The sequence below is a fragment of the Stylophora pistillata genome, chromosome 2 (genome assembly GCF_964205215.1).
Source record: "Stylophora pistillata chromosome 2, jaStyPist1.2, whole genome shotgun sequence".
Classification (NCBI taxonomy): domain Eukaryota; kingdom Metazoa; phylum Cnidaria; class Anthozoa; order Scleractinia; family Pocilloporidae; genus Stylophora; species Stylophora pistillata.
In genome coordinates, this window is record NC_142520.1 from 22,365,298 (window position 1) to 22,485,419 (window position 120,122).

The following is a 120,122-nucleotide window of genomic DNA, read 5'->3' on the forward strand; positions in this document are numbered from 1 at the left end:
TTTTGCTGTACGTTATTGTTTCTAATGTTTTCTCGTCTTTGTTTTACGTAATTCGTGAGCTTCACAGGCTTTAACACCCAGGATGAACCAAAACGCGAGTGTATAGCTTGTTTTCCTGAACGTTTTTCTACAGTTTTCCTAAGCGTACGAACTCTACATTTGCCAAGCATTTTCTCACAGAATTACTAACGACCCTGATTAGGGCATGAAGACGTGTTCTTTGTCTATTGAGCGCGGCATTTTCCAACTGTTTTCACACAGAGTTACTAATGATGAATGGCATCATTTGCAATTCTGTTTACAAAGATCGGGAAATGGGAAGAAATTCCCACAGATTGGAGCAGAGGAGTGATAATCAAGATCCCAAAGAAAGGGTCTCTAAGTGATAGTAACAACTGGCGATGAATTACTCTTTTGTCTGTGCCGCGTAAAATCCTTTGCAAGGTCATTATACAGCGCATCACCCAAGCTGTTGATGACATCCTCCGGAACGAGCAATCTGGATTTCGCAAGGGGCGTGGATGTACGGATCACAAGTTTACGCTGCGGAACATACTTGAACAATGCACTGAGTGGAAGAGGGAGTTGCATGTAAATTTAATCGACTATGAGAACGCGTTTGACAGCATTCATAGGGGCAGTCTTTGGCAGATTCTGAGAGCAGATGGCATTCCATATATATGATATTGTTAATATCATGAAATGCTTCTACTCAAATTTCACATGTTGCATCGGTCAGGGGGATCTAATACCCCATTCACACCAGAAATCTTGTTTAGTTAAACCAGGTTTAACTGAATAAAAATCAGAAGCAGAGAACTGAAAAACTAAATTTTTCACAAGATTCAAGCAATTGCTAAATTGTATTTTCAATGTGCCACATTTGAAGTCAACCAAATATTGATTTGAGCAGCTTCTATGGAGCTGTTGTGTTAAACCATATTTAACAAAACAGCTTTAAAGCATGTTTAGGCTTTGGTGTGAATGGGGTATTAGACTATATATGGAAAACTCTTTCAGAACCTCAAAGCTGTTGCTATGGCAACTACTGATAGAAATGCTTAGCTTGCTTTTTTGATTTTGTTCTTGTAGTATAATCCATAACCTTCCCATAAGTTAAACCCATCACTGCAGCTTGACCAGTTGATGAGTTATGCCTCTTTCCTGGTTTTTGCTAACCCATGGCAGTTTCTTATTTGGTTTCTCTCTTACCTGAATTCTAAAATACCTCTTTTTTTTAATTTCTTCAACAGTCTTGAAAAAACATTGTTCTGCAACCATTGTGAATAGGGTTTGCAATGAGTCCATGTCTGCTGCCCAGGAAGAAGTGAAAAACACCCCTGGTTATGTTGTAAATGAAGAGGTACAGGTTGATTTCAATTTTATTTTGTCTTTGTCCACATACTTATACACCAGTCTGAGAGTATGGGAGGTGCATGCACGAGTGTTGTTCAATTGCTCCTTTTTGCAAGCCAGGATCTCTGTAAGCAGTCAATTTGATGCATGGGATCTAGTAGACTTCTGCAAAGTTCTGCTGATTAGCACATCTAAGCATACAATATCTGATATCAAATTATAAACCCTGAGAAATCTGTGAGTACAGAAATGTGTTCAATGTTGTTTTGATATCTACCATTTCTTCCTGTAGTGTGTTATTACAGATGCAAGGCATGATTCGAGTAGATCAGCAGCACACACGACGGTGTCGGCCCGTTCTTTCGTAAGATGCTTTTGAACTCTTTGTATGATATGTTGAACCTTGATACACTCAATGTTATTCCTAAAAAGATTTTTATTTTTACTGATTTTGTTTATAAGGACCAAAAAAGTTTTAGGAGTTGTAAACTGGAGTAGGGCTAGTGAAGCTTAAGCAGTGAGCCATGAAGTCCCTATGACAAAAGAGCTGCTGACTTTTATAACTGAGTCCCAAGGTATGATACATTTGCATCCTCAATAATATCCTACCATTGATGTAATATGAGCATGGAGGACAGAAAAATCCTTTATAGTGTGACTTAAGTAATTCCTTTTGTTTGTTTGTTTATTTATTTCTCATGTGTACTTCTCCATGAAGAAAAGTCCACTCAGTGAGCAAGAATTTCAGGTTAACCTGCTCATTGTTGCTGGCCATTATCACGTAATTTGAATGACTGTCTGTTGAGAGAATGAGTAGTGGTCATAAAGTACAAAGAGTTTTTCTCAGGTTACTACTTCAAAAGAGCGATTTCATGAAACCAAAATTGTTATTATTAATTTCTGTTGTTATGAACACATTGTGTTATGTAATTCCAACAAGACATAGCATAATTCATGAACTCAAAGATTACACAATTTTCTGTAAAAATGGAAAACAAGAAGCATTATACTTACTATTATTAATACTGATCTATTAATTTGTTTTTCTATAACTTTCTTTGTTTATGACTCAGGAAAATCATGTCAATTGCCATGCGGAGTCACGGTGCAAGCAGAATGGCTACACAATGAGCAAAAGTTTTAACTAGACCTGAAGCTGTTGCTGCATATAGGAAAGCCATTATGAGCACCTCAATATATAGACATGCACATGATTACATGCGGGTAATTAATTGGCACACGCCAGTGTATGTTTTTATTTCTTTTGCATGAAAAAGTTTGCCTCTTCCAAATTAGTGATGTTACTGTAAAGGCCATGAAAGAGTTGCAAAAAATTCATGTTCCAGTTACAGAAAAAGCCACTCAAAATCTGTTACCTTCTGCAGTGTAGGGAAACATACTGGATTGAATCTCTCCATTCAGTGATGCTCATTTATGCTGCTAAGCGGATCCATTATGGGGATGACACCTACAACAACTTGTGCATGGAACTAGCCATTCTTGATTGGGTAAAAGACTTATGCTGTTCTTAATTAATTCAGCGCAATTGCTCAGGCAATTTTTGAATGCTATGCTTACTCTTTCTTATTGACTTATTTCTCTTGCAAAATGAAAATGTGAATAGAGAAGTATTGTCTCTGCAGATGTACCAACATGCCAGGCATCCGAATCGCCCGGCAGAGATCAGGGTGCTTACTGCAAAAACATTCAAATTCAGGGAAACCATCTGGTCTGCCTTTTTTAATCTAAATAGCTGATGTCCATTCTGCTTACCAGTGATTCTGACTTTCTGTGATAATTTTAAATGGGAGCCCAAATGTCTGATAAAAGATGTGAAGTAAGTAGGCAAGAATAATTCTACCAAATGCCGGTACGAAGCAGTGAAACATTCATGAGACAGTATTAATTAAATATTACTTAAGGGATTTTTCCATGCAGTTTTACTGATGTTTTCACCTCCTCATTTTCTTCTGACTGTATAATTATGTTTCATGAACTTATTCAATTGTTATTTATAATTGCTCTCCTTGACATGGGCATTTGTATGAGAATTTCCTTATTCCCTTTTATGCCCCATGTAAGGAATGCCTGGAAGGTTAGGAAACCTTGACCTCACATCTTTCATAACACAATTGGGCATCTTTTCCCGCACTGCAGTAACCTGTTGCCCAAGTTCCATTCTTCTGGCCTGGTAAACAGGGTCTTTCCAGAGCCCACACTTCTTTAGAGATCTCCAGTAAATCTTATAATCTTTGTGACGTTGCACGTGATTTTTTATATCCACTTCTTTATACTAAAGAGCTTTTTTCAGTGGTTTATTTCACATTGGATAAAGCTTCCCAACCTTTTTTCTTTATATATTGAGTGGCTATGGCCTTTCACTTCCATGGCAGAAGAAAAAAAAAATCAGGCTTTTCGACTTACTCCTCCATGAAACGACTTGTCTACGATAAGTACGCTATTGGATGGGGCGTGGGATTTAACCACTTTCGTAAATGGCTGCCGGATTAATATTCTTTTGTTTAAATTTAAATTTAGCCTTTCTGGCCTCGCTTGAGATATTGTATTCTTTTGCATTTTGTATTGGAGAACAAGGCTTGAAAGGCTAATTGAAATTTAACCTATTGACGTCCAGTGCGCCCGTATGCGCCCATGGGGACCCACACCCTTTCTACGTCCTGTGACGTCATCACTTTTAATCCTGGAGCACAAATTTGAGCACGTACTTGAACAGGTTAAAAATATCTTACAAACGATACCAGTATGAGGGCAATTGAGTGAAGGAGATTGGAGAAATAGCCAAAAAACCATGTAACTTTGACCTGAAAATCTGCACGAAAATCTTGCGCCAGTAAGTAACGCGAACTACACAACGAATACGCTTTATTTATACACGGCGAAACAAGATGGAAGACACACAATGGAGAGAAAACAGTCAGGCGTCACTCGTATGAGCGCGCGCATAAAACTAAACAAACACCGCAGGACAACCTGCTGGCCCAACGTCTTTTTCGTTCCTTAACGAGAACAAACTATAATAACAACGGCTCAGGAATTCTGCAAAAGTATAAATGCTGAAAGTGGTAGGACCCTAATACATGACATAGTCTTTCAATTACGATGGCGGTTTACAGGACTGCTGGGGCCTTGGAGGGGCTGGTTGCGCACGGCTTTCGTCAGGATTAGAGTAGGACACGTCGGGTTCGACCGGGGCTCTGGGAACTTCAGGTTCCTTAGGATCGGACAGGGTTTCTCCACCGTCGCCTTGGGGGAGTGGGATGGAGGTGTCCAGGGATTCAGGGTTGGCATCGAACGGAAGAGTGATGTCCAACGGTGGTTGAGGGAGGTCGGGAACGGACGCTTGTTCATCGTGGACTTCATCATCTGCTTGATTTACGCAAGAAGAGGGGGAGTTGACTTGTGTGGGGACGACGTAGCATTCGGACAGCTTGACCTTGTAAGAAGAAGCTCTCAACTGACAGCCGGAGAACTTCTTGACAAAACACCATGGGTCGTTTATCTCTGTAACGAGGTAGCGGTTTCGGGCGTGGAGCTTGTTCCGATCTGACACCAGATAGACCAGATCACCAACTTTGATCTGGGGTTCGGGTGGTGCAAGGCCTCTGGGATTCTTGGCATTCTCACTGGATGAGTGGTTGTTCAGACGCTGTTGGTACTTAGCAAGTATAGTGTTGTAATCTGCTATGGGATGCTGGTTACCGGTGAATTGGCTTCTTTGAGTCCACAGCTCGCGTGAAGAAAGTCCCTGATGACGTAGACGAGCATTGAGACGAGCAACAGCAATAGCAAGGCTCACTTGGTCGATAGGACCACCACCAGGTTCCTGCTTTAGTAGTTCGTCCTTGAGCTCTTGTACTGCCCTTTCTGCAACAGGGTTCTTGTTCTTGTTTTTGATGCGGCCAATGTCAAGCCAAATGTTTAGGTGTTTGAGGCCGTTGTTGTTGCTTAACGAGACAAAGGCAGGGGCGGGGTCGACACGGATAACGGCACCTGGGCCATCGATGGGGTGCAAATCTACAACTAGACACGTTAGGGCGTTCCACAATGTGTCTTATTTCTCGTCTGCGATGAGGCAAGTAGCGGTGCAAGACGTGGCACACTCTCTAAGAACGAGGATTAACTGACGCTCACGTTTGATGACGTCGGCAGCGAAAGCAATCCCGATAACATCTGGGGGATCCTCTGACGTCTGGCTGAAGAGAGTGCTTGGAATCTTCTGTAGTGAGGCGCACGTGTGGCAGGATGATGAAACACGTGTCAAGGCAGGGCCCATGTCTAGGGAGTAAAAGTGGCGTTGCACGACCATTTGAAGTTGGTTCCGACATGGGTGGTTGAGACGCACATGAAGGGCGGTTAGCAGGCCGTCGAAAACGGATCTGGGGACGACTATGGCCTCGGAAGTGGCGGCAAAGGGATGCTCACGTTTCACGACGAAGAGGCCGTCCCGAGAAAAGGAGGCGACATTCAGGTACCTCTTGACGTCTTTGAGGTTAGTGAGTTTTTTGGAGGGTCGGGTGCCTTGTTTTAAGTGTGCATGCACGCGTCGTAGGTTGGGGCAGCCATTTTGGACTTCCCGCCATGTGGAGCGGGTAGTGTAGGGGAGAGGCTTGCTGTTATCAATTATGTCTTGCACGGTCACATCACGGACAACAGAGTCTTGGGTCGTACTGATGAAAGAGCATATTTGACAGTTTGGTTCCGAGCAATCTGGGGCGTTTCGACTGGCAAAGTCTGATGGGAGGTTCACAGAACCTGCTAGGTGTTGCAGGGTGACTTGAAAGCGGTTAACTGTAGTAAGGAACGATGTTACTCTTGGGCTGGCGGAAAACTCCCCTCTGCAGAGTTTTTCCACGGCTTGAACACACGGTTTGCTGTCGGTTAGTACATGTGCGCGGTTTCTAGATTGGGTGATGTAGGGGCTGAAGTGCTTGACAGCTGCTGCAATGCTTAATGCCTCGACTTCGCACGGTAACCATTGAATCTGATGCTTGCGAAGTTTGGCGCTGAAGAAACCTGCAATGTGTAGGCCATTGTCGCGAGTGATGTATAATGTAGCACCGACACCACGTTGTTTGATGGAACCGTCCGTGACAATCCACAATGTATCAGAGGGGCGCGGGAGTGTGATGGGTCTTGACCCTGACAATGCTTGTTGTGCAGAACGAAAGACCTTGGTCAGGTTTTCGTCCAAGCTAAGGGAGTCTGGCGATTGCATTCCCGAGATCGCGCTTTCCAGAGGGTCGATTATTGAGGCACAGTCAGGTAGAACTCGCCCGAGGACCTTGTAGCAACCAATGAATGAACGCATGTCCTTAACAGTTGTAGGGAGAGGGCATGAAGACAGGACAGAGATACGATGAGGACTGGCAGATAGGGTTCCTTGTGACCATACCCATCCGAGGACTGTCGTTGAGTTAGGGCAAATGAAGGTCTTTGAGGGGGAGAGCCGCAAATTACATCTGTCGAGTTGGTCGAGGACGCGGGTCCAGATAAGTAAGAGCTCTTCGGGTGAAGAGGAGCCACAATATAGGTCGTCGGCTATTTTAGCGACGTGTCCCTCCTGTATGAAGTCGCCAAGGACGCGGCACATCATCTCCTCCAGTGCAGTTTCAGAGCCGGGCATACCCACAGCTGATCGGCAATAGACACGTATACCCCGGAAAGGGGTAGCGACGCCGCAGTATTTGCGAGATTCTTTAGCCAGTGGAATCTGATAGAATGCTCGGCTAAGGTCGGTTTTGATTATGAACTTCCAAGGAGCAATAGTACGCAGGGTAGAGTCTACGTCTGGCATCAATGAAGGTTGGGGTTTGCTGTACCGACCGACATCGGCAAAGGCGGTAACGAGGCGATGGCCACCGGAGGGCTTCTTAACCAGAAATGAGGGATTCAAGTACTCTACGTGGACGTCGACCTCCTCGGGTTTGGAGAAAACGTGATCTTTTTGAAGCTCGTCGAACTTTTCCTGTAGCTCGATCAACTTATCGCGGGGGTACAAAGGGAGACGACTTTTGCGTTGAGGGGATTCCATGGGGCCCATGTTCACGTGGGCTTCGATGGAACCTGCGGCGCCATTGTAGCCAGGTAGGTCCAGACCAAATACACGGTCATGCTTGGGCAAGGCTTGTTGGAACTGATCACGAATTGTGTCTTCAAGAATGTTGTTGGGGTCTAGCTGACTGCCGTGGGAGTATGGAGTGTTGACCTTTGCCTGCAAGGGGTTGAAGGGACTTGGGAAGGATTGATAACTGGAACATCTTGAGTAGTGTGGCGGGCGAAGCAGATGTGTTCGTGGCGTCTAATGGCCTGTGGTTCGTCGGTGTCGTTCGTTATGCGGGCTTTACCGTCTATGGTGACTACCAGTTGTGGTTGGAGCCAGGAGGTGGGGGTAGGCTCTACGGCAATTGTGGATTCGGCTCGTAGCTCTGGAGGTACTGTGACTTCGACGAAATCACCGGGCCAGACGACGGTGGCGGGGGCCGATGACCGAAGGACGTAGGAGGATGTTTGTCTCACGGAATAGGATCGGTGGCTCTTGACTGGAGCTTCGGGGAGGTACTTGGTTGTTTCCTGCCCATGGATTGTTACTTCTTGAGTTGCGGGACGTATGGTGATGTCATTGGCAACGAGGAACGGAATACCTGCTAGGATGTCGACATCTAGATCCTCTACGACGAGCGCTTCGAGTGTTAACTTCATCTTGGTGCATGACAGTGTAATGTGGACTTCACCGATAACATTCAAGGGGGTCGTCCCATCGGCCAATAGGGCTTTTTGGTTGGACTTGACGATGTTGAGGTTGAGCTTGCGTGCGAGGCTTGCCTTAATCATGCTTGTCTCAGCGCCAGTGTCAAGGGTCAGACGCACGGGGTGCTGCATGTAGAAAGCACCGAGTGAGGGTGAATAGTTGGAACTGACCCTACGGGAGACGGCCCGTGCTGACGGGGGATGTTCACATTCGTCGTCATCGAGCTCAAGGGCGCCGACACCGAGGTCGTAAGATGGCTCTTCATCCTCGGCGTTGAAGGTGGCGCGTGATTTGGACATGAAGAGGCGGTCTTCACGTGGAAGATATGGGCATGTGCTAAGATAGTGATGGGTGTTATGACGACGAGCTTCTTTGCATAGCGGACACACCATGGGACGTCTAGTGACCACTGAGTTACGTGGGCTGGGTAGACGATAGGGTGGCCGTTGAAGGGGTCTTGGACTAGATGTAGATGTTGATGTGGAAGCCCGTAATATTTTGGAGTCAGCGGCGGACCGGATCTCTTCTAGGAGTGAGTCGAGAGCCTGTGATATCTCCGGTTTCAGTGATGCTAGAGTCCTGGAGTGCAGTTCCGTACCATAACGTTGTTTCACGAGGGTTGGAAGGTCGGAATGAACGAGGCGAAGCCAGGTTAGGATCACTAAGTTTTCAAGGGATGGGGACAACTCTTCGTCGGAGGTCACGGTTTCACCATAATGGGTGATGGGGCCATTGGCGACTAGGTGGTTATCCTCTACAAAAGACATGAGTCGCTGAAACAAATCTTCCGGTCGTTCATTGGGTTCGAGTTTTATGCTGTTGAAGTCGATAAAGTGGGCGCCAGTGGACTGAAAGCCATAATGCATCCTAATCAATTGCCATATTCCGTTCACCGAAGTCGCAGATTTCACGATAGAGTTTCTTGATATAACAGGACAATAGTTGGCTATTTGGCCTAGCATCAGGTCGAGATGGGCAGCCTTTTGGTATGCTGTTCGTTGTCGTGCTAGAGGAACATTTTCGCCGTCGTTTTGTAGACCTCTTGTGGGGTTTGCAGAAGTTTTCTTTTGCCAAGAGACACCATCGCTTAAGAAGGAAGCAAAATTAGCGTCGAGGGACAGGATGTATTGAAGATTCTGTCGCCAGGCTTCAAATGAAGTAATTGTTTCTGATTTCGTGAGAGACCATTGCTTTGGTGCACGTGTAGTTGCCATTCTTGCAGGCTATGTATGATTATCTCGAAGGAGAACACTGTACTTAGCTCTTTTTCCGGTCGTAGCGAAGGCCGGCTCGTTGTTGGACCTTTGCCAGTAGTTCGATGACTTAGTGTTGAAAGTGTAGGTGGGTTTTTGAACCGCTACCACCACGCCAGTAAGTAACGCGAACTACACAACGAATACGCTTTATTTATACATGGCGAAACAAGATGGCAGACACACAATGGAGAGAAAACAGTCAGGCGTCACTCGTATGAGCGCGCGCATAAAACTAAACAAACACCGCAGGACAACCTGCTGGCGTTGTTCCATTACCCACCTACCTTTCTGAGCATGTGGTTTGAAAATAATGAGTAGTTTCTGAAAAATCTCTACACCAAAATGAAGCCTACTGAATTTCCAGCAAGTGAGGAGAAACTTCAGGCAAGGAGGGGGGAAAAAAAGAGCAGGAGAAAGAGAGAAAAGTAAAACTCGTAAGTGGGGCATTACTTTTCAACCCAAAAAATGTCGAAATTTTGCTTTCTGCGCGTGCCCGAGATTTTCAGGCCGCCATTTTGCATTTGGATTGAAAGACCGTCGAGTGTACGAGCTGTCAAGGGGTTTTTGGTAAGTTTGAGCTTTTAAAACCACAACAGTGACCCGAAATCTGCTCGACTAGCTTCAAAACACAGCTTTCCACAAAAGCTGCTGCCATTAATGGGTTAAACAAAAGAATGTTAATCTGGCAGCCATTTATGAAAGTGGTCTATCAGGGGCCAATTTCTTCAGGGTATTTCTCAGAGAGCCATTAATTATTATCAAAATTCAGAAGATTTACTGAAACAGTCTGTGCCACTTAAATATATAAATCTTGTCTGTAAAACACAAAGTTAATTTTTTTAAAACTGAAAAAGAAGTGTGGCTGCCACGTAACATTAAATCTCTTGGAGTTGACTTGAGGTTACCCAAGCTCAGTTTCTCAGATTATAATGTTGACAAGTTTTTTTAAAAGTTTAGACAGTGGTCATGTCACACAGATCTCAGGGATATCAGGTGTTTCTTGCACAGTCACTGGCCTGGTGTTTATGATTATTGATTTGCACTTAAGAGTTCCCCATCTTTCTTGTAAAGTTGTCTGGTTCAATGAAAATGAAAATCAGTTAATTTTTCAGTTCTCAGATGATGGAGCTCCTGAAACAAATGAGCTGACAATGTCAATTGAAAGTATGTTGTGCTGGAACTTTGGTGATCAGGTGTAAGTGTAAAAGAGAAAGATTAAATAATGCATGACCTCTAGAAGCAGCTCACTGAAGAGATGAAAATCTTTGAAGGTAATGTTTTTACTGTTTGTGATAAAGGGTGCACTGTTGAGTTTCAGCCAGGAGCAGGCATGTCCTGGCAGAGCTGGGCTGCCTTTTAAACTCAACCAGGCAGCTACATATTCCTCCCCAAATGCAAATGTTCATAAAGGAAACATGAACACTATGGGGAGTAGTTTTGGAATGGGTAAAGATGACACCTGCAAACCTTACACTAAGGAAATAAGAACCTCTAATACTGAAAAGGTAAACAATTTTCTTGCCTCTCTTACCCCAAACCTTTCAGAAAAAAAAATTGGAATTCCAGAAAGTTACAGTTCACGGCTGAAAATGGCATCCGACAGGTTGCTCTGTCTAGGATTGGGCATTTTCCAGACAGGTTAAGGCCAGAACCCATGCATTGTAAGATCAATGCCTGGCAACATTATATTGATCTCCTGTACGTAGAGGCAGTGGGAAGAGGAAAGTTTGATCCTTTTTTTTCTTCTCTGGGAGCACCTTTAGGGAATAAAGACTCTTTTGAGGGTTTTTGGTACAGACAGTGTTGGGGAGCGTGCTAGGAAGCAGGGGATGTTGCAGAAATCAGAGGTGGACCTAAAGCAATACCTGCAGAAGAGAAGTTTTCCTCATGCAAAGTATGCATCAGGTGGGAGGGGGAGGGGGGTGGACTGGGATACTTGACTTCAAGAGTAAAAGAACATTTTAGTGATGAAGCTAGAACAGGTATAACAACCTACCAGTTAGGCTTATTGGCAATCAAGCCATTGCATTGGCTTCATATTACCATTGTTTAGTTGACATTTAAGAAAGTGAAGATGAAACAAAGGCATAAACAATCCAATGACTGGCTCTTAGCAAGATAGGTGAGTATCTGAGGAATGCAGGGGGACTTTTTAATAGAATACAGACCAATTCTTCCCAGGTTGCAGGACTGAAAGAAACATGTAGTATGTATTTGAACTTGATGTCTTTACTTTTTTCATCCAGTTGAGCGGAAGTTGCGTAAGCACACAGGGAGCACTTTTAGAGATGATGCAATGCAAAAGTTGCATAAGCACGTGTAGGCTAGATCCCGAGGCTGTAACAGGAGACGCGTGGGAGATGATAAAATCAGTTTTTGTGCGTGAGGGCAGAAAATAATTAAGACAGACGTTCTGAAAACAAGGAGGAGAATAAAGCAGGATTTGTTAGGGACAATTTTTGAGTACGTGAGTTAGAGTGTACCCCACAAGTTTGGTACATTTGTGTTAATGTCACAACATGGACAGTTGGATATGCCATTCCCTATCATGCAAATTTGCTGTTTACAAGGTCTAGGATGGGTTATGGCACTGTCTCTTTGCAGGCTAAAGAGGGCAAACATTCTGGAGTGAGAGAAGATTTGACCTTAAGTAACCGGTCATATTTAAGCACCACCACTGGTAAATGGTGGCAAGTAATGCGAAGTAATTATGTTCGCTCATTTTACCTCCAGAACATCAACCAATGCCCTCTTCTTACACCTCACACTACCCATGACGTTCTCCACCACACTGTGACCAATCAGAAAATTAGAAAGAAAATTATTTGCTCACTTGTCAAGTTTGTTTGTCTAGTATTGACCTGGTGACTTGTGCAAGCAGCAGAGGTGCGACAGCATCAGTGTTGTGTGCACTAAAACCCATTGCCTGTAAACAGTGCAATACTCACTTTGCTGATAACTTATTTAATACAGTTTCTCCAAATCTAAATTAATTAAATTAGGAAATAGATCCATAAATAAATACATAAACATAAACATAAACATAAACAGAATACATAAATAATGATGATGGAGAGGCAACATCCAAAAGCGTCCTAGACACCATACGAGGAATGCTCCCCAGTAAGATTTAACTTATCACTGTGGTGTCATCTAAAGTTCTGCAATGCCACTGAGGTAAGAAGTGTAGCTAACAATCCAACTTTGATGACAGTACCTGGTTTAAAGGAAGCTTTACATAGCAGAGGATTAAGCACTGCTGGTAATAAGGAAATTCTAGTTAGGCACCTTGAAGGTGCATTGGCTTGGGAAGGGTAGTTGAAATATATTTTAATCAACAGTTTAAATCTCCCAAAATATTGGATGTGAAGTGAATTCTTTTGGTCCAGTTGGTGCACAATAAGGCACACTTACTATGAGAATGATAGGTAAGCTCTCAACAAATTCTGTGTACCAGTAATGTGAGTAATATGCCTACTTAATAAGAAAAACATTTTAAAATTGGTGCAAAATTGTTTAAACTAGCTATGTTTGCTAGACAGGTTAAACCTGTCGGAATGCAAAAGTACTGTATGTTGTCACTGATATCACTTGGTATGCACTGATATATTACATAGAAAACTTTATAAGCCCATTTTTTTTAACTGACCTCCATTTTAGAGGCAGGGTTTCTGCTCTAATGTATTTATGGAATTGTGTACATAAAGGTTTAACCACTAAACCCTTTACATGCTAACAACAGTATGAATATTCTCCATACTGTTCTCAATACATTTTTCAAGGAGCTGACAAGGAGAATTTGTTTAACAATCAAGAGCCTCTTTAGTTAGTAATTATTTCCTTCATTCTCGTGACTTTATGTTTAATTTGGGGTTAATATTGTAAGAAGAATTTAGATGCTGGTCACTGTTAGGGGTCAAAGGGTTAATAACTAATGACTCAGCATTTTGCTTGTTATGTTGACACAATGCATTTGTTTTAGTAATGGATTTGTCTTATATAAAAGGTACAAAAAGTTGCAGCTTGATAGTTTTAAGAGCAGGATGAAGTATACAAAGATAAATACAATTTGTATTTAAAAGGAGTAATTCTCTATACTGATAGGATAATTGCATAGGTGAATCAGACCTCATTGTTAGTCAAATAATTAAGAAGCTTTTAGCTGTTATGTTATGGTAAAACCATACTTTTATTTATTTACTTCAGTGTATATCTTTCTACAAGATATGAAGATTAAATTTTAAAATATATGCTTGTATTAATAAACATATTTCCTTCAGAACTTTGCTTCATATTACATTCAGGGTTGTCATTCTTTTGCTATATGAAAGTTTCGTGACATTAAGGCCTTACTAAACATTAGCAAGTCTTGCTGTTACCTAATTAATTGTGAGGCTAGATCGTATTCAAATTCAATAGCTTTTGTAAATTTGAGTCTTTTCCAAATCCTTCTCGATCATAACGCAGAACGTAAAATGAGGTTCAAATTATTGGTTATCTAGTCCTAGTGAAGCTGACATGAGAGCCACCAAATCGATTTTACCGCGGTTCGCGCAAAATCAAAATGCAATGGAACTTAAAGTATTTTGTCAAATATAATTTATCCAGACGGCTAGGGGATTTTCAATTTTTTCATATTGCACACCTCCAGGCGCTATTTAGGGAGGGCCGCTCTTAAGTAATTAAGTTTAATTTGATCTACGAAAAAATTCGGCCAAAGTCGCTCACCATGTAAAAGTTTGTTTAGAATGACATTATTTTATTACTTTCTTTATATTTATATCCGAAGTTATCACTTCAAGTTTCTGAAAAAAGGAGCTTCTTCCTGATCAATGTTGTACACTTTTCTCATCCAAAAAATATTTCAATCAGATTTTAAAAACAATTTTCATCGAAAAGACTTAAAAAAAGGACAACATAGAAACAACACACCAGACCCCCATTGCACCCTAATTCTAGCACATCCCTTAATCCAGTTTAACAGAAATATAAACAACAGTAAATAGTCAAATTGAAGTACGGTTATAAGGAACCGGGAGTCTCTGCAAAGGCCTTAAAGAATCGGTGGTGGTCGTGAGTTATCTAACACCTTCCTGTATTTTGTAATAATGTGCAGAGAAGAGAGCTGAATCGTTCACCACTGGTATTTTGTTACTTCATTGAGCTAAAGAAACATGGTCCGGAGACACTGGAATGGGGGGTCTGGATTTAGGAAGGACTAGTACACGGGATTCGTACCCCTAGCTCCTAAGTCTTGAACATTTTTTCACATCCAAATAATTTGTAAATTTCGCGTATACCATGATAATGTTTCATAGACGCTTGGAAAGAAATAAAGGGAAATGACATCATCGTTTACAGTTATTGCACTGTGAGTGAAATGACTGGCTCATTTAAGCTGGGTTGTCACTATAGGTGTCACTATATAAGCTGCTTTTTCTTTTTTTTTTTTTGGTTTTTTTTTTTGGTTTTTTTTTTTTTGTTTGTGATTTTTCATCTGTTCGTGCAAAGATGGATAAACAGAAGAAGACTGAGACACAGCCTTGAACACTGAACTACATAGAACATTCTTGACTTGATAACGAGACTACTTAAGGAAGAGGGAAAAGGTCTAACAGTAAACTTGACCCTAGAATGATCCCTCAACAAACTCCCTTACAAATTTTTCTTCGATGATCCATTTTTGCGAACGAATACAATGCCTGTTTTAGAAACAAATTTCTTAGTCTATGTTTAGTACGGCTTTACTCGGGACATGACCACTGATATACATCAAATATGCAATATAACACACGCATTCAAATGTCTGTTTTGAAGGTGGGATTTGAATTGTTCTTCTTACACCAATATTAAGAGAGACTCCAAACTTACAGCCTACTCAGCTGGGTATTGTGACTGAAAATGCCTGATGGTAGTTTCTTCAAATGGTTGTTGCTCAAGGACCTGTCAAAATTTAGTAAATGTAGTGTCAATTACATAGTATTTGACAACAAATTTCAGAGAGAACATGTGCTTGAATCTATTCCTCATGTACTGCATGATACCAGGGCCTAAAACATACACTTCATTAAACCAATGTTGTCATTGACCTGATATCTCCATTTTAGTCTGACATCTCAAGGCACCAGAGAGGATAACAAGCTATAATCTGTGTCAATATATATAAATTGAGACAAATTCGATCTCTTTAGCTCTGAGAACAACTTGATTCTTTACAAATGTTTTTCTCACCCTCCTCCTATTACCATTTTTTTTTTAAAGAAGGCTTGACATTACACAGATAAATGAGATTTGTATTTAAAAGGAGTAATTCTCTATACTGATAGGATAATTGTATAGACGAATCAGACATCATTGTTAGTCAAATAATAAACAACCTTTTAGCTGGTAGGTTTAGGTAAAACCATACTTCTACTTATTTACTCCAGTGTATTTCTTTCTACAAGATACAAAGATTAAATTTTAAAATATTTGCTTGTATTAATAAACATATTTCCTTCAGAACTTTGTTTCAAATTACATTCAGATTTGTCATTCTTTTGCTATATGAAAGTTTCGTGACAAGGTCTTACCAAACATTTGCAAGTCTTGCTGTTACCTAATTAATTGTTAAGCTAGATCGTATTCAAATTCAATGGCTTTTGTAAATTTGAGTCTTTACCAAATTCTTCTCGATCATAGCGCAGCACGTAAAATGAGGTTGTTACCCTTTAATGTTTTACTGAATAAATAATTTGAAGTTGCGTAGTTTGCGTGACAACGATATTTGACTCGCCGCTGTAACTTTGAAGCACGCGACCATCCTCAGGAATTTTCTCCAAGTGCCGCTTCTTGAGAAACTTCTCTCCCTTAAATCTCGCCGGAGACCAAATTTCTCTGCTGTGTCGAGCCTTTGGAAACTGAGCGTGATTTTCTCCCCAGTCTTGGTCTCTCATCCCATAGTTGCATTTATTTTCTGCCAAACGAACCCTCCTTACGCATTGTTTCTCCGTATAAAAACTTCATCTTGGTATTCCAAAACCGGTCTCCTCTCTCTGTCTCATCCTCCATGCCTAAATGCCTTAAACATAGTTTGTTTGATGTGATCGCGCTGTCATTATTTGCCGCCACTTTTGAATAGGCCTTTACTTTTCGTGCCAACTGCCGCTGACGATTTCTCCGCCAGCGCGCATCAGAGTTGCGGGAGGAGAACCCTAGGCAACTGACCATCATTTGCTTGGGTGCTAGGAATTCATCTACAATGATTGATCTGCGGCTCAATATTCATGATTTCCATGCCCCATATCCTGAGCCACCTCTGCAGGATCTGCTATGATTCCAGTGTGTTCTCCTATTTTAAATTTGCCTTCTAGGAAGGCCTTCTGCTTAGCACTAAAATGGAAAGCCTTTCTCGAAGATCAAAATGCCCAGCTCTGCGGTAACTCCTGAATTCTTTACTCTGCAATCTCAGAATTGGTAATATAGTTCTGTGCACTAGATCCTTCCTGATGTTTTTCAAAGGCATCTTTGCCTTGTCGAGAAGCGTGTGCCTTCCCTCTGTAAATATGCACTTGCCGTACTGTATACGCCGCAACACTTTGCAGTGGTGCTGAAAAGTACTCACAATCCTTCAACTTAAAAAGAAAAAAAGATCGGCGTGTTTGTTGGCAATGGATGCAACTTCTCTTCTTAAACGATGTCTTCTGTCTTTTCTTGAAGAGGAGACTGCTTTTTTTTCAAACAAAAGGATGTCTTGCCATTTCTTTGTCCACCTAAATGAGTGGAATAATGAAAAAAAAAACAAAAATTGCCCAAAAACTTAGTTCGCGACGGATTTGGACAAATAACGCTTCAGACTGTTCCTAAATACGCGTTCTTTCCATTGAGAAAATCGTTGGTCACATTTATGGTTCGGTTTATTCTCAAGCGAAGTTCAAATATTGTTTATCTAGACCTAGTGAAGCTGACATGAGAGCCACCAAATCGATTTTACCGCCGTTGGGGTAAAATCAAAATGCAATGGAACTTAAAGTATTTTGTCTAGATATAATTCATCCAGACGTATATTCTGCCAAAGCTAGGGTATTTTCAATTTTATCATATTGCACACCTCCAGGCGCTATTTCGGGTGGGCCGCTCTTAAGTAATTAAGTTTCATTTGATGTAAGAAAAAATTCGGCCAAAGTCGCTCATCATGTAAAAGTTTGTTTAGAATGATGCTATTTTATTACTTTCTTTGTATTTATATCCGAAGTTATCACCTCAATTTTTTGAAAAAAGGAGTTTCTTCCTGTTCAATATTGTACACTTTTCTCATCCACAAAATATTTCTATTAGATTTTAAAAACAATTTTCAACGAAAAGACTTGGAAAAAGGACGAAATGGAAACAACACACCAGACCCCTATTGCACCCTAATTCTAGCGCATCCCTTAATCCAGTTTGACAGAAATATAAACAACAGTAAATGATAAAATTCAAGTACGGTTTTAAGGAACCGGATGTCCTCTATAAAGGCCTTAGAGAATAGGGGGTTCGTGAGTTATCTAACACCTTCCTGTATTTTGTGATAATATGCAGAGAAAAGAGCTGAGGTGTTCACCAATGGTATTTTGTTACTTAATTGAGATAAAGAAACGTGCTTTAGAGACACTAGAATATGTAGTCTGGATTTAGGAAGGACTAGTACACGGGATTTGTACCTCCTCCAAAATCTTCAGCACTTTTTTCAGATCAACAAAATTCCTAAATTTCGCGTAGGGGATAAGGGGTGAGTAAATTGACAGCAATGGTTTTGAGTGGGAAATATTGGATTAGTCATATAAAACGTATATTGAAAATAGTTTGTTAAAGATTACATAAAAGCTGTTTTATTGTGCACGCACAGATTCATATGATACGATCAGGCTTATTTCCCAAGACAGGGAGGCCGGAATAAAATATGTATCTCTGTTGAGGAATCAACTGGAGCTTTTAAAAATCAAAAGAAACCTGACATAGTAGTCTTGCATTCAAGCTCTATTAGACAAACTTTGCATATTTTATGATTAGTGATGTTCATTTTTAAGGGTGGATAAGTAGCATTATTCGCACACGGATTTGTCGAAATCGGAATAAGCTGAAAGTTTGAATGTTTTAGATAAGGCTGCTACCATATTCTATTCTATCCTATTCTTTCCGCTATTGGTTTTAAACAATTTTTTTTAAGTTTTCATCTAAATCTTAATATTTCTGGTTCAATATTGAACACCTTTCGAATACGTTGAATGTTCCCACCGTCCCACGTCAAATTAAAACTTAGAAGTAAAAAGCTTAGAAAACTTCAAACTAACTTGTAACAAAAGGAAACAAGGTAACCAAGTCCTGGTTACACTGTAACTGAAGAGTCAGAAAAAAGTGTAATTCAGAAGCTTTCCTTTTTCCCTTTCTTTTTTTCAAGGAGCCTTTGAAATAGCGTAACAATTTTTCGTAATAAGGCGCTGTGCAGTCATGCAAAATAAATAGCTTAACCCTGTGGAAAGGAGGCTTTTTCTTTGCCATTATGAAATGTAAGGAAAGATCATATTTTCGCAATTTTTGCAATTAATTTACAAATGTCTTTCATCTGTACTCTATGATGATGTATGTAGCGAACGAATTTTTCTCAGCTATTGCATGTTTTTTAGACTTTCCTAGTTTTCAGTGTAGGTGCGGCTTTATAAAGATGTACAATTCACCCAGTTAGAAGAAGTGGTCCGGGTCATTTCGAGTCCAAAAATCAATTTCGTTAAAACTTTGCGCATGAATCTTTCCTACTCTAAAGTTAATCGAAACCTCATTGGCTTTTCAAGAATTGTGCATAGTTGAAATTTTCGATCTGGGCGATATTCACTTAACCCCTAATGCGAAGGTCCATTTTTAAGAGTGGCTATATGGGGTGATGGCTTTTACGGCTAACGGTTGATATTTTGACTAATTCATGGTTAACGGGATAATTTTCTTTTTCATTTTTAGCACCAGCATCATATTAATTCGCATAATTGAGTTGCAAAACAGGAAATAAGGACTCTAACCTTTCGATTTTTCTTTTGGAAATACGGAAGAAGGTTCTTTTTATTTTCCCTTTCTTTTCGCGTGAGCGTTGAAAATTGTAATGAGTTTATTACAGCCGATCTCAAGTCTCTACATCTTCGATGATTTCCTTGCTCTATTCTGCCACGTTATAGTATTTTCAATAATTCGAATATTTTCCTAAATATCATCTCTCGAACGTTACTAAGGCCTAAATCTTCACAAATGATGATTACTCCCCTGGCACACCACACCAAGAGATCATAAAATGAGGAAACTTATCCCCGCGACCCATGATTTATTTTCAATCTCGGAGGGCACATTTATGCAAGTGTATTTTCTTATATTTCCTGATGAAAATTTCTGACACATTCTAATAATGAGCAATTACAGTGGAACTCCTCAAAACCGGACGCCGTTGGGACCGGAGGAACTGTCCGGTTTAGAGGGGTGTCCGGAGTACTAAGGTTTTACCCATAAGGCAATTTTATGCAGCACAATGTATTTTATGACTGCATGGTACTACATGGTACTTACAGTACATGGTAACTAGGCTAAAAACCCGTGGACTGGGTTGATATATACAGATATCATAACGATTGTCTGATTGACGACTAAAAAGTGTGGCCTTATCTATCGGTATTTTATTTTAAACAATAGTACATTTTTTTTTAACTTTGGTGAATATGTCTGATAATTTCAGTGTAGTAACTGTTACAACTATCTCTTCAACACTTTCGTTTTCCCTGTGCATTGTCCTTTTACATTGCCTGTAGGATTAAAATTAGGAGGAATAGTCTTCCCTTTTGACTTACAGAGATCTTAGGTTGGTATTGTTCATGAATATCTCTTTTGGTAAGTCCTCCAACTGGTTGTTCTGCAAGTACCTGTCAACAAATGATGGCAGTTAGTTTGTGTAACGAGCGTTCAGCTGCGTTGCTGATATAAATGCATTATCGTTATCATCAATATCTTCGAGTGGCGAGAAATGTTTTGGGTAAGGAGGAAAGCTACTGATACTGCAAGACATTCATACTTTGAGCCAAACGTGTCCACTGCATTATTACATTTCGTTTGATCGCGCGGAGCCGATATATTAGTTATCCATCCATGCAACATGTATTAGCCATTGGCCAATTCTATTTTTTAAAAATCCACAAGGCGTTTGTGCTTTCTTTGGTGGCATTTCTTTTACCATTAAGAAATGAGCTCAGGACACAGTCATTTTGTCAAGGAGCATTTGAAATAGCGTATCAATTTTTCGTAACAGGGTCCTGCGCAGTAATGCAAAATTAAAAGCCTAACCCTGTGGAAAGGAGGCTTTTTCTTCGTTATTATGAAATGTAAGGAGAGATAATTTTTTGGCAATTTTGGCAATTAATTTACAAATGTCTTTCACATGATTTCTATGATGATATTTTGGCCAATTTACGGTTAACGGATACATATTATTTTCATTGTCGGCAGTGGAACCCACTGATTCGCATAATTGAGTTGCAAAGCACGAAATAAGGACTCTTAAGCCTTCGATCTTTCTTTTGGAAATACGGTATGTTTAATTATTTTTCTTCCTTTTTTCCGCGAGCTTTGAAAATTGTGATGAGTCTATTACAACCAATCTCAAGTCTCTACATCTTGGAAGATTTCCTTGCTCTATTCTGCTACGTTTATAGTATTTTCGACAATTTGAATATTTTCCTAAATATCATCTCTCGACCCTTACTAAGGCGTAAATCTTCAGAAATGATGATTACTCCCTGTGCACACCGCACCAAGAGATTATAAACTGAGAAAACTTATCCCCGTGACCCATGATGTATTTGAAATGTCGCGCCATGCTGGGAAGTTATTCTTATTTATACCTCCCGTGGATCATCATATTTCAAAATGCAATTTATCCGTGAGTGAAGAGATCTCAAGTTAGATAGAAACTGTCAATGGGAAGTAAGACTAAAATGGCCAAGAAATATTTCGGGACTGCAGACTTATTCAAAACAATTTTTTGATTTGCTGTTAGAAGTGAAAAACGTACGAATTTCTTACGTGTACAAAGCCCACGCGGTAAAATTGATCATGCTTAGATAGTTGTTTACTTGCCTTGAAGGCCAGAATTTGCGCAGCGTTATGTTGAAAATTCTGAAAAAACTTCGATTTGACGCGAAATCTTCTATTAAACAATACTTTTTGAACACATTGTTACTCGAACATAATATTTACCGGGCCATCGAATCGTCAAATCGTCGCTACGCCCTGCTTGAAGTCCGAAAGTTCGGTTTTCACTTTACATTTGTCATGGTCGAAGCACATTTGCCATATAAAGAAACACTTCTCACAAAAAGTTGGTGCCTTAAAACGTATGCGGAAATAAATTACCCCCTAACCCTATTATAACTTGTTTTTAATTGAGCTTTTTGGGGTGACTAGCAAATAACCCATTTCCAGGAAACAAACAATGGAGGAAGTATACAAAACTTTATATGGTTTTTAAGAAGATAAAATTTTCTTTCCAACTAAGAAATTTTTTTGATTGACGGGCGGCCCCCTGCAGAGTTCTCACGTCATATATACAGCTAAAGCCATGCTCAACCAAGTAAAATTTGAGAATATTTCTCTCCTGTGGTCGAGAGTTTAGTGGCTGAAGGGGATTTTAGACTCAAGAATGTAAGTTTAGGGTCTTGCAATTAAGTTAAAATATCTCACAGATTTCAACAGTATTCTATTTGATTGACAGGTGACATCCAATTTGTCACGCTTTCCATGCTCATTTTACAACTTATGTAACATATGCAACTTTCAAATGCCTCATTGGCAATATAATGAGTTGAAAACTCTGTAAAATATGCTAGGGTATTTTCCCCTACCAATATACACCTTACTAAGGTTTAGTTGCACCAAAAAAAGATAAAATTTGTGATGAGCAAGCTGGATAGAGTGTCACACAACACCCAAACTCAATGACAACAAAAGATAATTGTCTGAATTAAGTGCAGTTTAATTAACGAAAAACCCAATTACATGTTAAAACTTAGGCTCTCAAATATATCAATCTCTTAAATGATCACATTCAGCAGTGTGCCACCTCTGAAAACAATTACGATCAAGTTGAAGGCAGAGGGGAATATTACAAACTGCACACTGCCAGGGGGTTTTCATTTGCTTCTTGTCAAACTCATAACATAGCTTACAATTTTTTCTGCCCAAAGAAGCCTTAGTGGATTTACTGTCAAGTCCCTCTGGTGAAATGGCTACTGGACAATGATCAAACCTACAATTATACTTTCTTGGACGGCCAGGTCCAGGTGAAGGATTCTGTGCCATTTGACTCCTTGGTTTCAGCTGAAATGAAAGAATCATCCAATATTGCGACCAACGGTCTGACCATAAGTGAAATGGTGTGCATGGAAGACACATTAAAAGTATTTATTTTTGGTGAAAAATTAGAAGATAGTGAGTCTTGTTGACTCTCATTCCCATAATTTAGCTTATTTGGATTTTATTTGGCACCAACACATCGTTCGGCCGTTCAAAGTGCGAGCTACGGTCGACTATGCAGTCGTACAGTTGTCTTTTCAAAATTCGCGCCGTGTAACTTCGGCTTACATCCCCAAGCCCCTTGTACACATCGGTTGGCTGAGCCTTCAGATTATTCCCACTGAAACTAGCGGCGTCATAAATACTGCATGCGCAATATTATCGCTGACGATGGCTCTAAGTAAGTGCGATTAGCAGCCAGAATTTCACAACTCTAGTGGTTGTTCGGCAACATTCTTAGCTGTCGCTGCTCGAAGGATATTTATTGTGGAATTTGTGCGTCATGGCTGACGGAAATAACCCATCTATGCCCAAGAAAAAGCGTCCAACAGAACGAGGTCTTCAGTTCTCTTTCAACAGAGAGCTTCCTCAAGAGAGCAGACTTCTTGGCATCAAGGACCGCGTCAAAATGGCAAAAGGTGCGCTAAATCTAACAAAAACAACCTCAAGTACACAGAATGCGGATCTGGTGGAGACTCTTCTGTTAGCCTTTGAGGAGAAAATGGAGAGGAAAGGACTGACATCGAGCCAACTGAGCTTATCATCAACTGGAAGCACAGCTACTCCGAACCCCTCTCTTGTTTCTACACCATCTACCACACGGTTTTCTTTTCCTTTAGCGTCTTCCACTCCATCTTTGGGTATTTCTTTGCCTTCCTCTGATGCTGTTTCTCCAGTTTCCCCTCCACATGCAGAACATACACCACAAAGAATGCAGATCACCGCGCCTTCAGCAGAGAACGACCCCATATACATGGTGTATCTCTTCAGCGAGGAAGCTCTGCGAACTCTGTATTTTTTTTTTTTTTTTTTTTTTGTAACACTCTCTCCACAGCATGCTGTTACTATGGAAAACTCATTGATTGCGATTTACTAATCTTCAATCGACAAAGTCACGTTGTGTCCGTAACAGTTTCATGTGTATGTGGAGATTCATTCAAGTGGCTCTCCTCCTCTATCATGGGAGGATCTCCTCCAAAGTACTATGTAAATTTGAGGTAAGTATCTTTTCGTTTTCTGCTGGAAATTATCTGAAATTCGCTCTCTCTGTACTCTTGAGTTTTGTTGTAACTGGTCACTTACCTGCCTTTGTTTTTCATAGATTGGCAAGGCACTTTCTCTAATCCTCCTATGTTGTATTTCTTCTTGCAAGCAAATGGCAGTCAATAACAGTTTACAGGAAGTTAAATGATGATCTCTCCACAAAAATACCTCAAATGGACTGAGCAGTTTTTTATTTGGTTTCTCTCTTACCTGAATTCTAAGATACCTCTTTTTTAAATTACTTCAACAGTCTTGAAAAAGCATTGTTATGCAAACATTGTGAATAGGGTTTCCAATGAGTCCATGTCTGCTGCCCAGGAAGAAGTGACAAAACACCCCTGGTTATGTTGTAAATGGAGAGGTACAAGTTGATTTCAATTTTATTTTGTCTTTGGCCACATACTTATACACCAGTCTTAGTAGGGGAGGTGCATGCTTGAGTTTTGTTCAATTGTTCCTTGTTGCAAGCCAGGATCTCTACAAGCAGTCACTTTGATGCATGGGATCTAGTAGACTTCTGCAAAGTTCTGCTGACTAGCACATCTAAGCATACAATATCTGATATCAAATTGTAAACCCTTAGAGATTTGTGAGTACAGAAATGTGTTCAATGTTATGTTTTGATATGTAACATTTCTTCCTGTAGTGTGTTATTACAGATGCAAGGCATGATTAGAGTAGATCAGCAGCACATACGACAGTGTCAGCCCTTTCTTTCTCGTAAGATGCCTTTCAACTCTTTGTATGATATGTTGAACCTTGATACACTCAATGCTATTCGTAAAAATATTTTTATTTTTACTGATTCTGTTTAGAACCAAAAAAGTTTTAGGAGTCGTAAACTGGAGTAGGGATAGTGAAACTTCAGCAGTGAGCCGTGAAGTCCCTATGCCGAAAAAGCTGCTGACTTTTCTAACCGAGACCCAAGGTACAGTACATTTGCGTCCTCAATAATATCCTACCATTGATGTAATATGAGTATGGAGGACAGAAAATTCCTTTATAGTGTGACTAAAGTAATTCTTTTTTTTTCTTTGTTTATTTAATTCTGATGTGTACTTCTGCGCAAAGAAGAGTCCACTCGGTGAGCAAGAATTTCATGCTAATCTGCTGATTGTTGCTGACCATTAACAGGTAATTTGAATGACTGTTTATTGAGAGAATGTGTAGTAGTCATAAGGTACATAGAGTTTTTCTCAGATTACTCCTTCAAAAGAACGATTTCACGAAACCAAAATTATGATTATTAATTTTTGTTGTTATGAACACATTGTGTTATGTAATTCCGACAAGACATAGCATAATTCATAGACTCAAAGACTACACAATTTTCTGTAAAAACGGAAAACCAGAAGCATTATACTTACTATTATTAATACTGATCTATTAATTTGTTTTTCTATAAGTCTCTTTATTTATGACTCAGGAAAATCATGTCAATTGCCATGCAGAGTCACAGTGCAAGCAGAATGGCGACCTAATGAGCAAAAGGTTTTAACTAGACCAGAAGCTGTAGCTGCATATAGGAAAGCCATTATAGGCACCTCAATATATAGACATGCATATGATTACATGCGGGTAATTAATTAGCACATGCTATTGTATGTTTTCGTTTCTTTGCCTGAAAAAGTTTGCCTTTTCCAAATTAGCGATGTTGCAGTAAAGGCCTTGAAAGAGTTGCAAAAAATTCATGTTCCAGTTACAGAAAAAGCCACTCAAAATCTGTTACCTTCTGCAGTGTAGGGAAACATACTGGATTGAATCTCTCCATTCAGTGATTCTCATTAGTTTTATGCTTCTAAGCGGATCCATTATGGGGATGACACCTTCAACATGCACATGGAACTAGCCATTCTTGATTGGTTAAAAGAGTTATGCTGTTGTTAATTCTGCACAATTGCTTTGGCACCTTTTGAATGCTATGCTTACTCTTTCTTATTGACTTGTTTCTCTTGCAGAATGAAAATTTGAATACAGAAGTATTGTCTCTGCAGATGTACCAACATGCCAGGCATCCGAATCTTCTGGCAGAGATCAGGGTGCTTACTGCAAGAACATTCAAATTCAGGGAAACCATCTGATCTACCTTTTTTAATTTAAATAACTGATGTCCACTCTGCTTACTAGTGATTCTGACTTCGTGTGATAACTTTAAATGGGCGTCCAAATGTCTTGTAAAAGATGTGAGGTAACCAGGAAAGAATAATTACAGCAACTGCTGGTACTAAGTAGTGAAGCATTCATGAGTATTAGGTATTACTCAAGGGAATTTCCATGCAGTTTTATTGAGGTTTCCACCTCATAACTTTCTTTTGACTGTACATGTTTCATGAACTTATTCAATTGTTATTTATAATATTTTATTGCTCTCCTTGACATGGGCATCTGTATGAGAATTTCCTAATTCCCTTTTATGCCCCGTATAAGGAATGCCTGGAGGGTTAGGAAACCTTGACCTCACATCTTTTATGACGCAATTGGGCATCTTTTCCCGTGCTGCATTAACTTGGTCCCCAAGTTCCACGTTTCTAGCCTGGTAAACAGGGCCTTTTCAGAGCCCACACTTCTTTAGAGACCTCCAGTAAGTCATATAATCTTTACGACGTCGCACGTGATTTTCTCTGTGTGCTTTTCTATGCTAAAGGGGTTTTTTCAGTCATTTATTTCACATTGGATAAAGCTTCCCAACCTATTTTCTTTATACTGAGTGGCTATGGCCTTTCACTTCCATGGCAGGAGAAAGAAAAATCAGGCTTTTCGACTGACTGCTCCATGAAACAACTCGTCTACAATAGGTACACTATTGGATGGGGCATGGGATTTTTTGGCTGCCAATGCAAGCTATGAAACCCTTGACCACTTTCATAAATGGCTGCTGGACTAATATTCTTTTCTTTAAATTTAAATTAGCCTTTCTGGCCTCGCTTGAGATAATGTATTCTTTTGAATTTAGTACTGGAGAACGAGGCCAGAAAGGCTAATTTAAATTAAACAAAAGAATATTCATCTGGCAGCCATTCATGAAAGTGGTCTATGAGGGGCCAATTTCTTCAGGGTATTTCTGAGAGAGCCATTAATGATTATCAATATTCAGAAGATGTACTGAAACAGTCCGTGCCACTTAAAAATATAAATCTTGTCTGTAAAACACAAAGTTAATTTTATTAATACTGAAAAAGAAGTCTGGCTGCTATGTAACATTAAATGTATTGGATTTCACTTAAGGTTACCCAAGCTCAGTTTCTCAGATGATAGTGTTGACAAGTTTGTTAAAAGTTTAGACATTGGTCATGTCACACAGATCCCAGGGGCATCAGGTGTTTCTTGCACAGTCACTGGCCTGGTGTTTATGATTATTGATTTGCACATGAGAGTTCCCCATCTTTCTTGTAAACTTGTCTGGTTCAATGAAAATGAAAATCATTTCATTTTTCAGTTTTCAGATGATGGAGCTACTGAAACAAATGAGCTGACAATGTCAATTGGAAGTATGGTGTGCTGGAACTTTGGTGATCAGGTGTAAGTGTAAAAGAGAAAGATCAAATAATGCATGACCTCTGGAAGCAGCTCACTGAAGAGATGAAAATGTTTTAAGGTAATGTTTTGACTGTTTGTGACAAAGGGTGCACTGTTGAATTTCAGCCAGGAGCAGGCATGTCCTGGCAGAGCTGGGCTGCTAATGAACTCAACCAGGCAGCTACATATCCTTCTCCAAATGCAAATGTTCATAAAGGAAACATGAACACTATGGGGGTAGTTTTGGAGTGGGTAAAGATGACACCTGAAAACTTTGCACTAAGGAAATGAGAACCTCTAATACTGAAAAGGTAAACAATTTTCTTGCCTCTCTTCCCCCAAACCTTTCAGAAAAAAAATAGGAATTCCAGAAAGTTACAGTTCACGGCTGAAAATAGCATCCAAGAGTTTGGTCTTCCTAGGATTGGGCATTTTCCAGACAGGTTAAGGCCAGAACCCATGCATTGTAAGATCAATGCCTGGCAACATTATATTGATCTCCTGTACTTAGAGGCAGTGGAAAGAGGAAAGTTTGATCCTTTTGTTTCTGCTCTGGGAACACCTATAGGGAATAGAGACTCTTTTGAGGGTTTCTGGTACAGACAGTGTTGGGGAGCGTGCTAGGAAGCAGGGGATGTTGCAGAAATCAGAGGTGGACCTAAAGCAATACCTGCAGAAGAGAAGTTTTCCTTATGCAAGGCATACATCAGTTGGGTGGGGGGGGGGGGATGTGGACTGGGATACTGGACTTCAAGAGTAAAAGAACATTTTAGTGATGAAGCTAGAACAGGTGTAACAAGTTACCAGTTAGGCTTAGTGGCAATCAAGCCATTGCATTGGCTTGATATTACCATTATCATAGGTGAGTATCTGAAGAATGCAGGGGGACTTTTTAATAGAATAGAGACCAATTCTGCCCAGCTTGCAGAAATGGAAGAAATGTGTAGTATGTATTTTAACTTGGTGTCTTTACTTTTTTCATCCAGTTGAACAGAAGTTGCATAAGCACACAGGAAATACTTTCAGAGGTGATGCAATGCGAAAGTTGCATAAGCACGTGTAGGCTAGATCACGAGGTTGTAACAGGAGACGCGTGGGAGATGATAAATTAGTTTTTGTGTGTGAGAGCAGAAATTAAGAGAGACATTGTGAAAACTAGGAGGAGAATAAAACAGGATTTGTTAAGGACAATTTTCGAGTACGTGAGTTAAGAGTGTACACCGCAAGTTTGGTACATTTGTTGTGTTAATGTCACAACATGGACAGTTGGATATACCATTCCCTATCATGCAAATTTGCTGTTTACAAAGTATAGGGTGGGTTATGGCATTGTCTCTTTGCAGGCTAAGGAGGCCAAACATCCTGGAGTGAGGGAAGATTTGACCTTAACTAACCAGTCAAATGTAAGCACCACCACTGGTAAATGGTGGCAAGTAATGCAAAGTAATTATGTTCACTCATTTTACCTCCCAGAACATCAACCAATGCCCTATTCTTATACCTCACACTACCAATGATGTTCTCCACCACACTGGTACCAACCAAATGTTTGAAATTGTGGTGGAAATAAAGAAAATGATTTGCTCAGTTGTCAAGTTTGTTTGTCTAGTATAGACCTGGTGACTTGTGCAAGCAGCAGAGGCGCAACAGAATCAGTGATGTGTACACTAAAACCCATTGTCTGTAAACAGTGCAATACTCGCTTTGCTCATAACTTATCACTGTGGTCTCATCTAAAGTTCTGCAATGCCACTGAGGTAAGAAGTGTAGCTATCAATTCAACTTTGATGACAGTACCTGGTTTAAAGGAAGCTTTACATAGTAGAGGATTAAGCACTGCAGGTAATAAGGAAATTCTAGGTAAGCACCTTGAAGGTGCATTGGCTTGGGAAGGGTACTTGAATTAATTTTTAAGCAACAGTTTAACTTTCCCAAAATATTTGATGTGAAGTGTATTTTTCTTGGTCAAGTTGGTGCACAATAAGGCACACTTCCTATGAGAATGATAACTAGGCTCTCAACAAATTCTGTGTACCAGTAATGTGAGTAATATGCCAACTTACTAAGAAAAATATTTTAAAATTGGTGCAAAATTGTTTAAATTAGCTATGTTTGCTAGACAGGTTAAACCTGTCGGAATGCAAAAGTAATGTCACTGATATCACTTGGTATGCACTAATATATTACATACAAAACTTTATAAACCAATTTTTTTTTAATTGACTTCCATTTTAGAGGTAGGGTTTCTGCTCTAATTTATTTCTGGAATTGTGTACATAAAGGTTTGACCACTAAACCCTTGACATGCTAACAACAGTATGCATATTCTCCATACTGTTCTCAATACATTTTCCAAGGTGCTGACAAGGAGAATTTGTTTAACAATCAAGAGCTTCTTTAGTTAGTAATTATTTCCTTCATTCTTGTGACTTTGTTTAATTTGGGGTTAATATTGTAAGAAGAAATTAGATGCTGGTCACTATTAGGGGCCAAAGGGTTAATAACTAATGACTCAGCATTTTGCTTATGTTGACACAATGCTTTTGTTCTAGTAATGGAATTGTCTTCTATTGATAGTTTAGTCTGATAGTTTAATGGTATATATTAATGATATCTTACAATATTACAAAAAATATGCACTGCCCGCAGTTAGCAAAGGCTAGTCGAGGGGGGTAGTGTTTAATACATATATTATAAAATATAAAATAAAAAGATTTACAGAGCAAGAGATTCAAAATTCTACACAAATTACAACTACATTAATACATTTAAGATACGTCAAGAAAACAGAACAAGCTGGGGTCGTATAGTTGTGCTATTAAAGTAGACAAATCAATATAATCGTCATATTTTTCGAGTCTCTAGAGGAGGAAATCATGAATTTTACTCTTAAAGTGGTATTTTGATAGCTGGCGCGCTTCACAAGACAAGCTATTCCAGATTATAACACCATTTCTTGAAATAACTAAAAGTTACAAAAGGTTGCAGCTTGATAGTTTTAAGAGCAGGATGAAGTATACATAGATAAATGAAATTTGTATTTAAAATGAGTAATTCTCTATACTGATAGAATAATTGCATAGATGAATCAGACATCATTGTTAGTCAAATAATTAACAAGCTTTTAGCTGTCATGTTTAGGTAAAACCATACTTCTATTTATTTACTCCAGTGTATTTCTTTCTACAAGATATAAAGATTAAATTTTAAAATATATTCTTGTATCAATAAACATATTTCCTTCAGAACTTTGTTTCAGATTACATTCAGGGTTGTCATTCTTTTGCTCTATGAAAGTTTCGTGACAAGGTCTTGCCAAACATTAGCAAGTCTTGCTGTTACCTAATTAATTGTCAAGCTAGATCGTATTCAAATTCAATAGCTTTTGTAAATTTGAGTCTTTTCCAAATCCTTCTCGATCATAGCGCAGCACGTAAAATGAGGTTGTTACCCTTTGATGTTTTACTAAATAAATAATTTGAAGCGGCGTAGTTTGCGTGACAGCAATAATTGACTCGCCGCAACATCGTTCCCAGGGTCTCTTATCTTCCAGCCCGCTGGAGCGAGCGAGGAGAGACCCTGGTTTAGGCTGGTCAAGTGTTTAGAGAGCAAAAAAATTCCTCAGGGACGAGTCGTTTGTTTGCTCGATTTTTGCCTCATATCCTTTGTCATCTTAAAATCGACGCTATCGTTGTTTAGGTCGCCACGTTCTCTAGCAGCCTTCAAGTCGCTATATCTCGGAGTTGGTATTGTAACCTTAATTTAAAACCCAAACAAGTCCAGTGTTTAGAAGCGATGTATTCGGGCAGAGATGTTGTGCGTTTTACCGACGGGATACGGTAAATCTTTGATTTTTCATCTTCTTAATTCTTCACTCTTCGAGAAGTTAAACAGTCAACGACCTGTACCTTCCTTGTCATTTGGTCCGGTTGTTTATGTTGTTTCGCCTTTGAATATTTTTATTAAAGATCAAATAAGAACGAGCACCGGCAGCCGTAGGTTTTTTTGTGACTAAGGGCCTGATTACATGAGCCGGGCTGGCCCTGTTAGCCGGGCTGATTTGTTTTGTTTTGGTGTTCGCCAAAGCGTGAAAACAAAAGAAATCAGCCCGGCTAACCGGGCCAGCTCGGCTCATGTAATCAGGCCCTTAATTGAACACTGGCACGTCAAATTATGTAAACAAAGGAAACCGAACAGTTACGTGCAATCGCCTGCGCATATTTTTCCTCTTCTGAAGGAAATAGGTACTAGAAAAAGAGAGATCGGTTAGACGAGCACAAAAAATAAATCTGTACCAATTTTCCTGGTCATCGACAACATCTTCGCAAACATATCTGACAGCGGCTGAGTCAATCGAAGGTAGCTCATTCTGAAAGAAATTTGTCAGCTTTCTAAAAATACTCGCAATTCAGAAGCGGCAAAGAAGAATCTGGGACCGTCGGGACGTAACAAAAAACAAACCTGGCAAAACAGTATCGAAGATACAGTTGTTGACCTCTTTTCCAGCCAAAGACTGCATCTGTGTTGGTGCTTTTACGAAATTATTTAGACCGCGACGGCTTCTGTCAGATTCCTTTGCATCATAGCCAGGGTGCGTGAGACAGATTGTGATATTTCTGTACATCGCTTCACCGTTTCGATAAAACTCTGACTTTCACTGATCACCGTTTTGAAAGAAATAAAACTTTTCAAGCGTCTTTTCAAGGCCTGCATAATAAATGTGGAAAAAGTTTTTCTTGTCTCAACGGCCGGCCATAAATGTTGTTCATTTTTATTGCCAATAAGCTACGCTCGCAAGTGGACTAAGTGGAGAGAAAATCCCACTTATCTGCCCCTCCCTCAAACCGCTAATTTGAAATCTCCAAAAAATCTGGGAGACACGTGACCAGCCTAAACCAGGGTCTCTCCTCGCTCGCTACAGGGGGCGGGAAGATGAGAGACCCTGGGAACGAGGTTGGACCCGCCGGTGTAACTTTGAAGTACGGGACCATCCTCAGGAGTTTTCTCCAAGTACCGCTTCTTGAGAAAATTCTCTCCCTTAAATCTCGCCGGAGACCAAATTTTCTCTGCAGTGTCGAGCCTTTGGAAACTGAGCGTGATTTTCTCACCATTCTTGGTCTCTCATCCCGTAGTTAGGTTTATTTTTTACAAAACGAACCCTCCTTACGCATTGTTTCTCCGCAGAATACTTCATCTTGGTATTCCAAAACCGGTCTCCTCTTTCTGTTTCATCCTCCATGCCGAAATGTTTTTAACATAGTTTGTTTGATGTGTTCGCGCTGTCATTCTTTGCCGCCCCTTTTGAAGAGGCCTTTACTTTTCGTGCCAACTGCCGCTGACGATTTCTGCGCCAGCGCGCATCAGAGGTGCGGGAGGAAACCCGAGGAAACTGACCATCATTTGCTTGGGTGCTAGGAATTCATCTACAATGACTGATCTGCGGCTCAATATTCATGATTTCCATGCCCCATATCCTGAGCCACCTCTGCCGGATCTGCTATGATTCCAGTGTGTCCTATTTTAAATTTGTCTTCTAGGAAGGCCTTCTGCTTAGCACTAAAATGGGAGGCCTTTCTCGAGGATCGCAATACCCAGCTCGGCGGTAACGCCTGAATTCTTTACTCTGCAATCGCAGAAGTGGCAATATAGGGCTGTGCACTAGATCCTTCCTGATATTTTTCAAAGGCATCTTTGCCTTGTCGAGAAGCGAGTGCCTTTCCTCTGTAAATATGCACTTGCCGTACTGTATACGCCGCAACACTTTGCAGTGGTGCTGAAAAGTACTCACGCATCCTTCAACTCAAAAAGAAAAAAGATCGGCGTGTTTGTAGGCAATGGATGCTCTTCTTAAACGATGTCTTCTGTCTTTTCTTGAAGAGGAGACTGCTTTTTGTCAAACAAAAGGATGTCTTAGAATTCTCCAAAAGAAAAGTAACTGTCGGGAAAGGCTGAATCCCTCTCTGAACCCATCAGTTTGAACAAAAAAAAAAGATGGCCATAAAAAATGACTATAAATAACGCGCGTGAGAAATTAACATTTGGTAAAAGTGAGCAAGAATTATAAGGAAAGAATGCCAGTGTTTGTGGTACTGACGTGTGCTTTGCAATTATCGCCCAGGACATGGGGGTCCGCATGTCGTGTAATCCGAGAGAAGCAGAAGGCAGTTCACGACAGCATTTCGTGAACCAAATGCGCAATCTATGTCTGGCGCTAATGCATGGTATGTACAAATTCATTAACAATACTCAAATTAAAGTGTAAATATGGCAAACATATTGATTTGATGGTTGGTTACCATTTTCAAATTGTATCCTTATCGTACAGGACGATTTTGCATTTGGCTTGTTTTGTTTGGGAAATAACAGCTAACATTTTAAATATCAGGTAACCTGAGCAATAGAAACAACGAAAGTTGAACTAAATTAGCTTTCTATCCAGTGTTGAAACGATTTTTCGCCCCACAACGGCCTGATGCCTTTTCTGTGTAACTTTTGTTTGTGGTCCTAAAGTTTCGTAGTCTTGAGTAGCCCAAATATCTTATTGCATCTTTGTGAATAATAAGCCTTGTTCTTTGCTGGACTAACTTGGTATAACCCCAGGCCATGTCCCAAGATGCGATTTTACCCTCTCAATTTTTCCCATTTCTTTGTCCGCCTATATGAGTGGAATAATGAAAATAACAAAAATTGTCCAAAAACTTAGTTCGCGACAATTGGACAGATAACACTTCAGACTATTCGTAAATACGTGTTCTTTCCATTGAGAAAATCGTTGGTCACATTTACCGGTTTGTTTATTCTCAACCGACGTTCAAATTGTGGGTTGTCTGGACCTACACTGGTGAACTCTGATATGAAAGCCACCAACCCGATTTTCCCGCCGTTCGCCTAAAATAAAAATGTTATGGAACTTAAAGCATTTTGTCTAAAAATAGTTCATCGAGACCTATATTCTGGCTAAGCTTGGGGATTTTCGACTTTTTTATATTGCACACCTCCAGGCGATATTTAGGGATGGCCGCTTTAAAGTAATTAAGTTTAATTTGATCTGCGAAAAAATTCGGCCAAAGTCGCTCACCATGTAAAAGTTTGTTTTGAATGATGCTATTTTATTACTTTCTTTGTATTTATATCCGAAGTTATAACCTCAAATTTCTTAAAAAAAAAAGAGCTTCTTCCTGTTCAAAGTTTTACACTTTTCTCATCCGCGAAATAATCCTATCAGATTTAAAAACAATTTTCAACTACAAGAGTTGGAAAAAGGACAAAGTGGAAACAACACAACAGACCCCAATTGTACCCTAATTCTAGCGCATCCCTTAATCCAGTTTAACAGAAATATAAACAACAGTAAACAGTCAAACTCAAGTACGGTTATAAGAAACCGGATGTCTCTATAAAGGCCTTAAAGAATCCGTGGGGGTTCGTGAGGTATCTAACACCGTCCAGTAGTTTGTGATAATGTGCAGAGAAAAGAGCTGAGGTGTTCACCACTGGTATTTTGTTACTTCATTGAGCTGAAGAAACGTGGTTCGTGGTTCCAAAGTCTTGAACATTTTTTTCTGATCAACAAAATTTGTAAATTTCGCGTATACCGTGATAATGTTTCATAGACGCTTGGAGAGAAATTAAGGGAAATGACACATTTTCAATTAGTCGTTTAAACCTGCTGCACTGTAAGTTTAAATGACTGGCTCATTTAAACTGGGTTTTCACTATAAGTGTCACTAAGCTGTTTTTTCTTTTTGTTTTTTCATTCATTCTTTGTGCAAAGAAGAATAAACACAAGAAGAATGAAACACAGCCTTGAACACTGAACTACATGGGACATAAATCAAATCATAAATCAAATCATAATCTTTTTTTTCAAATAAGCAATGATGACATGAAATATGCAATATAAGCCACGCATTCAAATGTCTGTTTTGAAGGTGGGATTTGACTTGTTCCTCTTACACCAATATCAAGAAAGACTCCAAACTTACAGCCTTCTCAGCTGGGTATTGTTACTGAAAATGCCTGGTGGTAATTTCTTCAACTGGTTCGTGCTCAGGGTCCTGTCAAAATTTAGTAAATGAAGTGTCAATTACATAGTATTTGACAACTGACAAAGTTCAGTCAGAGTAAATGTACTTAAATGTATTCCTGATGTACTGATACGAGGGTCTAAAACATTCACTTCGTTATCAAACCAATGTTGTCATTGATCTGATATCTCCAGTTTAGTCTGACATCTCAAGGCAGGATAACAAGAGAGGATAACAAGCTATAATCTGGGACAATATTAATTGAGACAAATCTGAATTTTTTTAGCTCTGAAAACAACTTGATTCTTTACAAATGCTTTTTCACCCTCCTCCTATTACCCATTGTTGTAATACATAAGGCTTGACATTACATACTGTCATGTATTGTAGTCCTCATAATAATCCAAGCAACACTAAGTAGGGGATATATGGGGTAAGTAAATTAACAGCAATGGTTTGGAGCGGGAAATATTGGAATGGCATATTATGAAAATAGTTCGTTGAAGATTACATAAAACGTATTCTGTTGTGCATGCACCAAGAGCCATAATGGCTCTTGGCATGCACAGATTCATATGATACAATCAGGCTTATTCCGCAAGACAGAGACAGGGAATAAAATCTGTATCTCTGCTAAGGATTCAGCTGAGGCTTTTAAAAATCAAAAGAAACCTGACTTAGTAGTCTTGCATTCAATCTGTATTAGACAAACTTTGCATATTTTATGATTAAAAATATTAATGTCCACTCTTAAGGGTAGATAAGTAGGATTATTTGCACACAGATTTGTCTAAATCGGAATAAGCAGGAAGTTTGAATGTTTTAGATAAGGCTGGCTCTGCTGTTGGTTTTAAACAATTTTCTTTACATCTACACCTAAATCTTAAACAAAATATTTCTGATTCAATATTGAACAGCTTTTAAATACGTTGAGTATTCCCACCGTCCCACGCAAAATTAAAACTTAAAAGTAAAAGGCTTGGAAAACATCACAATAACTTATGTGTACAATGATGACAAATTTGGAAAAAATAAAAAAATGCACAAATGTTTCATATTTCGCACACCTTGCACTCTCGTACTATCCTGGTATTTATTTTATTCATAAGCTTTCGTGCTTAAGATTAAGATATTGGTGTGAAAAAAAAAAAAAAAGATTGGAATAATTTTAAAAATTTGCACCCGGAAATACTGTAATCGTTGTTATGAAAGCGTGTCCACTGCATTATTATAATTACTAATTATAAATTAATATTAATAATTATATTATTAATTATTTTGCACGGCCTCTACTGCACAAAACAACACAAACGTAATGCAAATTACAAGAATAGCGCGGGCATTACGCAACATCGCTAACATCTGCGAAGAAGTACTTTTCAATCGCCGATTTACATATATTTTTTCGCTTCAACACGTACGAATTTGGAGCCAAAATGTTTATTAGATCCCAGGCTTTCCAGATCAACCCGTACATTCGCATATTTTAAACGACTAGGCCGCTCCAGGCCGCTTGAAGTGATGAGTTTGTTTAGCCGAGCGGTCAATGCCAGTCACGACTTCTTTCAAGTTCGACGACTTCGAAGCCCGATTTACATGGTTTATTTTTCACTTTTCCAAAGTATTTTGCGACTTATAGATAGAGTAATAAATATATATCGTAAATCTAACCATACATTTAGATAAAGTTATCGTTAACTTTGTCTAGTTCTGCTTTTCGCTAAAAAATTAACAATTTCCGCCATGATTTTGTGTCACTATTGGGGGCCTGGAAACGAAAAAAAAAATTAGAGGCAAATGTCATGTAATTTTTTGGCACGAAGAGATTTATTTACTAAATAGCACAGGGATTTTTAAAATGAATAATTCAATGAGGGAGGTTGAACAGTGTACAATTATGATAAATTCTGGAAAGAAAATTCATAAATGTTTCATATTTCGCGCACCGTGCACTCTCGTGCTATCCCGGTATCTATTCTATTCGTGAGCTTTTGTGCTTAAAAGATATTGGTGTAAAAAAAAAAAGAAAAAAAAAGATTGGAATAGTTTTCAGAATCTACTCCCGGAAATATTGTAATCGTTGCTGATATAAAGTAGTAAAAATCACTTTTGTACAATTAATTAATTAATTCAGGTCACGTGACGACGCGTTCAGGGCTTGAGCAGGTTTAAACACAAAGGCGCGCTATAAATAGGTTGGCTCCGCCCATTGACTTCAGCTCAAATGAAAGAATCATCCAATATTGCGACCAACGGTCTGGCCATAAGTGAAACGGTGTGCATGGAAGGCGCAGTAAAAGTATTATTTTGGGTCAAAAATTAGAAGATATTGAATCTTGTTGACTCTCATTCCCATAATTTAGCTTATTTGGATTTTATTTGGCACCAACACATCGCTCGGCCGTTCAAAGTGCGAGCTACGGTCGACTATGCAGTCGTACAGTTGTCTTTTCAAAATTCGCGCCGTTTAACTTCGGCTTACATCCCCAAGCCCCTTATACACATCGGTTGGCTGAGCCTTCAGATTATTCCCACTGAAACTAGCGGCGTCATAAATACTGCATGCGCAATATTATCGCTGACAATGCCTCTAAGTAAGTGCGATTATCAGCCAGAATTTCAGAACTCAAGTGGTTGTTCGGCAACATTCTTAGCTGTCGCTGCTCGAAGGATATTTATTGTGAATTTTGTGCGTTATGGCTGACGGAAATAACCCATCTATGCGCAAGAAAAAGCGTCCAACAGATCAAGGTCTTCAGTTCTCTTTCAACAGAGGGCTTCCTCAAGAGACCAGACTTCTTGGCATCAGAGACCGCGTCAAAATGGCAAAAGACGCGCTAAATCTAACAAAAGTGACCTCAAGTATACAGAATGCGGATCTAATGGAGGCTCTTCTGTTGGGTTTTGAGGATAAAATGGAGAGGAAAGGACTGACATCGAGCCAACTGACCTTAGCATCAACTAGAAGCACAGCTAGTCCGGACCCCTCTCTTGTTTCTACACCATCTACCACACGGTTTTCTTTTCCTTTTGCGTCTTCCACTCCATCTTCGTGTATTTCTTTGCCTTTCTCTGATGCTGTTTCTCCAATTTCCCCTCCACATGCAGAACATACACCACAAAAAATGCAGATCACTGCGCCTTCAGCAGAGAACGACCCCATATACATGGTGTATCTCTGCAGCGAGGAAGCTCTGCGAACTCTGTATTCTTTTTTTTTTGGTAACACTCTCTCCACAGCATGCTGTTACTATGGAAAACTCATTGATTGCGATTTACTAATCTTCAGTCGACAAAGTCATGTTGTGTCCGTAACAGTTTCATGTGTATTTGGAGATTCATTCAAGTGGCTCTCCTCCTCTATCATGGGAGGATCTCCTCCAAAGTACTGTGTAAATTTGAGGTAAGTACCTTTTCGTTTTCTACTGGAAATTTTCTGAAATTCACCCTCTCTATGTTCTTATGTTTTGTTGTAACTGGTCACTTATCTGCCTCTGTTTTTCATAGATTGGCAATGCACTTTCTCTAATGCTCCTATGTTGTATTTCTTCTTGCAAGTAAATGGCAGTTAACAACAGTTTACAGCAAGCTAAATGATGATCTCTCCACCAAAATACTTCAAATGGACTGAGCAGTTTTTATTTGGTTTCTCTCTTACCTGAATTCTAAAATACCTTTTTTTTAAATTACTTCAACAGTCTTGAAAAAGCATTGTTATGCAACCATTGTGAATAGGGTTTTCAATTGATGAGTCCATGTCTGCTGCCCAGGAAAAAGTGAGAAACACCCCTGGTTATGTTGTAAATGGAGGAGTACAAGTTGATTTCAATTTTATTTTGTCTTTGGCCACATACTTATACACCAGTCTTAGAGTATGGGAGGTGCATGCTTGAATTTTGTTCAATTGTTCCTTTTTGCAAGCCAGGATCTCTGCAAGCAGTCAATTTGATGCATGGGATCTAGCAGAGTTCTGCAAAGTTCTGCTGACTAGCATAGCTAAGCATACAATATCTGATATCGAATTGTAAACCGTGAGAGATTTGTGAGTACAGAAATGTGTTCAATGTTTTGTTTTGATATCTACAATTTCTTCCTGTAGTGTGTTATTACAGATGCAGGGCATGATTCGAGTAGATCAGCAGCTCACACGATGGTGTCAGCCCTTTCTTTTTAGTAAGATGCGTTTGAACTCTTTGTATGATATATTGAACCTCGATACACTCAATGCTATTCCTAAAAATATTTTTATTTTTACTGATTCTGTTTAGAACTAAAAAAGTTTTAGGAGTCGTAAACTGGAGTAGGGCTAGTGAAACTTCAGCAGTGAGCCGTGAAGTCCCTATGACAAAAAAGCTGCTGACCTATCTAACTGAGACCCAAGGTATGATACATTTGCGTCCTCAATAATATCCTACCATTGATGAAATATGAGCATGGACGACAGAAAAATCCTTTATAGCGTCACTAAAGTAATTCTTTTTTTTGTTTGTTTATTTACTTCTCATGTGTACTTCTGCATGAAGAACAGTCCACTCAGTGAGCAAGAATTTCATGCTAATCTGCTGATTGTTGCTGACCATTATCAGGTAATTTGAGTGACTGTTTATTGAGAAATGCATAGTAGTCATAAGGTACAAAGAGTTTTCTCAGGTTACTCCTTCAAAAGAACGATTTCACGAAACCAAAATTATTATTAATTTTTGTTGTTATGAACACATTGTGTTATGTAATTCCAACAAGACATAGCATAATTCATGAACTCAAAGATTACACAGTTTTCTGTAAAAATGGAAAACCAGAAGCATTATACTTACTATTATTAATTCTAATCTATTAATTTGTCTTTCTATCATTTTCTTTATTTATGTCTCAGGGAAATCATGTCAATTGCCATGCTGAGTCACGGTGCAAGCAGAATGGCTACCTAATGAGCAAAAGGTTTTAACTAGACCTGAAGCTGTAGCTGCATATTGGAAAGCCATTATGGGCACCTCAATATATAGACATGCATATGATTACATGCGGGTAATTAATTGGCACATGCTACTGTATGTTTTCGTTTCTTTGCATGAAAAAGTTTGCCCTTTCCAAATTAGCGATGTTGCAGTAAAGGCCTTGAAAGAGTTGCAAAAAATTTATATTCCAGTTACAGTAAAAGCCACTCAAAATCTGTTATCTTCTGCAGTGTAGGGAAACATACTGGATTAAATCTCTCCATTCAGTGATGCTCATTTATGCTGCTAAGTGGATCCATTATGGGGATGACACCTTCAACATGCACATGGAACTAGCCATTCTTGATTGGATAAAAGACTTATGCTGTTAATTGTTAATTCTGCATAATTGCTTTGGCACTTTTTGAATGGTATGCTTACTCTTCTTTATTGACTTATTTCTCTTGCAGAATGAAAAATTAATGTGAATAGATAAGTATTGTCTCTGCAGATGTAGCAACATGCCAGGCATCCGAATCGTCCAGCAGAGATCAGGGTGCTTACTGCAAAAACATTTAAATTCAGGAAAACCATCTGGTCTACCTTTTTTAATTTAAATAGCTGATGTCCATTCTGCTTACCAGTGATTCTGATTTCTTGCGATAACTTTAAATAGGAGCCCAAATGTCTTGTAAAAGATGTGAGGTAACTAGAGAAGAATAATTCCAGCAAGTGCTGGTACTAAGTAGTGAAGCATTCATGAGTATTAGGTATTACTCAAGGGAGTTTCCATGCAGTTTTATTAATGTTTCCACCTCTTAATTTTCTTTTGACTGTATATGTTTCATGAACTTATTCAATTGTTATTTATAATTGCTCTCCTTGACATGGGCATTTGTATGATAATTTCCTTATTCCCTTTTATGCCCCATGTAAGGAATGCCTGGAGGGTGAGGAAACCTTGACCTCACATCTTTTATAACACAATTGGGCATCTTTTCCCATGCTGCATTAACTTGGTCCCCAAGTTCCACTTTTCTAGCCTAGTAAATAGGGTCTTTCCAGAGCCCACATGTCTTTAGAGATCTCTAGTAAGTCTTATAATCTTTGTGACGTCGCACGTGATTTTCTGTGTGCGCTTCTCTATACTAAAGAGCTTTTTTCAGTTAGTTATTTCACATTGGATAAAGCTTCCCAACCTTTTTCTTTTATATTCAGTGGCTATGGCCTTTCACTTCCATGGCAGAAGAAAGAAAAATCAGGCTTTTCGACTGACTGCTCCATGAAATGACTCGTCTACGATAGGTAAGCTGTTGGATAGGGCATGGGATTTTTTGGCTGCCAATGCAAGCTACGAAACCATTGACCACTTCATAAATGGATGCTGGATTGATATTCTTTTTAAATTTAAATTAGCCTTTCTGGCCTCGCTTGAGATAATGTATTCTTTTGAATTTTGTACTGGAGCCAATTTCTTCAGGGTATTTCTGAGAGAGCCATTAATGATTATCAATATTCAGAAAGTGTACTGAAACAGTCCGTGCCACTTAAAGATATAAATCTTGTCTGTAAAACACAAAGTTCATTTTTTTAATACTGAAAAAGAAGTCTGGGTGCTACGTAACATTAAATGTCTTGGAGTTCACTTAAGGTTACCCAATCTCAGTTTCTCAGATGATAGTGTTGACAAGTTTGTTAAAAGCTTAGACATTGGTCAAGTCACACAGATCCCAGGGGCATCAGGTGTTTCTGATTATTGATTTGCACATGAGAGTTCCCCATCTTTCTTGTAAACTTGTCTGGTTCAATGAAAATGAAAATCATTTCATTTTTCAGTTGTCAGATGATGGAGCTCCTGAAACAAATGAGCTGACAATGTCAATTGGAAGTATGGTGTGCTGGAACTTTGGTGATCAGGTGTAAGTGTAAAAGAGAAAGATCAAATAATGCATGACCTCTGGAAGCAGCTCACTGAAGAGATGAAAATGTTGGAAGGTAATGTTGTGACTGTTTGTGATAAAGGGTGCACTGTTGAATGTCAGCCAGGAGCAGGCATGTCTTGGCAGAGCTGGGCTGCCAATGAACTCAACCAGGCAGCTACATATCCTTCCCCAAATGCAAATGTTCATAAAGGAAACATGAACACTAAGGGGGAGGGGGGTAGTTTTGGAATGGGTAAAGATGACACCTGGAAACCTTGCACTAAGGAAATGAGAACCTCTAATACTGATAAGGTAAACAATTTTCCTGCCTCTCTTTCCCCAAACCTTTCAGGAAAAAAAAATGAAATTCCAGAAAGTTACAGTTCATGGTTGAAAATGGCATCGGACAGTTTGGTCTTCCTAGGATTGGGCATTTTCCAGACAGGTTAAGGCCAGAACCCATGCATTGTATGATCAATGCCTGGCAACATTATTTTGATCTCCTGTACTTAGAGGCAGTGGGAAGAGGAAAGTTTGATCCTTTTGTTTCTGCTCTGGGAGCGCCTATAGGGAATAGAGACTCTTTTGAGGGTTTCTGGTACAGACAGTGTTGGGGAGCGTGCTAGGAAGCAGGGGATGTTGCAGAAATCAGAGGTGGACCTAAAGCAATACCTGCAGAAGAGAAGTTTTCCTTATATAAGGCATGCATCAGGTGGGGAGGGGGGGGGGTGTGGACTAGGAGTGTCGACTGGGATACTTGGCTTCAAGAGTAAAAGAACATTTTAGTGATGAAGCAAACAGGTATAACAAGTTACCAGTCAGGCTTATCGGTAATCAAGCCATTGCATTGGCTAGATATTACTATCGTTTAGTTGACACTGAAGAAAGTCAATATGAAACAGAGGCACAAACAATCTGGCTCTTAGCAAGATTGGTGAGTATCTGAGGAATGTAGGGGGGCGTTTTAATAGAATAGAGACCAATTATACCCAGGTTGCAGAACCGCAAGAAATGTGTAGTATGTATTTTAACTTGATGTCTTTGCTTTTTTCATCCAGTGTTAATGTCACAACATGGACAGTTGGATATGCCATTCCCTATCATGCAAATTTGCTGTTGACTACGTATAGGGTGGGTTATGGCACTGTCTCTTTGCAGGCTAAAGAGGCCAGGAATTCTAGAGTGAGGAAAGATTTGACCTTAACTAACCGGTCAAATGTAAGTACCACCACTGGTTAAGGGTGGCAAGTAATGCAAAGTGATTATGTTCGCTCATTTTACCTCCCAGAACATCAACCAATGCCCGCCTCTTATACCTCACACTACCAATCGCGTTCTCTGCCACACTGTTACAAATCAAATGTTTGCAAGTGTGGTGGAAATAAAGAAAATGATTTGCTCAGTTGTCAAGTTTGTTTGTCTAGTATTGACCTAGTGTCTTGTGTAAGCAGCAGAGGTGCGACAGAATCAGTGATGTGTGCACTAAAACCCAGCGTCTGTAAACAGTGCAATACTCACTTTGCTGATAACTTATCACTGTGGTCTCATCTATAGTTCTCCAATGCCACTGAGGCAAGAAGTGAAGCTATCAATCTAACTTTGATGACAGTACCTGGTTTAAAGGAAGCTTTACGCAGTAGAGGATTAATCACTGGAGGTAATAAGGAAATTCTAGTTAAGCGCCTTGCAGGTGCATTTACTTGGGAAGGGTACAATCTCGGTCAAGTTGGTGCACAATAATTATAGCATACTTGCTATGAGAATGATAACTAAGCTCTCAACAAATTCTGTGTACCAGTAATGTGAGTAATATGCCTACTTAGTAAGAAAAATATTTTAAAATTGGTGCAAAATTGTTTAAATTAGCTATGTTTGCTAGAGAGGTTAAATGTGTCGAATGCAAAAGTACTGTTGTCACTGATATCACTTGGTATGCACTGATATATTACATAGAAAACTTTGCTGAAAAGGAGAATCTGTTTAACATTCAAGAGCTTCTTTAGTTAGTAATTATTTGAAGCGAATGCACCATCCATGTTTTGCGATGATGGATGGTATTTACGAACTCATAAAGAATACTCAAAGTAAAGTGTAAATATGGCGAACATGCTGATTTTGTGGTTCGTTAGCAGTTTCAATTTGTATCCGTGCCCGGCCGCTTCGAACAGGACGATTTTGCATTTTGGGTTGTTTTTGTTTCTAAAATAACCGCTAAAATTTTAAATATCAGGTAACCCGAACAGCGAAAACGACAGAAGTTGACCTAAATTAGCTTTCTATCCAGAGAAGAAACGATTTTTTCGCCCCCAAAACGGCCTGAGGTCTTTTCAAAGCACGCATTGTTGATTTTTTCACCTCTAATTGCGTGACAAGGAATGGCGTACTTTGACCTCTATGTCACTTGTTTGGGGTCCTAAAATGTTATTGGAGTTTTGTGATGAAGAGGCCTTGTTCTTTCGCTGGATTAACTTGATATAATCCCATGCCATGTATTAAGGTGCGATTTTACCTTCTCAATTTTTCTATTTGTTTTTGTCCGCCTAAATGAGTGGAATAATGAAAAAAAAAAAAAAGAACGCAGATTACCCAAAAATTCAGTTCGCGACAGAATTGGACAAATAGTACTTCAGGGTGCTCGTAAATACGTGTTCTTTTCATTGAAAAAAATCGTTACGTTGGTCACATTTACCGTTCTGTTTATTTTCAAACGACGCTCAAATAATGGGTTGTCTGGACCTTTTGAAGCTCACAGGAGAGCCACTAACCCGACTTTCGTGCCGTTCGCGTAAAAAAAAAAATGCAAAGGAACTCAAAGTATGTTGTCTTAAAATAGTTCATCCAGACCTATACTTTGGCAAGGTTTAGGGGTTTTCGATTTTTTCATATTTCGCACTTACATATATTAACTTGAATTTGATCGAAGAAAACCTTCGGCCAAAGTCGCTCACAATGTAAAGTTTGTTTTAAACGATTCTAGTTTCGTATCCCATACTGATTTTGAACCGTTCTTTCCATATTACTTTCTTTCTATCTATATATATCCCAGGTTATAACCTCAAATTTCTAAAAAGAAAAACGCTTCTATCTGTTTAATGTTGTAAACTTTTTTTATCCACTAAATATTTCTATAATAATTTAAAAACAATTTTCAACTAAAAGACTTGGAAAAAGGACAAACTGGAAGCAACACACTATACCCTCCACTGCACACTAATTCAAGCGCATCACTCAGTCCAGTTTAAGAGAAATATAAACAGCAGTAAATAGCTCTAGTCAAATTCAAGTAAGATTATAAGGTACCGGGTGCTCCTATAAAGGCCTTAAAGAATCCGTGGGGGCTCGTGAGTTATCTAACACCGTCCTGTATTTTGTGATAATGTGCAGAGAAAAGAGCTGAGGTGTTGGTATTTTGTTACTACAGTGAGCTGAGGAAACGTGATTCAGAGATACTAGAATGTGGGGTCTGGATTTAGTAAGGACTAGTACATGGGATTTGTACCCCCTCCACAGTATTCGGAACATTTTTCTTTTTTTTTCAGATCAACAAAGTTGTAAATTCTGCGTACAGAGTGATAATGTTTCATAGACGCTTGGAGAGAAATTAAAGGAAATGACACAGTCATCCACAGTTGTTGGACGGTAAGTTTAAATAACTGGCTCATTTAAACTGAATTGTCACTATTGGTGTCACGAAAGCGTTTTTGGTGCAAAGAATAAACAAAAGAACAGGGTGAAACACAGACTTGAACACTGAACTACGTAGAATAGGGGAGGAGGCGGTATGGAATAGAGTAATTACCAAAAAAAGTGGGAAAGGAGTTAAATATTATATTAACAATACAGAATGTCTCGATTGTTTTGTGAAAGATTGCATTCAGCTGCTTTTTACTAAGGATTTCTCGTCAGCCTTTAGGTTTGGTCATAATGGAAAATCTTAATTTTGTTGTGACGTCATCGTGTAAGAAATTACCATTAAAGATTTGCTTTTTTCCTTTTTTTTGGGGGGGGTACTTTATATGGCAAGTGACCGTTCGTTGCAAAATTCTGCATCAAATAACTATTTTCAAATGGACACTTATACTCATTATTTCAGATTTTTGTTTCATTGGAACCGGTATCTAAAGCTGATGGAACCCCCCCCCCCCCACCCAAGAAAAAAAATGCCAGTGATTCATAGATTTTATGTATCTTTTTCAGAGTTAGTTGTCATTTCATCGAAAAATTCAAACTTGACAGCGGCAATCAAAAATGGAGATGTGAATCAACACGGCGTTCGTGCTTTCTCAAGTGGCATTTTCTTTACCTCTGAGAAATAAAGGGAGAAAAAAACCCAGTAATTATTTCTGAAAGAGCACGAGGTAGCTTAGCAATTTTTCGCAATAAGGTGTTTCTCAGTAATGGTAAGTTAACGACCTAACAACCAAAATTCGGAGAAAAAGTGCTCTTGGGGCTCGTGGGGGAACATGAGTAGTAATTTTTTTTTCAAAGAGCATTTGAATAATGCTCTTTGAAAAAAAGAGTGCATTTCACGTACACCTCACCCCCTCCATCCCTCTCCCACAATTTTCTGTGGTAAATGCTTTAGTTTGTTGCTGATAAATTGTTGCCCTGATCTGCTGGTATTTTCACAATTTAAATGCGATATGCATTAGACGCGTCCCTTGCGCAAATATGAAAGGCTTTAGACTTACAGCCCTCTCAACTGGGTATTGTTACTGAAAATGCCTGATGGTAATTTCTTCAACTGGTTGTTGTTCAACTCCCAACCAAAAATAAGTAAATGGAAAGTCGATTGCATGATATTCGAGAACAAATTTCAGGGAATAAAGTATACTTGAAAAATTGTATTTTTTTTTCTTACGTACTGTTATGGGGGGCTACAATATACACGTTATTAAACTAATGTTGCCCAAGAACTCATGTTTTCTTTCTGGTTTGACATCTTAAGTCCCTAAAGAGGACAACACGCTATGATTTGGAACAAAATTAATTGAGTCACGCAAGTTTTTTTTTCTTTTTTCTTTTTGCACTCTTCGTTTTTAATTATTTTTGTTTTTAATTAATTTTTTTTAATGCTTTTTCTCCCTCCTTCCATCACTCATTATGACATTGCACACTGCTGTGTACTTCCGTATTCGTAATAAGCCGGGCAGCACTGACTAGAGGATATAGGGTGAGTAAATTAACAAGAAAGGTTTGCAGCGGGAAATGTTGGAGTGATCACACAAAATGTCTTAATAAATTGTTTAAGATTACAGAACACCTGTTCATTTGTAAAGGCGCATAATCACATGCTACGTACATTCAGGCCTATATCGCAAGGTATGGGACAGGAAATACAATCTGTATCACATTCTGCTTGAAAGAATTGGTCGGTTGTATAAGGCAAACATTGCATATTTTAGTGAAGAGCATTCTTCGTGGTTTTAATCTCTCAGGGGGAGGATGAGTTGGATTATTCGTATATAGAGCTGCCCACAGCGGAGTAAAAAGAAAGTTTGTGCTTAATAAGGCTACTTCCATATTTTTTAGTCTATCCAATTTTTTTATATTCTAGTCTTCTCGGATAGGGACGAATAAATGGAGGTCTTGTCTCCTGCAGGGTTAGGGGTAAGAGACGTTAATTTCCGACGCACGAGATTATTAGAAGGCAGTATGGTCGATCCGCCGCTCCCGGGTTCAGGTCCCGCCCTGGCCACTATCTGAATTTGTTTCACGGTAGCCCCGAGTTCCAAATCCTTGGCCATGCTTGTAATTTTGCCAACTGGTTTGCCTTCGGCCAGTTGGGATTCTTAATAATGTTATTTTCAATTTGAAATATTTCTTTCAGTTGTTTGGTGAAAAACCTGTAAACTAGCCTCTAACTAAGTGTTTCTCCACGTTAAGAACTGTTAAATTTTTTATTTTATTTTATTTATTTTACTAGCTGAGTGATGGATGTCCTCCCCTGGGGTGTGATAGCTGGGTTTGTTGGAGCTTAAACCTCGTAGGGGACCTATATCCTATTGTTTCTGTTCCAGTACTTTGTACAGATCCTTAAATACTCAAATAATCAATACCCATGACAATAATGAAATTATACTCCTATGTATTATTTGTTATTGAACAGGCCCCGGTTGTTCAAAGCATGGATAACTTCTTATCCGCTGGATAAATCGCTATCCAGTGGATAAATTTTATCCATGGCGTCATATCGGTTGTTGAAAGCATGGATAGCGCTATCCACTCGCTATCCAGTGGATAAATTTATCCATGGTTAGGTAGGTAGTATAAGTTTTATCCACCGGATAAACACAAATAAAATGGCTGCTCGACAGTTACATCTTCTTCGCTGTAACCTTCCCTACATTCAACATCGAAGAAAAAGGAGAATTTATCGCCGCCAACTCGATCCGTTTGAAACATATACAGACGCTGAATTGAGATCCAGGTATCGCTTTGGACGAGAGGCGCTACAGTACATCGTTGGCCTTGTTGCAGACGATATCGCTCCCCAAACAAATCGCAACCGTGCTGTTCCTGCTAGAATGCAAGTCCTTATCACCCTCAGATTCTTAGCTTCGGGTTCGTTTCTTCAAGTAATAGGTGACACTTTTCAGGGATTTGACAAGTCGACTGTCAGCCGGATAGTTCGCCGGGTGACAAAAGCCTTGACTGCAAAGTTAGGCGACTTCATAAAATTTCCGTGCACTCGTGCAGAACGAGACGAAATAAAGCAAGGTTTGTTCAGAGTAGGTGGTTTTCCCTGTGCTATCGGGTGCATCGACGGTACTCATGTCAGAATAAAGGCCCCTCACGAAAACGAGCCGGACTTCGTGAACCGGAAAGGATTTCATTCAATCAATGTCCAGGCAATCTGCGACCATCGAGGTAAGCAAGTTTGTGTTGCTCTCATTATTTGTATAGCAAAGGGTAACATTCCGTTTAACCCAAGCTTTACTATGCTTACTATCTCATGTGTATTACAGGTATTATTTTGTCCCAAATATGAGCATGAAAGCCGAAGAATTTCGCTTTAAAATTGTAACGCTTTTCTGTCACGTAGGGAGGAATGTGCGAGTGATTGGCCTGAGTAACGCATGTGATCAATCATGTGATCCCAAGATTCACGCATGTACACAATTTACGACGAAACGAACTGAATGAATTGATTGAAATAATTGAGTTTTTGAACCGTGAGATCTCCCTTTCCATTCGGGAACTCTCAACTGTAATCGATCTTGTTTGCTAACAAGTGTTGAGCCTTCGAATGGTGATACGACCGCAAGGAAAATATTAATCGGTGATCACTTGATGTGTCTTCCAACACGGACATTTTTCAGTGGACTGTGTTGGATTGAGTGCTGAAACATAACATAATTTTACAGAGCATTCTTTCGCTAAGTAGCATTGTTTAATAACATGTAATTTGCTGTTACTCAAAGATACATGTCAAGAAATCTCTTGGAATCTACCATTTCTAGAAAAGGGATAGGTTGTAGTTAATTGATGTTGGTTATAAACTGTGATTTAAATGCAAGCGGCAATCCAGTTTCGAACAGTTCGTTTTGACAAAATGAATTTACAAAAACCCTACGATTACAGCTCCAAATTTAGGGTCTGTGTGTATGCTCACATTACGAAACTTTAACGGGAATACAATTTAAGACTAGGCAAACGTACACTTGCACTATAAATTGCTAATTTTTTTTTCACTGTTGGACGTAAAAACCATTTGTGTTGCATTGAATGTAATTGAATTTTGTAGAAATGTTTACAAATGTTGTGGCTAGATGGCCTGGCTCTACACATGATAGCCACATTTTTCGAACATCAGCCATAGGGCGTGACCTGGAAGGAACTGGTCTGGCAGATGGTGTACTACTTGGAGATAGTGGATATGCATGTTCCCCATTCCTCATGACTCCCTATCTCAACCCCAAAACACCACTGGAAGAACGTTTCAACAGAGCTCACAAAATAACGCGATGTACCATTGAGCGAACTTTTGGGGTGTTAAAAAGGAGATTTCATGTGCTGCACTCCGAAGTAAGGATGGCTCCTCACAGGGTGTGCTCAATAATTGTAGCTTGTTGTATTTTACATAACCTTGCTATAAGTTTAAGGGAGCCAGATCCAGAGGACTGTGAAATGGATGATGAAGGGTGTGCTCCTGACCTTCACAGTCAGTATCATGGCCGTGAAACTGGTAATGCTGTTAGGGAGCACATTGCTAACACTTTTTTTTAAGTTCTACACAGGGGGCTCAAGCTCAAACATACATTTCATTGCAAAAATGTTGATATGCACTGTAAATGGTATGGTCCATCAACAATGAGACCCAATGGCTTTATGGAAAATCTTTGCATGGTTACAAGATTAATGCATTATTTATTTCATTGTTCATGGAAATCTTTGATGAGCACAATATGTTCCTTTCAGGAAAGTGTGGATGGCTGCTATATACCATGTACAACTAATTGGGGTTATTGTTTTCATGTGTAACAATAAAGCCTTGGGTGTCATTGTTCTCTGCTTACGCTTCTTAGAAGTCAGTGTTTTTGGAATCAATTGTATACTCTTGTGAGAAATAGTTAAACTCTCATTACTCTTTTTATGATAGTCCAATGTGTATCTTTTGCAAAGTCTCTAATTTCATGATCAGCAACACCTTCTGGTCATTCTTAACCAGTGAAGAATTTATGTTTTGACAATCTTTATGTTCAACATTGGGATAAAGTGAAGTTTGGCTTTCTTCTAGAAACACCTAATACAGTCTGTACATTCTACTTTCAAATTAGATCATTCACCTTTTTTATGCTCATCACACCCAGTTCTGGCTTAAATGTTTGCATGAAAATTTGTATTGTGATCTCTGATTATCTATTTCTCACAAGTTCCTTAATTAAAACTTAGCAAAATTCTTGAATGTGATTGTTTATCATGAGTCTTGTATGACCACTTATAGTGCGTGTATGCATCATGGTTGTTATAGGACAGTTTAAGGGACACTTAACATGTCATGCCTGTGTAAATGGGCAAATTGCATTAAGGGCATTTACTGCTGTTGGGCCTTTCGCCAAGTGTACTGTTGTTTTTATAATGAAAACATACAACCAATGTCCAGTTTCTTTCTCAAATTTTGTCATAGTTTTGATTAATTGGTAACAGCACTTTGTGTCGATATCCAATTCAGTCTGTAATCAAACTCATGATTTAAAAATGGGACTCGACTGCATTGGACTCTCTTGGTCATATTACCACTTCTAATTGTCGTCATTTTGATCTTGTAAATGGCATCTTAAGGCAATAAAAGGTCAATCGTCCAGTTTAAACTGAATGGAATCATGTTACCATATTAAGAACAAGTCTTTTTAGCCAATAGATAGGGGCTTCTCTACTTTTTCAACATTACTTTGACAAAATGAATAAGCCCACAAATTGCTATTTGCAAGCAGCCTTTTATTGTCTTTTATTCATTGCCTCTTTATTCACTCTGTAATTTATTGAATTTAAAGTGAGGAAGTGATTTTCAAGTCATTGGTTGGTTTCAACTGCAATTCTCAATATATTAATGAAGATTTTGTTATTTGTATGACTACAGAAAAAGTGCAATGGAAAATTAAAATTGCTGCTTCAAGCATTGTTTAATCACATGAAATGATCAATGAACTTTGAACTTCATAGTGTAAATTAATTGTATAAATATTTCTTAAAATGCCCTCTGTTTTCTAAATTAAATGATGGGTCTGTAAAATTAAATTTTCTTTTGATATGAAAAAATATAAATTGTGGTTAAATCCAAGGAATGCTCAAAATTGCTTCGGTGTAACTAACTCTTGAAAAGATATATTTACATGTAATTAATAAACTCCATTGAATAATTAGTTTTACATTATAGAGATGTAAATATTAGTTACATGATGCATTTGTCTTTGCTTTATATCTGCACTTTCTATTTTACCAATAAACACATGCATGTACAGTTAGTTTATTTTTTTTGGTTTTAAATTGGTAGAACTGTTTTTTTTATTTCCTTCATTTCCCTTCATTTGAGAGCATTATAACAGAAAACAAATTCAAACTCATTTGAGAATTGAAAATTGAGAAGAAAAAAATTTGAATCACAAAATTATGGGCCAATTAATTTGAAGTATTGGATTCCACCCTACCACCCCTTCCCCCAGGCTGGGCAACCTTGGGCATTCAACCATCATCTGTGCCTGGCTGGGGTTGGTAATTTGAACTAGAATTGTTAAGTTTTTTCAGTGAAATACAAGTGATATATCTTTAACTAAAGCAGAGTTTATGGCAAAAAAAAAAATTCACTTCTGTAACCGAAAATGGCTCAAGAAGAAATGGTATAGGTCTAGATTTAAAAAATTTGGTCGAGGTGCACAAAGTCATGTTGGCTGATTTTGGCTTTTACAAATGGTTGGGGAATTTGAACAAATTTTTTTGCCCAAGGAGGGGGGGAGGGAGGAGGGGCCGGGGCAGAATTTGAACAAACCAATCTCAAATTTTTAAAGGGAGGGATTTTGAAACTTCCAACAGATTGATGCATTGGTACTAAAAGGAAACCAAATTAAAGCCAATGTGATTAAAGCCTGTGTACATTTCTGGGGAAATGGTTTATCAGTGGATTGAAAATATGGGGAGCTGACAGTAACAATCCATAAATAACCAGTTACATGAGTCACAATCAAAGCCATTTCAGTTCGATTGTATAAAGATTGATTCATAAATTATTTTCGGACCTTCTTCGAGACTCAAGCTCCTGAATCCTTAACATTATTTCTTTTTTCTTTAGTTTTAGATTTTCAATTTCTAGGTCAAGTTTTACATTTTCCTTTTTAAGGACTTCAAAGTGCATATCATTGATGTCATCAATGGTGACCTTTTTTCTTGAGTGTGGCTTGGCAAGTATTGCTGGCTCCTCCAATGTTACTGATGGAACAGTATCAGAATTCATACTGGGGCAATCTAGCTGTGACAGTTCACTGGGGTCTGCGGATTCACAGGTGTCTGGAAGTATGCAGTGTGAAGCAACAGGGTGAAGTTCAGTTTCTATTCCAAGAACCCCTGTATCCACTGTTGATAAGTCTGAAACCTGTGCTGTGTAGAATTTGTACAAAATGTATTAAACCTTTGATTCCTATATGGTGTAAGTTCTGACCATAAATTGGTACGCATTCCTTGAAAATTACTCTAGAAAATTTGAGTTAACACTCCTATTGAATTAAAAAATATATTTATTATAATAAAAGGAATTAATTTCAATGACAACAGTTATCAGCTGTCAAGAACCTTTAAAATGGAGAATTTCAGACAAGTAAGTCATCTCTAAATACATTGCGGACTGCCAAGGAAACCGTTCTGAAAAAAAAAACGCTCTGTAATATCGATGATTAAGGTAGCGTTTGTTCACTTCACAATCAAATTGGAAAAAAATTACGAAAAATGGGTCCGAATGTGTGAAACGTTTAAGTCTAGAAGTACTTTTCGGCCACGATACAAGAGCAGCTTAGCTTTTCTCGATCGATTCAATTCAACAAGGGTCCGCTGAATTTTAGAAACGTAGACGAATTACAGGGATTGTGAACTTTCCAAAAGAAGAAAAATCACCTGCTACCCTGCGTCATGTTTAAACAAAGAACGGCAGAAACAATCAGCACACTGTGGTAAGTATCCTCGTAAGTCAACAAACTTGTAAACATTAGTGGCTTACCTGAGTCGATACCGCCCAAAATGCCGCTGAAAGACGGATCCGTTTCGAAGAGCTCGATAATTTTGGCTGTGGTAGCCTTTGGAGAAACCGGTTTCTTTCCACCCCCGGTCTTCTTTACTGCCGTGGTACATTTGTTGTGCTCTCTTTTTGCTCCACTCACCATTCCTCTCCACTTTTCTTTTACCTCCACAACAGTTCTTTTGGAAACTCCAAGGGCATTGACTTTCTCGGTTATTTCCTCCCATATTCGCGTTTTGTTTTTATTACAAAGTGTCGAGGAAAATTTACTTTTGATAATGTTTATATTTTTTTCCGCCTCTTCCAAAATAACTGCGCATTCGGCGGGTCTAAAATTGGGTTTTCTAGCGCGCTTTGCCGGAGAAGGAGCAACATTTTCTGCCATGTTGTCTCGCCACTAGCACGCGCGAGCGAACAGATCACGCAACGCCTGGGCTGTAACCATGGCAACTGCTTGGATAGCGAGTTATCCATCGGATAGTTAAACGTCTCGCTATCCGTGCTTTCTGCAACAACTTTTTATCCGCCGGATAACTATCCAGTGGATAGCCTTTTTATCCACCGGATAAGCTTATCCGGTGGATAAATTTATCCATCCTTTGAACAACCGGGGCCAGATCATTATCAATCCCTATTACGATGCAGTTGCAGTTATGTGAAACAGATTTATTTAAACTGATCTAGAAGTAGCCACCATAAATGAGATTCACTTGCTCCATGATCTACACTTTACTATGCAACTAGCAGGGCACCTCAACATTCGATATCTCTCATTTATACTCACAAGCCTGCTGTTGCGAGGGGAATTTTCCATGGAAATGACATCAATTCTTTCCCATTGCAGTTCACTCGAAGCAGATTGTTGTTTGTTCCCTTTAAAATGCTGCACTCACAGGGGCCTGGGCACCCTGAATTTTAGACATAAAGGATCGTTCAATAAATTTAATGCCTTAAGAAAGCGTAATTATCATAATCACAGAGTTTGCGTTCCATCGGTAAAGAAATCATTTTAAAATCGAGGAAAATTTGCTTTAAGAGGAAAGAGAGATAGTCTCCAAAGAAAGACAAACACTACAAAAATGTTAGTCTGAAAATCAAACAAACAAAACAGTGGATGGTTCATGGTGGAGAGCAACGAGAGAAGATGATTAATTAAACTTTACAACTAAAACAAACATTCTCCTCAAACTGTAGCAATACAAAGGGGTTCAGTCCTCCTAGAGGCAAAAGAACATTGAATAACTCTGATAAATAGGTCTCATGCTCGGCTGGTGGGATAAGATTGATATTTAAATGGCGCAAAGCGACATGTGGATATATTAGAATCAGTGCCTTTAAACGTCAGGTCTCAACTGATGGGAGGGAGGCAGACCAGTTGACAATATAATACCATAATAAATTAAGGGGCAACCAAGAACAAATTTCATAGTGTAGAACAGCGGGGCAGCTTGAGGGAGCCGCTACATCACGGGTGACGAGCCGGGGAGGAGAGTTGCTTAGAAATTTAACAAGATGCTACGCAATTCATTAAACAATACAGGTTAAGGCAATAAAATCAATCATTTATATAGTTATATTACACTGGTGTAAGAAAAAAGCTCACTTTCAATGTTGAGGCTGATTTCTCTCCATGATATCTTTTCACCTCTTCGTACCTCACAGCTGTAATTTGCAGTATTTTCGGCGGTTTCAAGAAGCTGATATCTGATACTGGTGCTATTTTGTACAACAACACCATTTTTTCTCCACACAATGTATGGAGCTGGCGCACCTTCCACTGGGCACCACAGGCTGGAAGTTCTGTTCAAAAGTACATACTGTGTCTTGGGTACCTCTTTCATTGTGAGTGTTGCTACATAAGGCAATTGATAAAAAAATATCTTTTTTAAGGCAAGTAACTGCTAGATTGATAATCTGTACCATACAGAACAAGCAAACTGTAGGCATGATACGCAAATTCAAAACATTGTACGTGCAATTGAAAATATCATTGCAATATGAGAACTATTTATTTATTTATTGTTTTTTTTTTTTTGATGATAAAGTCATAAAGAACTCTGTCGATCGCTTTCTCTGTCTGTTTCTCTGCGTCTATCTGTGGCTGTTAGTCTGTCTATTTTCATCTAACAAATAGAAAACCCTTGTATGTGCTCTGCTCTAATGTAAAGCACGCAGGAAGCGGCTAGAGCACGAAAGGATTGAAAGGAGAAACACGAGACGTAGTTCAGTGTTTCTCCTTGCCTCTTGAGAGCTCTCGCTTTCCTCCTGCGTGCTTCACAACAGAACACGGCATGCCGCAATCGAATGCCTCTATTTATTTTACATTAAAGAATCTGTGAAGGTGTAGTCTGATCGTCCGGGTGAGTGTAGTCCTGAGAAGGACTGTTGTCGGTGGCAGTGACTGACGTTTCGACAACCTGTGCGGAAGTCATCATCAGAGTCAAGTGAGTGATTGTTGTCAGTAGAATGTTCTTATTCCAGTTCGTGTGAAATGATCGGTTGGTTTTGCCGTGATGTTATTGGCTGTAAGACTCAAGTGACGTGAGTCGTTCGTGATTGGTCCGTTTCGGTCTGTCGGTAAAGCTAGGTTGTTCTTTTTCGGTCCTTTGTGATGTTTATGTCGTGAATGAGTCGTTTGTATGGGGCGGGTAGTTGTTGACATCTGTTTAGGGGAGTCTGTTCTAAGTTAGTAAACCAGCTTTCCACAGTCAGTCGTTGAAAATAGTCAGTGCTGTAGGTTAGGCATTGCGCAGAGTCCCAGTCAATGTTGTGGTTGGTAAGTCGATGGTGTTCAGCAATGTGATTGCTGACATCACCTTTCCTCGTCGCCCGTCTGTGTTCAGTCAGTCTTGTTGTGAGGTTTCTGCCAGTCTCACCGATGTAGGAGGCTTGGCAGTCGGAACAATTGATCTTATAAATCGTTCCCTGTCTGTTCCTCGGTTCGTCTTTGTCTTTAACGTTGGTTAGTAACTGACGTAGTGTGGTGATGGGTTTGTGGGCAACGCGGATATTGAAGGGTAGTAAGATGCGCGAGATGTTTTCAGACATACCTTTTATGTACGGTATGGTTGCTGTAGTCGTAGGGGTTGTGGTGTCGTTTGTTTCGGTAGTGGTAGTGGGTCGGTGAGTGTTTCGTCGGATGAAGTCGTTGTTGTAGTTGTTCTTCGTAAAAACACGGTGAAGGTATTTGTTCTCGTCGGATAAGCTGTCTGTCGAGTCACATACTAGTTGTGCGCGTCGTGTTAGAGTTCTGATAGTTGTGGCTTTGTGTGATGTAGGGTTGTAGGATGACTCGTCTAGTAATCTGTCGGTGTGTGTCGGTTTCCTGTAAACTGTCGTTCGTAATGAGTTGTCGTTGTGGCTTACCAGGCAGTCTAGAAAAGGAAGTTTGCCATTTTCTTCGACTTCTCTGGTAAACTGTATGTCAGTGTTTTGTTCGTTAAGGTGGTTGTGGAATGCGTCAATTTCGTCGTGTCGAACGGCGGTGAATGTGTCGTCAACGTAACGTAACCAAAGCGGTATCGTTTGTCGGCAAGTCGAAAGGGCGCGTTCCTCGATGTTCTGCATCACAATTTCTGCTATAACAACAGAAACTGGAGACCCCATGGCAGTGCCGTGTAACTGTTTGTAGTGTTTACCGTTGTACTGAAAGTAAGTAGACGTTAGGCAAATGTTTAGCAAGTCCATGATGTCGTCTGTCGGTAGCGGTAGTGGTTCGAAATTGACGAAATTGACGCATTCCACAACCAAAATTGAATTGAATTGAATTTTTGTCTTTTTATATGTGTGCTCTTTAACTCGCAGTTTTAACATCCGGTTCAACCCACGGGCTTTTGACTGTTGTCCTTTGAACCTTACCTTGGAGCGGTAGGGAATTTGAACGGAAAGTGTCAAGTCTTTCCAAGGGAACGCTGATGGTTTATCGTTAATATGGAAGTACTTAAAGCAAACTAATGGCTCTGAATATTGGTCTAGGTCTAGGTTTTGAAGCTTCAGTAGTCAAGTTCCTTATACAACAGATGTGACAATCAAATGAGGGTCTCCATAGGCAGATGGCTCTTACGGCTAACGGTTAAAATTTTGCTAATTTTATAATGCTAATGATTAACTTTTTTATGGTTAGGTCCTTTTTTATGACTTGCGATTAAAACATGTCAATTTTTATGCTTAACGGCTGATTTTTTTGCCGAATTACGGCTAGCAGTTAACCTCATCGAGACCCACAAAAAACTGGCACTTGAGAAGGTAGTTGAACTAGATTTTGGCCTAGGGGGGCTGGAACCAATCTTCAAAAGTTAAATTCCCGGGGGGAGGCCATGTCGATGCTTTTCCCTGTAGTCATGATCAATCGGCGCATTATGTTTCTATTCTAGCGCAATAGTTTCAGTATCCCTCCGTCTAACGATGTCATCTTTAGTCACCGAAAAAACCCGTGTCACAGTGTCTTCATTCACTCACAACTGAGTCTAATAATTATCCATCAAAAATAGTTATCATAGGGGTTTTCAAGGGGTTGGGGGTGGGTCCTCCTACAGTTGTACAATAGATTTCAAAGTTTTTCAAACACGGTCGGCAGTCAATCGAATTGAAGCGTTAGTCGGAAACGACCGGTTACGGCTTGAGGCGCTTCTCCTATCAGTTGACAGCAATGAGTGCGCTGAAGCGTGGACTTCTCATTTTCGATTTAACTTCGAAACTTGACTTTTCACTCGTGTACTAATGGCCTGCTGACTACTCTGTCGTCACTAAATGTGATTTTACACTTAAGAGATCTAGACAGACATTCGAATAGAATCACACACTATGCTTACTACAAATACAATATCAGTCCGATGGAGAACTCGCCGAGCGGTCTAATGTTGCCTCGTCGATCTAGCGCGTAGCGGTGGCGATTTCTCGCCGACAGCAGATGATATATCGCTCAGCATAAGCAAGATATCGTTAGGCGGCAGCATCTCGTTGAATGTAAACGATGTATCAGGGAGGCGAAAACGATATATCGCTGAGCTGCAGAGATAATCTCGCCCCATGTAAGGTAATCTAAGAGAGTCTTGGATTCCGGATTCCAAGTTGTGGATTCCGGATTCCATGTCTGTGGATTCCGGATTCCACATTCGTGGATTCCGGATTCCATACGTGGCTGGATTCCAGATTTCAAAACTATATTTTCCCTTTGTACTCGTTTTCACAAAAAAGCTTCTTCTTTTTACCCGAAGTGTACATTGTCTTATATAAAATATAACTATAAAATATGATTACTGGCCTTACACGAGAGGATTGTGAATATATGAGCGGTTTCTGAAGTCCATTGAGTCCACATCGTTGAGGGAATACTAACGAGAAAGGGCTATTTTAATTTTAAGAATAACAACGTTAACAGCGTCAACAAGAAAAAAGAGGCACGGTGCACATTGCCAAAATCAGTGCTTTTCATGTTCAAACATAATTCGTCTCCGAATTGTTTACCTGCAACACAGAAATGTAACAATTCAGTTGCAGCTTACCAACAAATAGCGTGAAGATAGTTCAATTACTATAATACCAGCTACGCTGGCAACAGAAAACATTTATCTTGAAATAAACCGTGTCGTCCTCCGACCTGATAAACTAACTCCCGGCAGTCTCATCGGGAGGGATACTTCTCCCTCATCCTTTGCGGTTGGTGGAGCAATTTCATTCTCATTGTCATCATCGTCACCATAGTCTCCATTAGCAATTCTACAGAGCCTGGTATTCTCCTCTGTTGTTAAAATGATGCCTGATCCATCGGAAGAAAAGTCGTGTACTTGGGTTAGAATGCACTTGGGGAAATTCCCATTACAGACATCACCGGAGGTGTATGTTAGTGAATCACTAGTCTGGTTTAGCCACTTTAGGGATACTCTTTGCTGCACAAAATTTCCACCATTCATCCTCCTCATTGTACATCATCCTGAGGAACTGCTTGCCAGAAAGGTGAGATCTCTCTTCTACGGTTGTGTCTTACTGCCAATATGTTGTCTTTCTGGTAAATGGTTTGCACCCGTACAGCCGTACTCCGCAGTGCCACATTAGCATCCACGACTTGGCAGGTTGTTGTTACGTCTGCAATTTCCTCTAACGAGGGGTGTGATGGTAGTGGGACACATACTAAGGGCATAAGGAAGGGTGCCAGTTAGCTCTAGCAGATATTTTCTTGTCTTACGGCTCTTCCATACTCCCCAGCAAATTCTCGCCTCAAAGTTTTTCACCTTGCGTCCTCCTTTTTGCTATCTGTTCCTTCAGTGATTTGCTGACTGCTAGTTTGGTCGCCTCTTGGTGTTCGGGGGTTCACCTTTGATAATTTTCTCTGGATAAAATCAATTGGACCCAGTGAAATATGAGAAATCCTTCTGATAAATGCACAGCATATCGTCTTCCACGCAGAGCGCTCTTCTGTAAACGTAGTTAGCCACTGTAGGCATGTCGTGGTCTGCTTGCATCCCTTTGAAATAGCACAGGATGAAATAACTAAATTAAGTTTCCTTAAAGGTAACTTAAAGGTTAACATTAGAAGTATTTAAGTCATCTTTAGGTGACATACGAAAGTTCTGAAATGTATCTTTAATTGAACTTTCCGAAGTCAATTAAAGTGTCCTTATGAACCATTTAGTTAACACTTTAAGGTCACATGAAAGCAAACCTAAATAACCATTTCATGAACACTTTAAGATCACATGAAAGCAAACCTAAATAACCATTTAATTGAATTTAGGAATCCTCTTAATTCTTGTAAAGTCAACTTTAGTCAACCAAAACTTCCACTTGTAAATGTATCTTAAAGGTTTCTTCAATCTTTTGTTTCCCTTTAAGTACTGCTTAAAGTTACAGGTTTTGTTGTAATTCATCTTTAGTTGTACTTTCTGATTCTCTTAAATTTCAAGTTTTGTTAACATTCATCATTAAGTGACCTTTAAGCGCCTCTAAAGGCTGCAGGTTTCACTTTCAACTGACTTTTGATTTGCTTAATCCCACCCTCATTTATATCCCAATAACTTATGATATTTTGGGCAACCTTACAATTGATAGAAAAAGAAGCATCACACATTCAAGTAATAACAAAGTGTTTGAAATTGCAGTGATGAAATAGTTTCGTTCAAAACTCATTTGTTCCCCTGAGATAACATAAACCTACAATGAAGCTGAGGATATCCCAGTCGAGCCCCATACATAATTAAAAAAAGAGATGTCCAAATGTTTGAATTACTGATTGACATACTTTATTAAAATTGTTTCACTTTTGTCAATGTATAATATAATCTTCGTCAAGCAGGTAATAGAATATTTACCACTATAAAAGTATGACAAATACACAAATTATATAACTAGCTGTAGTAACAAACTACACAAAAAGCTATTGATTCACAAATTGTACTCTCAAATCCAGCTACTAAGAAATGTGATTTGAAATGATACTTGTCTAACAATAAAAAATATAAGTTCAACCTATCAATCTAAAATTCAGAAAAATTTTCTTAATCGACTTAAATTTGCAATAACTCTCAGTTATTTGCTACATTATTACAACTGTAATACTTATTAAATATGATCATATACCTTAATTTCTTTTAGTAAACAAGTATTAGAAAACAGTTCTCTTACTCTAAAATGCAGCTGAAACTTTGATATACAAAAATGATGTGTACATCTATATAGAAAAAAGTATCTCATGTGGAGGAAATTTATTAACATTGAAGAATTCACGATCACTTACTTAAGATGAGACCATAATTATTCAATGAAAAAGAAGCCTCATGCAGGCATGCAAAATAACCTCATTCTAGACTTGGCTTGATATTTTGTACATTTTCGATTTCATTGATTAGTAAAACAATTTTCTCACTGTATTATTGCCCACTCTGGAAAATTTTCAGTAGGTGGGCATCTCAGAAAAGGTTGCCCATAAACCCTGGATGGATTCTCTCTTTAGCTCTTGAAGTGAGCTTTTTCTTATAAGCCTTGTCAAGTTTCTTTTCAATTATTTTCATTCTCCTACTTTCCCACTGAAGGTGATGCACAGAGTATTTTGTTACTTTTGAGGTATTTCCATCGTCATCCTCGTAGCAGCTTTCCTCACTGCTCATTGCCTCCATGACAAGAACCTCTGCTGCTCTCCCCTTTTCATGCTGGTTGGCCCAGTTGACCAGCTCCAGGGCTGTAGTTTGTCTCATTAACTTCTAAAAAAAATAAAAAAAATTAAACAGGCATGAGAAGGGTGTTATAGGACTTCAAATGAAAAATATGATCCAAATCACTAATTTCTCTTGATATATATATATGTGTGTACCCATTGTAAGAATGGAATTCTTAAGCATGTTATAATATAGGGTCTCTTTGTCCTTTTTTTTCCCATCAAATGGTGCATACAAACTATCATTTATTTCACATCACATTTTAATATTTTTCAAATTTATTTTACAAAGATTTTCTTGGGAGGCTCTAGATACAGACCAGAATACCTCACTTATTTAACAATTTCTCTAATAAGAACATAGTCCCTTAGATGTGTCTATATTCAAAGCCATCCAATTTTGAAGTGCCAAAATAAAGACATTCAATGGGAAATAGCTTCCCTCCCACTGATCAAGTGTACTTGAGGGTGTACTCAGTCTGGTAACATTGAACATCTGTCGGACCCCATCATTTGTGAACAGCAGGGTATATGAAAAGTAAAATGTTCAAAATAGTATCCTAGCCAATAAATACCTCTCTTTGGCGACCACTCTTCCAGGTTTTTTGTTTATGAGCCTCATAGTGGTTACCACTCTTCAGTTTCTGTGTTTTCACACATATTTGAAATATATTTGTAAAGCAGCTGTTTAAAGAAATGATTATGAAAATGCCATGAGAAGCTGATTGTAAAAAGATTCCCACATAAATTAATGACAATGTTCAAATTTATAATAATTTATGGCAGGCCACCTTAGAATATCTGCCAAGTTAGTATGTCCTTAGTGATTCATTGCTAAGGTGTAAAGTATGCTTTTTTGAGGATCTACACTGAAGTGTTTCAGATCTAGAGACAAGAAATAAACCCGAAAATTTCAGTTTGCAACATATTTAAATTTCTGTAACATTTGGGAAAGTTAATATGTAAGTTAGGAAAAACTATAAAATGCACCCCCCCCCCCCCTTGTCCTAAATTTGACCATGTAATGAAGGTGCTCATTAGAGGTTTCAGGGTATCTAACTGTGTTACTGAATGCTAGTTTTATGATGACATTTATGTTGAGGGGAAAGTGGTAAAAGACACAAATTGATGGTAGAGACTAAAAGCAGGGGTATCATTAAGGGCTGGGCAATAGACAAATTGACCAACTTTGAGCACAATTTTGCCTGAATGTTTTCAAGCCAAGGCCTTCAATAAAACTCAAGTTGTTATAAAGGAGATATGCATCAATATGCTTGAGTGCAAAATCCTTATGCTCACCCACAAAATGTAATGACACCCCAGTAAAAGTGAAATGCATGTGCTATGATTATTGGTAGCTACCTTCTATGACTTCTTTTGTCCAAGGACACTTTTCAGGTCCTCCTTGTTGATGTATTGCCTGCTCTATTGTCCACTCAAAAAGGATGTTGTTGCTGTCAGAATTTATTCTAAGACAAAAACAAATACAATTAAGCCTGGTATTCTGTAGTAACAACATTAACACTAAGACAAAAGTACAGTCAAACCTCGATTATCCGGACCTGTTGGGACTTAGGTAATCAGTCAGGATAATCGAAAATATGAATATTAATGAGACAATAATGTAAACAAAAGAAATGAAGATAAAAATCTGCTTCGATGACTCTCCGAGTGCTCGATCTTTTGAAAGCGGAGGAGGCAATGTTTTAAACGCACTTTTCCTGAATTTAGACATAATCTCTGAATTTTTTTACCCCATAAAGTTTGGAAGATCAAAGCTCATTAATAATCATGAAAAAAACGGGACCAGAGAAAAAGTCCGGATAATCGAAAGTCCGGATAATCGAGGTTCGACTGTAACCACCATAAGGTGTTCACATAACATCTCAATATTTCAAGCAGCAGCTTAGACTCGGATTTCCTCGCTCAATCAAGATAAAGTAAAATATCTCTGAATCTAAAAACATATTACTCACTCTTCGTCAAGATAGAAACCACTAAAGTCATCTTTTTTCAAAAGGAGTTTGTACATTCTCCTCACAGTTCTCTAAAAGAATGAAAAAAAATTCAACAATCGGTTTGTCAAGTATGTCCTATTTCTACTCTCACGCTTTTTAAAAACCCTGGTTGTTTGAAGGCTAGATGATGTAGAGCAATCGACACAAGCACAATTAAAAATTAACCTTACCCATCTATGTGAATAAAACAGGCAAGGTCAAAAGGGTCCAAGAGAAAAAATGATTAAATGAATTTTCATACTAGATAATTCTCGTTGAAACAAAAGGGAGGAAAAAAACTTTTCTGGTAGACCTGTTTATGGTAAAGGATTATCAAGTAAATGTAACCACATCTAATCATGTCAAATGATTACCGCCGAAATAATTAAGTTAATTATGCATATAATTCGCGCGCCAAACATCTACTCAACATAAAAGAAAATCTTCCACGAAACAGAACTGATTCAAGCAAATTATGAACACATATCACATTATTCATGCTTATCAGTTATGTTTTTTTACTCACTCGACAAGCCGGTGGAACTACTACCGTCGTTCGCCTTTGTCTTCTGTTTTGGCGCCGACGGACGTTGGCTGCATTATTATTATCAACAGTTTGAAGACGGCCCTCGATCCGCTGAAGCGCTTCAGAGTTTTCTTTGTTGCCGCGCTCTTGCTGCTGCCGAAGCTTTACATTTTCGCTCGCCAGAGCGTGATTGCTCCGGATCAACTCCTCCAGCAGCACAATGCAATCGTCGGACACTTTATTCCTTTTTTCGCCGCTGGAACCACATCATGGTTTTGATCGTGCAATCGTCTTTCCGCCATATTCTTTTCTTACTTGCTTTAACTACGAATTAACGGTAAAATAACCACACTACAAGTGCTTCTCTCGGATGCTTTGTGATGCTTTGTTAACAAAGTAGTCAAACGGAATATTGAGGTTCAAAAAAGCGCGCGAATTAATATTTCTAAAACCAAACAACGACCTCCTGTTGACATATTGCCTCGTTGTGATGTTTATCGTACTGTGCCTAGCTAACGCTGGCCAGTACAAATGAAGACTCGAGTGTAATTGGAAGCAAGGAAACAGAAAGGCGGGAAAACACGAACTACACGTTCGAACTTTACTTGTTCAAGTAAACAGCTTCATACCGATACCAAAGTTTCAAAAGGGTTAGTTAAAAATATATCTGAAAATCTAGCCGTGTGTAGGTCAAGGATATCTTGTAACAAAGGAAATTTACGTGTGATGCACGATCCTCGCAGTAGATAGCGCTAATTTAAGCAATAGCGAAAATAACACCTGAAAAAATGAGGCCTGTACGGGACTCGAACCACTGACCTCTGCGATACTAGTGCAGCGCTCTACCAATTGAGCTAACAAGCCAACTGGGAGCAGGCCGTTAAGTCGATTCGTAATAAACCCGTGAAAGTGATAAATCAGATACAATGAAATATATGAAGTTTATATATTTTGAACTGCGGTATTAGATACGTATGATGCACGATCCTCGCAGTAGATAGCGCTATTAGCTTAAATATTTGAAGCTGTTCACTGTTTCTTAGGTTCTGTATTTTTTTTTTCAGGGAGTGAGGAATCTGCTCTTTTCCTGCCAAGACTTTTTCCCACAAGGGCACTGAAAGCTTTCTCGATGGCACATCATAGGTTGGCAGATGATGAGATGGCACATATTGTCAGTCAGTGCTTTTGTTGTACTGCCAATGTGTATGTAAAATTGTCACCCTGTATGAATTGAAGCTTTGGACGAAGTCAACAGATTAATATGTATTTCTGTAAAATCAATACTGTCTGTCAGCTTCATAGGGAGATTTCCACAAATAACATTGTTTGTATATATGAAACAAAATTTACACTGATCCATGAAAATAAAAATTTCACAATACATATACAAAAAAAAAAAAAAAGAAAGAAAAAGACCAACTACAGAGAATAACCAAAAGTGCTAACCTCATTATAGTAATGCTTGATACAGACATTATTTTTTGTTGCCTTTATAGAGTGCTGGAAACACAAACTATTACGTATTCATTTTTATTGTTTGAATTATTTCTCTGAAATTCCCATTTATTGTGACAGTAACATGGGTGTAGAAAGCTTTCTCAATGGAATTTTGTAAGTTGGCAGGTGAAAAAGTGGCACATCTTGTAAATCAGTGCTTTCAAGTGACAGAAGTCTTTCTTTTACCCATTCTTTAATTGCATACCAATGCTTTTGATTAATAAAGCTATTTATTCAGTTTAATTGTAAATGACAGTTTCTTAGGATTTATTGTGACTTGATTTTTGGAGACATGAGCTATAGAACACATTATTTATATTGTAGACAATTTGTTCGGCCGAAGTCAAAATAATTTGTTAGTTTTGTGCAATATATGTTCGCAGTGTTTATGAAAATAAAATGTTATGTCTGTGGTAGGCAGAGGCCTGCCACTTTTGTTTGTCCGATTAGTTGTTTTAGTAAGGGTGGATTACATGAGCCGAGTTCACTGTTTGCTAGGATGGCATTATGTGGGCAGGCCAGCCTGACTCATGTAATCAGCCTCTAAGTGGATGATTGGCAGGCCTGTGGCCTGAATTATTATTTCCCTCGGATTTCTAGCAAAGGTAAATAGATCAATCACATTTAATTCCAGTTTCATTTACATTAGATTTTATTCTGAATACAGTTGAACCCAGTAAATGGGCCACCCTCAGGGAACTGGCAAATGGCCACTAAATAAGGGTTTTTATTTCTTTTTTTGTTAGATCCCAATGCAAATTTATAGCAAATGAACAGCTTTGCTCAATGAGCAAGGTAAATGTAAAGCAAATGTCAAATTTACGTCACACTTGCATGGAATTTTGTCAGGAACAAATACTTGAGTTTAGCTTCAGTTTATAGCTATTGCAAATTTAGTTCAAGCACACTTCTTTTTCAGCTTGAGGATAGTGTTTCAGAAGAAGACATTTCATTCCCAGCAGACAAGATGGATCACAGAAAGCTAATGGTATCATCTATAGGATAGTGAAAGAAAAACCATTGCAATCTGTGTCCCTTGCGAGGATTCGAACCTCCTGCAGTCAGCCTAGAGAAGGTGATCCCAGCTGTGAGGAGAGTTTCGTGCGCTCCTCTCAGTGCTTGTCTATTTTCGCGTCTCGAGGAGAGGTGCAGTGCAGATTGCCCATACTTTGTTCTTACCCTCTGGTACCTCGGCAATGATGTATCCGTATCGTTTTTATTTTTATGTTTTATGATTTTTTTTATTTTCATTGATTGATACGAGCACTGAGCCGTTAAATAGGTCTCAAACCCGGAGGCTAGACAAGTCGGTTCTCGGCTGTAACCACCAGAGGACTGTGTCTGTGTTCAAGCGGGGATTTACTTTTCTCCGGCACCCTTGACATTCAAAGTCAAAGGAATACAAAAAGACTAAAGCCAGGTTGGAGAGTATCTGCTTTTTAACTGAACAACATTAAAAAATTATGGCATTTGCAGAACGGAATGGTGACTGTAGCTTAACTTGAGAGGGGCCACGAGAACTAATTGTTTATATCATATCAGTCAAAAATCAATTATCTCAGAAAAATTGCGCATCACCTTATCAGCTGGAAGACAAAAAAAAGTAAGAGCTGGGTCAATATTCATAAGGAACATCTGCTCTATCAGCTGGGCAGAGGAAGAAATTTGTGTGGACCTTTGTGATGATTCAAACCTCAATTTATTTAACATCGCTACCAAACGTTCTTATAGCAGAGCAGAAAGACAAACTTCTGGGTGGACGCATGTGAGGATTCAAACCTCAGGCTTTTTAATCAATATTCCTGGAAAGGAGAAAGATTGTAAGCCTTACATTTAATACGGAGAAAGAAATAAGCCACACGACAAAAGAAAACAAAGGCAAATAATATGAACCAGAAACATTACAAACTTGCCGCAATAGTCTACGAAGGTACTTTCTCAATGGGGCGTCCATGCCCACAGCCAGTAGACAACTCCGACCTCAAAAAATCTTCAGGGACTGAGTGCGAGGAAGTTTCAATGTTAATCGTCTCAAGCAACGTTCAATAGCGGTTATGTTCTCATGTAATAATTAAAGACGTAAAGATATATGTAGGTATGTATCAATACATACACATGACTTTTTTTATATTCAAATTAACTAACCTTCATAGTCAGATGAACTTGAAATTTCGTGAAATCACGGGAATTTGAAGTCGCCACGAAAGTATCAAAGTATCTGTTAATTTCTTTCCGCTTATGCCTTTCGAAAGTTGAACGTGATTCGAAGCCATTAAAGCGCGCGCAGAAAACATGTCCTTTCTTGTCATCGCACTCCATGCGCTCTTTAAAGGAGATGCAAAAATAAAACCGTCGCTTTCAATAAGATGTTTCGACCCCAGAAAGAATTGTGAGCTCACGTTGCTGCACGTAAAACAAAATTTGCTCTTCTGGCTCATCAGTGCAAGTGTTGGCTGATTTGTGATGAATTTTCTGTTGACAGTTCAGATTACAATGAGACTATCTTTAATGCATGAATTAAAGATGTCCGAACAGCTATACTCATTTAAATCTCACCTTAAAGTCAACTTAAATGTATTTTAATGAAACACCCTCTTTTGTGCCAAAAAAGAAACCACTTAAAGGATACTGAAAGATTTGCGCTACTAAAGTTAAACTTATGTTCAATTAAAGATTCATTAAAGGTTAGAGTTAGCTTTCGGATATTTCATTTGACAATTAAAGACGATTAAAGCTTTACTCAACCTTTAAGACTGCTTTAGATTTTGCCTAAAGGCACTGAAATAAGAACATTCGTCCTGTGTAGCATTCCATGCCCAAAATTGTCATGCTTTCGAAACAGATCCTGTCCAAAAGGTGACTATACCAAATCTCCGTTAGCGTGTTGGTAAGGCTGGTCAGCGATTCCAGCACTATGAGGAAGGACTGTCTGGTACATCGAGGTCTGGTCATGTCGAGATCGTTGGTATTCCGCTTGCCCGTCCTCTCCAGGGTTTACTCTTCATGGTTAGAGAGAAATTCAAGCAACTACTCGACAAACTTCACATGATCTTCAAATGTACGTGGAAGGTCTTTTTCTTTGGCTTTCTTGTCGAGTCGGTACACGTTTGCATATTGGCACATCTTACTTTGAAGGGGGATCAGTCTCTTTGCTGACGTCAACATTCTTACCGCTTTGCTACCGGTATCGCATACGAAAACCATATTTCGATATACGGATAAAGCAGTAGTCTTGTTCCATCAACTTTGGACACCATCACGATGGCCTGCAGTTTCTCAACACACTGTTGTTAGGGTTTCTGTACCGCCAAGCATCTCCTCTTCCTTCAAGCTGAAAAGTGGGTGTTCTTTGCTGGAGGACAAGAACACGGTTCCACCATCTGTCACTGCAATACCCATGAGGCCTGAAATTACCGACACCGGAAATCGCCACCAAGGTTTGCATTCCAATTTGCCCGAGCCGGTTCCAATCCCTTCTTGCGTAAAAACCTACGAGGCCTGCAAAGTGGAGCGGAACTATGGTGCCTACTTTTGCTTGCCGATATTATCTGTCGTTTAACTTAGAGGTCAGTAGATGTCACCAATTCTTCAGAGGGAAATGTTATTGTCTAGAGCTTGGACATGATGTCACGAGAGTTTCCTTGACAGCTGGATTACTCCCCATGTTGTGAAACCAATTATAAAGACGTCACGCTTTTTCTTCGCTTTTTTAGACACGTTTCTTCGCTTCCTGATGTTACAGTTACACGGAAAATCTAACCAGATTTATGATCAAATATGAGCTTTATGTGGGTTCTTAATTTGATTCTTTGAAAACTGATAAGGTTTTTAAAAAGGAACTGGGATGTCCACGTGCTATTCACAACCTCACCCCTTCCCCACTTGCTATATTTTTTAGGCAATCCGTATCTTACAAAAGTGCTTTTTTTTCTTTTATCGTTTTAGACTATTTTGGTTGAATTCGGTTTAATTTTTCTTTATCAATCAAATAAAAGAGGTACCCCCGACCCTCGACAATTTGACCCTCGCGCTCGACATGAATCCCTCGAACCTCGACCCTCCACAAAAAGTTAGACAGTATGTTCGTTTCATTGATGAACTGCTCGATTTAATGGATAATTACTGAGGCATATGGCATTATGAGAAATATTTCAGCCAGCTGAGGCCGTAGGCTAAAGCTGGCTGCAATATATGTCATAATGCCATGTGCCGAAGTAATTATCTATTATCATTATCGATCCCCATGAAATCCTATTGTTTTGTGTCTGTGTTGGATCTTCCATGTTAGTCGCACCTATGTGTGATAATTGTGATGCTCATTGCTATTGTTCTTTGTTCTGATGAATATATCTTAGATTTTAATTGTGCCGAGGGTTGATATTGTAGCTCGTTGTTATAGTTGTTCAAAACAGTTCTAATGATGGAATTAATTCGTGCAAGGCGCGTAACACTGCTAATTTGCATACTTTATAAGCCAGAGAATTCAGTCATTTTACTCAGTACGAACATGGGTTAGAAAGAGGATGGATTCGTTGGAAGACGAAGGATTATTTATGACACAGAGCTCTACGAAGGCAGATATTTCAGCAGAAATCCAAGAGCACTACACTAATCACTCTCTCAGGCGTTCTTGTGCTACATGGTTGTATGATGGTGGTGTTTCAGAACAACTTATCCAAGAAACGACTGGTCATCGGTCTTCCGATGGTATCAGAGCATATAAATGTACCTCGTCAGCACTCAAAAGGGAAGCAAGCGAACATTTGCAGGGTTCTCTTTCAAAAAGGCTGTAATTGATGTAGAGAAAAAGGACGAAAAGGATGCTGGGGAAAATTATACTGCACGAGAGGTTAAAGTAGTAAGTCCGGAAAAATGACCTGAAGAGGGTAGTAATCAGTCAGTAGTTGTTAGCACTAATTCCATTGTAAACTTATGAATCAAACAACAAACATATGAAATACATATATATGAACTGCGGTTATGAAACGTATATGTGCACGATCCTTCGCAGTAAAGCACTATTTAAGCAATAGTGAAAATCAGACCTGAAAAAAATTCAGGCCTGTACGGGATTCGAACCGCTGACCTTCGCAGAGGTCAGTGGTTCGAATCCCGTACAGGCCTGAATTTTTTTCAGGTCTGATTTTCACTATTGCTTAAATATTGCTTTACTGCGAAGGATCGTGCACATATACGTTTCATAACCGCAGTTCATAGATATGTATTTCATATGTTTGTTGTTTCATTTATCGTCTACGGGTTTATGTCGAATTAATTTGATGGCCTGCTCCCAGTTGGCTTGTTAGCTACGCAGAGGTCAGTGGTTCGAATCCCGTACAGGCCTGAATTTTTTTCAGGTCTGATTTTCACTATTGCTTAAATAGTGCTTTGCTGCGAAGGATCGTGCACGTATACGTTTCATAACCGCAGTTCATATATATGTATTTCATATGTTTGTTGTTTGATTTATCATCTACGGGTTTATGTCGAATTAATTTGATGGCCTGCTCCCAGTTGGCTTGTTAGCTCAGTTGGTAGAGCGCTGCACTAGTATCGCAGAGGTCAGTGGTTCGAATCCCGTACAGGCCTGAATTTTTTTCAGGTCTGATTTTCACTATTGCTTAAATAGTGCTTTACTGCGAAGGATCGTGCACATATACGTTTCATAACCGCAGTTCATATATATGTATTTCATATGTTTGTTGTTTGATTTATCATCTACGGGTTTATGTCGAATTAATTTGATGGCCTGCTCCCAGTTGGCTTGTTAGCTCAGTTGGTAGAGCGCTGCACTAGTATCGCAGAGGTCAGTGGTTCGAATCCCGTACAGGCCTGAATTTTTTTCAGGTCTGATTTTCACTATTGCTTAAATAGTGCTTTACTGCGAAGGATCGTGCACATATACGTTTCATAACCGCAGTTCATATATATGTATTTCATATGTTTGTTGTTTGATTTATCATGTACGGATTTATGTCGAATTAATTTGATGGCCTGCTCCCAGTTGGCTTGTTAGCTCAGTTGGTAGAGCGCTGCACTAGTATCGCAGAGGTCAGTGGTTCGAATCCCGTACAGGCCTGAATTTTTTTCAGGTCTGATTTTCACTATTGCTTAAATAGTGCTTTACTGCGAAGGATCGAACACATATACAAACTTATGAATATAATACTTCTTAATGCAATAGATTGTGTTCCATACTATCAGTCCCCTTGATTGTATTTATTTTCAGTTTTTGAAAGTTTTAGTTGATTAAAGTGACACTTCGAAACAAAAAATGAAGTTACAATGAACGAGAGTTAAACGCAAACGGTAATGTTGACAATGTGGTAAGCTATCAGTTTTGGTGTGCTTTATACATTAAAATTTCCTAAAACAAGCTGCAATATTTTTAATAATTGTAGCCTGCGCACTGCAACATTTTTCATATTGCAGCCTGGACACTGCAATATTCTTAATATTGCATGCTTATTTAGCGTGTTTAATTATATTACCCCTGATAATTTCCCTGGTAACAAAAAGGACCGCCTCCATTTTCCTCATACGGTTGTTTTGTCATCTTAAAGACTACAATCGTTGATTTAATGCAGAGAGAGAACAAAAAAATTTCATGGGGATCAGTAATTATTAATGACCTGTGCCTGAAAGAAGCCAGTAACTGCAACCACCGCGATTATTGACACCACTATTCGCTCCGAAGAAGGGCTAACGCTCGAAACGTCAGCTTTTGTAATCGTTACGGTGTCCAATTTACCATTTCAACTTTGTTGATATATCCAAATTATATTGACACTACGGCCAAGAATAAGGATACTTCAAGTTATTATTCTTTGAAGTTACCTAAAATCCAAAAATTAGTTTCAATTGAGCCCAAGCAGGAAACGAATCTAAACCTCCGACTACAAAAGCGCAACGGGGAAAAAAGTCGAAAAGCCCGGTCGAAATGGTGTCTGACAAAGACCGATAAGAGGCCCTGGAACCATCACAACTGACTGGATTACAGCAACCTGGATTGTGGATTACAATGATGGTTGGATTCCGGATTCCATTAGCTGGATTCTGGATTCCAAAGCCATGGATTCCGGATTCCACAGACCAAAATTACCTGGATTCCGGATTCCGGATTGCCTTACATGGGGCGATATATCGCTGAGCTCAAACGATATATCACTCGGGGGAACGATGATTCGCGAGGAGCTGAACGATTTATCGCCGATGTTAAAATAATACCACAGGATATAGCGCCGGTGTATCGTTTGAAACACTCCTCCAAGAAACATATTCTATACTATCTAATCAGCAAGTTAATCAAAAGTGTTATTTTCTTGGCCGAAAACAATAAAACGTGTTTTTGCGACTGAAATAGTTTCTGTCTTGCGTGACAAACGCTTGAGTATGTTAAATCTGGGGTAGTATCAGACTGCTTCCCGTCTTCGACGTCTTCGACGTCTTCGACAAAGAACATTCTACCTATTAGTATAAACGATTGAGTTGTCGTCTTTCAAGTCCACAATTAAAATCTATTTAACCCTAAAACTTTCTTAAAATTTAAGTGAGTTCGGTTACATGCAAAGAAAAAAGGACGCCCTCCGATTGCTTTAGTTAGTGTTATTGTGAACAATTACGCCATGGGAAATGGACGATAATTAGAAAAGAGAGCACGGAATGTAGCTTTCGCCTTTAATCCATGTGTAGCGTTACAAGATAACGTACAAAAGAAATGTGTAGCGTTACAAGATAACGTACAAGAAATGTGTAGCGTTACAAGATAACGTACAAAAGAAAGACAAATCGCAATAACGATCGCAATACAATCACGATCACAATTCACGTTAAAGAAGTGTTTTGCAGACCAAAACAACTACGGTAGGATAAAACTCTCCCCAAGAAATCTCAAAGCATGTGCAATCCCACCAGAGATTGTCACGTGACACGAACGTAACGTAAAACCGGAAATATAATTAAAACGGAAATGAAACGGTAGTCACACGGATAAAAACCAACCTGCCGTCGTTAGCTATGTGAGGTTAGCCTACTGTTTTAATTGCCTAATCAAGCACGGTGCTAACCGATAAAATGTGCTTAGACATGATTCTGGATTTAACCACGGGGTACCCAATGAGAGTATGTCGTAACGTAAATAACGATGTTACGATTTTCACAAAGTTCAGGCTGGTTTTTCCGTACGGAAATGAAAAGCAGTAAACTGATTTTACACCTCCTGAAACAAAACAATTTCCACTTATCATGAGCCGAACATGCATTGATTCCAAGTGATACCGCATAGGGAAAACGATTTTTGAAAGTCTGCTGGAATATATTGGTGAAATAATGAAATATTGGTGATTTTAGAAAGCGTTCCATGAGCTCCAAATTAAATGAAATGGTCCCGTTTAAGACATGAGTCACACCTCAGTCCTTCCTATACAAAAATATCAAACTGGTACGAGCTTGCTTGCTTTAATTTGCGTTTATTATGAACAAAGCTCATTTGCTTATATCCGAGGCACTGATTTCCGGCATTTTACAGCTACCGACGCCCGTTTCAGTTTTCGTCAATAATCTAGAAAGAAGCAAGTCTAAATTTCTAAGTTCACTTTAAGGTATCTCTGCGAAAAATATCAAGATTTTTAATTTTCGACTGTGTGCAACATTTTTTTAAAAAATTCGCTCTTAAGCTGTCAAAATGCCAAACCATCAAAGTTCACAATCTGCAGTAGTTCACAACCTGAAATAGTTTGGCAAGTCTATGGGTGAACGGCAGCCGAATTCACAGGAACATGAAGATTGCTCGGGGTGACAGCGCCATAAAACTCAGCTACTGAGACTGATGTGGCCTTCCACTCATACATGTAGCAGCAAAAACGATATCAGAGCAGGCTCTTAGTTCATTTGACTCGAAGGGCGGGCGACGTAGTTCCTGAGGCTTGCTACACTGCGATTATCAGAAACTGCCGTGATGAGCTAGCTGCGATCAACCCCAGAATGATCGCAGTCGCTCTGACACCTACATGATTTGCATGAATTTTAACATCTCTGTCAGTCTGTTTATGTTTTGCATCACTCTAGTTTTGTTCTGTTTTGTTTTTCTAACACGAAACTATGTATGTAATATGGGTGTTAGCTGTGTTTGATTTTTATTACCGTACATCAGCCGCTTACGATCGAACTGAGCGTGAAAACCTTTAAAACTCAGACTGTCCATTTCGTTTTCTCTTTAAGGGTTTTCGTCTCTGCTCACTCAATAGGAATGCAAATTACGGCGCTTGGCATGTTTACAACCTTTTTTTGGCTTTTCTGTAGCTACTTGCCGGCTCGCTTATTCCGAAATTTCACTTTCATTAATGGAATAAAAACAAGACATAGTAAAAATTGGCAGATGGCGAGACAGCTTTTGCTCTGCTCCGTGTTTTAATCACAGAAAGAGCACGCTTTTTCACCCAACGAGAGCGTGTGTTCCATCTGAACTTAATCATGATTATAAAGCTACTTGATAAGCTAATAAATACTGCAACATGCTGCTAGGCCATCGTTACATTTCCTAAATATAATTTGATCTATATCGTGACGTTCCAGTTGAATTTAAAGCTTTTAACCGTGTGCCTTATACAGAAAATTGCAAAAGAACATCATACCTGTTTGATTGAAGGATCTTTCCCTGTAGTATGCTCTAAAACTATACTTCCAAGAAGGGAAAAATCTTAACCACATGTATCGTCCACTGGATCGCACTACAATGGTTTTGTGATCTCCACAAAACACACCAAGAACACTGGCCGACTGACTAATGCCATCACGGATCTCAAGATAATAACCCTGAACACAAGGTTCCAGAATCCATGGCCAGCTGTGTATGGTAAAGTTTAGTTCCACGTATTTTCCTTTTGGAACTGAAAGACCATGTGAATCCCAAAACCAGGGAACTTTTTTCCATCCTTGGGCTTGTTGAGGATACTTCAACAAAACTGTAACAAATGCGACAAGTAGATTTCTCAGTTTACAACAACAACAACAAAAGTGATAGACACCATAAATAAATATTAAAAGTTATCAACCCAGAAAAAGAGAAAGTCTAAAGAGGAGGTCCACATGTCAAGTTCCGCCATGTTAGTCGCAAGGTCTTCTCTCAGTGTACAAGCACTCTAAAACCACTAGTTAGACCCCACTATATTGACAAGATCTTATGTTACAATACTCTGCACAGTCCACTACATACGTACGCAAACGAGCAGGAAAAGAACCTCCCCCATATGCCCTGACGATTCCAAACATTAAGAGCGAAGTAAGGATCGTACCATTCCCAAACATACTACAAGGGTAACCGCACAACTTAAATATTTAATACAGGACAAAACTAAATAAAATTCTCAAGTTGGTGGCTCCTTGGAGCATTTACCAAAAAGCCGAAAAGAATTCCTCTTTCAGTGTTTGAGTTCAACAATCTGATTGATTGTTTAACTCAAACGCTGATTCAGCAAAGCTGAATCAATGAATCATCTGATTCATTGAACTCAAACAAAGATTCAGCAAGCTTCTGCAAAACCGGGTTTCCCCTTCCAACTATGAAACTTCCGAATGATTTTCGTTTACAAGTAGGTTTCCTTAAGAGAAGTTTTTTTTTTAGAGAATAAAGGAAAGTGGTTTATTGATGAACATAACATAACAATTGAATAACATACCCTTGAGTCTCCACTCCGTCCCACTCTTCTCTTTTCCTTTCCTCTTTTCCTTTTTTTCGCTGGCCCTTTCCCTGACCTCTCTTAACATCTTACCCTTCCTCCCCTCCCACGCTACCCATGGGCTCCGTTCCGTCCCATTAGACAACAAATTCTAATGCTCATTACTTTAGCTAAAACTGTAGACAACAGTCGTATATAGCTGTGGTTCTTACAGAAAAAGAGGATGAAACTCCACTTGGCCACCGAAGTTACCATCATCACGTGTTTCAGTTTGCTTTCTGTAGAAGTAAAGTCAGTGTGTTTAATTTTGTCTCGTTTTGCATTCGGAATTCAAATTCAAATTAAATTTGAAAACAATCAGGTTTTTTCAAGTTCACTCGTATATTTATAGAGGAGATGATTTCACAACAAATAAACTGCCTCTCACTTTCCGTCTGTTGTTTTTCGGCCTCTAGACAAGAAATATAGTGTTGCATTTAGAATTTTTGGAACACTCAACAAATGTCGTATAGCTTTTTTTTTTTCTTGCTCTCATACGATAAGTCCCTCATCCTGCAATTATATTTTTCAACGTTCACAAAGTGACTGCTTCTTGTCTCCGACTGATAGTTGTCATTTAATTAACTTTCAAATTCTTGGTTCAAGGAGTTACCCGTCAATGTTTCCTCTATTTTCTGTAGTTACTGTATACGTTTTAAATGCAAAACACTTATTCAGAGAAGACGCTCTTCTGCAGATTTTTCCACTTAAGAGACCAAAGATCTTACCGCTAAATTACCATGCCTTTTGAAATTTTAACGATTTGAATGTGGTTCTTGATTCTCGCCAGTGGTCAAAAAAACATGGAGAGAAATGAAATTTTAATCAGTTTTACAGAAGTGCTATACTTCACTTATTTCATACCTTTTTTTGAAACCATGTAGGTAAATGCACAGCAGAGTAAATTTATCTGTGATTTTATGGAACAGACACTAAACGGATCGAATATTAACGGACTATACGTTCCACAGATAACAAGCAAAGAATAAATATTCCGTTAGAGTACTAAAAAAACACGTATTCATTAACAGGATCGACATCTGTGGCAGCAAGGGAGTTTTTCACAATACACAGAATAAATTACTCGAGTTTCGTTGCCAGTGGGATGAAATAATCAACTACCTAGCGTAGAAGGGAAAGGTATAAAGGTATTATATTAAGTGCCTGAAATGGAATATTGATTGTCCCTCTCCACTTAAAGAGTCTTATCGCATTTGTCCACCTAAACAGCGGAGAATTAATCGAGAGAAAAGTAAAGGCTTTTACGGCTGTTGTTAATTGTTTTTCGCGTTTTGTTTTGTTATAAGTTCTTTTAATCAATTCAAAGTGAAGACAAGAATTTCCATCTCGTAATTCGTTAAACTCATACGTCCAACTAAAATAGAAAAGAAACTTCACTTTGCCTTTTAAAGGAAGCGCTAACTATCAAATGGAAAAATCACTGGAATAAATGGACATTTGTTGGAATGATACCGAAAAATGAGGACGTCTCAACCCACATTTCATCCCCAATGACCGTATTGAAAAATAAATATTATTCAGCAACCGACGTTTTCATTAGTTAACACCAGAACTCAATTTACAAATATAGATGATCCCATCATTGAAGCACAAATTTTGTTCTTTTTATCTTTCTAAACGTACCTCAAAAGTAAATGATATTTTCGTTTGGTTGAAAATAATTTTGTATATAGATGAATACCCCCTCAATAAAGCAAAAGGGGGAAATAGCAGACGTCTGAGTTTGAATCATCATAACCATTATCATTATTATTTACTGCTCCTATTTTTTATCTGTGGCGAACCACGTCTTTTAAAATATATTAAAATTTCCCCATTGGTTGCAAAGTGTAACCTAGTATGTTGTTCTATCGGAATTTAACACTGAAAAAATTGGTAATGTCCCAACTCTTGGCTCACTAGAAGAATCTTTAAAAGAAAGGGAAAAAAATTCCTACTATCAAACCCTTACATTTCGCGTCTTAATTAATTGTTCGCCGCTTTTTTTGACTCAATGTTTAAATGTAAAAGATCAATTGCAATACAAAGAAAACAGTCTCATGTAGAGTTTCTCCTGAGTTCGACGATCTTACCACTACTAACATGTGTATCTAAGCATTTGAACATTTTAACGACTTTCTCGTCAGTAATTTACGCAACATTGTGGTAATGTTCGTGGAGAAAAATTAAATTCTGATCAGTTTTACAGAAGTACCATGTTGCACTCATTTTATTATCCTTTGTTTAGTGAAACCACGTCGCAGCAAATGCATTATAGAGAAAATAAAACGAATCGTACAACAAACTATACCTTTCAGAAATAAATAGTGCAGAATAAATATTCGGTTAGAATATAAAGCAGACACAACATCATCAACAGGATCGACATCTGTAGCAGCAAGGAAGTTATTTTGAAATACGCAGAAAAATTAAATATTTTTACCGCAAGGGGGATAAAATAATCAACTAAAAAGGAGAGAAGGGAAAGCAGCAAAGCTACTACATCAATTAAGTACCTGAAAATTGATTGTCCCTTTTCACTTTTACACTTTGCTTGATCGAATTTATCCACGTAAGCAGCAGAAAATTAATCCGCAGAAAAGTTAAGGTTTTTCCAGCTGTTGTTGAATTGCAGTTTTTAATAATAAATTCAAAGTTAAGACAAGAATTTCCGTCACGTAATTTGTTTGGGACACACGTCCAACAAAAATGGAAGAGAGAATTTACTTTAGTTTTGAAGGAAGCGCTGATGTCCACATAGAAAAATAACTGGAATGTCTGGACAATCGATAAAATGCTGCATTAAAAATTAAGATAATTTAACCCAAATTTGATCCCTAAAGACCATATTGAAAGATGACTATTATTCAGCAACCGACATTTTCATTCGGTTCGCACCAGTACCCAATTTATAAACGCAGATGATCCCATCATGCATCATTAACGTACAAGTTTTCCACATCAAATATTTCTGTATCATTTAGTTGTTTTTATTTTTTAAAACAGATCTCAAATCAAAATAAAAATAGATAATATCTTCCTATGGTTGAAAATATTTTTCTACATCAGTTACCCCTTCAATAATACAGATAATTGAAACAACGGCGGATTGAGTTTGAATAATTATATCATTACCATTATCATTATCATTTACGTTACTACTCCTTTGTTATTCTATGCAGCGTACCACGTATTTTAAAATGCTTTTAAAAATTGCCACATTGGGTGCAAAGTGTAACCTATGTTGATCTATAGGAGTTAAACGCTGAAAAAGTTGTTGTCTTAACTAACTCTTGGCTAGCTAGAGCCATCTTAAAAAAAAAAAAAAAAAGAAGTCAAAACAGTCAAACCTTTACGTTTCGCGCCTTAATTTATGGTTTGCTGAGGTGACATGCCTGTCACGCAGCGAAGATAAGCTTCCCCAGCCAAGCAATAAGAGATAAAAACAAACAATCAAACGCACAAGCGAACAAAAACCTTAAGGTTGATGGTTTCGAAAGAAACTGTTTGGGGCTGCGTCGGTGGGAGTAACGAAATAATTTGGATATATCAACAAAGTTGAAATGGTAAATTGGCCACCGTAATGATTACAAAAGCTGACGTTTCGAGCGCTAGCCCTTCGCTCCGACGAAGGGCTAACGCTCGAAACGTCAGCGTTCCGACTCTTGATTTCTGCATCTAGATTTTGTTTCCTGCTATGTACCGCTGACTTCATTACAGTGGGCCGCAATTTTTCCGTCATTACAAGTGTAACAATTAAAGGAACCTAGCACATTAAAACTGCTTTTTTTTTTTTTCTCCCGGAATGTCTTATTTGCACAGTAAATGGAGGGATCTTGACGTAAGTGAAGAATGTTGGGCGTTATCGAAATTTTGTTGACACGTCAGTCAACGTTATGCAGACAGAGCTGAATAACGTATACGCATGCGCCAGGTTTTGCCGCGGAAACACGGATTTTGAGTAGTTCGCATGGTTGATTTTCTATTCTGTTCCTCCGAGGCGTCGTTTTCCTTGCCTCTTTTCTTTTACAGAACAACCTCCACAAATTTGGTACACCGCCTAAAAATTTTAATAAATTAATTCTCCTTTCACCTTTTGCAAATAGGAAAGTGCCTTCCACGAAAACAGAGTTCCTCGGTTTTAAAGGTCAGCCCTTATTATTTTCCGCTAATTTCGCTAAATTTTAGACCTAGGACACTTGAGCCCGCGTTGTTGACCGCATACTCGCGACGTAGCATTTCATTATTCAGCTCTGTCCGTTATGCACAGTCATGGTACCCTAAATAGCGTTTCAGCGGTCATTTGATGTACGTAACTTTTATAAGTGTGTCTTACCTCGTTCATTAGTTGAAAGATTTTGGTAGGAGCAAACTGACGACGAGTTGAATAGACCTGAACTAAATGCGTTATTTAATCGCCGGTTCAGCGTGACCTAGCTCCCCTAGGAACTCAGAGCGAATATCTTTTGTTTTTGTTTTTGTTTTTAAAGCGGCACCTGCTTGCTTAAAAGTGGTGTTCAAATTCTGCCCTTCGATATGTATATTTTATAACATCTTACCCTTCAGTTTCACTATAATTTATTTTACAATGTGCATATTAATTATGATGTCCAGTAATTCTAATTGCCGAAAGCTTCTTTCAAACTCCTTGAGATACTTAACCAGGGGGCTGTCTTAAGAAGTCAGGGGATCCCAAAAATTTTGTTTGGTGTTTTTAGCTCAAGAAATTTCATAATTTGGGCATACCATACAATCACTGATGTTAAATTTCTTGATTTTCCGTGCGTGAACAATTTGGGAGAATTCGTCCTCTGATATAGTCTTTAGACTCGCCTTGCATATTTTAAACAAACATGGAATACTATTTTTAGGTTTGCATTTCCAGGTATGTAGCCTTTTTGGACTATTTGTTAGACCAATGCCTTATGTAATCATTTCAAAAGCACCTTATTTATGTTATTTTATGTAATTTTTTTTTGGATAAAGACTGAGGCCACTGTTCACTGCATCATAATTACCCGCTTAAATGATTGACTACTAATCTGACCTGCTCCACTGGCTTGTGAAATTCAGTTACAGTACTCATAATTTTTATTAGTTTAGCATTTTGATGGAGTGTCCAGATAACAAAATCAAAATAATGATAACAGAAAATCAGAATATTCAGTTAAATTATATAAAATAGACCATTTTTTAGTTGGGTACTTAGCTGCCAAGCCTTTGTTTTGTGATAGAGACCAGCATCTAGTTGGCATGATAACAAAGTAATTTTCATTTCAAAAGCAGCAATGTCTGTATCTTAAGAAGGTCACCCTTAGCCTCATGACTATTATAAGTTAAACATAACCGCAGTAAAGTGTGCGTTCTGATTGGTCGACTAAATATGCACCATTTGCCCATGGGTGTACACTGCTAACGTGAGCAAATGCAAAGACTAGTTTTCCGCACACACTTGTTGATTTTTGGGCTACACGAGATTTGCTAACTGAAAGGGGACTCTGCTGAAATGTATCAATGTTATGGTATAAATTAAACAAATGGTAAACACCACTGTGTACATGTTGGAGGTTTGCTCAGCACTCAAGAACCCAAAGTCTTTCTCAGCTATCACCTGACGTGACTCTTATGCCTCTTTTGTGCTTAGCAATCTCCTGCGTGCATCAATAACAAGAGTGTATGCTGTGATGTTTACCATTTGTTAAAGGGCAGCCAAATATTAGCTAGGGGTCAATGAGAGCTCAAAGTAAAAACAAGTCAGTTTCCTTAAGGGCATGGAAATGGGAGTGGCTGAGTTGTGAATGCTTTTTTTTTTGGTTGGTGGAGAACATGGAACAAGTCTCTAAGCGAAAACAAAGTGATAGTGGATTGAAACTCAACACTCACTTGAAAACTGCTCCATTTTTATGTATCACTTTTTAAAATAATTTCTGGGAGGAGGTGTGTTTCCTTACCACTTAAAATCATGGAGTGGTTGCCAACAATGAAGATGTTGGTCACCCAAAAAAATAGACAGTACTTGAAAACTGAACCACACTGCTTATAGCCTAGAGTGAGTTAAGTGTGGCTGGGATTTTGAAACTTGGAAATAGGAAGGCGTGAGTAGTGAATTCTGAGCATGAAGATAATAATGAATTGTTTGTTCTCTGTATTTGTAGGCTTGGAGAAATGACAACAACCTCTGACAACAACTAGCAATGATGCAGCAAAAATGTCTGATGCTACTCTAACGCAGGTTGGCTTTGGTTAAAAACTTAATATACAAATATCAGGGCTAAAGTGAAATATCATAACAATCAAATTGCTAATTTTAGCTGATACAGATACCTTGTTATTTATTGTGCACAATTCTAGTATGGTAAGATATGAATTTGTATTTATGATCAACTTGAAAAACTCTTAGTTATGTATGATTATCAATGTGAGAGTAATCTAGCTTCACCCTGCCTGCTACCAATAGTTGATAGCTACAAAATGAATGACAAGGAAAATCTCTATGGAGACATGAGCAATAATCTGTTCATGTTGGCCTTCAGCAGAATTCTTGAAATATAAATTATACAAATAAATGGAATGAAGCCTTACACTGCTGTAAAAGTAAAATGTTTCATAAATCCGAGATTTCGCCGATCAATGGCCGTTGATCAGTGAAAGCTCGGATTTATGAAGCATTTTACTTTTTACAGCAGTGTAAGGCTTCATTCCATTTATTTGTATATATTTTAAGATATGAGCAACTCTATTCTTGTTAAGAAAAATTAAGTTTAAATTGGGTAAAAGTCTGAAAATTAAAGCCACTCCATGTATAAGCTCCTCCATGTAGAAGCCCCCAAATCTGAAATGCAAAAATACCTCCTATAATAAGCCACTCCAAATATAAGCCCCTCCAAATATAAGCCCCTCCAAATATAAGCCCCTCCAAATATAAGCCCCTCTAAAATATAAGCCCCTCCAAATATAAGCCCCTCCAAATATAAGCCCCTCCAAATATAAGCCCCTCCAAATATAAGCCCCTCCAAATATAAGCCCCTCCAAATATAAGCCCCTCCAAATATAAGCCCCTCCAAATATAAGCCCCTCCAAATATAAGCCCCTCCAAATATAAGCCCCTCCAAATATAAGCCCCTCCAAATATAAGCCCCTCCAAATATAAGCCCCTCCAAATATATGCCCCTCCAAATATAAGCCCCTCCAAATATAAGCCCCTCCAAATATAAGCCCCTCCAAATATAAGCCCCTCCAAATATAAGCCCCTCCAAATATAAGCCCCTCCAAATATAAGCCCCTCCAAATATAAGCCCCTCCAAATATAAGCCCCTCCAAATATAAGCCCCTCCAAATATAAGCCCCTCCAAATATAAGCCCCTCCAAATATAAGCCCCTCCGAATATAAGCCCCTCCGAATATAAGCCCCTCCGAATATAAGCCCCTCCGAATATAAGCCCCTCCAAATATAAGCCCCTCCAAATATAAGCACCCAGGACTTGTATTTGGAAATTAACCTTGATAATATAAACCAAAAGCAAACTGCACATAATCACCATTATCAGGAAGCCTTTTTTAGTCACAAAAGAATGATTTCGAGCACTAAAGCATTGTTTATTGTCTTTTATGCAGTTCGCTCTTCACTCGCGCCTTGAATTCATTTGGTCCTTGCATAGACAAAGTATTTGCAAGAAAGTTCAATCCTGCCACCCTGAGCTCAAACTCCCTCTGGTGCTCCTCACTTTTCATAGTTATCATGAGATTTGAGCCTCAGGAGCTACGTTACCGTTTTTACTGTATTTCCATTCTAACAAAGTTTATTGCCGTTGACTGTTTGAACTTGGCATTTTCAATGTGATTAATTTGTTATGAATTCCTAGCCACAACCCTGATATTACCAGTTGCACATTAAAAAATTTTGACACAAATTTCCCTCCAAATTAAAAGCCAGCCAACTTTGAAATGCAAATTTTCCTTCCATAATAAGCCCCTCTGAATAGAAGCCCCTCTGAATATAAGCCCCTTCCAAAAAGAAACTCCTTAAAAGCTGTCCTTTGAAAAATATAAGCTCAAGGGCTTATTTTCGGAATTTTACAGCACTGTAATTTTCATAACCATTGCTGAATAGCAGTGATGAGTTTGTAAATAATTCATGGTGCTCTTTTGGTGGCGGCTTAAAATTACGAGATAGATTGCTTTTATCAACTGAGTTGATCACAAAAGGTAACTAATGACTGGGGTCATACCATAAACTTCCTTGTAGCTTTTTCCTGAGAGATATGATAATTAAGTTTAGTTACAACTAATGTCCTTGTAGGAAAAATAGTATCTGGTTTATTTGTTCGCTTGTTTGTTTGCTTGTTTGTTTAGTTTAGTACAAAGAAATGGCGTAAGATATTAGAGAGAGTTTCTGTGGTTCAATGGTAGAGAGGTATTTGATAATCTGGCTTATCCAGACCTTCATTCTGAAAGAGTATTATTGTATCATTTTTGTGGAGTGCCCCATTTGATTGACATCACCTATTTTTGTTCAGTAATGGGTCATGTGATCTCGTGTGGCTTACACCTTATCTCATCTGGAAAAGGAATCCACACAGATCAAGAGCTGAAGAGCAGCATGCTGTCCCTTGAAGGGTTAGCTGCCAGGAGTAACATCACAAACAGAGAGAGACTGCACGTCAAGGCAGTCAAAGAATGGGTACAAGGGTGAGTGTTACCAAGATGTCATGTCAATCACTGAAGACAAAACTTTGACCTTTATTAAGTATTTGTCTGTTCCTATAAGGCGAGTCTATCTAAATGGGAGACTAATCATTTTTAATGACTGTGAGATGAAAATCTTTTTGCGAAATTTTGTTTTCAATATGAGATGAAAATCATATGTGTGAAATGCGGATTAAGTGTATATGTGCCCTAACTCGTTTATCATTAGTGGGAAGATTTTGGGAGGAGCAAACTGACGACAAGTTGAATAGGCCTAAACTAAATGCATTATTACCCGTTCAGCGTGACCTCCCCCAGGAGTTCGGAGCAAATATTAATTGATTTTGTTTTTGTCTAAAATCGGCGCCTGCTCGGCTAAAAGTGGAGTTCAAATTATAAAACTTCAGAAACTTGTATGTCAACAAGCACGCGGCATTTGACTTTAAAATCTCCTGTCCTGTTACAATCTCTTGATTGTAAACTGTGATAAGAAGCAATCAAATTAAAGACAAATAAATGTTTACTGCCGTAATTAAGCCATATTTGCCTATTTTTAGCAAATCTCCAAAATAAGCGACAGAAGGGAGAAACGTACGAGTCTCCCATCAATAATTCGCTTACATGCTTCTCTCTGAACGTGAAATTTCCAATTTCTACCAAGATTCTGGAAAAGTGGTTAGATTTCTTACCTTCCTTGATTAATTATCTTGTTTAACGAGCTATAAAATGATGGTTTACTTGCCTTAATAACTGCTTACAGCTAAAATTGCGTGACAGGTGTAGTTGAGGGAAGCTTTCACAGTCGCAGATTTCAAAAGGCATCCCAGACAAAACACAGCAGTGCCCAAATATTTCTTTTTTCATGACTCTTAGAGATGAAATAATGCACTAGAAAGGGACACTCAAATTAATGTTGTAGCTTTCTGGCAAGGGGAGATATTTGACCAAACAAATTGTTTCATCTTTACATGCTCACTTTGGAGGTTGGTTGGCCGCATCTTGATATGCTTTAATGTGACAGCGTGATGCTGTTAGTGAGTTTCACAGGCGCTTACCAATACTTGGCTGTGTAGCCGCGCGATGCGTTTTCAGTCGAGGCCCACAAATTGACCCTTGCTCACCATAGAGTCTCCAGTAGCTCAGTGGTTAGAGCAATCCGACTAGATCACGGAGGGTCGTGGGTTCAAGTCCCATCTGGGGCTCGGATTTTTCTATTACTGTGAGATTGTTCGCGGGCGCCTCAATGGCCGCCACTAAATTCTGGGCTCTGTCCTTTTCGGTGATGTTACTCATCTTAAACGCTCGTTATGACAGATTTGTGGGGACTTTATCTCTGCTAATCCTTCCCGCGACTTGCTGGTTGAGACAGAATGCTGCTGCTTGCTATATGAGTTTGGTTTATGTCGGACCTCAACCCAGGCGAATCAGTCTACTATCGACTGGCTACCATCGCTACTCGTTGGCAGCGACTAAATGGACAAAGCACGGTTTGACCGCCGTTGCTATTCCTGGACATGATCCTCCAACCGATATTACAGTGTATCAGCCGGCCTTGTTAAATCCTGGGCCTTATTTGTCTGACCTTGCTCAAATTCCTTCTCTGAAAATTCCCGCCGCCAGAAATTACCATATTCATCAAACAGAAGTCATACAGTATTCAAGGCACGACCTCTTATGTCTTCGGTCACACTCTATGAAACCTGGTGACCGAGCGGTTTTTCAAACCCTGAAAAGCTTCAATATCTTTAGATACAGAGGGAAGCGTTCTCGAAAGAAGGTTAAAGAAAGATATGAAAGATCTCTATCGAAGTTTCTATCCACGATGCCGGGTCTATTATCTGTTGAGACGCAGCGCAATTTGCATTGGAATGTAAACACCTTTCAGGACGCGAATCGAAATTAATCTCGTCGGGAACGTGCCTCTACTCCCACCCTTCTGGTTGGCAATGTTCGTTCACTGTTACCGAAGATCGAAGAACTAGAGTGTGTGGCCGTGCAAAATAATGTTGATGTGGTCTGTATTACAGAGACATGACTTTTTGACGATATTCCGGATTCTGCAGTATCCCTGCGTGATTTTGTGCTCCTCAGAAAAGATCGTCCATCGCACGCTGGTGGTTTGGCTGCTTATATTAGTTGTACTATGCCCTGTAAACGTCTCCCAGAATGTGAACTGAACGGCGTACTAACCGAGACCCTCTGGTTTCAAATACGGCCTGTTCGTCTTCCACGCTGTGTGTCCATAATTCTTGTCGGTGTAATTTATCATCCTCCAAAAGCAACATCTGATGATAACACTCGCTTGTATATTCATATACAATCTGTTGTTGATTTATACATGCGTGACCATCCTGACTGCCTGGTTTGGATCGTTGGTGATTTTAATCACACCGCCACTAATATTTCAGCCTCACACTTCAAACGAACTTGCGGTCTCACGCAAATTGTTAAAGTTTTTACACGCGATACAGGCATCCTTGATTGGTGTTTAACCAGTCATCCGAAACTCTTTCTGTCACCTAAACAGTTATCAAAGCTAGGCTCTAGTGATCATTACTGTTTTCTTGTTCCTCCGGGCATCTTGCCTGCCCAGCTACCGATACAAAGAACCTATCGCCGGGATACAAGAGATAGTTGTATACCAGCATTCGGCGCTTGGATAACAGCTTTCTCGTGGTGTGACTTGTTTTCACTTTAGAGCTGTTTAGAGAAATTTGAATACTTCCATCGTACATTACGGACGTCTGTGAACACGTTCCTCCCTATACGAAGCTCGCGCACTTGCCCATCAGATAAACCCTGGATTAATAAGAACATTAAAACTGCGATTGACAAAAGGCAGAAATACCTCTCGAAATTCGGAAAAGACTCACACCTGTTTAAACGCTGGCGCAATAACGTCATCCGTCTTATATCGCGGTCAACGAAGGCGTTTTACAATGCGAAGGTGAAGAGCTTGAAAGACTCTAATATAGGACAAAGGTGGAAATCGGTGAAATCCCTGTCTGGGATTTCTAGCAAAGAGGGTCATTGGTACAGCCAGCTGATTGATGGAACTTCAATTGATTCCGTTGATGTCTTGGTGGAGAGGATTAACTCTTTTTTTTTGTGATCTTACGTCATCCTTCACTCCCATCGTATCGTCGGACGTGGCTAATATAACTGTTACTGAGATTCCTGATGAGCTGTATGTGTCTGAGAGCGAAGCCTACAAAGCACTCGCCTCGACAAAGATCAAGAAAGCCAGTGGTTCCGATGACTTACCAAGTGTAATTCTTAAGGTCTTCGCGTTTGAGTTAGCTCCTGTGGTTGATAACATTTATAATGCCACTCTGAAAGACGGCCTCATCCCTCCGTTGCTGAAGTGTGCCATCGTTCATCCCATTCCAAAACAGACCCCGCCAAAGTCTATTGAGGACGATATACGCCCGGTATCTCTCACGTGTCAGCTTGCTAAAGTATTTGAAGGTTTTACACTCACGCGCGTTCTCCCTACAGTTTTAAAAGATCTTGATATTAAGCAGCTCGCGGTATCAGGGAAGTCAACAGAGCAGGCAATAATTTACCTGTTGCACCTTGCCTTAGAAGCTTTAGACAAGGGTAATTGTTCTATCAGGTTTTTTTTTTCGCGGATTTTAAGAAGGGGTTCGACCTAATAGACCACGTGATATTGTTAACCAAGCTATCTAAATATGAGATCCATAATTACCTCATAAGGTGGATAGCTTCCTTTCTGCACGAGCGATCTCAGGTTACACGCATTGGTACCACCTTTTCTCGCGCGCGCACGTTACGTGGCGGTGTCCCTCAGGGCACGAAGCCTGGCCCTCTACTTTTTGCGGTCATGGTGGACGATCTTGTGAGTGCCTGGGCTCCTCGTGCTAAATACGTGGATGACCTCACTGTTATCGAGATAATTCCTACAAATTCCCCCTCAGTATTGAATTACATCGTAAATGATATCAACTCTTATGCATGTCAGAATAACATGCGCCTCAATCCGCGTAAATGTAAAGTCCTTACGGTTGACTTTCTTCTCTATAATAGTTGTGTGCCCATGCCGATCATGGTCGGCGGATCCCTTGTCGAGCAAGTTCCTTCGTTTAAACTACTCGGCGTTCATGTTTCGGAGGATCTTACATGGACGGTGCACATTGACTGGTTGGTGAAGAGGGCCAATCGTAGAATGTTTGCGTTAAGGCAGCTGCGTAAGTGTGGCGTTCCACCTAAAGACATCGTTGCCGTATACTGTGCACTTGTAAGATCTATATTGGAGTACGCGTCAGCTGTGTTTGCTGACTTGCCAAAGTACCTGGATAACGCACTGGAAGACGTCCAGAAAAGGGCTCTTTCTATTATATGGCCTGACCTTCTATACGATCATACGCTTGAAAAGGCCGCCATTCAGTCCTTGTCGGCGCGCCGCGCAGCTGCATGCGAGCGGTTTATTCGTAAAATTCGCCCAGGCCATCCCTTATACCCCCATATTCATGAGCGGGTACTTCACAGCACAACGCAAATGTGTCTGCGATCAGGCAAATCTTCTCACCGCACACTTGTCAGAACTGAGCGTTTTAAAAATTTCGTTACCGTTAAGTATCAACCTGTGTAAAGTATTGTGTGTGTACTTAGTTATTTAGGTTTCCAGTGTGTATATTTTAAAACTGTACCAGTAATTCAGCCTTAGGCTGCAAGTGGTCCGAAATAAACTATATTGCTATTACACTAAAAACTGTTTCATCTTTACATGCTTACTTGGAGATTAAAATTATAATAATATTTTCTTTCTCTCTAGAAATGCGAAATACTTCATGTGTGTTTGTACAGTATCGTACACCTAGAAGGTAAATACATTACAGTGACCTCGTTATGGCGCTATTTGAATTAATTGTAACTGTGTAGCTTTTCTTTCTTGGTCAAAGATTAGGAAACGTTGCCCTTCTTCTGCCATGCTTGACTTAGTGTACGCTTCCTCACTGCTCTACAGATTTCAGATGGAAGGTAATGAGATAACACGTACCTGCAGATGTGTTGTGAATATCATTATTTGTTATTTTGTCGATCGATCGTTTGATCTATCGAATGATTCATAAATCAATTCATGACACAATCAGTTCTACTAATCATTTGGCAGTCAGTCTACAAGTTATTCAACCATGCAATCAACAATCTATTCAATGGATGATTAAGGTATTATTCAAGTAATCTATGAATCAATCGAGATTAAGCCTTAAAAATTAAGCATTATTAATCATTGTAATGCAATTATTGTATACTGAAGTTATTGGCATGGCTGAGTTAAACGCACGACGTGATCCATTTTGTCTTATGATGTTTTTTGTTGTTTGTTTGTTTTTTCCTTGAGGTCTTGATGTTAATGTCGGTGGAGAGAGCTGTTTCATTTGTGGGAGTCACACACAGATAATCACATTCTGGTACGTGCCATACGTTGCGCGGGGTGTAGCATACAATAAATTATCATCTTCATATGCAAGTTGAGGAAGGTCGCAGGTGCTTACTGCGATGTCAAAAAATCTTGCAAAATGCCAATTACAGTCCCTTTTGAGAAAGCTCCGATGTGACATTTCTTAATGGTTTAAGGGAACCTCCACTCTTCTAACAAATAGCACTCAAACTATTCCAAATATACTTTTCAATACATCTGGTTTGAAAAAAGTTGTCTTACCAAGCATTCTGCCTTTTTAATTTTTCTTATTTCTTTACATGTATGCGAGGTGGGAAATGTGTATGACAGTGTCAGTTACTCCTGAAGGGATTTTGGCCATCTCCTGGAACTCCTTGTATATGTTTGAGCTCCCGACCTCGGTGTTTTGATAGTAACCGTTGGTTCCAATTCTCGAGTGTTTCAAAAGTAATCTGGAACTACCTAGATTACCGCCTCCCGGTTAGCTCAACCGCCTCCCGGTTAGCTCTACCGCCTCCCGGTTAGCTCAATGGATAGAGCGCTGGACTGTTGTGCGGGAGGTCGAGGGTTCGAGCCCCGGCCGGACCAACACTCAAGGTCTTAAAATAATTGAGAAGAATTTGCTACCTTTCTATAACATCAAGAAATGGTTAGATATTCTAGTCTTCTCGGATAGGGACGAATAAATGGAGGTCCCGTCTCCTGCAGGGTTGGGGTAGGAGACGTTAATTTCCCACACACGAGATTACTGTGTGATGGATGTCCTCCCCTGGGGTGGGATGGGTGGGATATATAGGGCGCACTTAATTTGGAGCCTCGCTCTGTTGTGCGACCCTTACCACACTCTGGTGAAAGTGATTAAATAGATTTTGCCTCACTCTGTTGTGTGATTGGTCTAGAAAACCCTTTACACCTTTTCAACCAATCAGATGGAAACCTGGAACCAATGGCAAACTGGGAACTCCTGCGTTTTCCCACGCCTCGGGCAGTTCTAATTTTGAGTCCTCGTTGGTTCTAAGTGATAGTTCCTTTCCTTATGATAGGCTGATGTGATTACTTTGGTTTTCGTTGACGATACCCAAGAGAGAATCGCTCTCTTTTCCTGGGTGGTCTTGCACAATGAAAAATACAAGCCATTGCTTTCACCCAGACCTCTCATTAGCTATTGTTTACTTGATTTTTTTTATATATTTTGTTTAACTATTAATTTTTTCAACTCAGTTTCATGTGTTGATGTGTACACTGGGAGCTAAGAAGGAAGATGAAACACTAACTCTAATAATTTCACCGAGAGACTTTGTTAGGTAATATGGAAGAAAAGTGTAGAAGAACGCTCAGATCAACAGCCTGTCATTCAGTAAAAGAGTATATGGTCATCTCTCAAGCGTGGATGGATTTTTGATATTCTGATGAACTTACTACACTTCCTTTGATGTTAAATACCAGTAGATTTCAGTTATAGTTATTTGTAACCGACCACATCACCAAGCACTTTCCCAGGAACTGAAAAGGAGACCACGAGAAGCGAGCGGCAATTTTATTATCACTATCTGCAAACGAGATTTGACTGTTCCAGCCCGTGGTCGAAAAATTATTTCAAGTGACTGTTTCCAGTGAGAGGGTCTCATAAAAAGAAATTAACTGAAAGCGGCGATATATTCAAATAGTAAAAATATTCATGAACTATCGTACAAGAAGCACGTGTCCTTAACCTTAGGTTAAGGTTTGTTCACGTGTTTAAGCGGGTAACTTTCGTCTCTACTAATATAATTATCCTGAAATTCTTCGTCTCTATATGAGACGTTTTCAAGGGAGGAAGAGACCTTTAGAACGGGGGAATCAAGCGCTAAGTTATTTCTCATCTCGATTATTTTTGTCATTAATGGCTCATGTTCTGCTAAGACATTAGCTCGATCGGTATTATGACTTAGCCTTGCAATGTCTATTTTTTTTTGTTTTTGGTTTTGTTTTGTTTTTTTTTTTGTTTTGTTTCGTTTTCAGGGATGGCTCAGGAACAAATTGCGAAGTATCTAGAGAGGTTGGTTTGGCCCGCTGTGAGGCATTTGAACAGGCTGACAAGGTAAATTCACCTCTTTTACGGTCTCCCAACTTTACTTCACTAAACACTTCCCGGACTTAAAGGACTTATGACTGGAACAATGAAATTCTTGGTTTAACTTTGTGTCCTTTTTTTTTCAAAGGGAAACTTTGACAGAGCTGTAGACATTTTAAAACCCCTCCGTTATGACGTAGTCAACAATGGGGGCAGTAACGCGCAGGTTCGTGTATTTTGATTGCAATTCATTGTCGTTAATTAGTGCAACCTGTGGCAACGTCTCTGGTTTCTTTTCTTTGACAGAGCGGGTCATCTTCAACTTATTCCTGGTTCACGCTGCTCTGCATTCATCGCGAAAAGAGCACCATCACTTGGCAAGGTAAAGGGCAGTTTCTTTTGTACGAACCCATATTCTTTTCATATCTAAATTAGATATCTGTTTATCCTGGCATATGTTAATACTTTTTTTGTGTTTTTTTTTTTTTTTCTGAAGAACTTGGTCTTAAAGATTCAAGTTATGGCAACATATTCCGGTAGCCTGTTATTCTCCCCCAAACCTGTTTGAGGCAAGGCCTTTAAATTGTAAAACACTCCACCCAAAGCTTGACACTAGCCAAGTGGCTAGTGACAACTATATGTTAAAACAATTTCAGTTCGTTTACTAGCTCAACTGGTCTGTGGAAATCGAAAACCACAGGCCAAAACTAAATTTCTACTAGTCTGTGGCTAGTGGGCTACCGTCAGTGTACAGCCCTGCCATTGGAACCAGTTAGAACGAGGTCGACACGCAGGCGTGATATTCAAAAGTTATCACTTCTTTAATTCAGATCTAATTCGTGAAATATAACCCATAACGGAATTCAACTGAATACTATTAAGCGATACCTGCGCTGAGTCTTCAGCAAAGTGAGATGATTTTTGTTGACACAAACGTCAAACTTTTCGTTATTGTTGAGACCCTTGGGGCTAAAAACAACTCTTTGAAAAAGATTCAGGGATTAAGTGTGGCCATTCAGACGAACACTACCCAGCTCCCAGTTCAAATTCTTTGGCCCAAGCTGAGAGTGTGATTTTGTACGTCTCTATAAATAAGTCGGAAAGACGGGGGAATTTATGGCACGGGGTCACGGGGGGGGAGGGGAGGGTGGGGCACCATTTGTGTCTCAGTTCCTGACCTTGCTAATGCATTTTCTAAAGTGTACTTTTTCATCTCAAACAATTCCAACAAAAATTTTTTCACGCACGCTGGCGTTTTTGTTTTGCTCCAAACGGCTCTCATTACTGGATTTGCGATTGAGAACGCATACATTTTGAAGCGTTATCGCCTATCATCCAAAATAAAAAAAAGAACGTCCGAGAACGCAGAGACCAGCCACAGTATATGTTTGGTACCTTTTGTTAACGTGGTGAAAGGTCCACCTTCTCACTTGTGTATTCAAGAAACAGTTTTTTTTGTTGTTATCGGTCCCTTGAGTTGATGTATCCATGGTCACGGAACATCCCAAAATTCCAAAAATACGACTTTTCTAAATAAAACCCTGAAAGATTAACTTTTAACGAAAAGGTGTGTCTTCTTTCAGGAGCATATTGACGGAGAGAAAGGCAATGAAAGAAATCGCTCCAATGACAGACCGACTCATGGGGCAGGCCCTTGCTTTACATGGGGAGTAAGGTCGGAAACAGACTCTTAAAAATTCAAAATCGGATAGATAACGCCAACACAGTCCGCGTCAAAATAATGGCTCCATAATATTCGTTTAAGGAACTCAATTCACGATAGCAATTCATCAGCTGGGCTGTAATTTCACTCTACGTTCATCTGTGTGTAGGAACTTTCGATTCAGTAAGTCGAAAGTGGTCCAGAGCTGAGATTGGTTCCTACGATTCTCTACTCAATGTTTCCCCTCATTGGTTGTCAGTGGTTTTCTCGTGATCACCTTCGTTCTTAGGATACTCTCTCTGACCAGATAACCCTGGTAACAAGTTTGCTTTTGGATTTGATTTCTCAACATTCAGTCGAAAAGTACTCTTACGTCGTAGTTCAAACTTTGTGGCATAACCACAACCATCCAACACTTTGTACAGTTTCCAGAGACAAAGTAAAATTTTATTTTGGTTGAGAAATCAGTGAACTCGTCATATAAAGGATTATTAAACTAAAAGGAAATAATACCTTTATCTCTTTCCACATACGATAAATGGTTTAGTAAATAAGAGAATTGAACCCGAACGTTCCTATGCGCCCCTTGGAGCGTGGTGTTAAAAGATGTTTTGAACCCCTGTTAATTGGAGGTCTGCGGCCAAAGTCTAAAACTTGACTTGCATTGCTATGGTTTCATTGAGACCTTGTAACAAGGATTTTACACCTTATTAGAGGAGTAATTTCCTTACCATTATCTTGGTTTTGTGTAACTCTGACAGCAAAACCATGTTTTCATGCTAAAAGTAAAATGCTAAGGTGAATTCAAGTTCCGCCTTTAATTAGCATCGCGTGGGAAATTTTTGCTGAGATGCAGTTTTGTGAACTGGTCGCCGCCGTAGCTGATTTAATTAGGTTACTTGGTAAGAGACATAGAATCACTGAAGTCCTAATGAAAACATCGCAGTGCTTCTGCGATGGGGTAGTTAGATATATATTTTTTATATTCCATCGTGCCCTTTTGTGTAAAGTTTCTTTTGTAGCTCTACGAGCAGGATTAGCTTCTATGCCCTCTCGGCTTAAGTTGTGCAGGCCTGTTATTCAAGTTCACACTTATTCAAAAACTTTCAAGGAAAAGCGAGCTGTAAGCTCTCTTGCCGGTTCAAGTTTTCCCATCTGCAATAATTCCAGGTTTACATACACAAATATACGAATCAGGGGTATTTTGGCAAATAGCTTTCGGATCACAGACAAGTAGAGACAGGTAACGAAGCCCAGCATTCATCACCATCTAATAACAAGCAATCAGATAAGCTGTGCAAATTATGATAAGAAATTAATTGGCAATGGGCCCACTGAATGTTTACGTCAGAGTACTCACTCTTACCCCAACCCACATGAAACCACTGAGACGGGGTAAAATTTCCTGAACATTTTAATGCAAAATAGGCTTGGACCGTCATTTTTCAACAAATGACATCATCGCACATAAAAGCTATTCTGTAATATTCATCATCTCCTAGGATGAAATATCAAAAACCTCTTGTAAATACATAGATTTAATAAAGTAAACTAAGGTAAAGAAAGTAATGGAGCAAAAGAGGAAATGACTATTACTGATGCAAGATTGTAAATGATACTTCCCTATATATGGTCATTTAATTGAAAGGGACCAAACGCAATGCAGTATAGTAACTTGATATGAATGTACTGTACCAAAATTACTGTGCCTTATCACGTTTTATTACACTAATGTCAACAAATACTTGCAATTTAGTTTTCTTACTTTCTGTTTCCATATCCTGTGCTTAGACCGTTTCACGTTAAAACTCACCTCTTTACTTATTACTTTGAATCTTTATTAAAGCCTCAATGAACATGACTTCTTTCAGGAAAGTCCGCCCCTTTCATCTTAAATGTATGCCTGACACGGATGCATGTCTGGGCGAATTAATTTTAGTCTATCTCGATCATTGATACGCAAACGAAGTGCTGCGAAGTATATAAGTTACTATTTGCGTTAATAAAAAGTTCCTTAAAATCTTTCCTAGGGTTTGAACCAGACTGAAGGTGAATTAATAATAGCTATATCCTTCATGCAGTTCGCTCATGTATAACTATCTTTTATACTATAATTTCGACAAGGTCCCGGTACCACTTTTTCTAACGATAACATTTACGGAACGAGGTACTCACAAACTTTAAGTTCCTATTTGCTCATAAGAAGCGACAGGGAACATGATTGGTGGTTGAAATGATGCTTAAAATTGGTTCAAATACCTGTTTTACACTTAGCGTCGTCCTGCAATATTATCTGCCTAATCCAAATTGGTGATACCGTAATTCACATTTACATCAATGTCAAACTGATAGACAGGGCCACTAGTCAATGTGACTTTCTTGGTAGTCGTCTCAAGTCACTTTAAATTAGCATTTACTTTTTGAAGGTATCAATATGTAACTCAATCTATTGGTTTATCCACTTGTGACCCCATCCAGGATATATCTCCAGGAGCCTATTACGAGGAACTTTTTTAACGTCCCCCCCCACGCCCTCCCCCTTATTTGAATCTCATCTTTTATGACTGAAAGACCTTGCTCTAAGAATGCAGCTTAGCCTAATTGTGGAGAGCAAAAGTGAAAGCTATTACGAAGTTTAAGACAAATCTAGCCTCCTGGCCTATGCAGGTTTTGTTGTACATCGTGCAACGGATTTATTATAGACTGCAGACCACTCCGTGTAAAAGTTTTTAGACATGCAAGGCGAACTATAAAGCAATAAGTTTTTAAGCGCTGGATAGCAATATGTTAGTTCGAGTAATAAGTAAGGTGACCTCTTGTAAGTAGCTATTTTGCCACGTGGTCTCTTTAATTTCTATTCATATAGAGAAATGAACAAATCTACAAGAACTTGTATTTGACATAAATAGTTTATTTCGGGATGTATTGTACTTAATCTAGTTTAGAACATTAATAGATTGCATTGCTTCAATGCAAACGGCCATTATGCCGTGACAACGGTTACCCTTCCAATAGTCTCGTTATTTTCTAATACCAATTCTTTAATGGATCCTACTTTCTTCACTTTTCTTGTGTATTACCTAACACGAATAACAATTTATCAATATCCGAATGGAACAAACTGCCCTTGTAAAACTATTTCGGCCCAACAATATTAACTTAATGGTGGCTTCAAACATTTTCGTCGTTTTCACACACTAATTCTTCAATGTATCATACTCTCTGAACTTTCCCTATGTAGTACCTAGCAAATTTTCTTTTTCTGCAAAAGTTGCTATCGTTTTAATATTTAAGGTGACTGCAGAGAAACAGTGTCTTGAACATCTTAGTGAAAAACTAAATTTCAACTTCATGTGCCAAAATGAAAAAGAGAAGCTTATTACATAGAAATTGCCCTATAAATATTTCATTTTATGCAAAATGAAGTATGAAATTACTAGAGTTTCGAAGCCACCATCATTCTGATACCTTAAAGTTTGAAAATATTGATCCATTCAGAAATTACTGTTCTAAGAGGAACAAAACCATTTTGATCCACCTTTATCCGTAAAGTTCCTGATTAATGGAATTGACGACAAGAAAACTTTAATTACACCTAAATCAGTGATATATTACAAATTGATAATGACTGAGTCAAATCTGTGTCAATGGCCAACACACAGCATTTTTTTCAAATTTACACAGCCATCACGTTATATTCTATTTACTGTATAACCGCCAATCAAATACCAATCAGCTCTCTGGTGGGATTTTCTTTCATTGTTTCTCTCCTTTTTGTACCTTGCAAAAAATTATATAACGTAAAAAGTTGAGGTCATGAATAGCCTTTTTCTTCGTAAGAATGTCAGTGCTATCGTCAGGCACATCTATGAATCTGGACTTAGAATTCTCTTCCACTTCATCGTAAATAATTAGATCCAGTTAAATCGCCTACCATTCAGAAATTGTGCAAAAGGCGCGATTCATTGCTTAACACAAAAGTATCATTTTCAATTTTATCTGAAAGCTTATCACATCGCCATCGGCCTTTGTCTCACGCAGATATTACTAAAGGACTATGGAGTGTCCTAAGAAAATAAATAGTTACCGGGGCGAGGGGGCTTAGATTTATTTTTCATACGTTAACCCATCAGCAATACATGTAAATGGTAAAACGTAGGAAAATGCGTTTCAACGTAAAGTAATTGTTATCTAGCATTTGGATAATTTTGGTGCTGTCATTAAACACCCGAAAAGTACCCCGATTTTCTGTGTAAAAAATCCTATGACGAAACAAGAGGCCAGGGTCGAAACTCCGCAGTTTAAATTGGGTTAGATAAACTAACGGGCTCTCTGCTCATCGTGGCCTTCTGTACAAAGGAGGAGGGATAAGCGTTGGAAACAAGGACTGATGATAAATGTTTCTTTCTCTCGGAGATGACTGACGGTTTTGTCAAAGGCGCTTCGCCCGGTTATGCAATACCGCTTTCCACTGACCAAGGGTGGTGTGAATCATATGCTAAGTACCGATCAGTGTGAGTAGGTGTTCTGTAGACACTGCGTGGTGTTCAGGGGCCTCTCTGGTTCCTTCGTAACTGACGTGTCAAGAAAGACTATCTTACAGTAAGTCTGTTATTTGTTCTTCTGACCATTTTTTTGTTTTAAATTGGGTGAGATAAACTAAAGTTGAATTGGTTTAAAATACCATTTAAAAAGTGTTGTGAATTCCCCCTATGCTGTTGCTTCGCTTTTCCGTCTAGAGAGAAGGGGAAGTTGCATTTTTCCTTCTTAGGCTGGTTTATCTTCTACTCTGCCAAAGATTTCGGACTGAGCATTTCTTGAAACTACGGAAAATATCTGCACGCTTGATACATTTAGAAAGTTATCGTCTATGATGTGTTGAAGGTGATGTTGTAAACCAGTTATGTCTAAGGCTTGATTTGTACTAGCTCTAATAATTTAGGTCAAATAGAAATTATAATCACATCGCCATCGGCTTTTGTCTCACGCAGATATTACTAAAGGACTATGGAGTGTCCTAAGAAAATAAATAGTTACTGGCGCGAGGGGGCTTAGATTTATCTCTTTTCGCCAGGGACAAGAACAAAACAAGGAACTGGGAAAAACAGTTACCCCTAGTCTCGGACTGAGAAGAGAGTCCTGTAGTACTCTTATCATCATTTAAAACGTTTCATGAAGTCCCTCGGAGCTCGAAGAAACAATTCTTAAATCATTTTCTCGAATGACCCATTTCTTCAGTAGAGCATGCGCGTATCTTGTATGCCAAGAAATCCGAATCGACCATTTTTTGCTGTGATTGCTTTCCTCAGGGGAAAACAACATGAAAGGTGATGCACTAATTTGTTTGAAACTTAGTAGGATTAGTTACGATTGGTGGGTAATCATATGGGTTGAATTGATTTGATTAATATAGCGAAAATTGTGTTCCTCCGACCCCTTTATTTTCAAGTAGTGGGATTGATAATAATAAGAAAGGGATTTCGAACCTCGCCAATCAGGCGTGTGATAGGATTTGTATTAGTCGCTTAAAAATATATGTCGTGAAGCAGACAACGGATGCTTTTTTACTTGCAACTGTTGCCAAATAAATCACGTAGTTTCTTGATTGTGCTTTAAATGAAAATCTTTTTTCTAAGATTACTTTATTGTTACCAGTCATGAAGATACGCTCGCAATTGCATACGAAGTAGATGCCCTAATAAAAGAAGAATTGGTCACCACTGATAGTTAAGTGCGACTCTCTGTAACCTTCGAACTTTCGTCGGCCACTTCATTTCACCGATTTGGCTGAAATTTGACATGAAGTCTTGTTCTAGGGTCCTTGTTGCGCAAAACGGCTGTGAATGGGAGAATACATGGTATTTTCCATAGGTTAACCGATCAGCGGTAAAACGCCGAAAAATGCATTTCAACGAGTTTTCTCGAATTTAATGTCACGGAAAAATGTTGAATTTACGGTCTGTTCTAAATTAATATTTCAGATTCAGAGTCAGTTTATCGTTTAAATAGTAAGTGTCAAAGGTTAACATAGAACAGAAACCCAAAGGAGTTTACAAGGTAGCAGTGTTTTAGCGACATAATCGTTACCAACACTATATTGACTCTTGCCATACGTTTATATTCAATCTTGCCAATCGTACCGGTTTTTACCAGTCTTCGTGTCTTCTGATACCAGAACAAGATGTTGTGAACCGATTTTAATTCCCTGGGGTAGCTTTTTACTCGCCCTACAGGTTTTTTTCTTAAAGCTTTGTAGTGTCGTCAATGTTCTGTGAGTCAAAAAGATACTAAAGGGCTGTGATAGGGGTAAACAGGTGAGCAGGTGTCTAGGTTTTGTTTATATGTGTACTGGGAAAGGGGAATTCCAGCGGTTAGCACTAGGTCAAACACTTACTAGAAAAGGGCTAAAGAACTTGAGCTGAAGCTAATGGAACTAGCTATACTCCATTCGGAAAGAAATAAGCTTTTTACTTTCGTTCGTTGTCAAAATGTGAGATTTTAATAAACAACTCGGGGTTATGCACTTTTTAGGTTATTTATCATCTCATATTCGACTTGCTCTCGTGCAATCATTGTTAACTAGCACTTGGATAATTTTTGGTGTTGTCATAGAACACCCCAAAAGGTACCCCCTTTATCTGTGTGAAAAATCAATAACGAAACAAGAGACTAGAGTCCAAACTCCGCAGAGGTATGTATTAGTCAAATATGTGTTAAAGTATCCACAACATTCGGATTTTGAGAAACTTCTTAGAATTCCAAACTGAGGGACAACAAATCGACTTGAACGAAAACTCAAAAACAGTAAACAACTCCATAAAAACAGAACAACAAAGGATGCCCGAGAAAAATTGACCACGTCAGTTTCCAATGGCAAGGTTAAACTTCTTTGACCTGATTGACTAACTTGTAAAATCATGTGCGCTGCGCGTGAAAACAAAAATAATACAACAGGGAAGACGAAAATTGTAATTTAAAATTCAAAAAAGGAAAGCCGTTTTCTCCAATCTGATTGTTACCCAATCCCCACAGGAAGATTTTCTCTGGATTTAAGAATAAAGTGGTACATCTTAAGCATTGTTGCTATGACGTAACATTCTCTCGTATTTACAATTTTTCTCCGCACTTTTGGAAAGGGACGCTAACTCGCTGAGGACCTAACAAATAACAATAACTTGAACTCCTTACGCAAAACTTTCCAGGAAAAATATATAGGCACTGGGTCGAGGGGGCTGAGATTTTCCCACCGGAAAAGAGCAAAGCCACGAAATGGGGAGAACAGCTACCCCTGGTGTCGGACTGAGAAAAGGATACCGTAGCATGTCTACGCATCCTTTGAAAGGGTTCATAAAGTCGCTCGGAGTTCGAAGAAAAAGTTCTTAAAGCATATTGTCGAATGGCCCATTTTCTTCCAATTCAGGATATATATTCATTGTATGCAAAAAGTCCAAATCGATCATTATCTCTCATGATTGCTTGTCTTAGGGGAAACACCCCATAAAAGGTGTTCCTTTGACTTGTTTTGAAACTTAGTGGGATTATTAGGATTGAAATCACATTTCTGTTAAAGCATCCTATGTATCCTAAAGAATCCATCAATTGTTAACTTATGAATGTCTCACTTACAGTTCAGTCAACTCGGAGTTGTTATTGAAGACTCCAGCTGGTAGCTTCTGGATTTGATTTCCAAATAAGTACCTGAGAAATGAACAAAACTGAACCTAAGATCGCTCCTTAGTGGATAATCGTGATTCCTACACTGAGTCTATGTTATTTGCCATTTTGAAAATTTTTTTGTTTGTTTGTTCAGATTGGGTTACATAAACTTACGGGCTCTCTGTTAACGGGAGAATTTTGTTATTATTATCATTATTATTATTATTTATTTATTTTTTTTTTTTTGTCGCGACCTTCTGTACAAAGGAGGAGGGATAGCTGTTGGAAACAAGAACTGATGACAAATGTTCCTTTTCCTCGGAGATGACTAACGGCTTTGTCACAAGGCACTTCGCCCGGTAGGACAATACCGGGCTCCACTAATCAAGCGTGGTGTGAATCATACGCAGGGTACTAGTCAGTGTGATTTGGTATTCTGTAGACACTGCATGGTGTTCAGGCGTCTCTCTGGTTCCTTCGTAACTGACATGTCAAGAAAGGCAGTCTTAGAGTGAGTCTATGTTGTCTGTCCTTTTCAACATTTTTTTGTTTTAATTGGGTTAGATAAACTAAACTAGAAATGGGTTTAAAATACCATTTTAAAAGTGTCATGAAGTCCGCTTATATTGTTGCTTAGCTTTTCCCTCTGGAGAAAAGGGAAAGATGCACTTTTCTTCCCTAGGATGGCTTATCTTTTACTCTGCCAAAGATGTTTCGCTGAGCATTTCTTAAGACTTCGGAAAATATCTGCACGTTTGATACGTTTAGAAAGGTATGGTCTATGATATGTTGTGCGTGATGTTGTAAACCAGTTATGTCTGAGGCTTGATTTGTACTAGCTCTAATAATTTAGGTCATAAATTATAATCACATCGCCATCGGCTTCTGTCTCACGCAGATATTACTAAAGGACTATGGAGTGCCCTAAGAAAACAAATAGGGGTGACTGGGGCGAGGTGGCTGAGATTTATCTATTTTCGCAAGGGACAAGAGCAAAACAAGGAATTGGGAAAAACAGTTACTACTGGTCTCGGATTGAGAAGAGAGTACTGTAGTACTCTTATCATCATTTAAAACGTTTTATGAAGTCCCCCCAGCTCGAAAAAAGAATTATTAAATCATTTTTTCCAATGATCCATTTCCTTCAGTACAGCATGCGTATACCTTGTATGCCAAGAAATCGACTATTTTTTATTGCAATTGCTTTTGTTAGGGGAAGAACGACATGAAAGGTGATCCACTAACTTGTTCTGAAACTTAGTGGGATTATTTACGATTGGTAAAATACAAAGTCGTGATTTTAAGATTAAGGTAAATTTATCGTTCTCAACAACTTTTTTTTTAATATTTATTGGGACTGATATTATCACCTTGGACTGGGTGATCATATGGGTTGAATCTACTTGATTGATATAACGGAAATTGTGTTCCTCCGACCCCCTTTTTTTCTAAAGTAGTGGGTTTGGTAACAATGAGAATGGGATTCGAATCCTGCCAATCAAGCGTGTGATAGCATCTGTATTAGTCGCTTAAAAATGTGTCATGACACAGACAATAGATGTTTTTTTTTTTACTTGCAACTCTTGCAGCGTGATGGATGAACCAAATAAATCGTAACGCAGTTTGTTGGTTGTGTTATTAGTGAAAAAATTTGACCAATATTACTTTATTGTTACCAGTCATGAAAATGTGTTTCTAAATGCAAATAAATTAGGGGCCCTAAGAGGGCGGAATTGGTCACCAGTGATAGTTGAGAAATCTTATTCAAGTCACCTGTAACTAATGAAAAAAGATACTCACCTCTGATTAACTCACACGCTCTAAAAATCATTCCACTCTCTTTTAATCGCGTATTATCGCTTTCGAAGACCCCTGAGCTTAAATACTCTTAAATTAGCTTTCGTTTTCGTCAATAAGTTTCTAAATGACTGATTAAATGCACTTAATTAAATATTTGAAAGAGGATGAACACAATATTCCCGTTTGACCTAACAATAAGCCTGAGTGTTTGTCTTTTTATCATTTTTTTAGCACAAGTTGTTCCTTGAAGCTCACAGTTTCCCCTCGAGCCTCGCTCTCTGTTCATTTTGCAGAACAGATAACGGACAAATATCGGCGCATTTCTCCGATGCAAACGGAAACTATGGTTGATATATGTATTTTGGAACAATTCAGGTGGTAACTCCTTCATCAGGTTCTCTCAAGTCTCACGGTAGATGGAAAATATATCCTAAATTTAGGTTAAATATCAATTTTATGGTCCATGTAATTTTGTTGTCCCAGTTTCTGTCTGGTCAGAGAAAATTTTGAATTTTGCAATGTCTTTTCCCATGGCTTACTCCAGGTGATAGCTCTTCTATTTGGTTGTCGTCCAAGTCACTACGAAAAGGATATATCCTCAATCTTATGTCTCTTCTGGGTTATTAAACTTAAGTTTATTTTAACCCTGATGAGATTTAAAGAGACCATAGCATACTTTCATTATCAAAGTTAAATAGCGCTAATTCGCTTCCGAGTAACTTAGCGCGGCTGCTGGTAGCCAGCAACTTCTTAAGCACAAAAGAAAGATAAGCTGTTGTCGTGGACTTCGCCGCGTTAATTGTTGTTTTTATATGAAAATCTATAAGCGATGTGTATTCACTTGCTCCAATTTTGTCACAGTTTTGATCAATTGGTAACAGGACTTCTTGCTTCGCGGTTGTCATATATTGCTAATCTCTTCTATGATTACAGACCGAATTGGACTCCACTTGGTTCTTCTACTATTATGAATAAGGAGATTGTATGGTCATATCTGGGAAAACCTATCAGACATTGACTGCTGAGTGTGTTATGTGCAGGTGGGTCTACTCGGAGCTGTTATTGAAAATTCCTTGATTAACAAAATTGGCAAAGCTGAAAGGGTAATCATAATTCTCAGAGTGTGGTTTCTGTCACTGTGTTCTTTTGAGCATCATTTTTTAATTTGGTCAGAAGAAATTTAAATAGGAATGGCTGGACCTGGAGTTCTTAAGAGTAGAGCTCTTAAATTATCTTTTCGAATGGCCGAGTTTCTGCAGTTCAGCAATTCCACTAAAAAGCTTACAAGAATGATAGATTACGCCATTATCTCTATTGGGAAGCACTGGATAAGTTATGGTAATTGACTTCCTGTAAAAGGGGGGAGGGAGGAATGGCATAGCATTTTCTGAATAAAACTTGAGTTCAGCTCGTCATTTACATCGATAGATATGATACTTGTACAAGTACCATTCGCGAATTTTATGGTTGCGTTTGGCAGGGATGTCCTAGGTGCTTTCCAGATCGCGGTCAAGTCTGTGAACATCCAGATCGCACCATAGGAGAACTTTGGGAACTTTCCCAAAGAACAAAAAGCCAAGAGACGTTTTGCCAATTGTGTCAACACCTGGCCGATAATTAATCAAGAGGCTAGCCGTTGACCATCGTGGGTGACAATGCGAGAACTCAAGGCCCGGTATGTGCGAGAGTATAAGGAACGAGAGAAAATCAAGTTAGTTTCTGAGCAGATTCAGAAGAACCCAGGTCGTAAAACGGTGGCTTTATTCATGTTAAACTCCTTCTGGGGCAAGTTTGGGGAATACCTCAACAAAACCACAACCCAACAAATCACAACTCCACACGAACTGTTTCAACCAGTGAACAACCCTCTCCTGAACATACTACGTGTTCGTATTTCGTCTAAACTATAAGCGATAAAGAAGGAGAAGCAACAAGAGACGGAAACCTAAGAACATTGTGCAGATCACTTGGTAAATATGACAAGGCCTGAGAGTATCAGGAGGAGGCACTCTCAAGAAGATGTGGACATGAGCAATGTAGATACGTTAATGAATTAGTAAGATAAAGAAACAATGCTTGGATTTTATGTTTTCAGTTTTTTAAAAAAATCGTGCGTGAGAGATTGAAGTTTTACAGCTCGAACAACGTTAGAGTGTGCTAAGGGACGTGATATTCACGTTGGCATTGGTACATTTTTGAGAACGTTTAATAATGAGGTTTATTAATTATGGGTTGATTGCTCGTTTCACAACCTGAGTGGTTTCTTAGCTTGAATAATTTTCTGTGATATTTGCTCCATCAGGGTCGTCTTCTTCTTATTATTATTATTCTAATTATTATTAATCTAATCTACGCGTTTTACAAGATATCAACATTAATCGGTTCTCAAGCAAACTTTCATGTTCATAAAGACCGTTCACGCCCGCAAATAGCATGGGAAGCTAGTCGTATATTTTTGTTTTGCCATTTTCTTCCGCCCAACGTAAATTGAAATTTTGCATTAATTTTCCCTTAAATGTTTGGGACACCCGATATATTTCGAGAGCCAGTCAATGTTTTTCGATGGTTTGCTAAGCACTCAAGAATCTAAAGTTTCTCTCGGCTATCAGAGTCAACTTATGTGGAAAATACTGAGAAGGCGCTCCTGGTTAGTCATGAAATAGAGACTCAGTCATCAGCAATTTCTATACGTGAATGATAACTACTAACGTGATTGTTCACATCAACATATCTCTTATGATCCTTTTGAATAAAGTAAGAGGATTGACCACGTGATGTTGTAAACCAGTTTGAAAGGAGGCAAACTTTAGAGGGTTGAAGGATGATTTTTCTCTCTTCAGGCTTATTTTCGGCAATTGATAGAATTTCGCTCACCTGATGGTAATAAAGCTTTATTTGATTCGATGACACCGATCAAATGAAATTTACCTAATTAAAAAATTTCATGACTCCCCTCCACTAGAAAGAAAAACCCTCTCAACTGTATTTCGTTTTCAACGTGTGGCTCTGTAGCCCGGTTGGTAGTATCGCTGAATTAGTATGTGGGAGGCATGGGTTCAAGTCCCGTTAGAGCCTGAAGTATATCCAGGCTTCAGACAATGGACAAATATCAGGGCATTTCTTTAAAGCCGAATAAAAGCTATTCTTCATTTAATTATGGTAAGTGGCTGATAATTGCTGTGATATCTCCTCTATCAGGCTCCTTAAATCTGTTGATGGAGGACATATCCTGGATTTAGGTTAAACATTTTACACATCGTACATTTTTTTCCTGTCATTTTCTTCTGGCTAACGTAAATTTAAATATTGCAATAATTTTCCGTAAATTGTTTTGGACACTTGACATATTTCGAGAGCCAGTCAATATTTTTGGATGGTTTGCTAAACACTCGAGAATCTAAAGTTTCTCTCGGCTATCAGAGTCAACTTGTGTTGAAAATACTGACAAAGTGCTCTCGGTTACTCATGAAATAGAGACTCAATCAATAGCTTTTTCTATACGCGGACGATAACCACTAACGTGATTGTTCACATCAACATACTCTTGTGATGCTTTTGAATAAAGTATGACGATTGAACATGTGATATTGTAAACCAGTTTTTTCTAAAGCTTGATTTGTATTAGCTGGAATGGTTCGAGTCATAAAATTTTGTTGCGTCGTAATCGGTTTTATGCTAAGTAAATATTTAAGGGCTACGAGACTTATTAGGCTTGGGGGCGGGAGAGTTGAGTTTTATTATATAAACAGTATATTTTTGCACGGCAAAAAAGTAAGAAACCCGTCACAAAACAAGAGAACAGAGTTAGTTCCTGGTGTGGAACCGACAAAAGAGTAGTGTAATAAGTCTCAGCATCATGAAAAAAATATATTTTAAGTCCTTTAGAGCAACTGAGGTCTAGATGGAGCTTAAGTTCAGAGAAGTATAATTCTGACACCGTCTTTTAGAATGGCCGAGTTTCCGAATGTAAGAGGTCCAATTCGATAATTTTTTTATATTGCTTGCGTTAGGGGAAAAAGGCCCATGAAGGATGTTCCTCGGACCTGTTTTGAAACCTACAGAGATTAATAATGACTGAAATCAGACTGTCATAAAAAGAAAAAACCGTAATTTGAATATAAAGTTAAATATGTCCTCTTGATCAAGAGGATATAAACAGTTTATTGGTTATAAACTCCTGGATTGATACTGTTACCTTGAACTGGGTGAAATAAGGGCTGAAAGTAGTGCAATTGATAACTAAGAGAATGGAGTTTTTATTAAAATTTGGAACCAGGCTTTGGTAAATGTGCGGGTTGAAGAATGAATTTCCCCTTTTCAGGCTTATTTCGGCAATTGCTAAAATTTTTAGCTCACCTGCTGGTCATAAACCTTCATTTGATTGTCAATACCGCCCATCAAATGAAATTTTACCTAATTACAAATTATATGAATCCCCTCCACGAGAAAGAAGAACCTCCTCAACTGTATCTCGCTTTCAACGTGTGGCTCTATAGCTCAGTTCATAGTAACGCTGGGAGGCACGAGTTCGAATCCCGTTTAAGCCTTAAGTATATCCAGGCCTCAGATAATGGACAAATATCAGAGCAATTCTTTCAAGCTGAATAAAATCTATTCTTTATGTAATTATGAGAAATGACTGATAATTACTATAATAGCTTCTCTATCAGGTTGCTAAAGTCTGTGTATGGAGGACATATCCCAGTTTAGGTTAAACATTCCGGACATCGTAAATTTCAATTTTTCGATCATTTTCCGTAAAATGTTTTGGACAGCCAACATATTTCGAGAGCCAGTCAATGTTCTTGAGTGGTTTGCAAGGCACTCAAGAAGCTAGCGTTACTCTCGGCTATCGCCTTGCGCGACTCCTACGCTTCTCAGTTTTGTGCTTAGCAACCTCCCGCGTGCATCCAAAACTCAATAGTGTCCGCTATGGTGTTCACCATTTGTTAAATTTGATTTTCAATCTGCGGGTTAAAAGAAAATATTTCATTGCGAATTCATAGATTAATGACGTGCAGAAAAATTAACCCGTTTTTTCGACGACAACCTGTGTTAATTATTTATTGTCTGCACTTTTAAAAATATTCCAAGGATGATGGACACAATATTCCCGTTTGACTTGACAATATGCCTGGAAATTTGTTTCTTTTAATAACATAAGTTGTTCCTTGAAGCTCGCAGTTCCCTTCGAGCATTGCTCTCTGTTGATTTTTTTTCTTTTTTTTAAACACACAAATACCGGAGCATTCTTCGGGCCTAATGGAAGTTATTGTACATATAACTATAATATATGACTGATGGTCGCTGTGCTTTGGAAGACTTCAGATGGTAACTCCTGCGTATGGTTGTCTCAAGTCTGTAGTTGGAGGGAATATCCTGGATTTCGGTTTAACAGTTTATCATTCGTGTATTTCTTTGTGTCAATTACTATTTGAATGACATTAGATTTTGTTAGACATTTAAGAATAAACATTAGCGAGAAAAACACACAACGTTTCGATGACTCTATTTCATCATTCTCAAGTGAGAAGAGAATAAAAATGAATAATTAATTTATACCTTACGAAGGTGACACGTAAAAAGTTAAAAATTTTTAAAAGTTCAAATAAATAATTGCGCGTGTTGAGTTTATAAATGTAAACTATTAAATAAATAGTTTCGCGCGTATGGAATCCGATTGTTTGTTCAAAGAGGGCTTCATCTTCTTTCTGAAAAGCATCTCATGAACTAAACAGTCCAGTTTCCCGGTGCACTTTTTAAGTACGTTGAAATGCTTGGTCAGGTCGCCGATGGTTTGTAGGCCGTGGTCGTTCTTTAGATGTTTGTCGATGGCCGAACTACGGTGCTTATCAATACGTTGATGTAAATGCCGGCTGGTGTACCCGACGTACTCTGCATCGCACAGATCACATTTATAATTATATACAACGCATTGTTGGTTAACTATAGGAGGTTTAGGCTCACGCATTCTGAGATCTTCACAGATTTTGCGACTCTCTAACACGGGTTGAAGGGTGTGATCGATTTTGTTGCTTAGATCTGATAATTGCCTTTTCATTGCGTCAGCTGACTTTTGATCTATAAAAGGCAAAACCACTCGGTGAACAGCATTTTCGTTGATGGATAATTGAGCTTGCACTCCAGGGTTTTCCGACCTAACTGAGATGACAAAGGGAGAAATGGTGGAATTGATGAGGTGGTCGGGATACTTGAGGTTTGTAAACATCATCTTTAGATGATCACATTCAGATTTGAAGGACTCCCATGTGGACGACAGGCGGAATGCACGATTCAACATGGTCTTGAGTAGTGATTTCTTGTACCTTTTATCGACGTGGCTCTGGTGATGAAGCAGTAGGCCTGTGTTTCTTGGTTTCCGATAAACACCAGTTCTAGTTTACAGCCTTTCTTGAGCACTTCCATACCGACAAAAGGTAGCTTGTTTTACAAAAGGTAACTTGCTAGCTCCATGGTAAAGTGTATGGACTGATGGCGGTTATTTAGCGTTGATAATAAATCTTCTGCTGCTGGTACACTTGTGACAATAGCAAACGGGTCATCCACGTACCTTCTGTAAAATTCAGGGAGCTTGTTGTCTTCATCTAGTTTCTCTTTGATAGAACAGAGAAATGCGTTTGCCATAAGTGGGCCCAATGGAGAACCCATGGCCACACCGTCGATCTGCTCGTAAAGATTGCCATCAAATTGGAATAGTTGATTCATAGTTGCAATTTCCAGAAGTTGAACCAGTTCAGGCTTTGTAATGCTGAGGTCGTGTGTAGCATTAAACCAGTTGTCAGCGAACGCCTTCTTAGCGATGATTTCGATCGTTTTATGGAGCGGCACATTAGTGAATAGTGACGTGACGTCATAGGATACCAGAATGTCATTCTCGTCGATGACTAGGTTTTAAATCTCATCGGCAAAGGAGAAGGTATCTGATATTGTGTAGCGATTGCTTGACAGGGGCTTCAGTTTGTCATCAAGCCACTTGGCGAGGGCATAGTTGTAAGTGCCGGTGGCAGACAGGATAGGTCTCATCGATAGATTCTCCTTGTGTGTCTTAGGGAGTCCATAAAGATGGGCAAGGCGTGAGCCAGCCTGGCAAACACAGTCGGCAATCTGCTTTGGTAAGATCTTCCGTACAACAGATTTTTTCATGATGACTACACCAGTACCTTTATCTGGCTTTGTGACGACGATGTTGTCAAGTCGTTTCAACTGCTTTACAGCCCTTTGCTTTATAGCCCTTAGAAGGGCTGAATTAGTATGTGGGAGGCATAGCTTCGAGTCCCGTTTAAGCCTGAGTTCATCCAGGCTTAAATACGAAAGGTGGGCTATAAAAGGAGCCTTAGCTCCCACTGGACCATTTGTCAATCAACCGTCGCGTGATGTAGAACTCTTAGAGTCAAGTCAGCTTGAGCTACAGCTACTCCAAAGCAGTGAACAGCGGGCGCATTCCTCAAAATCGTTTTATGCCTTCATCACAATACAAGAATTTTTGAGATTTGTATATCCTTTCTGTCTTTATTTGTGGCGGTAAATGTGAGATTGAAATAGGTGGTTCGCACGTTACCTCATGCCACCATGCTGGTGGATGTAAACAATAGATATCTCATTTGTTCCTTTTGTTCGTCTACCAGCATTTGAATTTGACCCGCACACGTTAACGGTGAGTGACAAATGAGCCTAGGTCTTCCCAGCCTTCGTGTTTAAGATAATGAACAAATATCAGAGCGTTTCTTTCAAGCCGAATAAAAATTATTCTTCATGTAATAATGATAAATGACTGATAATTGCTGTAATAGCTTCTCTATCAGGTTACTAAAGTCTGTTGATGGAGGACATATCCTGGACTTAGGTTAAACATTTTATCCGTATCGTATATTTTTATTGTGTCATATTTTCTTTTGGCAAACGTAGATTTAAATTTCGCAATAACTTTCCGAAAAATGTTTTGGATCCCCAAAATGTTTCGAGAGCCAGTCAATGTTATTGAGTGGTTTGCAAGGCACTCAAGAAGCTAACGTTACTCTCGGCTATCGCCTTGCGCGACTCCTACGCTTCTCAGTTTTGTGCTTAGCAACCTCCCGCGTGCATCCAAAACTCAATAGTGTGCGCTATGGTGTTTACCATTTGTTAAATTTGATTTTCAATCCGCAGATCAAAAGAAAATATTTCATTAGGAATTCATAGATTAATGTCGTGCAGAAAAATTAACCCGCTTTTTCGACGATGAACTGTTTTTAATTGATTTATTATCCGTACTTCTAAAAATATTTGAAGGATGATGATCACAATATTCCCCTTTGACCAAACAATATGTCTGGATATTTGTCTTTTTTTTATTAACATAAGTTGTTCCTTGAAGCTCGTAGTTTCCCTCGCTCTCTTTTGGTTTTTTTTTTTTTTTTTTTTTTTTTTTTTTTTTAACAGACAAATATCGGAGCATTCTTCAGGCCAGACGGAAGCTATTGTACATATAATTACGATAAATGAACGATAATCACTGTGTTTTGGAAGACTTCAGATGGTAACTCCTGTATATGGTTGTCTCAAGTCTGTAGATCGAGGGCATATCCTGGATTTAGGTGAAGCATTTTATCATTCATGTCTTTTGTTGTCTCATTTTCTATCTGGCCAAAGAAAATGTCCATTTTTGCGACAATTTTCTGTAAAAACGTTTTGGACACTCGATACATTTCCAGAGCCAATCAATGTTTAGCAATTTGTGTGATGTTTACAGCACCATGACTATTTTGCTTTTTTGCCATTAGTTGTGATCAGTTGTATCAGGCTACTAGTTCCAAGCCGTCTTTATAAGCAAAACACTGGCTAATGGTATTGCATAACGGTTTTGTCCGCGCGGGGGTTTGCACTCGCTCTACAGGTTCAAGTCATCAGATTTTGCGACGGTTCCATTGGATTTTGTGTGCCACGCAGATATTTAAGAGTCAAAGAGGGGAGGAAGGAGGAGGACTTTAGAACTTATCCATTGTATCATACAAATACACTGAAATTTCCGCTTGAATGGCTGCGTTTTGAACCCTGCAACGTCCCTTTAAAGGCGTCTCTTTTAAAGGCGAACAATAGTGTGAAATATAAACGGATAAGTGTATTACTCACAGTACAGTTAACTCGGTGTTGTTAGCGAAGACTCCAGGTGGTAGCTCCTTTATTTAGTTGTCATCCAAGTCACTACGAAAAGGATATATTGTTGATCTAAAGTTTTTTCTGGGTTATTAAAACTAGGCTTTTTAAACCCTAATAAAATTTAGAGACCACATCATACTTTCATTATCTAACTAGAAGGTAAATAATGCAAACTTACTTCCGGGTAACTTAGTAAGGCTTCCGGTAACCAGCAATATTTCAAGTACATAAGAACGATTAGTCAGTTTTAAGCTTCAACCCTCAACTTTAAGGAACGGCCATGGCATGTTTCATGAGCTCTTGGGCACTTAAAGTTTGGAACCAAGATTTTATAAATACGCGAGCTGAGATATTTTATACGTGTGATTGGGTCTGTAAGAGTCGCTTAAAAATTTGTCTTGAAATAAGCAATGCATGTTTTTACTTACAGTCGAATCAACTTGGTGTTGTAGCTGAAGACTCCAGGTGGTAGCTGTGCTATCTGATTCTCATATAAGTACCTATTTAAAAAATATACCAAGAGTTATAGGTTTTACCTAAGTTTGTGAACCAATCAGAGTCAACTTGTGTTGAAAATACTGAGAAGGTGCTCTAGGTTAGTCATGCAATAGAAACTCAGTCAATAGTGTGTTCTATGCGGGGATGAGATAATTACTATTATTAAAACCTGGATCATTGGATAATGCAATTCAAGACTTTTTATTGGCTCAGCCATTATGGTATATGAGCCAATATACCATAATCTAATTTCTGTACAGTGTTAAATGCGGTTTCTTCTCACAAAATAAAGTCGAGAAGATTTGTGTTATATCTTGGGGGCGTTTTTTTAATAAAACAATTATTCCACTCTCGCTTGTTGGATATGAGATGATTATAGCCAACTCAGCGCTACGCGCCTCGTTGGCTATCTATCATCTCATATCCAACGCGCGTTGTGGAATAATTGTTAAATGTAATTGTTCACATCAACATATTTGCTGTGATCCTTGCAGCTTGCTTGTATTCTGTCAGTCATCCGTTGGAAGTTTTAATAGCAAAGCAAACAGTTAAAGAGAAAGCCTGCAAGGACGATCAACTCTCGTTATTTCCTTCTCTTATTTTATCACATTTATCTGCGCAGGGTATCTGACGCATGAACATAAAACAAATACGAACGCAAAAGAACTAGGTAAAGATAGAAAATGAAATTTTTAGAGCCAAGGCCACCAAAGTCCGGTGGTAGCCTTTTTCTTACAAATGTTCAGATGATTTAATGAGGCCAGGTTACCCCCATCTGTTTATCACTACCAATCAATTAACCATCGCATCTTGTTCCATTGCCTTAGCTCCTAGCTGACTACACCCACAACGCGTGAGAAATTAGATAATTCGTAACTCACTGCTTGTCAATATCAACATACAGGTATGCATAACTATCATCTACGTACAATATGGTCAATTCTGGGTTGTTATCGAAGACTCCAGGTGGTAGCTCCTCTATCTGGTTGTAACTCAAGTCCCTGAAAGGAGGATGTATCATTGAGTAAGGTGGAGTGTTTCACATCTTGTCCTGTTGTTGTACATTTCCTCTCTGTCCGCCCCCCAACCCCCACCCCTCCTTCATCACCTCCTCGTAAAACGAAGAGTTGAAATGCTTACAATTTCGCTGTAGAAAAGGGCAAGTGCTGTAGAACTGACTGTAAATATTCTCCCCTACATTCAACGCGTGTAACTGAGCGCATAATGCCAACGGCAGTGGTACATTGGCAGCGATCTGGGCACCCTAGAATATAAAAAATAAGATATACTCTTACTATCGTATTGTTTGATGCAAGTTATCGAGGGGATTTTAGTTTATTTGGTTGGAGTTGCTAAAGAGTGTATTTGAGTCCTTTAATAAGGTTGGTACCCTCAAGTCATCTCGCGAAAACTCAATATTAATCCAGAGCAAGGCAAGAAAAAATTTTGATAGGTCAATAAATCTATGGTTACAGTCTTAAAGGTTAGAGGTATAGAAACTTGCAAATGTTCAATAAATTTTCCCCTGACCTGATTCAGTTAAGAATCAAATTTTCATTATTAAAACTTACTTTCGATGACAAGACGGATTTCTTTTTTGTCCGAACCATCCTGTGTGTTCACTTCACAGCTGTACTTGTCGCTGTTTTCTCCAGTGATGGTCAGCCGATACAGTACACTTGTACTGTTCTGTACCACTGTGCCGTTCTTTCTCCAAACAATGACTGGAGCCGGTGCACCCTGTGCTGGACACCAGAGGGATTGATGGCGGTTGAAAAGCACATACTGAGTCTTGAGCACTTTATCCAAGTTGGGTTTCACTGAAGGATAAGAAAAAGTAATACTGAACCATCACAGAAGTATTTGAGTCTGAGGAGCATAGGCAATGACCACTCTCAATATATGTAAAATGGCTGTCAGAGGTTGATTTCAGTATCTCAATACTGCCTTTTGTATTAGTAGTCTTGTTTCTGTATAAACCTCTGAAAAGGTAATTGGAGTTATCTGATTTTCTCAACCACAAGTTCTGTCCGCTAGATCGCACAATACCGGAAATGTTTCTTCCACAAAATCTTCCAAGAAGATTGGCAGACTCGTCGTATCCATCACGAAACTCAAGGTACATATCATCATCAAAGCACGGTATTTCATTTGAAGTCTTCAAGGTGAAATTCAGTTCTACATAATGCCCTTTTGGAGCTTGCAAAAGTAGGCTTGAGCGAAACCGTGGGACGACTCTCTGAAGGCATACTTCCGCCATTAACCCAGCTGCTTATAAAATCAAGAGAAAAAGATAGAAAAATGAGGGAGCAAGCTTTTGTTAGAGTCGTTTCAGGGAATGCTCAATATGACTTTTTGATGAACCCTAATTTCTCCTTACACTGTCAGCCCTGAATCAAACATGAAAGTCACGAGAATAAAGGAAATGATCACCAGCTAAAGACATGTACACCTTTGATTGTTAAACAAATTCTCCCTGTCACCACCTTAAGAACTGTATGGAGAAGAACATGGAGAATATGTATACTGATGTGAGGGGTTATTAAAAGCTAAGCTATATATGTTTGGTTATGTCTATGAATACTACTGAGAAAAACATAGGGAAATGACATCACATACGAGAGAACTTTGGTCGCATTGATGTGGAGCTCTCAGGAAGCATTAAGTCTTGCTCGACCAAAAATTTTTCATTTGCATTGCAGTCACCGTGACTTAACTTAAAGGGACGCGTGACTTAGACCGGCACTGACGCAATGCGTGGGTCGATTATCAACCGCTCTCCTTCCTCGAAAAGACTGCTGACCGCACAAATACTTCCTTTTTGTTGTTCTCCACAAATTAGGAGTTTGCCTGCTCAGATTTTAAAGTAATCTTTGCAAATTTCGAAATTTAGAACTTTGCTGCGGTTAGAAAATAATTTGAAATGGCTTTGGAGAAGTCCACGGTCAACATTCGGAGACAATTACATTAAACGATTGAGAAATTGACCAACGTAACTCAGACGGACTACTCACTGAAATCTAACTGGTAAATATTCAGATAAATCTAGATGTCTTAAACCACCTGGTTTTGAAATTAAGCACCCAAAGTATATTTCAGATTCTTGCTGAGTGCACAAAAAAAAGAAAAAAATTAAAAGCGAGAAGATATCGTAGCCGGCATCCGAAGCTCTTGTCTATCGTTATTAAGATATCTAAGATATTTCAATTCATAAGATACACACTTTATTTCTTTTATTGTTTCAGTTTGCTATCAAAATTTGATTAAGGAAATTTTTAATTCAGCGCCTTTTGGACAGACTGTTCTCGTATAAAATGTAGATGACATAACTACGCGAGCGCGCGTTTGATGCCAAACAACAAAAGTCAAAAGATTCTGAGCGCAGTGATTGGGGTTCTTTTTCTTTTTTGTACAATTTTGGAACTGATCGTTTTTCAGTACAATGCAGTCAAAAATTGAAACAAAAAAACCGCTAATGCATTTTTTTTTTCTGTTGACTTCAGGCGTCGCATAAATTACGACACAGACATGGTCGTGATCTGCTGCTAATATAACCAAACAGACTCGAGAGAGAAGTGGATATCAACTTGAGTGCTGTGTTTTCTCGTAATTTCCCAAGGAGCAGTAACTCTATTTTCTTAATGTTCTCCAGCCGGGGTTATCCACAGTGTGTCTCCCGTGCGCATGTCACTTACTTTCTCGCGAGTTATTTAATGCAGGCCTGGATATTTAAGGAATTAAAATGCGGGCTATTTTCGTAAGAACAAAAACCGAATGTCTAAAATTAACTATTTCCTATCCTATTGAATAGGTTTAAATACACATTTAGTCTCTTAACTTAATTACTCCATTAGATGAAGAGAACAGTGCTTACAGAAAGCAATAATGAAAGCCCAGAAGGTCCTTTTGGACAACATCTTCCTGTTTTCTGCTGATGGGCTGAGGGAAAGTTTGAAGATCGAGTAGAGTTTCAGAATATACTCAAATAAATATATCTTATTAGAAGTTTTGTTGTGTAGTATTGATGAGTGTTTTTACGAATTGTGCCGTACAACGAGTACAAATACTCAACGACACTACACAACAAAACATTTGATAAGAGAGTTACTATCCAACACGCCAAATTGTTATTTCAGTGCGAGCGAATTTCGCCTGTACTTCTGGAGTACAAATATCGCGTGATATTTGTACTCGTCTCGTGCGTTATTTGGACTCAAGAAGAACTTTTGGATAATACAGTAAAGTAATGGATAATGCATTTTTATCCAGGTGAAGCACACTGTATGTTTGTGAAATCTCATAATACACGACAGGTCTCAGATGCCGAGTCTGTCTTCCTCACAAAGAAGTTAAAAATGATAAAATGTAGCCATATCATAATCGTCCTTTATTATAACAATTTTTCAAGACACTGCTGTGCATAACTGAAGCTTTAACGGGAACTTCTCTGAACCATATTTCAGTACATTTGACAACTGAATAAGAACGATTTATATTGTCACAATATTATGAAATTGTCCCTAAACCGGAAAAGAAGGTTGGTAAAGATATTCTTGAAAACAGTAATTTCTCCCCTACCTTGCAATTACATTTTCTCCAGTGATGAAATCTTCAAAGTTGTCTTATTCTTCTACGGTATTTCTGCTTTGTTCGAGCGCCAGAAAGAACGTGTCACGGTAAACAGTTCACTGTATAAAAAATGTGGACATATTGTTGTCATCATTCCTGCGAACAAATTCTAGTAACCACCAAAAACGTAGTATGGGAAACAGCGTTAATAAGTTTTAAAATTTCTGAACTTCGATTCCTTTTCTGAGGATTGGGCGAAGTTTTTGATGACAGGCCTGAGTAACTACGAATATCTCTATCAGCCCTTTAAACGAAAAAATGGAGAGGTATTCTGAATAAATAATTGCCATGTTTGAATTCCAAGGACGCAAAAAATGTTTTTTTCTCCTGTGGAATTGAAATATCATCCTTCACTCGGTTTTTTAGATATCATAATTCACTGTCATTTAATCTTATCTTTCTTTGTACATTTTAAATATCAAAGAGAAATGAATACCTGAGTTATATTTTCGCTGCTCCCTCACTTCGATTCAGATCGAGTGCTTTAAAACAGCAATGACGTCATACACTAAAAGCAGGCTGCAATACAGCTTTTCCAGATCATTATCTTAAAAATACAGTCTTATGAGTGAGTTTCCATTCATTTGAAGTCACTATGGACGACATCCTCAAACATGTCATAACGTCAGCAATTGTGCCTTTAGCTAGTTTTGCATTTCTATAAATATAAAAGGTTTTGTCAATTTTACATGGTGTGAGTCACCAGCTTGTTACAGTTTGACAACGAAAAAAAAAACCATTAACATTTATCCAAGAGAGGCTTCTTAAGGGTTTTTACAGTAATTTAGAAAACATATCAATAGAGACGATACAGTAAAACCAGCAAACTTAAGGAAAATTGAATTGATCATTTTGAGGTATGATGTCGCCATGGAGATAGACTTTAAGTCTTTTATTCTAAATTATTAACCACTTTCATAAATGGCTGCCGGATTAATATTCTTTTGTTTAAATTTAAATTAGCCTTTCTGGCCTCGTTTTCCAGTACAAAATTCAAAAGAATACATCATCTCAAGCGAGGCCAGAAAGGCTAATTTAAATTTAAAAAAAAGAATATTAATCTGGCAGCCATTTTTGAAAGTGGTCAATACTGAAGAAGTTAGCCGAGTTTATGAACTAGACCCAGTTTTCTTGCCTTACGTCCAAACATATTTAACACAGATTTTGAAATCCCATGTATGATTTGGGACCAATTTGCACTCCACTTCCATTACCATTATTAGGCAAGATGCGACACAGTGATCACGAAAGAGAAAATGATAACACAGTTTACATCTCATTGCTAACAACTACAATAACAAAAACATGACTTACACTTAAAAGGTCTTTGAAATCACACTTGGACAACAGATGTTATGCCTCGATCAATTCAAAGCTTCAACATCGCCTCTTGTGGGCCAAAATATGTATTAATGCCCGACCCAACTGCCGGATATCATGGTCATTTTTTTTTCGGGAGGGGGGGGGGAGGGGAGGGAGATTAAAGGTAACATCAGCGATAGCAACCCAATCCTCCCTTGTTTTTGTACTCCCCTACTGCTGTCGCACAGTTTAATATCACGTT

At 38.9% G+C, this 120,122-nt stretch overlaps 5 protein-coding genes, 2 long non-coding RNA genes and 5 pseudogenes across 11 annotated transcripts; 7 read left to right on the forward strand and 5 right to left on the reverse strand.

The window, feature by feature from the left end:
• Positions 1-4,471: 4,471 nt before the first annotated feature.
• On the reverse strand, positions 4,472-9,478 carry LOC148737794 (uncharacterized; annotated as a pseudogene).
• A 60-nt stretch (positions 9,479-9,538) lies between these two features.
• Positions 9,539-12,013, forward strand: LOC148737795 (uncharacterized; annotated as a pseudogene).
• A 7,714-nt stretch (positions 12,014-19,727) lies between these two features.
• On the reverse strand, positions 19,728-56,149 carry LOC111336445 (slit homolog 1 protein). The gene is made up of 4 exons (XM_088751285.1): positions 55,713-56,149; positions 54,894-55,017; positions 35,487-35,558; positions 19,728-20,297 (listed from the first exon to the last, which is right to left on the reverse strand). The coding sequence occupies exons 1-4, from the start codon at positions 55,948-55,950 to the stop codon at positions 20,222-20,224; spliced, it is 510 nt and encodes a 169-aa protein (XP_088607411.1). The 5' UTR covers positions 55,951-56,149; the 3' UTR covers positions 19,728-20,221.
• Positions 23,113-24,378, forward strand: LOC148737796 (uncharacterized; annotated as a pseudogene).
• On the forward strand, positions 24,339-30,749 carry LOC148737797 (uncharacterized; annotated as a pseudogene). Its single transcript, XR_015996322.1, has 6 exons — positions 24,339-24,346; positions 24,801-24,913; positions 25,412-25,563; positions 25,944-26,024; positions 27,422-27,473; positions 28,714-30,749. The product of XR_015996322.1 is annotated as an uncharacterized LOC148737797 (transcript).
• On the forward strand, positions 38,111-39,944 carry LOC148737798 (uncharacterized). The gene is made up of 3 exons (XM_088751280.1): positions 38,111-38,931; positions 39,628-39,701; positions 39,797-39,944. The coding sequence occupies exons 1-3, from the start codon at positions 38,225-38,227 to the stop codon at positions 39,811-39,813; spliced, it is 798 nt and encodes a 265-aa protein (XP_088607406.1). The 5' UTR covers positions 38,111-38,224; the 3' UTR covers positions 39,814-39,944.
• On the forward strand, positions 41,663-46,825 carry LOC148737799 (uncharacterized). Of its 3 annotated transcripts, none has more exons than XR_015997394.1 (5): positions 41,663-41,767; positions 42,299-43,515; positions 43,939-44,041; positions 45,924-46,023; positions 46,582-46,825. XR_015997394.1 is itself a non-coding variant. In XM_088751290.1 (4 exons), exons 2-4 carry the CDS (start codon positions 43,396-43,398, stop codon positions 45,968-45,970), a joined length of 357 nt encoding a protein of 118 aa, XP_088607416.1. In that variant the 5' UTR covers positions 41,665-41,767; positions 42,299-43,395; the 3' UTR covers positions 45,971-46,517. The 3 variants fall into 3 exon arrangements, 1 of the variants encoding a protein (XP_088607416.1); XR_015997393.1 differs by having other exon boundaries at positions 41,669-41,767; positions 42,299-43,602; XM_088751290.1 differs by lacking the exon at positions 46,582-46,825 and having other exon boundaries at positions 41,665-41,767; positions 42,299-43,602; positions 45,924-46,517.
• A 3,134-nt stretch (positions 56,150-59,283) lies between the features above and the next one.
• LOC148737800 (uncharacterized) lies at positions 59,284-60,552 on the reverse strand (annotated as a pseudogene).
• A 772-nt stretch (positions 60,553-61,324) lies between these two features.
• On the reverse strand, positions 61,325-64,844 carry LOC148737801 (uncharacterized). The gene is made up of 5 exons (XR_015997395.1): positions 64,782-64,844; positions 64,235-64,305; positions 63,621-63,727; positions 62,834-62,942; positions 61,325-62,304 (listed from the first exon to the last, which is right to left on the reverse strand). It is a non-coding gene; the product is annotated as an uncharacterized LOC148737801 (long non-coding RNA).
• Positions 64,845-65,294: 450 nt separating this feature from the next.
• LOC148737802 (uncharacterized) lies at positions 65,295-66,719 on the forward strand. The gene is made up of 2 exons (XR_015997396.1): positions 65,295-65,431; positions 65,846-66,719. It is a non-coding gene; the product is annotated as an uncharacterized LOC148737802 (long non-coding RNA).
• A 24,302-nt stretch (positions 66,720-91,021) lies between these two features.
• LOC148737803 (tetratricopeptide repeat protein 38-like) lies at positions 91,022-95,283 on the forward strand. Of its 2 annotated transcripts, XM_088751289.1 has the most exons (6): positions 91,022-91,113; positions 92,325-92,407; positions 93,105-93,183; positions 93,305-93,382; positions 93,463-93,538; positions 94,740-95,283. In XM_088751289.1, exons 2-6 carry the CDS (start codon positions 92,337-92,339, stop codon positions 94,748-94,750), a joined length of 315 nt encoding a protein of 104 aa, XP_088607415.1. In that variant the 5' UTR covers positions 91,022-91,113; positions 92,325-92,336; the 3' UTR covers positions 94,751-95,283. The 2 variants fall into 2 exon arrangements, with proteins under 2 accessions (XP_088607415.1, XP_088607414.1); XM_088751288.1 differs by lacking the exon at positions 91,022-91,113 and having other exon boundaries at positions 92,097-92,407; positions 93,465-93,538.
• Positions 95,284-113,855: 18,572 nt separating this feature from the next.
• Positions 113,856-118,639, reverse strand: LOC148737804 (uncharacterized). Its single transcript, XM_088749343.1, has 7 exons — positions 118,508-118,639; positions 117,804-117,868; positions 115,877-116,197; positions 115,501-115,749; positions 115,070-115,193; positions 114,859-114,930; positions 113,856-113,931 (listed from the first exon to the last, which is right to left on the reverse strand). The coding sequence occupies exons 2-7, from the start codon at positions 117,844-117,846 to the stop codon at positions 113,856-113,858; spliced, it is 885 nt and encodes a 294-aa protein (XP_088605469.1). The 5' UTR covers positions 117,847-117,868; positions 118,508-118,639.
• Between the last annotated feature and the right edge of the window lie 1,483 nt (positions 118,640-120,122).

Bases quoted from the DNA above. Each gene is read 5' to 3' on its own strand.
- LOC148737803 (XM_088751288.1), top strand. From the start codon at position 92,337: ATGTGTACACTGGGAGCTAAGAAGGAAGATGAAACACTAACTCTAATA. The intron at 93,184-93,304 runs GTAAATTCACCT...TTTTTTTCAAAG, and splicing joins CATTTGAACAGGCTGACAAG to GGAAACTTTGACAGAGCTGT. The intron at 93,383-93,464 runs GTTCGTGTATTT...TCTTTGACAGAG, and splicing joins ATGGGGGCAGTAACGCGCAG to CGGGTCATCTTCAACTTATT.
- LOC148737804 (XM_088749343.1), bottom strand. From the start codon at position 117,846: ATGTTGTCCAAAAGGACCTTCTGGGCTTTCATTATTGCTTTCT. The intron at 115,750-115,876 runs GCAGTATTGAGA...CTTATCCTTCAG, and splicing joins CAAGACTACTAATACAAAAG to TGAAACCCAACTTGGATAAA. The intron at 115,194-115,500 runs GTAAGTTTTAAT...TTTATATTCTAG, and splicing joins AATCCGTCTTGTCATCGAAA to GGTGCCCAGATCGCTGCCAA.
- LOC148737799 (XM_088751290.1), top strand. From the start codon at position 43,396: ATGTGTAGTATGTATTTTAACTTGATGTCTTTGCTTTTTTCATCCAGT. The intron at 43,603-43,938 runs GTAAGTACCACC...TCTCATCTATAG, and splicing joins CCTTAACTAACCGGTCAAAT to TTCTCCAATGCCACTGAGGC. The intron at 44,042-45,923 runs GTAATAAGGAAA...TTTTTTTTTCAG, and splicing joins TAGAGGATTAATCACTGGAG to ATCAACAAAGTTGTAAATTC.
- LOC111336445 (XM_088751285.1), bottom strand. From the start codon at position 55,950: ATGAAAGAGGTACCCAAGACACAGTATGTACTTTTGAACAGAACTTCC. The intron at 55,018-55,712 runs GTGAGCTTTTTT...TCTAAAATTCAG, and splicing joins AATCAGCCTCAACATTGAAA to GGTGCCCAGGCCCCTGTGAG. The intron at 35,559-54,893 runs GTGAGTATAAAT...AAATTTTGACAG, and splicing joins CCCCTCGCAACAGCAGGCTT to GACCCTGAGCACGAACCAGT.
- LOC148737798 (XM_088751280.1), top strand. From the start codon at position 38,225: ATGGCTGACGGAAATAACCCATCTATGCGCAAGAAAAAGCGTCCAACA. The intron at 38,932-39,627 runs GTAAGTACCTTT...TTCTTCCTGTAG, and splicing joins AAGTACTGTGTAAATTTGAG to TGTGTTATTACAGATGCAGG.